This window comes from Lissotriton vulgaris, chromosome 6 (genome assembly GCF_964263255.1).
Source record: "Lissotriton vulgaris chromosome 6, aLisVul1.2, whole genome shotgun sequence".
NCBI lineage: Eukaryota > Metazoa > Chordata > Amphibia > Caudata > Salamandridae > Lissotriton > Lissotriton vulgaris.
Window position 1 is genome coordinate 1,000,681,138 of NC_141694.1, and position 144,179 is coordinate 1,000,825,316.

Here is a 144,179-nt window from a genome sequence, read left to right on the forward strand (position 1 = left end):
ACCTTCTTTTCCAAGACTACAATCTCTCGCTGATTTATAATTATCTATAATACAAAAACATCAAATAAATACTAAAATACATTTGAAATCTCCATATGAGATATGCATAATAAACAATCCATTATTATACCATTTTCCACTCACTGGTTCCAAATAAAAAAAAAATTTAGTTTCCATTACTACTTTTTTATAACCTGAACATTTTAAATTTCTTAATCTCAACAGTGCTCCTCTGTGTTCCTCACACTTTTTCCACTGAACATTCATCCACCTCTTCAGGAATTCATCACCACTCTCTACTCACTAAATATCACAGTCACTACAACATTCAGGGCTTACCTATACTATGTAGTTCTTTAAAATCCAAGAATCCTTTAGCCACTGTTATATAGGTCCAATATTCTATTTTGAAGGAGCCAAGTGCGGATTCAACCTGGTGTCAAACCCCTTCCAAAAACAAACAAAGATCTATTTTAGACAACAATCTTTTTGTCCGTCTATAACTCATACATCTAGATCTGTTTTTAGAGGGATCTCTCCATGTTAATATTCAAGTCAAGTCAAGTCAAGAGATTTATATAGCGCGCTACATACCCATAGGGTCTCAAGGCGCTATAGGGAGGGTGGGGAATTACTTGTCGAATATCCAAGTTTTAAGTTGCTTTCTGAATGCTAGGTGGTTCTGAGTAAGGCGAAGGTGAGTGGGAAGTGAGTTCCAGGATTTAGCTGCCAGGTAGGAGAAGGATCTACCTCCCATGGTTGTTTTGTTGATGCGAGGTACAGTGGCAAGGGCTTGGTTGGAGGATCGCAGCTGACGGGAGGGGGTGTAGAAGGACAATCGTGTGTTGAGGCATTCGGGCCCAAGTTCGTAAAGTGCTTTGTGTGCGTGGGTTAGGAGGCGGAAAGTAATCCTCTCATTTACGGGGAGCCAGTGGAGGTTTTTCAGGTGACCAGAGATGTGTTCTTTACGCGGGATGTCTAGTATGAGCCTGGCTGAAGCGTTCTGGATGCGTTGGAGTTTTTTCTGGAGTTTTGCGGTGGTACCGGCGTATAGTGTGTTTCCGTAGTCCAGGCGGCTCGTGACCAGTGCGTGGGTGACCGTTTTTCTAGTTTCGGTGGGGATCCAGCGAAATGTTTTTTTGAGCAAGCGAAGAATGTTGAAGCAAGATGATGAAACGGCGTTGACTTGTCTGGTCATCGAGAGTGAGGAGTCCAGGATGACGCCTAAGTTCCGTGCGTGGTCCGTCGGGATGGGGGCTTTTCCAAGGGCTTCTGGCCACCAAGAGTCATCCCAGGCTGAGGGGGAGGTGCCTAAGATGAGGACTTCTGTTTTGTCTGAGTTCAGTTTCAGACGGCTGTGCTTCATCCACTCGGCTACTTCTTTCATTCCTTCGTGTAAGTTGGTTTTGGCGGTGTTAGGGTCTTTGGTGAGTGATAGGATCAGTTGAGTGTCATCCGCGTAGGAGATGATGTTGAGATTGTGTTGGCGAGCGATGGCCGCAAGGGGGCTCATGTATACGTTGAAGAGGGTGGGGCTGAGTGACGATCCTTGTGGCACGCCGCAGATGACTTCAGAGGCCTCTGACTTGAATGGTGGGAGGCGGACTCTCTGTGTTCTTCCGGTGAGGAACGAGGTGATCCATTCCAGTGCTTTTCCTTGGATTCCTACGTCTCTGAGGCGCTGTAGAAGGGTGCTGTGACAGACTGTGTCGAAGGCAGCGGAGAGGTCGAGGAGGATGAGGGCGACTGTGTCTCCATTGTCCAGTAGAGTTCGAATGTCGTCTGTTGCTGCGATGAGGGCGGTTTCAGTGCTGTGTTTGGCTCGGAAGCCGGACTGTGAGGAGTCGAGGGATTTGTTGGTTTCGAGGAAGGCGGCGAGCTGGTTGTTGACCGCTTTCTCAATGACTTTGGCCGGGAATGGAAGAAGCGAGATGGGGCGGTAGTTTTTGAGTTCGGTGGGGTCAGCTGTGGGTTTTTTCAGAAGGGCGCTGAGTTCTGCGTGTTTCCAGCTTTCCGGGAAGGTGGCGGAGTTGAGGGAGCAGTTGATGACATCTCGGAGGTGTGGTGCTATGATGGAGTCTGCTTTGTTGAAGATGTGGTGAGGGCATGGGTCAGTTGGGGATCCTGAGTGGATGGAGTTCATCAGGCGGATGGTGTCCTCAGTGGAGATTGGGTTCCAGTCGTTAAGGATGTTCAGGGGGGGTGAAGGTCCTGCGGAAGATTGGGTGGGTTGGTCTTCGGGTCGGTTGTCGAAGCTGTTGTGGATGTCTGCGATTTTGTTGTGGAGAAGGAAGCTAGGGAGTCGCAGAGGGCTTGGGAGGGGGTGATGTCGTTGGAGTTGGCTGATGGGTTGGTAAATTCTTTGACGATGTTGAATAATTCCTTGCTGTTGTGGGCGTTGTTATCTAGACGGTCTTTGAATGCGGCTTTCTTGGCAGACCGGATTAGTTGGTGGTGTATGCGGGTGGCGTTTTTGGAGGCGTCCCTGGTGCTGGTTTTAGGATCTTTTTTCCAGGCCTTTTCGAGGGAGCGACAGTGTTTCTTCGATTTCTTAAGATCATCGTTGAACCAGGATGCGTTTTTGCTGCCTATCTTGATTTGGCGTTTTTTCAACGGTGCTAGGATGTCGGCGCTGTTGGATAGCCATTGGGTGAGGTTAATGGCTGCTTGGTCGGGGTTTGAGGAGTGGGAGGGGGGGGTTTAGTAGAAGCGATGAGGAGATCTGGTCGCTGGTGATTTTGTTCCAGTTTCTTCGCAGGGTGGGTTGAGGATGGTTGTGGATTGTGGTCTTATTGTAGGTAAAGTGAACGCAGCTGTGGTCCGTCCAGTGAAGGGCTGTGGTGTGACTGAATGAGATATGTTTGCTGGAGGTGAAGATAGGGTCGAGCGTGTGACCTGCGATGTGGGTGGACGTAGAGATAAGTTGTTTGAGTCCGAGGTCGGCGAGATTGTCCAGAAGGGTGGTGGCGCTGCTGTCGTTGCTCTTTTCCAGGTGAAAATTGAGGTCTCCCAATAGAATGTAGTCCTCGGAGGGGAGGGAGTGTGGGGTGATAAAGTCAGTGATGTCGTCACTGAATTGTGCACGGGGTCCTGGAGGCCGGTAGAGGAGGGTGCCTCTGAGTGTGGTCTTGGGGTCGGTGTGGATCTGGAAGTGAAGGTGTTCGGCGCTAGCGAGGTTGACGTCTGAGCTGGTTGAGATGCGGATGGAGTTCTTATGGACGATAGCGATGCCTCCTCCTGTATGCTTGATGCGGTCCTTTCGGATGATCTTGTATCCTTCCGGAATGGCAATGGTGATGTCTGGGGCTGAAGAGGCATTCATCCATGTTTCTGTTAGGAAGGCGACGTCTGGAGAGATGGTTTCTAGTAGATTCCAGAGGTCGATGGCGTGCCTGTGGACCGAGCGGGTGTTGAGCAGGATGCACTTAAGGTGGTTGGTGTCAGATATCTGGTTGGAGTTAGTGGATGAGGAGTTGTTCTTGGTGCAGTCGAACTTGCACGAGTTGCAAGAGAAGGGTCCATGGGTGTGTCCAGGGGCGGCTTGGACGCAGTTGGGGGAGCGGCCGGTGTTAAGGGCTAGGAGGGTGGTGGCATCGTAAGTGATGCGAGTGGGCTGGGCATTACGGGGACCAGGGGGTCTGGCGCTGGGCGCGGTCCAGGCGCGGACGGGCGTAGACGGGCTTACCTTTGGCGCACCTTCGGCGCGGCCGTAGCGCGTGGACGCTGCGCGTTGGGACATCTGACATAAATGGAGAGTGAAGGGGGGGCGGAGCGTGGGAGGGTCAGCCGGGAGGCGGGAGCGAGGTGGGGGAAGGGCCAGGGGCTGCTACACCAAATGGCAGAAAGTACAATAAGGTATGCAACAGAGTAAACGGAGGCGCTTTTAATATTTCAACTCTGTAGCAAGCACAACCAGGAAGTGCGCGCTAGCGATCTTATGGACTATGACTATGCAGGCAATATCAATTTATACACACAGAGCACAATGCAGGCAATATCAGTTTTTACACGCAGAGCACACAATCGCTACTAGCGGTAAGATAGTTTGCATACAAGCTCTACGATCCGAATTGCAGAGACAGGCGCTACAAAATCAGCGTGATGGTGAAAGGGCAGCAGAGTCAGGCGCTACAATACCACGTCTGCGCAGGAGGAGGCAAGGGGAGCGGCCGTTCGTGTCCAGGACAGGATGGTCACAGCTCCAAGGAGGGTGCGAGGCTGGCTTGTGGTTTCCGTGGGTGGGAGGGTCAGCCGGGAGGCGGGAGCGAGGTGGGGGAAGGGCCAGGGGCTGCTACACCAAATGGCAGAAAGCACAACAAGGTATGCAACAGAGTAAACGGAGGCGCTTTTAATATTTCAACTCTGTAGCAAGCACAACCAGGAAGTGCGCGCTAGCGATCTTATGGACTATGACTATGCAGGCAATATCAATTTATACACACAGAGCACAATGCAGGCAATATCAGTTTTTACACGCAGAGCACACAATCGCTACTAGCGGTAAGATAGTTTGCATACAAGCGCTACGATCCGAATTGCAGAGACAGGCGCTACAAAATCAGCGTGATGGTGAAAGGGCAGCAGAGTCAGGCGCTACAATACCACGTCTGCGCAGGAGGAGGCAAGGGGAATATAAAATAAGTTGCAGGTTACGCTGGACTGGTCGCTACCTAAGTAGATTAAAAACACTATTCCCAACCTTAGCCAATTGTGACTAATATTTCTGGTCTCTATTCTAAATTTGTATATATCCACCTTGGGCTAACTTATTAGATTCACCTGGTCAGGAATACATAAAAATACGTACATAAATAACACAGGCTAAAATACTCATCTGGTGAATCTAAAATACGCCTACCTCAATGTACCTAAACTAGGTTTAGTACCAGGGAAGAAGTAGGTGCTGTTTAGCTATAGGTTTAGTTCTGCCAAGAATTGTCAAAGGGTTTTCTAAGTTCTAATCAGCTCCATACCTGAGAATGAGAGAGTAAATAAAGTAAGTAAAAATTTTATTTGCACAATTAATTAAAATCATTGCAAAGTGCACTCACAGAAATGATCATTACATAGTAATAAAGGGAGGAGCTACACAGATCAATTACAAAAACAGAAGAATTATAAATTAAAATGGTGTATAATAATGTCACTAGGGGAGAAACAAACTCAAGCTGGGTCAGAGGACAAAATTAGGGGAATTAATTTCTGAGATAAACTTAACAAAACGCGCTGCCAACTGCGGGGAATCACCCCTCATGCAAGCGTCTAATGCTTCTTGGCAAGCCCTGATGTTAAGCAGCCAAATTGGACGCAGCCAGAAGTTTCTTTGAGCTCGGAGTTTTTGACATATGCACAGGATATGAATAAGGTTTTCGTCGTCCAGCTTACAGAAGCGACATTGCGATGAAACTTTTTTCTTGTATCCTTGGCCAAACTTATAGGCCATCAGCGGGATTAGACCAAAACGAAGTCGCATTAATTGGAGTTTTGTGTGGACTTTGGTAGAAGATGCGAGATAGGACGGAAGAGTTTTCGGGGCATATAATTTGGAGACCCAAGGACCATGAAAGAGCTGGGCGACACGTTGCTTGTCGAGTTCGCTTGATAGAGTTTTTGCTTGTTTGGTTAGGAGTTTTGATATCACGTCGATGGGCAGAGAGGATGACCATATGTCCTTTGCTTTGAGGGATTCAAGGCATGATGTCAGATATTTATTCCAGGAAGTTTTGTGGTTACTGAAGACTGACCATAAACAGCTCTTTAGGGTGTAAGGGCTAGCATGCTTAGTTTTTAAACAATAACTGATGTAGCGTGCGCTCATTATCCATCTCTGGGAAGACAATGAAAATTCTTTCCGGATTTGGGCATGGGTGGTTGAAGCTGGGAGTCGAAAAACCCTGCAGTAGCACGACGATTGAGCTCTGTCCAACCAATTGTTCATTTTGTCTTTAAATATTATTGCACCGAAGGAGATTGTGGGGAGAAGTTTTGCTGAGATCAGTTTTATTAATGGTACTAGATCCTGGGAGTGCAGAGCGCTTTTCGTTCTTATAAAGGCCCCTTCCAGGGAGCGAGCAACAACCTGCATTTCAGTTGTGTGCACAGAGGATCTCCCTTTGTGGTCGATCCACACCCCCAGATACTTATAAGCAGTAACGGTTTCCAATCTCTTCCCTCCGACGAGCCGCATGATTTTTTTACTTTTTCCAGAAGATATTGTCATTGCTTTGGTTTTCGACACATTTATCTTCAGCATGTTCGTGCTGCAGTACTGAGCAAGGGAATCGAACAGTCTTTGAAGACCCACCTGGGTTTGGTCTAGCAGAATGGTGTCATCAGCATATTGAAGAGTTTGGATCTTTCTTGGAGGGAAAGCACAAATGTGTGACAACCATTCAGGGAGATCCACGAGGTACAGGTTGAAGAGCATTGGTGCAAGCGTACACCCTTGTTTTAAACCTCTGGTGGTGTAGATTTTATTAGAGGTCGACCAGCTTGATGTAACTCGCACTTTTACCCATGTGTCAGTGTGTTAGGCGATTAATGCTTTCAATAGTGACTGTGGAATGCCCCATCTTGCAAGTTTTTCTCATAGTTTTGGCCGACTTACGCTGTCAAAAGCTTTACGAAAGTTGATGAACCCAAGGTATAGAGCTTTACCTTTTGTGTCTAGGGTGGATTCCATCAGATGGTCAATACATATCAGGTTGTCCTCAATGTGGCACCCTCTTTGGAAACCGGTTTGGGTGAAGGGGACCAAGTTGTTATTTTTCACCCATTCAGAGAGTGCAGTTAAAAGGACGCTAGCATATGCCTTCCCGTCCACGTCTAGGAGGGCTATCATCCGATAGTTGTCGGAGTTGGAACGCAAGCCTTTTTTGTGGAAGGGAACGAGAAGCGATCCTTTCCAAGACTCTGGGAAAGGGCCACCCAATATTGCGGCCTCGTAAAGGGGTGTCAAAATCTGGGCCCATTTTCCGGCGGAGGCTTTAAATACTTGGGTCAGGATTCCATTTGGGACCAGGGGCACCGCCCGAGCGCATTTTCTTTATTATTCCAGTTATATCGTCCGTTAGTGTATTGATGGAGCTGTGGTTCCGTCCTGATTAACTAGTTGATCAAAAATGGCCGGGCTATTAGTACTCTGGTCGTCTGGTGCAGAATAGAGTGCTTTAACATAGGACTCCCACTTCGCGGGGGAGATGTTAGTTGCGGTAGGAGCTTTAGTTGTTTGACTAGCCTTGTTAACCCAATTCCAGAATTTCCTTGGATCTTTAGATTTTATAATATCAAAGGGTGTTGCCCAATGCTGTTCTTCTTCCAATTTCTTTTGAGTAAAGCGATCCTTCCTGTAGGCTTTCCATGCAGCGATAATGTCCTCCTTCAGAAGTTTATGATTGCTTTCATTGTAAACAATTATTCGTTGTAGCTTATTTAGTTTACTCTTGGCAGTGATTGTGTGTTGTTGTTGCACTGACAGAGTTGTTGGGGTCGGAGTATCCTTTGAGCAGATCTTTGATGGTTTTGAGGTACAGTGGTCTCTAAAGTTGGTCAGTATAGTTTCCCAAGTGGGGGCTGTCACATGGCTAATACCAGCCAGGAGCCCTCTGGTCATAAGCTTGTCCACCTCCGCTTTGATTGCATACTGGTTACTTTCTGACCATCGGAGTTTCTTCACACTCTGTAGGCTAGAAGCCGCCCCTATCGGATTTGTGGTCGGGCGTTGAAGAGGGCCCAGGGCAATGCTGCATGTTAGAATGGCATGGTCACTATCTGGATAAGGTGTTACCAGGAATTGGCGTACCAGATGGAAGGCCGTTAGCAATATCCATATATAGTCTAGGGTGGCCATTCGAAAAGAGGATATATGTGAGTATGCCGCCGGTCGATCAGTAGCGATCCTTCCATTGAGAGTGCGCAGACCAAGATGGTTCAGTTTTGTTGCCAGTTGTATTCCATTCACATCCTTTCGATGATACTGGGATTTTGTCTCCGGAATTAACCACATTGCATTAAAAGATGTTATTTGGGAGGATCGGCTGGGTCGGTTTCCATTAGGTTTGCATTAAAGTCACCCGTTATCAGCCACAGGTCGGTAGGGTATAGAATTTGGAGGTTATACATTATTGGGAGTATGATACTCAGAGTGAGCTCTCGCCTTGCTTTTGTTGGGTGTAAATAGACACAGCCAAGTATCATTTTTTGCTTTGATTTCCCCTTTCCCTGACTCTTAATCTCAATACTAATGAAGACGTGGTCACCACCTTCTCCTGTGGAGGGTTTCTATATTCATAGTCAGTGAGTTCTTCACGACGATCAGCACTCCCCCAGACACGTGGCCGCCTACCTTGCATGGGGTGGCAATAGATTCTATTACCGTAAAGTCTTCCCAGATGGTATTTTCCAGGGCCCAGGTCTCTTGTAGGGCAAAGATTTCACAGGTTGTCAGCAGGCCTAAAGTTAATCGCTCCGATTTTTTCTTTGTTAGGCCCCGGATGTTCCAAGAGCAGATGTTTAAATGATGGGCCGTCTCGCAGGTTGGTTTGTGACTATGCGCAGGTACCGGCGCATTACCCTAACACCTGGGAGAGCCAGGACCAGTCTTCCGATTTATGATGTTTTTAGTATGCATTGCGTGGGTCGCCTGCGGTGGAGGCAAATACTTGCAGTGGGTGCTCAATCCATAAAGCTGTTCTTGGCTCCTGTTGGAATCCCCGAAGCATCGACGATGGCTTGGTTAAGTGTTTATCCTGTTTTAGGTCTGGTCTGGTAGTAGCAGTCGTTGCTACGACGGAGTAGTTTTTGAGGAAAGTCGGGTAATTGGTGGGAGTGTAAGGGGTAGCCTGGATGCCCCATTCAGACAGTTGTTTTTTGCTCTTCATCAGTGTTGCCCCCCTTTCTGGATTGGAAAAGGTTACTAATGTAGACTTGTTTCTTTGTCCAGACACAGGGTCTATGAAGGCCACCGTCTCAATGTCCGTTGAGTTCACACTTTCTAAGCCCGGCAAGTGCTGACATAGCCTTAAGAAGTTACCTCTATTTAAAATGTCCCATTGTCCCTGAGACTCGTACTCGGGATAGAGCAGTATTTTTCTATGCTGTTGTTGTCCAGGGCAGGGGTCTTGATCCAATAGAGCCGGGCTGTTGCTGGGTCCAACGGGGTCATTACCCAAGGACTTAGAGTTGGCGTGTGTACTTGGTTTAATCATTAGTGGGCAGACCATTTTTGAAGGATCGCCGCGCTTTGGAAATTTTTGGTGGGAGGACGCCTTACTGACAGTGCTATCTGCGTTTGTGTTTGCTTTGGACTGATTTTCTTCCTCTTCTGTTCGTGTCGATAGAATACCTCCCACCGCTGTTCTTGCATTTGGGCTCTGATCCTTGGTAATGAGTTTGTGTATTGTGACAGCTGGAAACAATGAGAGAGGTTGGTATCTCTTTCCCTAGACTCGATCTCGCAATACCCCGCAAGGGTAGTTCTCGGCAGGAGGATGAAAGCATCTAGTCAGTGCATCAGGTGGAGAGTTGGCTTCCTTCAGGACTTGCTGTAGCGCGCTGCGTCATGCAAGTAGGTAGTCGAACTGCACCGAACCACACCGTGCTTTGCTATAGCAAGTGAAGGTATATTTATACCTTGAAGGTGCTTAGGAATGCCAGTATTGACGTATGAGTTGGGCATATGAACGTCACAAATGAACCCCTAAGGAATAGATGTTTCTGCATGATAAATGAGTTCTTGGAGAAGTCAATATCCAAGCAAGGAAAAGTCCCTAACGGCTTAAGAGTCTGGTTTTCCAATAAATCATTGTGACATAGATGAATGGATGGAAGTAGACATGCCTGTATTTGGGTAGCATGGGCTAAGCCTAAATAAGGACTGGATTTCTATGCCTACGGCAATGTGAATTGTACCTATATAAGGGCATGAATCTGGAAATTAATTCAGAATCTAAATCGATACACAACATAAGCCTCATCTTCAAACAACCAACTTGGCAATTATACTCGAGATTTCATTCCTTTGGTCTACACATTAAAACGCCCTTGGATTCTTACCGGTTCCATATTCTGCTTGGACAGTAGTCCTCCCTTGCTTCATTGAATTTTCTTATTCTTTTCTTATCCTTGGTAAGTGCACTATCTCTTTCACACAATGTGACTTTTCTTTGACCAGGAACTCACCTAACTTCACCTGCTGTCAGGGCAGGGCTGGGAACCAAAATCAGTAAACTCTTTGGCCTGTCTCCTTGGAGGGGAGGGTGCTGCTGAGCTGTTTGCTAGGGCCGGTTTCAGCCGATTTTGTTACAGGGGCAGATATTGCCCCCCGGTAACAAAAATGGCCCCCAGGGGCCCATAACCTGCCCCTGCCATGGCAGCTCACTGGGGAAACGCCCGGTGCCTGCTACGGCCATTCCGGCCCTGCCTCCTGTACCTGCAGAAGAGAGAGAGGCATTGCATCCGAAGCAAGCATTCACGTTTACATTAAACATTGCAAAATCCAAAAACTGAAGGCCTTTGCTGAACTTTAGTACAGCAAGCATTTCAGTACATATTTAAATGCATAGTTACAGATACATATACAGTTACAATGTAGATGTAAAGCACTATTCAAATATATACACTTCAAGTTAAACAATCGATGAAGAATATGTTTAATTGAATACATAGATATATAAGAATTTACAATGTTATTCAAACCACAAAAATGTTAAACTATGTGAGAACTGCAATTTGTTGCAACTGTAAAGGAAAATGTTAATATGCTTTCATATAAATGTTGAGATTGCACAGTAGATGCACTTTCTGTAACTGTTTAAGTGCACTACGTTACATTATTCCATTTATATCACACAAGTACATAAGTCCATAGGTAAACATATATGTGGTCTAACTAAACACAAACGGGTGGAGACAAAATTCACACTGCTCCAGTCCCACCTCGGATAGTGATACTAGCCATCACAGATTACAATCTAATGTTATCAGACAGACCATGTCAACAATGGTCTTCAAACGTTGTAATGCAGAGTGGGCATGCCCTGTTCTCTAAAAAATATCACCAAGAGTAATAGCTCTCACTTTGTAGTGGGTTGCAAAGTAACCAACACTGCTCCAATAACCCCTAGGCTCAGAATGTCTCTCCTTACCCTGACAAACATAGATCATCGGGCCCCCCCTCAAGATTTTTTTACAATTATTCTATTAAATTGGCAATGTTGAAATAGGTCTAGATGTATTTAAACATTGCAGTTAAGTTATATTACCATTTTGAGAACTGAATTAAATGCATGATTGCCAAACATACTTTTTTGGTCAGGCAGACCTTACTATCATGTAAACGTATCCACAATATGATTATTAAAAATGGGAGTGGGGTATTTCGAGTCCCTTGCCTTTTGACACCTTCCCCCTACCCATGATTTAAAAAATGACAAAAGATGTTAGTGATGGCCATTTACAGAAAGGCTTACTGCCACTCATTTATTTCAGCTGAAAACAAAGCAGTTATCAGCATAATGCTTCTTCTGGCCAGAATCTCGCACCCCCATTTGGGATCCCTTGAGACCCCCCTGGGGGGACGCCCCCCAGTTTGAAGACCACTTATTGTTTCTTAGCATCTTACACCAAGAATCCTTTAAACGTTTCATGTCTTCATAGTATCTACCCTGACTCTCCTCCAACTGTACATCTGCTCTCCTCCTCTTCACTCCCCTTCTAACCTGCGCGTACTTGTATCCCATATCATAAATAAGAATATCATACAAAGAGCAATTATCAAAAGGGGTTTTCCTTATAGATCATAAATAGGAATATTACACAAAGAACAATTATCAAAAGGGGTTTCAAAATGGTGCCCAACATTCCACTTCTCACATTTCAAAACCATTTGGGTAAAGCACACAATCCATTCCCTACGCATTCCAAAGGTCCTCTCACTTCTAACTCTTTCAAATAATTTTTCAATCCAGATATATTCTGAATATATTTCTCCAGATCCTGACTTTCATCTGGGATATAAGTCCTGCATTGCTGAACTGTGAGCATCAGGCATACTCCCCTCCTTTTCGAGTAAAAGGTCCAACGCAAGTCGGTTATTTAAAACCATAGGCCTTGTCGCAACCATCTCAATATTTACAAGCAAAAAAGAAATTACAGTACTAGTTGACAGTTTACCCACTACTGTAGACAGCTTTCTAATTTTCAGATCATTCGAAATTACATATACAGACGGGATTATAGCGTCAAAAATATCTCCTACCGGGGGGCGTGGCTTGGCAGGCGAAGATGGCGGTCGCAGCCTTGTAGAGCTCCCGCCGGCCCGGACTTAATCCGTTCATTTATCCTGGCCCCCGAGCCCGCTGTTGATACCCAGTGGTTGGCGCTGATCTGGTGAAGTCTCCTGTCTGCTCCGGTGTATCGATTCTGCATTTTTCCCCCTCCTGTGATCAGAGAGAGGCGACGGCGACGTGCGGCCTGGTGACCGGCCGGAGACCGGGGTCCTCGAGTTTCGTGACGCCTGGTGGCAGTCGCGGACTGGCTGGTGGAGGTGGCATCCTCTGCGCCGCTCTTGGCTCAGCTCTACTGCTACGATCGCCTGTGGACCACAGCGGCGCCACTCGTTCCTGCGCCTTGGGCGGACAATTTTCCCCTTCGTGACCAGAAAGAGGCGACGGCACCGTGTGGCCTCGTGACCGGCTGGAGACCGGGGTCCTCGAGTTTCGGGACGCCCGGTGGCGGTGGTGGACTCGCGGGTGGTGGTGGCATCCGCTGCCCTTGGCTCGGCTCTACAGCTACGGCTGCCCACAGATCACAGCGACGCAACTCATTTCTGCGCCTTGGACAGACGCTCGTGGCGACGAGCGTGGAGGAGGCCTGTCCCGCCTGGGTGAAGCCGGGACCTCGATTTTCGCGACTTCGGGCCTGTGCCGGCCTGCCCACTTCCTCCTTGGGGACTCCGATACTGACGTCTCATCCAGCGCTTGTGGCGGTACCCGAGGGTTCCTGAGCCTGGTCGGGAGTGGTGCCCGCCCTGCCCAGTGTGCGCCATGACCAGGGATAGAGGAGGTGGCCCGCCTAAACATGGCCCTATCGATAAGTTCACAGGGCCTAGTGGTGGCTCTGGGGCGGCCGGTGGCAGCGGCGGCCCCGGGCCGGATAATGCAGCGATACTGGCAGCCATCACCCAATCCCGGGACATGCTTGATGCCAAAATTGGGGCTGTAGGAGCGGACGTTACGCTGCTGCGCCAAGACCTCCGCAACGCGGTGGAGCGGATCACCGGGGCTGAATCCCGCATCACAGTGACTGAAGCGGACATTGGCGCCCTGAAGAAGAGGTTGGCAGAGGTGGAGGGTGTGCAGAAGACACTGGCGGCCCGGGTGGAGGACGCCGAAGGGCGCGCGCGGAGGAACAACCTCCGCTTCATTGGCTTTCCGGAGCGGTGCGAGAAGGACGACATGGAGCGGTTTTTGACCCAGTGGCTGGAGAGCTGGCTCCCCGAAGGGACACTGTCCGCGTGCTTTGTTATTGAGAGAGCTCACAGGGCCCTGACCCAGCGGCCACCGGAGGGTGAGCGCCCTAGGCCAGTCATCGCCCGGCTGCTAAACTACCATGACCGCGATGTTATCCTGCGGGAGGCGAGAAACAAAGGCTCGCTCACCTTCGAGAATCATACCATCATGATCTTTCCTGACTACACGAAGATGGTGCAGCAGCAGAGACAATCCTTCGTGGCCGCTAAGGCCAAGCTGAGGGGCCTGAAGCTCCAATACTCTCTCCTGTATCCAGCCCGCCTGCGAGTGGTGTACCAGTCTCGGACGCATTTCTTCGATTCACCCGAGGAGGTTTTCCGCTGGACCGACGAAGCGGTGCGACTCAGGCCGCATGCCCAGCCGGGGCTGGACCCAGGCAGGTCCCAGGGATCGTCGCCGGAGCGGTCGGATCGCCCGAACAGGAAGGGCCGCCATCGGAGGTCTCGCTCTAAGAAGAGGTCGGCCTCCGCCAGCGCATCGCAGACGGGTGGTGCCAGGGACTCGGAGCACTCTGATGCCGGCAGCTGAACATTGCTGGGACTGGATTTTATTTGCTGAGTACTGATCTGCCCTGCATTGGCTGGTGAGACTGTTCTGTTATGACTTTCGTATGCCAGTCAGTTCTCATGTGAGGACTCCTGTTACTTTTCATGGGGACGCAGTAGGACTCGGGGGGCACCTTTTGTGGGCCTCAGACCCTCACGGTTGTGAGTGTTGTTGGGGGGGTGGTGAGTGTGTCTTGGTTGGGATGTTGGGATCCATTGGTATGGCGGGCCCTGGGTTCTCTGTTCTGGACCCGGGTCTCTCCATGCCGTGACAGATACTTCAATGTTCTCTGAGGTATTGGGGTGGGGGGTGCGGGGTGAGGGGGGAAGTTCTTTTGTTGCTGATGTTTGGGGGGGTTTGGATCTGGGGGGGGTTGCTGTGTGTTCGGGCTGGGAGGGTGGGACCGCACATGTATGTGGCCTTTGATTTTGTTGCTTTGTGGGGTGCGCCAGGGTGGGACGGAGGGCCGGATACTGGATCCTGTGTTGATAATGGCTGATACTGTGACTATGTCTCCTCAAAAGACCCTGCGTGTTGTGACGTGGAATGTGAGGGGTATCCTGGATAAAATCAAGCGTGGGGCTGTGCTGCGTTGGGGGAAGAGAGAGATGGTGGATGTGCTACTGCTTCAGGAGACCCACATGCTGGGCTCCAAGGCCCTTAGCCTCCAGAGGTTTGGATTTCAACAAGTGTACCATGCGGGCTTCACGAGGGGCTCGCGGGGGGTGGCTATCTTGGTACACCGCAGGGTGGCTTACGTACATGAGAAGCAATGGACTGATCCTCAGGGCCGGTATATTTTCATCAAGGGCCTGTTGGGTACCGAACAAGTGGTTTTTGGTAGCGTGTACGCCCCCCCCCCCCCCCCCCCCTGCAGTGGGCCTTGTCTGAGCGGCTGTTCGCGCTGTGGGATGAGATTCCGGAGGTATTGACCATGGTGGGGGGCGATTGGAACGAGGTTATGGATGTGGGCCTGGATCGCCAGAGGCGGGTGCCTGTTGCGTTGGATCCCCCCCCTGCTGCTGCTCCCACCAAACTGTGTGCGACTGTGAGTGGCCTAGGCTGGGTTGATGTGTGGCGACACTTTCATCCTGCTGTGCGTGAATTCACATATGTGTCGGCGGTGCATGGGTCCTTCTCGAGACTAGATTATTTGTTTGTGCCGGGTGCCTGCCTGAGTCGTGTCAGAGATGCTGTGATACTCCCCAGAGGCTTCTCTGATCATTCCCCTGTCCTAGCTACCATGACCCTCCCCTCCAAGCGACAGCCATTTCGTTGGCGGATGTCATCTTGGCAGCTGCAGCGGCCTGAGTACGTGCGTCACCTCCGCGAGGCGATTGATCATTTCTGGCGTGAGAACTTGGTGGGGGACGTGGACGCAGTGGTGGTGTGGGAGGCGCTGAAGCCCACGCTCCGGGGCATTGATATAGCTTGGTGTGTGGCAGCCCGGCGAAAGCATCGGGAGGCCATTGTGACCGCCGCGGCCCGCGTGGAGGAGCTGGAGCAGCGTGGTCGGCTCGGGGGCGACGAAGGTGTTGTGAGGCAGCTCCTGCAGGCCCAACAGACGTACGCCTCCGTCCTCTACGAGGAAGCCCGGCAGGCGTGGCTCGCCACGCGCAGCAGGGTGTATCAGTGGGGCGACAAGTCTTGTACTATGCTCCATAGGCTATGCCAGGCGACCTTCCAGCCCCTGGTGTTGCCGGGTCTTGCGGCGGACGACGGCTCGGTCATGACCGATCCGGATTTGCTGGCGGCTAGCTTTGCCCGTTACTACGAGGCGCAATACGCTCCTCGCGATCACTTGGAGACGGACGAGATATCTACATATCTTGATGACCTGCTACCGCAGGCCGTCCCTGATGAGACCAGAAACACCCTGGATGCCCCGCTTACGGCTGAGGAACTCGGGGAAGCCCTTGGTCAGTTAAACACTGGTAAGGCGCCCGGCCCGAGTGGCTACCCAAGCGAATTCTATAAAAAGTTTCACGTCCAGCTGGGACCCCACTATCGCCGCGCCCTGGAGGCGGCGCGGGCTCAGGGAGAGCTGCCACCAGACTGGCGTCATGCCGAAATCGTGGTCTTCTTGAAGCCGGGCAGGGCGCCGGACAGGCACGACTCTTACAGGCCGATCTCCCTTCTCAATATCGAGGCCAAGATTCTGGCTAAGGCCTTGGCGAACCGCCTCTTGCCTCACATTGCTGACCTGGTCCACCCCGACCAGGCCGGATTCATGCCTCACAGGGCCACCCGGCATAATATTCGACGGGCGCAGGCAGCGGTGGATGCCATGGGTGCTAGAGATGAGCAGGCGGCACTCCTCCTGGCGGACATGGACCGGGCCTTTGATTCGGTGAGTTGGGCATATCTGTTCGCCCTGTTAGCCCGCCTTAACCAAGGGCCGGTTTTCTTGTCGTACGTTCGTCTCCTCTACACTAACGTTACGGCCTCGGTCCGTGTGGCCGGTGCTACCTCTGGGCGCTTCCGCATAGGTCGCCGTACTCGGCAGGGTTGCCCGTTGTCCCCGTACCTGTTTGCCCTTGCCATGGAGCCCCTGGCGTCGCGGATACGAATAGATGCCCGGTTGCGTGGCTTCGCCTGGAATGAAGACCTGGTGGATAGGATTGCATTGTATGCGGATGACGTCCTCCTATTCCTCACTGATCTACGGCAATCGGGTCCCCGAGTTCTGGAGATCATGCGGGCGTTTGGCGAGGTCTCGGGTCTTCATCTCAACCTGAACAAATCGACCCTGTGGGTGCTGGGTGGTGGAGTGGTTGACGACCCCTGAGCCGCCGAGTTGCGAGTGGCGACGGATGGCCTAAAATATCTGGGCGTTTTCCTTTCGGAATCGCGGGCCGTGGCCTGGGCGCGTGGAGTCTTGCCGGTGTGGGAACGGGTCCAGGCTGATGTTAAGACTTGGTCCAGAATGCCACTCACTATTTTTGGGAGATCGGCCATCTTCAAAATGGTGGCGCTTCCGAGGCTCCTATACCAAATTCAGAATTTCCCGTACCCCATTGGCCTGGAGTGGTTCCGTCAGGTTAATTCTGTGCTGGGCCGCTTCTTGTGGGATGGCGGTGCGGCCAGGGTGGCCTTGAGGACGTGCTTTCTGTCCACGTACTGTGGTGGCCTGGCCACCTCGGACCTCCTCTCCTACTACCAGGCTTCCCAACTACTTGTCCTCAATGAATGGTGGTATGGTGACAGGGGTGATCCAGCTTATGCCCTAGAACGATTGCTCATGGGGGATCGCACGCTCCACACCATCCTTTATTCGGCCCGTCTGCGCCGTGGTTTGCCATCGGTCACCAGAGTGGTTTTTGCGGTGTGGCGGCAGTCCCTACGCCGCATGGGATGGTGGGGCAAATTGACGGCTGAGACCCCGCTCTGGCACAACGGTCTACTCCCGGAACTGGCGGCCCTGACCGGGTTTGAGGGCTGGGAGGCCATTGGGATTACACAACTGGGCCAGGTCATGTCCGGCACCACCCTCAAATCCTTCGAGGAGCTCCGCACAGAGTTCCAGATGCCTCAGTCCCAGTTCTTCCGCTACCTCCAGCTGCGGCATGCCCTTGCCCCGAGCATCGCCGGCCTCGACTCCCTGCCAGAGTTTAGCCCGGTTGAGGCCAAAGTGTTTATGGGGGACCTGGGGGACAGGAAGGTCTCTAGGATCTATCAGACACTTGTTATTCATTGCTCCTCCACCCTGCACTCCCTTCGGGAGGCGTGGGAGGTGGACGTGGGCCCCCTCGATGAGGACGATTGGAGGGAGGCGCTGGAATCCCCACGCGGAACCGCCATAGCAGTCCGGCTCCGGCTGATTCAATTTAAATACTTGCACCGCGCTTATTATACGCGTGAACGTTTGTGGAAGGCTGGTTTAATTGCATCCCCGGAGTGCCTGCGTTGTGGGGTGGTGCCTGGTTCCCTGCTGCACACGATGTGGTCGTGTGGCCGACTGACTTGGTTCTGGAGGGGTGTGTGGAGTTGCCTGGCTGAGGTCCTGGGCTGGGACCTTCCTCGTACCCACCGGCTGGGCCTACTGCATATCATGGAAGGGGTTGGGGGCAACATATATAAGCGTCACCTGTTGCTCTTGGGGCTGGTGGTGGCTAAGCGGGACCTGGCCCGGGCATGGGAGTCAGTGAGGGCCCCCCCCCCTGTCTGCATGGAAGGCTGGGCTGGATTATTTTATGGGTCTGGAGAGGCCGATATTTGAGGCGAGGGGCTGCCCGCGCAAACACTACAAGGTCTGGAAGCGTTGGGCCGACTACCGTGGCCTGTCCTTGGACCCCCCGGCGGAGCAGGAAGAGGACATTTGATCACAGTGACGATTTTGGCCTGAAGCGGCAAAGCCCTGGTGGCATTACACCTGCTTATTCTCTTTACATTTCCTTGTCTGTTGCTTTCTATACACGTGCGGTAGGGGAGGTTGGGGGGGTGTTTGGAGCGGGGGGGGCAGAGTTGTGGGTTAGGGTAGGTTGCTGGGGAGTTTTTATACTGAACCTATTTTGAGTCTACTCCATCCTTTGCTGCCTATGTAATTGCATGGAAACAACAGTGGTCCCATGCTTATGTGATGCAACAAACAAAATAAATATAGACGAAATCGCTTCTATATTTTCAGAAGGACATGTCCAGCCGGACAGAGGTCTTCCAGGTTTACTTAATAAACACAGTATTTCAACAAATAGGATGTCAGGAGTACCTTCCACACTGCCCCTGTGTGGTACACAGCCTGTGCCCGACACTAACGGGGTGAACACAAGTGGAGATAGTAGGAAAGGTTCAAGGCAAAACAAACGTTTTTTCTGTTTACATATAAATTTGTACAGAAAATATCACGCTGCACCATTACATAAAATCAAACAATCAGATTTGTATCGGGTGCATAAGCAAGTCGACGGCGTTTCGGTTTCATCAAAAAGTAATAGAAACCATCATCAGGACATTTAAATACTTTGCCTTTACATTAAACCTCAATTTTGCCTATGAAGAAGAAGATAAAGATATACTTTAGAAAACAGAATACATACAAGAATAAGTGAAGTGACTCTACGTGCGCTGTGCACATGCTGGATCGTCAGGGAGTGATGTTATACATAACCTTGCTATTAAGGTAGTGACACAATTACCAAGTGTATGGTCATGCGTCCAAAATTGCTATAATGTGCCTATAGGGCATTAGTGATTATAAGGGGATGTTGACCGCAGTGCTAGTGACCTAAATTCGTGGTGATATCGTGTATCAAGCACTTGCCGGAAAGTGGGGCTACTTCAGAGTGAAGGGCGCCTTGCAATGCTTACCGAGGTATAGCATGTTTGGGCATCGAAAGTCAGTACCGTCAAGATGCCCGTTTTTAAACTTGGCCAGTCACCCTATAAAACGAAGGAATTAAATTAGAGCAGGCCGATGGTTGGGGACAGCCCGGCGGGCGAAAAAGGAAATAGTCTTACCACAATGGAGCGTCAGGTAATGCCGGTTTACACAGTCGTAAACGGGCGACGCCAGGACAAGCCTAAGAAAGGATCAAAGTAGCGTCTATCAAACAAAGGTCTTTTAAAAATTAAAACGTGGCAACAGATTGAAGCCCGAGGACAGAGCAGGACGCGGAGTGAACACTTACCGATAGTTACGGTCATGGAGTGTGTCCCTGGCGTGCTCGTGTCTTGGAACCAGGAAGTAATGAAGGGAGTAGGGAGCGCTGTGATTGGAGCAATGCACCGGAGTGAGGGGCATAAGAATAAAGGAAGGACTTAGTTCCAGGGGCCATATTAAAGTGAACCTTAAGTGAATACCATGCAGAGTGACATTAAAATATAAAACCATTTCAGCAATTTTAAAATAATTCCAAGAAATAATTATAATTAAACATCAATTTCTGAATGGCATGAAAGAGGGGTTATTCCAAGACAAATAGTGTTTAAGGAAACAATAACAAGGGAGCACTTGTTTTTGAACAGCATGTAGAGGAGAAAAGGTCAATTCAGATTAATGATGTCCAGTCCTCTTGCAGATTAAGCCCGGAATTCAGGCTATCAGTCTTTAATATCCATTTTAGTTCCTCCTTGTTGAGCAACCGGCTCAGGTCACCACCTCGAGGTGGAACGATAACCTGTGTGATGACAGTCCAACGGATATCATTCTCAGTGTGTCCCTTGTCCAGAAAATGTTCGACCAAGGGAGCGTTTGGGGTTTTACATCGAATGCGGCTCCGGTGTTGGGAAATCCGTAATTTGATCTTTTGCTTTGTCTGACCAACATAAATGCAATTGCAAGGGCATAAAATAGCATATACAAGATTACAGCTGTTACAGTTAGTAAAAGTGCATAAAACATTTTTTACATCCCTGTAAACAAACTCTTTTCCTTCTATTGTATACTCACAGACTATGCATGAGCCACATTTAAAGTGACCCCTTACAGGTGGCAATGACCAGTGGTCATGTAGTGTTACATTCTTTCCAGGTGTGGCAGGTAGTGCCGCCCTCACTAACTGGTCCTTCAGGCTTTTATTCTTCTTGAAGGCAAAGAGAGGGATTTCCCAGTCAAGGGGACCTGAGTTCAAAATGTGCCAGTTTTTTCTGATGCACTGCGTTACCCGGTGAGAAATGGTAGAAAAAGTAGTTACACAAACTGTTTTCACATCAGTGGTTTTCTGTTTAGGTTCTAACAGGGTGTCACGGGGGCAATACCAGGCCCTCTTCATAGAGTTCTTAACCAGGCGCTTGGGGTACCCTCTGAACCTAAGTTTCTCTGATAAAGTATTTGCCTCTAGAAAATAGTCCTCTTTCTTGTAACAGTTTCTTCTAAGCCTCAGGAACTGTGAGTAGGGAAGGCTGTCCCTAAGAGCTCTCGGGTGACAGCTCCTGTAACGATTGATTGCAAGGGTTTTCTCCCTTCCTCCCACTTCTCCTAAGTGGTCATTGGCTTTCTTACCTGTACACAAACGGACTAAATTGTCTTTCACTTCTCTCCTCTAATTTTCCTTGTGATGTCTGACACAGCCCCTCTTTATTCATTGGAATATATTAAAAAAATCTGTGCAGGTCCTTCCTTGTTTTCCGATCAGGAAGAAAACTCCACCACAAATAGCACTAATGTCTCTGCTGAGCTAGAGAAACAAAGAAAGAAATATGTCAGATTGGAGTTGATGACTCTGATGTTAACTCAATATCTCAAATCTAATACTATACCACTCGGTCTACAAGTCAGAAATATTCCGGGAGTATTCACTGACAACCCCAAATATATAACAGGCTTTAGCAGTATAGGAACCACCTGCTCCAAACATTGGTTGGTCTTAGGTATAGAAACCGCAATAGAAGGAAAAGAGTTTGTTTACAGGGATGTAAAAAATGTTTTATGCACTTTTACTAACTGTAACAGCTGTAATCTTGTATATGCTATTTTATGCCCTTGCAATTGCATTTATGTTGGTCAGACAAAGCAAAAGATCAAATTACGGATTTCCCAACACCGGAGCCGCATTCGATGTAAAACCCCAAACGCTCCCTTGGTCGAACATTTTCTGGACAAGGGACACACTGAGAATGATATCCGTTGGACTGTCATCACACAGGTTATCGTTCCACCTCGAGGTGGTGACCTGAGCCGGTTGCTCAACAAGGAGGAACTAAAATGGATATTAAAGACTGATAGCCTGAATTCCGGGCTTAATCTGCAAGAGGACTGGACATCATTAATCTGAATTGACCTTTTCTCCTCTACATGCTGTTCAAAAACAAGTGCTCCCTTGTTATTGTTTCCTTAAACACTATTTGTCTTGGAATAACCCCTCTTTCATGCCATTCAGAAATTGATGTTTAATTATAATTATTTCTTGGAATTATTTTAAAATTGCTGAAATGGTTTTATATTTTAATGTCACTCTGCATGGTATTCACTTAAGGTTCACTTTAATATGGCCCCTGGAACTAAGTCCTTCCTTTATTCTTATGCCCCTCACTCCGGTGCATTGCTCCAATCACAGCGCTCCCTACTCCCTTCATTACTTCCTGGTTCCAAGACACGAGCACGCCAGGGACACACTCCATGACCGTAACTATCGGTAAGTGTTCACTCCGCGTCCTGCTCTGTCCTCGGGCTTCAATCTGTTGCCACGTTTTAATTTTTAAAAGACCTTTGTTTGATAGACGCTACTTTGATCCTTTCTTAGGCTTGTCCTGGCGTCGCCCGTTTACGACTGTGTAAACCGGCATTACCTGACGCTCCATTGTGGTAAGACTATTTCCTTTTTCGCCCGCCGGGCTGTCCCCAACCATCGGCCTGCTCTAATTTAATTCCTTCGTTTTATAGGGTGACTGGCCAAGTTTAAAAACGGGCATCTTGACGGTACTGACTTTCGATGCCCAAACATGCTATACCTCGGTAAGCATTGCAAGGCGCCCTTCACTCTGAAGTAGCCCCACTTTCCGGCAAGTGCTTGATACACGATATCACCACGAATTTAGGTCACTAGCACTGCGGTCAACATCCCCTTATAATCACTAATGCCCTATAGGCACATTATAGCAATTTTGGACGCATGACCATACACTTGGTAATTGTGTCACTACCTTAATAGCAAGGTTATGTATAACATCACTCCCTGACGATCCAGCATGTGCACAGCGCACGTAGAGTCACTTCACTTATTCTTGTATGTATTCTGTTTTCTAAAGTATATCTTTATCTTCTTCTTCATAGGCAAAATTGAGGTTTAATGTAAAGGCAAAGTATTTAAATGTCCTGATGATGGTTTCTATTACTTTTTGATGAAACCGAAACGCCGTCGACTTGCTTATGCACCCGATACAAATCTGATTGTTTGATTTTATGTAATGGTGCAGCGTGATATTTTCTGTACAAATTTATATGTAAACAGAAAAAACGTTTGTTTTGCCTTGAACCTTTCCTACTATCTCCACTTGTGTTCACCCCGTTAGTGTCGGGCACAGGCTGTGTACCACACAGGGGCAGTGTGGAAGGTACTCCTGACATCCTATTTGTTGAAATACTGTGTTTATTAAGTAAACCTGGAAGACCTCTGTCCGGCTGGACATGTCCTTCTGAAAATATAGAAGCGATTTCGTCTATATTTATTTTGTTTGTTGCATCACATAAGCATGGGACCACTGTTGTTTCCATAAAATTGTTCCCCGAGGTCCCTGTTTGACTTGATTGGGGTCCCTTGTTGTTTAAGAATTGCCTATGTAATTGCTGCATTGATATTGTTGTGGTGATCTTGGTGTGTGGAGATACCACATTCTTGATACTCATTTGCTCAATAAAAATTGGTTGTGAAAAAAAAAAATATCTCCTACCACCGCTGCACGAACACCTCATCTAGTTTTAGATTTAGTTTCCCATACAAGGTCATTAACATTTTCTACGTGGTAAATCTTTGGACAAACTATTCCAAGATAACACATGCCATGCCATCCATGGGGCTATTTGAAATATGCATTCTGTCCACAAATAAAATGCAGTCCAGGAATCGGAAGTAGTCATAATATAGAGTTGTAAATATCGTTGTGCAATAGTATTGAGTTTAAAATGTCGAAACTCAAAAATATCGTTGTATATAATATCGATGCCAAGAATATCGATTTGTTGTGTTGTATGAAATATCGTTGTTAAAAAAATCAATGTTAAGAATATCGTTATTAAAAAATATCAATTTTGTAAATGTTGTGAATTTGTTAATAAAGTATATAATTTTAAATGTATTAATAGTTTTTAATTAGTTGTGTATGGTATATGTAAAAAATGTTTTAGGAGTGGTATTTTGGGTTTATAGGGGATAAGGGTGGGTAGTGTTTTTAAAAAAAGTACTTTTTTTTGTTTAAAAATTCTTTATTGAACAAAATTCGAAAACAAAAGGCAATTACAATGGATAAAACTCAACATTGGAAGGTCAGTCCAAGCAACAAAGAAATATACAAAGTGTAATTAATAAAACATTTTAAAAGTAAAGAGAAGAACAAGATAATGGAAATATAGGATTTAATGAAAGGGAAAAATCTCCTATATTAATAGATTATAAATCTTATAAGATTGAACTGAAATACATAACTGTAATGCAGAAAACAAGTGCATTTTTTTTTATAAGAGTGCGAGAGACGAAAAAGTAAAGGAAAGTACGAAAGAAAGAAAAAAGCAAAAAATGAAGAAAGAGGGGGAAGGAGGACGAAAAGGGATGAAATTTTAATAATTTAGAATTAAACAAGCAATTAAATGACACTAATCTGGTTTATAAATAGATAGTAGAAAATGAATGAAAAATTCTAATCTTCAAGGCGGTTCATAGTAACGAACCACTGATACGACGGGTGAGCCATGTCTTTAGATCGAAATGTTGTGAGAGGTGACCATGAAAAATCTTTTTTAATCTTCAAATGAAAAGAAGTAGCATGAGAACGATCCAGACGGTGATGATAACACAACAGATTCCACCATGCCAGATGTTAAATTTTGGTTGTATCCTTTCAATTAGATGTAATTATTTGAAATGCTAGAACAAACATTAAGTGAACACATTTTCAAATCATACGCTGAGAAATCCAGGGAGGGGAAACACCCCCTAGAAAAATGTGTACAACATCAAAAGTCAAATCTGTGAACAAAATGTTGTTCAATTTATCCCACACATGTGTCCAGAACTTTCGGATTAGAGTATATTCGAAAAACATATTAAAATATCACTGTTATCATGAGCACAAGACCAAACATTTAGTGCTAGGAGAGAATTTAAACTTATATAAACTTGTGGCAGTGAACTATAATCTGTTGTAAAAATAGTATAGCGTTTGTGTTGTGTTTGATGAAACAGATGAGGTGTGAATTTTTGCCCATATTAATTTCCAAGTGTGAGATGAAAATTCTTGATTGAGATTTCATTCCCACAAAAACTCTATTTTGGAGTTGGTAGTTAATTTAGAGGTGCTAAGCAAAAATCTGTATATGCTAGGGGCACTTTCTTGTGAAGAAAAATCTACAGGAGAAAGAGGTTGTGTGCTTGAAAGTATATCAAGTCAAGGAAAGCTTTATTCAATTGCCATATCAAACAATCATAAAAGCACATGAGATAAAATAACAGTTATTTCATAGATTAAAATATTGAATAAATAAGAAATGTCATACATACATATATAATGGCACTTATTGAGCATTATAAATTAGTCATGTTTCAAATTACAAATAAAAAGAGATTAAATTATCATACATTTCCTTTGACTTAAGACTCCTTTAAAAGAAGTTACAATCCTAGAAACATTGTGCACAGTGTCCAAGAGTTGTAATACAAGTAAAGCTGGTCGGCATTACTGGAGCCCCAGTGATTTCAGAATCTGTACTAAATAAACTTTCCTCGCATCAAGATAACATTTACAAAAAAAGTACAACATGTATTGTGGACTGTGCTTAATGATTATCAGAAGTGCACATAACAAGATCTTATCCCCAGTCGTTCATTTTAGTAATGGTAACAAGTCTGTGAAAAACCCCCAGCCTGAATCTAGTCAATACAAATATATCAAAGACACATGGTACAAGGGTTAAATAGGGTTGAATATTAAAAGTAGTTAAAACCAACTGGTTATGCATAATGGTCGTATATCAGACTGGTGGGATATGTATGAGAGGAGAAGAGGTTTGAGGTGGTAAAAATGAGAAGCGTATTTATTAGATATAATATATTTATCCTGTTGCTCTGTAAAATCGAACAAAGAGCTTTTAGGAAATCACTGTCCGACAACGATAATACCCTTTATAATCCATTCTTTCCACACACAAATTCGATTATTTAATTTATTGTGTGAGTTATACCAAATTGGGGAGTGTAGAATATTTACAAAAGAGGAATTAGGGGAAAAATCTAAGGTTTGGCGATAGCTATAGAATGGGTGAGTATAGGGAAATAAACCCTTTTGGAGGTTGGGTGATACGAATGGCATCTTTGAAGGTAAAAGGTAAAAATTGTGAATGTTCAGGATGCCCCCAAACTGTTGATGAATTTGTGTGAGTATCAGAAAGGGAGACCCAAATATGTTTCAAAGTGTAGACCGAATGGTATGCTCTAAGGTTGGGGAAATTAACCCCATCTGAATCTTTGGGTTGTTGAAGGCGTGCCAAAGCAATCCTGGGTTTACGCCCATTCCATAAAAATTGAGTGAAAACACGATTAATGATTTAAAAAAAAGTTTGAGGAAGGGATATTGGAAGCATTGACATAATTTTAATTGTAGCCAGCCTGTCAAACCAGGACAAAAATGAAGGAGACCAACCAACTATTAGTGCATTAACTTTGATCATAATCTCTTTAAGATTCATTTTAATGATTTCTTTATTATTGTTGGAATGGAGGATTCCTAAACATTTAATACCCTTTGAGTTCCATTTGAAACCAGAATCTTTAAACAAATAGGAAGGCAATATTTATTCAATGGCAAAACATCTGATTTATCAATATTAAGTTTATAATATGAAGCAAACTAAAACGTATTTAATAAAGAGGAAAATTCTGGTAAAGATGTAGAGGGGTTAGATATATATAATAAAATCTCATCAGCATATGCTGTGTATTTAATATTTAGGCTTTTGAATTGAAAACCTGAAAATATAGGGGATCAGCTAATTGTTTCCAGAAAGGGTTCTAATGCTAAAATGAATAAAAGGGGATAAAGGGCAACCCCGCCTACTACCTCTATGTAGAGGGAAGTAGTGGGATTGTTTGCCATTAATCCAAATAGAGGTAGATGGTGCAGAGTACAAAAGTTTAATGCATTGAATAAAATGGGGACTAAAACCGTGCCACTTCAGTGCGCAGAACAAAAATTCCCAATTCACTCGATCAAAAGCCTTCTCGGCATTGAACGTTATTTCGGCTAGGGGAGAGTTATGTTTAGCAGCTAAATGAATGATGTTTATGAAATTTCTTGAGTTATCTGAAATAGATCTAAAATAGATCTCCCCCTCACAAACCAAATTAATACGTAGAGCAAGCAGTTTAGCACAAATCTTGCAGTCCGTATTAATTAAAGAAATAGGCCTATAGTTGCGACAATGGGTGGGGTCTTTATCGTTCTTAGGGAGTAAACAGAGCATGGCCTGAGAGAAAGACCCTTGAGACTGCCCTGTGTTAAGAAAATGATTGACAAGAAGCAATAAGTTAGGAATTAAAAGCTATCTAAAATATAAATAAAAGTGTATAGGAAAACCATCAGGTCCTGGGGTGTTATCCTTGGAGAGTTGATTAATGGCACTTAATAATTCTTGTTCCGAAATAGGACTATTTAGGGATGATAAATAGACAGCATCTTCGGGGTTTTTAGGAATTGATTGAAAAAAATTATCTAATCAATCTGTAGAGGGGGACGACTCAGCAGTATATAGAATTTGTATAATATTCCGAAAACACATTCTAAGATTTTTGAGTCACTTACAGGACGGGCCCCAGTTGAGTCAGTTATGGTGACAATTTTAGTTTTCTGTTTTTTGATTTTAAGGTAGTCTTTAAATTGCTGATCCAATAGAAGAGAAATATTAAATCTCCATCTACGAGAGGTAGAAATAGAGCTGGGATAATCGAGGTCTACGATAACAGGAACATGATCTGAAATAAGAATTGAACCTATTTCCGTATGTGTTAAATATTGAAGTATGTGTTGAGTAAAAAATACATAGTCTATTCTAGAGTAGGAACTATGAACAGGGGAAAAAAGGTAAATTCTAAAACATCAGGGTGCAATACTCTCCAAACATCAAATAACCCTCTGGCAGATATGGCTTTCTGAAAGGGTTTAACAAATCTGGTCTCGGATCTACTGTCTAAAAAGGGATCCATAAGTTGATTACAGTCTCCTCCAACTGTCAGGTTTTCAGAAGAATGTGAGGATAACATATTAGAGAAATTATTCCAGAATAACTATCTACTCCATATGGACCATATACATTACAGATCAAAAATTAGGTATTATTAATCTTAACTTATATTAAAAGCTATCACGCAGCATCATTCTTAAATTCATTTAACAATTGATCATTTAATGACGTATGCAACAATATAAGCACACCATTTTTGTTACTTACAGCCTGGGAACTAAAAACATTTCCAACCTATTGTTTCATAACAGAATTTATGTCTTGCTCTTTATGATGAGTTAAATGTCATAAAGCTATTTGACATTTCAGTTTAGTTAAATGAGATAAAACCCTTTGCTTTTAAACAGGATTACGAAGACCTTTAACGTTCCATGGCACAATACATAAATTACTCATGAGGAAAAGGATAAGGAGTGTATATATCAAATATCAAACTTAAATGAGATTTTAAATAAAGGAAGGATCTAAACACCTGAGACACCAATGAAAGAAAATAGTGCAAAGCAGCATATATATATATATATATATATATATATATATATATATATATATATATACATATAGCCGGAGCTCGCCCTGCAGGACCGGCGGCCTCCAGCAAAGCGGAGCTGTCTCTTACAATATATATATATATATATATTCACTGAAAAAAACATGGATTATAGACCATATATAGTTAGGAATTAGCATTTACAAAACCTTATTTTACTCACACAAAACCATTGAAATTCCATATATAGTTAGTTGCACTAACTATATATCGCGCACCCGCAATCCACTGCTGATGATGTCACATATTACATCATTCATGACATGGTCAGTGACATCACTGATGACATCACTGATGACATCATCCAGTGACTGTATGTTTCTGTAAAGTTAAAATATGTCTTACATATTGAAGAATGAGTGGATGTATAAATGTCTGGATGAAGGATTTAGTAGGTGCATGACTGACTGTATGAGTGAGTGATTAAATGTGTCTCACTGAGTGCATGGGTTAGTGACTAAACTGTCTTAATTTGTGCATCTTTATTTCTGTTGTTCTGTAAACTGCTGCATGTGTTAATCGGTAGCTATATGAGTAACTATATGGGTTATTGATTGGTTGCCCAAGTATTTGTATGGGAGACTGAGTATGTGTGTGAGTGGCTGGGAGGTGTATGACTCTGTGCATAGATGTGTGAGCAGTTGATTCACTAGATGTATGGGTTCAAAAGTGCATGTGGAAACAGCTGCATGGGCAGTTGACTGTGTGCATGAGTGTATTGGTGAGTAAATGGATATCTCAGTGCAACATGTCTAAGTAAGTACATATGTAAAACACAGTACATGTGAGAGTTGACATATATAACCGTGCATAAGAGCCAATGAATGTGTGAGTGGCTGTATGGATCATTGTGAACTTGTATCAGGGATCGTATAGGAGAGTAAATATGTGTTAGAATAGGTTTGAATTAGTAAGGTGTGTATAACTGTATAGTTGAGGAAAAGGAGGTGTGATTGATTCTTTGCATGACTGACTAGATGTATGAGTAACTCCATGGATGAGTGACAATCTGTGAGTGTCTGTTTACACTGATTGTATCTAAGGTTATATTAGAGTCTGAAGAGGTTCATCGTATTATCACATGAATGATAATATCAGTGATGTTGTCAATGATGTCATTTGAGTTGTCATCAGTGATGTCATCAGTGATGTCACTGACCATGTCATGAATGATGTAATATGTGACATCATCAGCAGTGGATTGCGGGTGCGCGATATATAGTTAGTGTAACTAACTATATATGGAATTTCAATGGTTTTGTGTGAGTAAAATAAGGTTTTGTAAATGCTAATTCCTAACTATATATGGTCTATAACCCATGGTTTTTTCAGTGAATTTTCAAGGTTTTCTAAATGCTAATTCCTAACTATATATGGTCTATAACCTATGGTTTTTTCAGTGAATTTCTATGTTTTTTTAATAGCAAATATCAAAAGTTTTAAAATGTCAAGTACGTGGTAGGTAAAAACATTTTCGTGTCTATGCACGCTGATGTGCTTTGAACGCTGCCCCCCCCTCTTTTCTTTTAGGACTATTCCCCCTTTGCAGATAGTGAAGGGTAGGTAACGCAGGCCTTTGCCCCCGTTGTAATCCGTCGTGCCTGCTTCCCTCTCCATTTGATTGATTGTTATCCAAGCAGTTACTGTTTTAGAATTGGTTCTCTTTGGTTCATTCTCTATTTACAAACAAGCACAGAGTCGCAATACTCTGTTTAGTCTTTGCAGATAGTGAAAAATCGTTAGAAACAACAAAAGGAATCAAGCAAAATCAGTAGGCCACTAATGGGATCTCTTTTTGACCTCGCTAAAATAGAAACATTAGGAACAACCCCTCATGAAAAATATGAAACTAGTGAGAGGAACTGAGCTCGACGCCATGATGGCTGCAAGACACCTCGGCTCCGCCGCCCACCCCGCCCAAAACAACGACAAATCCTATGCAAATATTATAAATATATACAACACACCAGCAAAGTAACAGGGTAAAACGTTTTATTAAATAACTATTTACATGGCAGCCTGCTGCAACATCGATCCAAATACATGCCGTCGTTCCCGGGATTTCTCCCCGACTACTCTGCGGCCTACGAGATGGAGAGGCCGGGGCGTTGACTAGGCGGGGCCTCCGGCCGCAACCACAGCGCCAACGATCGCTGCTGACAGCCACTGATCTGAAGAACCGCTGCCTGCGGTGCCTCCCTGAGCTGCTTGACGGAGGCCCCCGAGGGGCGGTGTGGTGGCGCGGACTGGGAGGGGGCGCTTGGCTCCTGCCCCCTCCCCAAATCTTGTTGCCCTGGTGTGGCCTAAGATCGCCCCCGACATAGGCGGCCGGCTCCCGGGGTCAGGCGGAACTTTTTGCCTTTTGGTGACTCTTCCATTCTGGACCTTGTCTCACAATCCGTTTGACCTGAAGACACGTCCTGCGGTGCCCTGGTCCAACCATCACATATACCTGCGCCAGGAGACGGCGTGGGGTGCACTGGAAGGGAGAGGGGCGCGAACGAGCCTCCCCCACCTCCCCAGGTGGAGGTTTCTCAGCTACACCCCAGCGCTTCACTCAGCCACCTGAGTTGCGCCCGCTCCTGCGGCACAGGGTCTCGCTCGGCCAGCTGAAATATGCCTGCTCTTGTTATTACAGCGTCTCACCCGCCATCCGGATGAATTGCACCCACTCTTGCAGTACAGCGACAGGCGGCTGCCACGAAGCTCAGGAAATGGCGGTCGGCTCCACAGACTTGGGCCTGGCCTGCAAGGATGGCTCTGGGCAACCGTGGAACTCGGACGCTTGACGGCGTGGGGTGCACTGGAAGGGAGAGGCGGCGCGAACGAGCCTCCCCCACCTCCCCAGGTGGAGGTTTCTCAGCTACACCCCAGCGCTTCACTCAGCCACCTGAGTTGCGCCCGCTCCTGCGGCACAGGGTTTCGCTCGGCCAGCTGAATTACGCCTGCTCTTGTTATTACAGCGTCTCACCCGCCATCCGGATGAATTGCACCCACTCTTGTAGTACAGCGAGAGGCGGCTGCCGCGGAGCTCAGGAAATGGCGGTCGGCTCCACAGACTTGGGCCTGGCCTGCAAGGATGGCTCTGGGCAACCCTGGAACTCGGACGCTTGACTGCTAGGGCATGGGCCCCATTCCCAAAAGCGTCCCCTCAGCCTTGAAGATTCTACAAGAGTCACCGGGGCCCCTGACTCCCGCAGACTTCCGGTGGAGAGCGACTGCCATGATTGCTCGCGGAATGGCCACGACGTAGCCACGGAATGCTCTCATGCTGACGCCAGCTTCAGTCTGAAACATCCAGAAACACTGTAGACTACCAATTCGATCAGTTCCGGTGGAGCCCCAACGTGACCCGGTAGAGAAGAACTTGCCCTCTCCTCTTTGACTGATGGTTCTTGTTGCCTGTCCCTTCTGTCATATGACGCGCCGCGTTAGCGCACCCGGAAGTGCTCCGGTGCGCGAGGCGCGAAAAGCAGCTACCTGGAAGCGATCCGGGGCGCGGCGCGGAGCGCGTAACGTAAGCATAACAGGTCATGTGACTTGTTAATAAAACTTTTCATTGGTTCATTTCACTTTTGGGCTCCTAATGGTGTAAGGCTAGGTCATGTGACCTAAAAATAACACTTTTCATTGGTTGAGAACTATTTTTTGTCCCAAATGATGAAAACCCCTCCTTGTTTCCTCACTCTGACTTTCATCTTTGTGAGAGGAAGACCTTTTTTCATCACTTAGCAATAGCAAGTGTTGTAGCTTCAGCTGGTGCATCCCCACCACCACCACCACCTCCTAGAAAGAGAGTACCACCTCCTCATGTGGTGGTTGAGCAAGAGGTGCCCCCCCCACACCTTCTTGTTGCCTGATTCGGCCAGCTCAATCGATCGAGCATGAGACTCTGTTGTGATCTGAAGAACCGCTGCCTGCGGTGCCTCACTGAGCCGCTTGACGGAGGCCCCCGAGGGGCGGTGTAGTGCCACGGACTGGGAGGGGGCGCTTGGCTCCTGCCCCCTCCCCAAGTCTCGCTCGGCCAGCTGAGTTGCGACCACTCTTGCAGCCTACGACATGGAGAGGCCGGGCGTTGACTAGGCGGGGCCTCCGGCCGCAACCACAGCGCCAACGATTGCTGCTGATGGAGGGGAGCCTTGCCGGTGAGAGCCACTCATCTGAAGAACGGCTGCCTGCGGTTCCTCCCTGAACCGCTTGATGGAGGCCCCCCAGGGGCGGTGTGGTGGCGCGGACTGGGAGGGGGCGCTTAGCTCCTACCCCCTCCCCAAGTCTCTCTCGGCCAGCTGAGTTGCGCCTGCTCTTGCTATTACAGCGTCTCACCCGCCATCCGTCTAAATTTCACCCACTCTCGCGATACAGCAACTCTTCCATTCTGGACCTTGTCCCACAATCTGTTTGACCTGAAGACACGTCCTGCAGTGCCCTCGCAATGCGGCCTGGTCCCTGAATGTGTGCAGGGGGACGGTATTTCTCGCTCGGCCAGCAGAGTTGCGCCCACTCTTGCGGCCTACGACATGGAGAGGCCGGGGCGTTGACTAGGCGGGGCCTCCGGCTGCAACCACAGCGCCAACGATCGCTGCTTAAGGAGGGGAGCCTTGCCGGTGAGAGCCACTGATCTGAAGAACAGCTGCCTGCGGTGCCTCCCTGAACCGCTTGACGGAGGCCCCCGAGGGGCGGTGTGGTGGCGCGGACTGGGAGGGGGCGCTTGGCTCCTGCCCCCTCCCCAAGTCTCTCTCGGCCAGCTGAGTTGCGCCTGCTCTTGCTATTACAGCGTCTCACCCGCCATCCGGCTAAATTTCACCCACTCTTGCGATACAGCGACTCTTCCATTCTGGACCTTGTCTCCCCAGAGGTACATCACCTTACACAGACATGAACTCTGATCTCCTTGGCCTCAGTCAAGCATCAATAGTAAGTGGGGGCTGTTTGAGGACCTGACTGCATTGGAAAGCAATGTGATGCGGTGCCTCCCTGAACCGCTTGACGGAGGCCCCCGAGAGGCGGTGTGGTGGCGCGGACTGGGAGGGGGCGCTTGGCTCCTGCCCCCTCCCCAAGTCTTGTTGCCCTGGTGTGGCCTAAGACCGCCCCCGACATAGGTGGCCGGCTCCCAGGGTCCGGCGGAACTTTTTGCCTTTTGGTGGCTCTTCCATTCTGGACCTTGTCCCAAAATCCGTTTGACCTGAAGACACGTCCTGCGGCCTGGTCCCTGAATGTGTGCAAGGGGACGGTATTGATTGGATCAAGATGGCGGCTTCACACAAAGCTGACTCAAGTGTTGCTGCTGATGCTATGCAAACAAAAACTGGTTTTCAGTTTGTACATTCTTCAGGATTTTTCCATTCAAGGCTGGTTGAGAGTTTGTAGAACGATGACTTCAGATTTTCAACATACTACTCTTCAACATTCTTCATAAATGTAACAATGTGAGACTCACTAGGAGAACGGCCGTTTATCTTTCCTTTCAAAAGGCTGCCAACGATATTTTCTTACTGGAAGACACCATCTTGTAGCATAAAGGGCTGCGTCAAGGGTGGTATTGCCCAGAATGTCTTGTTTTCTAGTGCTCGTAATGACGAAGCCAGAACTGCCGAAAGGGATTCTGGTCCTGCCGCTACTTATTGGAGACATTGAACTATACTCTGAACCTGCCTGTCCTCGACCAAAATGGCGCCAGTATGGGAGCAACTTGCAACTCCTTATGACGTTCTAGTTACTTAGCCTTGACGTTATGGGGGATGTATGCGGTCTTTGTGCACATGGCGGGCGGGGAAGGGTACTGACTGGGAATAGGGACAACCCTATTGATGTCGATTTTTCATTATTGATTATTGTATTAATAAAGCTTCGAAGTAATGTTACCCATGATACTTGCCCATGGTGTGCGTATGGACGATATTATTGTAACTGATCCTGTTATACTTTCAATTAAAAAATCAACCTTCACTGATCCTACAACCGTTTGTCACGTTTAGTTTTTTCAATTAAATGGCTCGCTTGTTACATACTCCTATACCCCAGGCTTTTGAAAGACACCATCTTGTACAATAAAGGGCTGCGTCAAGGGTGATACTGCCCAGAATGTCTTGTTTTCTAGTGCTCGTAATGACGAAGCCAGAACTGCCGAAAGGGATTCTGGTCCTGCCGCTACTTATTGGAGACATTGAACTATACTCTGAACCTGCCTGGCCTCGACCAAAATGGCGCCAGTATGGGAGCGACTTGCAACTCCTTATGACGTTCTAGTTACTTAGCCTTGACGTTATGGGGGATGTATGCGGCCTTTGTGCACATGGCGGGCGGGGAAGGGTACTGACTGGGAATACGGACAACCCTATTGATGTCGATTTTTCATTATTGATTATTGTATTAATAAAGCTTCGAAGTAATGTTACCCATGATACTTGCCCATGGTGTGCGTATGGACGATATTATTGTAACTGATCCTGTTATACTTTCAATTAAAAAATCAACCTTCACTGATCCTACAACCGTTTGTCACGTTTAGTTTTTTCAATTAAATGGCTCGCTTGTTACATACTCCTATACCCCTGGCTTTTGAAAGACACCATCTTGTACAATAAAGGGCTGCGTCAAGGGTGATACTGCCCAGAATGTCTTGTTTTCTAGTGCTCGTAATGACGAAGCCAGAACTGCCGAAAGGGATTCTGGTCCTGCCGCTACTTATTGGAGACATTGAACTATACTCTGAACCTGCCTGGCCTCGACCAAAATGGCGCCAGTATGGGAGCGACTTGCAACTCCTTATGACGTTCTAGTTACTTAGCCTTGACGTTATGGGGGATGTATGCGGCCTTTGTGCACATGGCGGGCGGGGAAGGGTACTGACTGGGAATACGGACAACCCTATTGATGTCGATTTTTCATTATTGATTATTGTATTAATAAAGCTTCGAAGTAATGTTACCCATGATACTCGCCCATGGTGTGCGTATGGACGATATTATTGTAACTGATCCTGTTATACTTTCAATTAACCCCTTGCGTGCGGCGGGAATTCCCCACCCATGCTGACTCCGCCTTGCGCGGTCGGAGTCATGACGGAACAGTTCCGTCATCAGCACAGCTCACCCGTAGCTGATGACGGAACCGCTCCGTCATCAGCATGCAAGGGGTTAAAAAATCAACCTTCACTGATCCTGCAACCGTTTGTCACGTTTAGATTTTTCAATTAAATGACTCGCTTGTTACATACTCCTATACCCCTGGCTTTTGACCCTTTCCTACGCGCGGTCTGTACTACCGCCTTCGAGCGATCTATGTAATGAACAGACTACCATTGCCGAAACACAAGGGAATGCATCTCAGGGAGATAATTATTATTTTTTGTTTTGCCCCGGGGGGCCCTTTTAAAGCCTCCACATCAAACCTAGGGGGTCAGGGAAGATCTACTATGCCCCCTTACGGTCATTTCCCCCTTCGTTTTGGCCTCCTCTTGTCTCTCAATCCTACCGAGAGACAAGATGGCGGCCGCTCCGGACTGTTTAGAATGTTGACAGACACCGGAGAGCCAATCAGCTTTGCTTCGCGAAGTTCCGTTTCGCGTCAAGTACGCGAATCGGAGCGCTACCCGGAGCGCTGTCACAGATATATATATTTTTTTGAACGTTAATTTGTCAAAATCCACTGGAGCACATATATTGAGACCTAGCAAAGGCACATCGGGCTAACAGTCCCTACAATTTTGCCAAGTTTCATGCAAATCCATTCAGCCGTTCGAGCTAAAAGTGAGGCCAACCGCCCTAAGGAAATTAACATGGGAAAAACGCGTTTTGGGACCCCCCTTTTTTCTCGGCCCCCCCTTGACAAACACCCCCCAAATTTTCAGGGGCTGCTCAGAAACAAAATGTGCCATTTTCCTGAAAATTTCAGCCAATCCCGTCCACAAACGCCAAAGTTATTAGACATAGAATTTTCAAAAATCCCATAGAGAAAAAATCCTAACTATATATACCCACTGGCGACCGCCAGTAGGTAATATATATATATATATATATATATATATATATATATATATATATATATATATATATATATATATATATATATATATATATATTACCTACTGGCTATCGCCAGTAGGTATATATAGTTAGGATTAATTCCCTATGGCATTTCTGAAAATTCTATGTCTAATAACTTTGGCGTTTGTGGACGGAATCGGCTGAAATTTTCAGGAAAATGGCACATTTTGTTTCCGAGCAGCCCCTGAAAATTTGGGGGGGTTTCGTCAAGGGGGGGCCGAGAAAAAAGGGGGGTCCCAAAACGCGTTTTTCCCATGTTAATTTCCATAGGGCGGTTGGACTCACTTTTAGCTCGAACGGCTGAATGGATTTGCACGAAACTTGGCAAAATTGTAGGGACTGTTAGCCCGATGTGCCTTTGCTAGGTCTCAATATATGTGCTTCAGTAGATTTTGAGAAATTAACGTTTAAATCAAGATATATATCTGTAACAGTGCTCTGGGCAGCGATCCGGTCCGCTTACTTTTCGCGTTTCGGAACTTTGCGCGCAGAAAGCTGATTGGCTCTCCGGTGTCTGTCAACATTCTAAACAGTCCGGAGCGGCCGCCATCTTGTCTCTCGGTAGGATCGAGAGAGAAGAAGAGGTGAAAAACGAAGGGGGAATTTAATGAAAGGGGGCAAGGTATACCCCTCTTGACCCCCTAGGAATGTTGTTGGGGTTATTAAAGGGTCCCGTGGGGAAAAGAAAAAAAAAATGATTTTTCACGGTAGAAGCGCTTCACGGGCCGCGAACTGGGCCGCAAACTGGTAGCGAAACGGGAATTCGCCATTTTGTGCTTCGTTAATTAAATTACTAGGTATAAGGGGGTGCGGGAGACGTATCCTAATCCCCTATGTTTCCTGAGGGTGGCTGAGGAGGCTGATATATGTTGATACATCTCTTCCAGCGGCTGCGCCATCTTGCCTTTTTTCCAATGCCACAATTTTGTCGTGCACGGCAGCCATTTTAGATGCCAGGCTGGTCCCAGGCTATCACCTACCCCTGCGGATGTAGTTTATGGCCCCAGCTGTAGAGAATTCAGACATGCCAACCCTCCCGATTCAGGCGTGTGACTACTGATTTCAGTGCTAGTTTCCCTCCTCCCGATTTCTGCAAGCAAAAACCCGGGGGCATATTACGAACAACTAGCGATAATTTTTGTCTCTAACTTGTTTAGAGACAAAAATTATCGCCGCACATCGGCGATTTGTATCGCAGATAAACCTTGCTATTATCGCAGAAAAGTCAGCGATATTCATGTATTATCGAGCAAATGCTCTTAGCCATGTTATCCACCTCCCATTGGATAACATGGCTAAGAACTGCTCAGGGCAGGTGTTAGATTTTGGAGATATTCGCGCTTAGCGCGAATATCTCCAAAAGTTGGTAATAGGAGATAGCGATGTTAGGGACTGTTTGCAGTCGCTAACATCTTGGCACGCCACTTTGCATGTCATTAGTGATAAGTATCACTGACATGCAAAGCGGGGCCCAAGATGGTCGCTATCTCCTTTTAGCTGTCACTAACTGGTGTTAGCGACAGCTTGGTAATAGGGAGATAATTTTATCTCCGCTTTCATGGCTTTTAAAGCCAAAAAAGCGGAGATAAACCCCCTTGATAATATGCCCCACGATTCCTTGGGGGTTTCAGCTGACAGGGCTTGGTATTGTGTTACATGGTAATTTTTCCAGGAAACGTCAGAGGGTCGATGCAGGGGTTCTAGAAGAGGTGATAAACCATTTAAGCCTCATGAACAAGCGCATGGTCTTTTAAAGATTTGTGAAGTACTCGGGGCGGCGGTGTGTGTGTATCCTCTTTCAGGAGCGGGCGGGGGGGGGGCACTGCCAGCAACTTGCCAGGCCAGGCAGTGTTCAACACTTGCATCACCCTTTCTCTGCCTGCTATTGCGCTCCATGCTTCGGAAAGGTAAGAAAAAGAACGTGCATTTGAGTTTGAAATGTCCGATCCTGCAGCAGCACACTTCCAAAGCCCACACATGACAATAACCCGATTCAAGGCCCTATTCACCCGTTTTTAAAAAAATAGATAACACAATAGATAAGACAAAGTAAGATTATAAAACTTTATTAACTTTTAACTATAATGAACGGAACAAAAACTAAAAACATTTAAACATTTTTCAACTCAAAAAGCAACAATGGTTAGAAGCTGTCTTTTGTGCGAATAGTCCCAAGGCAGCACAACGTGCAGAGTTCTGGACGGCACCCAGGTGATGTCGCCTGGGTGCCGCACTGGTTTTGGGATCCTACAATGCAGCACAGAAAAACAGCGTGGGGCGTCCCGGGTGGTGCGGGGGGAGGCCTCGTCAGTAGCGGTCTGTTGTGCGAATAGTCCCAAGGCAGCAGAACGCGTTGAGATGTTGATGGGACTGTGTCCAGTGTCCCATGGCTGACACAACATGTACGACAGGCACCCAGGTGATGTCCAGTAAACTGCCGCACTGGTTTTGGTATCCTACAATGCTGCTCCGAAAATTGGCGTGCGGCGCCCCGGGGGGGGGGGGCGTGGGGGAGGCGGCGTGAACGGGCCTCCCCAGGTGGCGGCCATCTAGCTGAGTTGCGCCCGCTCTTGCGGCTACAGCGTCTCGCTCACCATGTTGTTCAGTTGCTCCCACTCTTGCAGTGCAGCGATAGGCGGCTGCCACATGGCTCTTAAAATGGCGGACGGCTCCTCGGTTTTGGGCCTGGTCCACTGAAATGGCCCTGGGACACCTTGGAACTCGGACGCTTGCCTGCTAGGGCTTGGGCTCCATTCTCGAAAAGCGTCCCCTCAGCCGTGAAGATTCTACAAAAGTCTTGGGGGCCCCCGACTCCCGCAGGCTTCCGGTGGGGAGCGGCTGCCATGATTGCTCGCGGAATGACCACGACGGAGCCACGAGATGGTGGTGCTCTCATGCTGACGCCAGCTTCAGTCTGAATGATCCAGAAACAAGGTGGGGCTTTCATCGTTTGGGAAAAAAAAATGTTCTAAACCAATGAAAAGTGTTATTTTTAGGTCATATGACCAAGCCTTCCATCTTTAGGAAACCAAAAGTAAAATGAACCAATGAAAAGTTTTATAAACAAGTCACATGACCTGTTATGCGGCATAGGGCTACAAAAAGCGTAGAAAATCCGTTGGCACGTGAGGCGGCGTCAGTAGCGGACCGATGTGCGAATAGGCCGAAGGCAGCACAACGCGCCGAGATCCGGATGGCACCGAGGTGGTGTCCAGCAAGTTGCTGCACTGGTGTGGCTATCCTACAATGCTGCGCCGAAAGACGGCGTGTCCAGCTGAGTTTCTCCCGCTCTTGCGGTACAGTGACTCGAACGCGCCGAGATCCGGATGGCACCGAGGTGGTGTCCAGCAAATTGCCGCACTGGTGTGGCCATCCTACAATGCTGCGCCGAAAGACGGCGTGTCCAGCTGAGTTGCGGTCACTGTTGCGGTACAGTGACTCGAACGCGCCGAAATCCGGATGGCACCGAGGTGGTGTCCAGCAAATTGCCGCACTGGTGTGGCCATCCTACAATGCTGCGCCGAAAGATGGCGTGTCCAGCTGAGTTGCGGTCACTCTTGCGGTACAGTGAGTCGAACGCGCCGAGATCTGGATGGCCCCGATGTTGTGTCCAGCAAGTTGCCGCACTGGTGTGGCCATCCTACAATGCTGCGCCGAAAGTCGGCGTGGGGTGCCCCGTTGGCTTATGAGGTGATGTCAGTAGTGGACCGATGTGTGAATAGGTCGGAACCAGCACAAGGCGCCAAGATCCGAATGGCAAGTCCTGGATGTTGAGTGCCTCAGTTGAGAGTTCTGAGCAGTGCTTGTAAGACTGTCTGAAGCTTATTTGCACCTGCTGCAGCTTCACTATTGCCCTGGTGTGGCCAAAGGTGGCACATGACATAGGCGGCCGGCTCCTGAGGTCCGGCTGAACTTTTTTCCTTTTCCTTTCTGCTTCTTTTCCTACAATCCGTTTCATCTGAAGACACGACCAGGTCCCTGAATGTGTGCAGGGGGACGCTATTGATTGAATGAAAATGGCGGCTTGACACAAAGCTGACTCAAGCGTTACTGTTGATGCTATACAGACAAAAATTGGTTTTCAGTTTGTACATTCTTCAGGTTTTTTTTTCCATCCAAGTCTGATTGAGAGTTTGTAGAAAAATGGCTTCAGATTTTCCACATACTACTCTTCAACATTCTTCCTAAATGTAACAATGTGAAACTCACTAGGAGAACGGCTGTTTCTGTTTCCTTTCAAAATGCTGCCAACAATATTTTCTGAATGGAAGACACCATCTTGTAGCATAAAGGGCCGAAAGGGGTTCTGGTCTGGCCGATGTTTGGTGGAGACATTTTGACTATATCTTGGACCTGCCCGGCCTCGCCCAAAATGGCGCTGGTATAAATAAGACTCGTAACTCCTTGCCCGCAAATGTATATCTAGAAAATGTTATTGTAAGTGGCCCTGTCGTATTTTAATTACAAAATGTACGTCCACCGATTCCGCAACTGTTAGACACCTTTGTTCTTGCAACCTAATGGCCCGCTCGTTACGTTCTTCTACAGTGTAAATGTCTCCTCATCATATACGATTTCAGTTTGCTCCGTGGCCGGCCCACGTGGTTATAGGCCCGTATTTGTATACTGACATTTTCACAATAAAGGTTTTTAAAACAAAACACGGTAGTAGTATTTACATTGGTAAAGTTTTTACTTTTAGTCACTGTTTTCGAATCAGTAAAGGCAAGTGAAATAAAGCAGTCCAATTACATGACGGAGAAAAGGTATAATATGTAGGAACGCAGTAAAGATAAATGCTTAAGGGCAGTTGTGTTTTTCATGTCTGCAATATAAAGTGATCAATAAGAATCTGATCATCAGGCGTATTGGCGACTAAGACAGCAGGCCGAATCTCTTTTACTCAACGGCTCCGTCATGGAAGGAAGAAACGCCCTTTTTCTCGAAAAAGGAATATATTTTACTTACAAGACAGTTGTAAATTTTCCGGGAAAGTACATTAGCCTGGAATATTATAACATATGTTTGAAAAAAAAATATTGTTCGAAAACAATAAAAAGCGTAATTTTTAGGTCATATGACCAAGCTTTTCATCATTAAATTAACAAAGGTAAAATGAACCAATGAAAAGTTTTATTAACAAGTCACATGACCTGTTATGCTTACGTTACGCGCTGCGCGCCGCGCCTCGGATCACTTCCGGGTGCGGTAACGCGGCGTGTCATATAACGCATTACGCGACAACGTAGGTCAAGAATATAGTCAAAATGTCTCCACCAACCAGCGTTCGGAAGACAACCCCTTTCAGCAGTCCAAAAAGTTCTGTTAAATGACAACAGAGGGGACAGGCAACAAGAACCATCAGTCAAAGAGGGGAGGGCAAGTTCTTCTCTTCCGGGTCATGTTGGGGCGCTACCGGAACTGATCGAATTGGTAGTCTACAGTGTTTCTGGATGTTTCAGACTAAAGCTGGCGTCAGCATGAGACCACTACCATCTCGTAGCGCCGTCATGGCCATTCCACGAGCAATCATGGCAGCCGCTCCCCACCAGAAGCCTGCGGGAGTCGGAGGCCCCCAAGACTTTTGTAGAATCTTCACGGCTGAGGGGACGCTTTTCGAGAATGGGACCCAAGCCCTATCAGGGAAGCGTCCGAGTTCAAAGGTGTCCCAGGGCCATTTTAGTAGACCAGGCCCAAAACCGAAGAGCCGGCCGCCATTTTGAGAGTCCTGTGGCAGCCGCCTATCGCTGCACCGCAAGAGTGGGCGCAATTCAGCTGGATGGTGGGCAAGACGCTGTAGCCGCAAGAGTGGGCGCAACTCAGCTGGATGGGACAAGGTTCAGAATTGAAGAGTCATCAAAAGGCAAAAAGTTCCGCCGGACCCCGGGAGCCGGCCGCCTATGTCGGGGGCGATCTCAGGCTACACCAGTGCTATAAGACTTGGGGAGGGTGTCGGAGCCAAGCGTCTTCTCCGAGTCCATGGCCATCACACCGCCCCTCAGGGGCCTCCGTCAAGCTGTTTAGGAAGGTAACTTATCACATTGTTTTCTAATGCAGTCAGGTCCACAAACGACACTCACTTACTTTGAGAATAGTGAAGCTGCAGTAGGTGGAAATAAGCTTCAGACAGTGTTACAAGCGCTGCTCAGAACTCTTAACTATGGCACCCAACATCCAGAACTTATGCCATTTGAGAATGGCAGTGACATCGAAGCAACTCAGGGACCAAAACCATTAACGTACTTTCACGTATGAAAATCTTACTTGGGGAGGGGGCAGGAGCGAAGCGCCCCCTCCCAGTCAGCGCCACCACACCGTATGTTGAAAATTTGAAGCCATCGTTCTACAAAGTCAACCAAACTTGGATTGAAAAATCTAGAAAAATGTACAAACTGAAAACCAGTTTTGGTCTGCATAGCATCAGTAGCAACGCTTGTGTCAGCTTTGTGTCAAGCCGCCATTTTGATTCAACAAAGCACAGGCATTGAAAAAGGCTCAAACTCAGAACTGTGAACTATGGCACCCAACATCCAGGAGCTTGCCATCCGGATCTTGGAGCCTTGTGCTGCTTTCGACCTATTCACACATCGGTCCACTACTGACATAATCTTATAAACCAACGTTATGTAAATAGTTTTTTAATAAAATGTTTTACCCTGTTTCTTTGCTGGTGTGTTGTCTATATTTTTAATATTTGCATAGGGTTTGTGGTTATTTTGTGCGGGATGGGTGATGGAGCCGAGCTGTCTTGCAGCCCTCATGGTGTGGAGCTCAGTTCATCTCACTATTTTCGTATTTCTCATGAAGGGTTGTTCCTAATATTTCTATTTTAGCGAGGTCAAAAAGAGATCCAATTAGTGGCCTACTGATTTTGCTCGATTACTTTTATTTTTTTACACGATTTTTCACTATCTGCAAAGACTAAACAGAGTATTGCGACTTTGTGCTTGTTTGTAAATAGAGAATGATCCAAAGAGAACCAATTCTAAAACAGTAAATGCTTGGACAACAATCAATCAAATGGAGAGACAAGCAGGCACAACGGATTACAACGGGGGTAAAGGCCTGCGTTAACTACCCTTCAGTATCTGCAAAGAGAGAGTACTACTAAGACAAAAGAGGGGAGGGGGGGGTGCAGCGTTCAAAGCACATCAGCGTGCATAAATACGAAAATGTTTTTATCTATCACGTACTTGACATTTTAAAGCTTTTCATATTTGCTATTAAAAAACCAATGAAATTCACAGAAAAAACCATAGGTTATAGTGGATATATAGTTAGGAATTTGCATTTACAAAACCTTGAAAATTCAATGAAAAAACCATTGGTTTTAGGCCATATATAGTTAGGGATTTGCATTTACAAAACCTTATTTTACTCGCATAAAACCATTGAAATTCCATATATAGTTATAAGCGCTAACTATATATCGCGCACCCGCAATCCACTGCTGATGATGTCACATATTACATCATTCATGACATGGTTAGTGACATCACTGATGACATCACTGATGACATCTCAAATGACATCACTGATGACATCACTGAAAACATCTCATTTGACATGACTGATAACATCACTGATGATATCATTCATGTGATAATACCATGAACCTCTTCAGACTCTAATATAACCTTAGATACAATCAGTGTAAACAGACAGTCACAGACTGTCACTCATCCATGGAGTTACTCACACACCTAGTCAGTTATGCCAAAAATCAATCACACCTCCATTTTCTCAACTATACAGTTATACACACCTTACTTATTCAAACATATACTAACACATATTTACTTTACTCTCTTATACAATCTCTGATACATGTTCACAATGATCCATACAGCCACTCACACATTCACTGGCTCTTATGCACAGTTATTTATAGATGTCAACTCTCACATGTACTGTGTTTTACATATGTACTTAATTTGACATGTAGCACTGAGATATCCATTCACTCACTAATACACTCATGCACAGTCAACCGCCCATACAGCTGTTTGCACATGCACTTTTGAATCTATACATATAGTGAATCAACTACTCACACATCTATGTACAGAGTCACACACCTCCCAGCCACCCATACACACACACTCAGTTTCCCATACAAATACTTGGACAACCAATCAATAACCCATACAGTTACTCATATAGCTACTGATCAACATATGCAGCAGTTTGTAGAACAACAGATATAATGATGCACAAATTAAAACAGTTTAGTCACTAACCCATGCACTCAGTGAGACACATTTAATCACTCACTCAATCAGTCAGTCAGTCATGCACCTAGTAAATCCTTCATCCAGACACTTATATATCCACTCATTCTTCAATATGTAAAACATATTTTAACTTTACAGAAACATACAGTCACTGGATGTTGTAATCAGTGATGTCATCAGTGATGTCATTTGAGATGTCATCAGTGATGTCATCAGTGATGTCACTAACCATGTCATGAATGATGTAATATGTGACATCATCAGCAGTGGATTGCGGGTGCGCGATATATAGTTAGCGCTTATAACTATATATGGAATTTCAATGGTTTTATGCGAGTAAAATAAGGTTTTGTAAATGCAAATCCCTAACTATATATGGCCTAAAACCAATGGTTTTTTCATTGAATATATATATATATATATATATATATATATATATATATATATATATATATATATATATATATATATATATATATATATATATTGGTAGGATCGAGAGACAAGAGGAGGAGAAAAACGAAGGGGGAATTTAATGAAAGGGGGCAAGGTAGACCCATCTTGACCCCCTAGGAATGATGTTGGGGTTATTAAAGGGTCCTGTGGGGCAAATAAAAAAAATTAGATTTTTTGCAGTAGAAGCGCTTTCCGGTTCGCGAACCGGGTAGCGAACCGGGACGCAAAACGGGAACTCGCCATTTTGTGTTTCGTTTTAATTAGATTACAAGATGTAGGAAAAACAATGTGAGAAATGGGTATAAGGGGGTACGGGAGACGTATCCTGACCCCCTATGTTTTCTGAGGGTGGCTGAGGATGCTCATATATGTTGATACATGTCTTCCAGCGGCTGCGCGTGAGCGTTTTTTTTTTGTTTTTGCTGCGTGACGTCTGTTAACGTTCGATTCGAAGGAAATCAGGAAGTGTTGACCGCCATTTTGACACTACGAGTAAATATATTGTTAAAAATAATTGTTATAAATTAATCCGTATTGATAAACATTGTCTGCGCCATCTTGCTTTTTTTCCAATGCCACACTTTTGTCGTGCACAGCAGCCATTTTAGATGCCTTGACCAGACCCACTCTCTGCACGCCGACGATCCTCAGCATGGCTCCCCACCCTCGCAAGCATCTCCCCCACGCACTGGTCACCCCCGCTCTCTCTCTCATGCATAGGCCATAAACCTCCCCCCATCTGCGCTGCTCTTCCCTGAGAATCACACCCTGTGCCCGCCCGACACCTCCCTTTCACCCTATTCACTACTGCACCCTCTGACACTCCTCTTCCTCTGTGTCTGATTGTCCAGGCCGGTCCCAGGCTATCACCTAGCCCTGCGGATGTAGTTTATGGCCCCAACTGTAAAGAATCACTCCTCTTCAAAGGAGTTACAGTAGATCAAGGCCCCCACCCCATGAGATCCGTCACACCACACGCGTTCCTACTATCTGATAACGATCCTGTATTGTGATTGGGGAGGGGATTCTCACTGTGAGGGTGTGTGGGACCGAGCCTGAAGCGGAAGATTCCAGGGATGCCTTTTTGTACATCAAAGTCTTCACAATTATGTGTCACATTAAAAATATATAGCACTCCAACAAAGTAGTAGGATTATAACATTTTAATAACTTATAAATATATACAATGCTCTAACAAAGTAAACACGTTAAAACATTTTTTTTAAAACAAAGCAACAATGGGCTGCTGTGAGGTGGCGTCAGTAGCGGTCTGTTGTGCAAATAGTCCGAAGGCAGCACAACGCGCTGAGATCTGGACGGCACCCAAGTAATGTCCTTTACTTGCCGCACTGGTCTTGGCATCCTACAATGCTGCGCTGAAAAACGGGCGTGGGGTGCCCCGGGGGGGGGGGAGGTGGCGTGAACGGGCCTCCCCAGGTGGAGGTTCGTCTGCTGTAGTGGGGCGCCCCTTTACCGTTTCAGTTTCCATTCAGCGGTTTTCCGCCCGCTTTTGCTGCACTGTGCCTCATCCGCCATTCAGCTGTTTACCGCCCGCTCTTGCGGCTACAGCGTCTCGTCCACCATCCAGTTGAGTTGCGCCCGCTCTTGCGGTGCAGCGATAGGCGGCTGCCACAGGACTCTTAAAATGGCGGCCGGCTCTTCGGATTTGGGCCTGATCCACTAAAATGGCCCTGGGACACATTTGAACTCGGACATTTGCCTGCTAGGGCTTGGGCCCCATTCTCGAAAGCGTCCCCTCAGCCTTGAAGATTCTGCAAAAGTCATCGGGGCCCCCGACTCCCGCAGGCTTCCGGTGGGTAGCGGCTGCCATGATTGCTTGCGGAAATGCCACGACGGAGCTACGAGATGGTGGTGCTCTCATGCTGACGCCAGCTTCAGTCTGAAACATCCAGAAACACTGTAGACTATCAATTCGATGACTTCCGGTGGAGCCCCAACGTGACCCGGTAGGGAAGAACTTGCCCTCCCCTCTTTTGACTGATGGTTCTTGTTGCCTGTCCCCTCTGTTGTCATCTAACGGAACCTTTTTGGATTGCCGAGTGAGAAAAAAAAAGGTGGGGCTTTCATCATTTGGGAAAAAAAAATGTTTCAATCCAATGAAAAGTGTTATTTTTAGGTCATATGATCAAGCATTTCATCATTAGGAAAGCAAAAGTAAAATGAACCAATGAAAAGTTTTATAAACAAGTCACATGACCTGTTATGCGGCTTTGGGCTATAAAAAGCCTACAAAATCCGTTGGCCTGTGAGGCCGCGTCAGTAGCGGATCGATGTGCGAATAGGCCGAAGGCAGCACAACGCGTCGAGATCCGGATGGCACCGAGGTGGTGTCCAGCAAGTTGCCGCACTGGTGTGGCTATCCTACAATGCTGCGCCGAAAGACGGCGTGGGGTGCCCGGGGGGGGGGAGGCGGCGCAAACGGCCCTCTCCCGCCTCCCCAGGTGGAGGCACCTCATCTGCAGTGGGGCGCCCCTTAACGTTTCACTCGCCGTTCAGCAGAGTTGCGCCCGCTCTTGCGGCACAGTGCCTCACCCTCCATCCAGCTGAGTTTCGCCCGCTCTTGCGGTACAGCGTCTCGCCCGCCATCCAGCTGAGTTGCGCCCGCTCTTGCGGCTACAGCGTCTCGCCCACCATCCAGCTGAATTGCGCTTACTCTTGCGGTGCAGCGAAAGGCGGCTGCAACAAGACTCTCAAAATGGCGGCCGGCTCTTTGGATTTGGGCCTGGTCCACTAAAATGGCCCTGGGACACCTTGGAACTTGGACCCTTGCCTGCTAGGGCATGGGCCCCATTCACGAAAGCGTCCCCTCTTTTGACTGATTGTTCTTGTTGCCTATCTCTTCTGTTGTCATTTAACGGAACCTTTTTGGACTGCCGAAAGGGGTTCTGGTCCGACTGCTGGTTGGTGGAGACATTTTGACTATATCCTGGACCTGCCCGGCCTTGCCCAAAATGGCGCCGGTATAAATGGGACTCGTAACTCCTTGTTGTGTACTGGTTGCCCAACCTTGATATCACGAGATACGTATGCAGTTTTGAAGCACATGGCGGGCGGGGACGAGTACTGATTGATATTAAGTTCTGATGTGTTATTGATTAGTGTACTATTGAAAGATCGAATTAACGTCACTCATGGTACTTGCCCGCAAATGTATATCTTGATAATTTTATTGTAACTGGCCCTGTCGTACTTTAATTATAAAATGTACGTCCACCGATTACGCAACTGTTAGACACCTTAGTTCTTGCAACCTAATGGCCCGCCCGTTACGTTCTTCTACAGTGTAAATGTCCCCTCATCATATACGATTCCAGTTTGCTCCGTGGCCGGCCCACGTGGTTATAGGCCCGTATTTGTATACTGACATTTTCACAATAAAGGTTTTTAAAACAAAACATGGTAGTAGTACCTTTTTTGGTAAAGTTTGAATAATAGCCACTGTTTTCGAATCAGTAAAAGGCAAGTGAAATAAAGCAGCCCGATTACATGACGGTTAAAAGGTATAATACGCAGGAACGCAGTAAAGATAAATGGTCAAGGGCTGTTGTGTTTTCCACTCCTGCAACATAAAGTGATCGATAAGAATCCGATATTCATGCCTATCAGCGACTAAGACAGCAGGCCGAGCCTCTTTTGCTCAACGGCTCCCTCATGGGACGAAGAAACGCCCTTTTTCTCGAAATAGGAATATTTTACTTGCAGGACAGTTGTAAATTTCCCAGGAAAATACATTAGCCTGGAACATTGTTAGTGATAAACTGTAAATGCATCTGGTTCTTTGCTTTACAAGTCAGAGTGAGAAAAAAAAAGGTGGGGCTTTCATCATTTGGGAAAAAAAAATGTTCGAAAGCAATGAAAAGTGTTATTTTTAGGTCATGTGAACAAGCCTTTCATCATTAGAATAACAAAAGTAAAATGAACCAATGAAAATTTTTATTAACAAGGCACATAACCTGTTATGCTTACGTTACGCGCTGCGCGCCGCGCTCTGGATCGTTTCCGGGAAGCTGCGCCTCGCGCACCGGAGCACTTCCGGGTGCGTTAACGCGGCGCGTCATATGACGCATTACGCGACAATGCAGGTCCAGAATATAGTGAAAATGTCTCCACCAACCAGCGGTCGGAACACAACCCCTTTCAGCAGTCCAAAAAGTTCTGTTAAATGACAAGAGAAGGGACAGGCAACAAGAACCATCAGTCAAAGAGGGGAGGGCAAGTTCTTCTCTACCGGGTCACGTTGGGGCTCCACCGGAACTGATCGAATTGGTAGTCTACAGTGTTTCTGGATGTTTCAGACTGAAGCTGGCGTCAGCATGAAAGCACCACTATCTCGTGGCTACGTCGTGGCCATTCCGCGAGCAATCATGGCAGTCGCTCCCCACCGGAAGTCTACGGGAGTCGGGGGTCTCGGTGACTGTTGTAGAATCTTCAAGGCTGAGGGGAATCTTTTGGGAATGGGGCCCATGCCCTAGCAGTCAAGCGTCCGAGTTCCACGGTTGCCCAGAGCCATCTTTGCAAGCCAGGCCCAAGTCTGTGGAGACGACCGCCATTTCGTGAGCTCCGTAGCAGCCGCCTGTCACTGTACCGCAAGATTGGGTGCAATTCCGTTGGATGGCGGGTGAGACGTTGTAATAGCAAGAGCAGGCACAATTCAGCTGGCCGAGCGAGGCACTGTGTCGAGTGAAGCGCTGGGGTGTAGCTGAGAAACCTCCACCTGGGGAGGTGGGGGAGGCTCAATCGCGCCGCCTCTCCCTTCTACTGCACCCCACGCCATCTCCTGGCGCAGGTATATGTGATGGTCGGACCAGGGCACCGCAGGACGTGTCTTCAGGTCAAACGGATTGTGGGACAAGGTGTGGAGCAGGCGCAATTATCTCGGGGGCCTCCGTCAAGTGGTTCAGGGAGGCACCGCATCACATTGTTTTCCAATGCAGTCAGGTCCACAAACAGCCCCCATTTACTTTGAGAATAGTGAAGCTGCAGCAGGTGCAAATAAGCTTCAGACACTGTTACAAGCGTTGCTCGGAACCCTTAACTATGGCACCCAACATCCAGGACTTATGCCATTTGTGCAAGGCAGTGACATCGAAGCATCTCAGGGACCAAGCAACATACCATATCCAGAGTCCTTCCCACAACCTCTGCCTTCCTTCTTACCTAGTTATTGTTCTTTCACTCCCACTCCAGGCTTTTAGTCTGTGGATGAAAAACCATGAACCTACACTCACCTATGAAAATCTTACTATTGATGGTTTATTTTGAGCCCAAAATACAAAGGCTTGTTTGGATCGATGTTGCAGCAGGCTGCCATGTAAATAGTTATTTAATAAAACGTTTTACCCTGTTACTTTGCTGGTGTGTTGTATATATTTATAATATTTGCATAGTGTTTGTCGTTATTTTGGGTGGGGTTGGCGGCGGAGCCGAGCTGTCTTGCAGCCATCATGGTGTCGAGCTCAGTTCCTCTCACTAGTTTTGTATTTGTCATGAGGGGTTGTTCATAATGGTTCTATTTTAGCGAGGTCAAAAAGAGATCCCATTAGTGGCCTACTGATTTTGCTTGATTCCTTTTGTTTTTTTAACGATTTTTCACTATCTGCAAAGACTAAACAGAGTATTGCGACTCTGTGCTTGTTTGTAAATAGAGAATGAACCAAAGAGAACCAATTCGAAAACAATAAATGCTAGGATAACAATCAATCAAATGGAGAGGGAAGCAGGCACGACGGATTACAACGGGGGCAAAGGCCTGTGTTACCTACCCTTGACTATCTGCAAAGAGAGAATACTCCTAAAAGAAAAGAGGAGGGGGGGCAGCGTTCAAAGCACATCAGCGTGCATAAATACGAAAATGTTTTTACCTACCACGTACTTGACATTTTACAGCTTTTGATATTTGCTATTAAAAAACCATTGAAATGCACTGAAAAAACCATAGGTTATAGACCATATATAGTTAGGAATTAGCATTTACAAAACCTTGAAAATTCACTGAAAAAACCATAGGTTATAGACCATATATAGTTAGGGATTAGCATTTACAAAACCTTAATTTACTCGCACAAAACCATTGAAATTTGCATATATAGTTAGTTGCACTAACTATATATCGCGCACCCGCAATCCACTGCTGATGATGTCACATATTACATCATTCATGACATGGTCAGTGACATCACTGATGACATCACTGATGACATCTCAAATGACATCACTGATGACATCACTGATGACAACACCCAGTGACTGTATGTTTCTGTAAAGTTAAAATATGTCTTACATATTGAAGAATGAGTGGATGTATAAGTGTCTGGATGAAGGATTTAGTAGGTGCATGACTGACTGTATGAGTGAGTGATTTAATGTGTCTCACTGAGTGCATGTGTTAGTGACTAAACTGTCTTAATTTGTGCATCATTATGTCTGTTCTGTAAACTGCTGCATGTGTTGATCAGTAGCTATATGAGTAACTATATGGGTTATTGATTGGTTGCCCAAGTATTTGTATGGGAGACTGAGTGTGTGTGGGGGTGGCTGGGAGGTGTGTGACTCTGTGCATAGATGTGTGAGTAGTTAATTCACTATATGTATGGGTTCAAAAGTGCATGTGGAAACAGCTGTATGGGCGGTTGACTGTCTGCATGAGTGTATTGGTGAGTGAATGAATTTCTCAGTGCTACATGTCAAAGTAAGTAGATACGTATGCAGTTTTGAAGCACATGGCGGGCGGGGACGAGTACTGATTGATATTAAGTTCTGATGTGTTATTGATTACTGTACTATTGAAAGATCGAATTAACGTCACTCATGGTACTTGCCCGCAAATGTATATCTTGATAATTTTATTGTAACTGGCCCTGTCGTACTTTAATTATAAAATGTACGTCCACCGATTACGCAACTGTTAGACACCTTAGTTCTTGCAACCTAATGGCCCGCCCGTTACGTTCTTCTACAGTGTAAATGTCCCCTCATCATATACGATTCCAGTTTGCTCCGTGGCCGGCCCACGTGGTTATAGGCCCGTATTTGTATACTGACATTTTCACAATAAAGGTTTTTAAAACAAAACATGGTAGTAGTACCTTTTTTGGTAAAGTTTGAATAATAGCCACTGTTTTCGAATCAGTAAAAGGCAAGTGAAATAAAGCAGCCCGATTACATGACGGTTAAAAGGTATAATACGCAGGAACGCAGTAAAGATAAATGGTCAAGGGCTGTTGTGTTTTCCACTCCTGCAACATAAAGTGATCGATAAGAATCCGATATTCATGCCTATCAGCGACTAAGACAGCAGGCCGAGCCTCTTTTGCTCAACGGCTCCCTCATGGGACGAAGAAACGCCCTTTTTCTCGAAATAGGAATATTTTACTTGCAGGACAGTTGTAAATTTCCCGGGAAAATACATTAGCCTGGAACATTGTTAGTGATAAACTGTAAACTGTAAATGCATCTGGGTCCTTTGCTTTACAAGTCAGAGTGAGAAAAAAAAAGGTGGGGCTTTCATCATTTGGGAAAAAAAAATGTTCGAAAGCAATGAAAAGTGTTATTTTTAGGTCATATGACCAAGCCTTTCATCTTTAGAATAACAAAAGTAAAATGAACCAATGAAAAGTTTTATTAACAAGGCACATGACCTGTTATGCTTACGTTACGCGCTGCGCGCCGCGCTCTGGATCGTTTCCGGGAAGCTGCGCCTCGCGCACCGGAGCACTTCTGGGTGCGCTAACGCGGCGCGTCATATGACGCATTACGCGACAACGCAGGTCCAGAATATAGTCAAAATGTCCCCACCAACCAGCGGTCGGAACACAACCCCTTTCAGCAGTCCAAAAAGTTCTGTTAAATGACAAGAGAAGGGACAGGCAACAAGAACCATCAGTCAAAGTGGGGAGGGCAAGTTCTTCTCTACCGGGTCACGTTGGGGCTCCACCGGAACTGATTGAATTGGTAGTCTACAGTGTTTCTGGATGTTTCAGACTGAAGCTGGCGTCAGCATGAGAGCACCACTATCTCGTGGCTACGTCGTGGCCATTCCGCGAGCAATCATGGCAGTCGCTCCCCACCGGAAGTCTACGGGAGTCGGGGGTCTCGGTGACTGTTGTAGAATCTTCAAGGCTGAGGGGACTCTTTTGGGAATGGGGCCCATGCCCTAGCAGTCAAGCGTCCGAGTTCCACGGTTGCCCAGAGCCATCTTTGCAAGCCAGGCCCAAGTCTGTGGAGCCGACCGCCATTTCGTGAGCTCCGTAGCAGCCGCCTGTCACTGTACCGCAAGATTGGGTGCAATTCCGTTGGATGGCGGGTGAGACGTTGTAATAGCAAGAGCAGGCGCAATTCAGCTGGCCGAGCGAGGCACTGTGTCGCAAGAGCGGGTGCAAGTCAGCTGATCGAGTGAAGCACTGGGGTGTAGCTGAGAAACCTCCACCTGGGGAGGTGGGGAAGGCTCAATCGCGCCGCCTCTCCCTTCTACTGCACCCCACGCCATCTCCTGGCGCAGGTATATGTGATGGTCGGACCAGGGCACCGCAGGACGTGTCTTCAGGTCAAACGGATTGTGGGACAAGGTGTGGAGCAGGCGCAATTATCTCGGGGGCCTCCGTCAAGTGGTTCAGGGAGGCACCGCATCACATTGTTTTCCAATGCAGTCAGGTCCACAAACAGCCCCCATTTACTTTGAGAATAGTGAAGCTGCAGCAGGTGCAAATAAGCTTCAGACAGTGTTACAAGCGTTGCTCGGAACCCTTAACTATGGCACCCAACATCCAGGACTTATGACATTTGTGCAAGGCAGTGACAGCGAAGCATCTCAGGGACCAAGCAACATACCATATCCAGAGTCCTTCCCACAACCTCTGCCTTCCTTCTTACCTAGTTATTGTTCTTTCACTCCCACTCCAGGCTTTTAGTCTGTGGATGAAAAACCATGAACCTACACTCACCTATGAAAATGTTACTATTGATGGTTTATTTTGAGCCCAAAATACAAAGGCTTGTTTGGATCGATGTTGCAGCAGGCTGCCATGTAAATAGTTATTTAATAAAACGTTTTACCCTGTTACTTTGCTGGTGTGTTGTATATATTTATAATATTTGCATAGTGTTTGTCGTTATTTTGGGTGGGGTTGGCGGCGGAGCCGAGCTGTCTTGCAGCCATCATGGTGTCGAGCTCAGTTCCTCTCACTAGTTTCGTATTTGTCATGAGGGGTTGTTCATAATGTTTCTATTTTAGCGAGGTCAAAAAGAGATCCCATTAGTGGCCTACTGATTTTGCTTGATTCCTTTTGTTTTTTTAACGATTTTTCACTATCTGCAAAGACTAAACAGAGTATTGCGACTCTGTGCTTGTTTGTAAATAGAGAATGAACCAAAGAGAACCAATTCCAAAACAATAAATGCTAGGATAACAATCAATCAAATGGAGAGGGAAGCAGGCACGACGGATTACATCGGGGGCAAAGGCCTGTGTTACCTACCCTTAACTATCTGCAAAGAGAGAATACTCCTAAAAGAAAAGAGGAGGGGGGGGGGCAGCGTTCAAAGCACATCAGCGTGCATAAATACGAAAATGTTTTTACCTACCACGTACTTGACATTTTACAGCTTTTGATATTTGCTATTAAAAAACCATTGAAATTCACTGAAAAAACCATAGGTTATAGACCATATATAGTTAGGAATTAGCATTTACAAAACCTTGAAAATTCACTGAAAAAACCATAGGTTATAGACCATATATAGTTAGGGATTAGCATTTACAAAACCTTAATTTACTCGCACAAAACCATTGAAATTCGCATATATAGTTAGTTGCACTAACTATATATCGCGCACCCGCAATCCACTGCTGATGATGTCACATATTACATCATTCATGACATGGTCAGTGACATCACTGATGACATCACTGATGACATCTCAAATGACATCACTGATGACATCACTGATGACAACACCCAGTGACTGTATGTTTCTGTAAAGTTAAAATATGTCTGACATATTGAAGAATGAGTGGATGTATAAGTGTCTGGATGAAGGATTTAGTAGGTGCATGACTGACTGTATGAGTGAGTGATTTAATGTGTCTCACTGAGTGCATGTGTTAGTGACTAAACTGTCTTAATTTGTGCATCATTATGTCTGTTGTTCTGTAAACTGCTGCATGTGTTGATCAGTAGCTATATGAGTAACTATATGGGTTATTGATTGGTTGCCCAAGTATTTGTATGGGAGACTGAGTGTGTGTGTGGGTGGCTGGGAGGTGTGTGACTCTGTGCATAGATGTGTGAGTAGTTAATTCACTATATGTATGGGTTCAAAAGTGCATGTGGAAACAGCTGTATGGGCGGTTGACTGTCTGCATGAGTGTATTGGTGAGTGAATGAATTTCTCAGTGCTACATGTCAAAGTAAGTACATATGTAAAACACAGTACATGTGAGAGTTGACATATATAAATAACTGTGCATAAGAGCCAGTGAATGTGTGAGTGGCTGTATGGATCATTGTGAACATGTATCAGGGATTGTATAAGAGAGTAAATATGTGTTAGTATATGTTTGAATAAGTAAGGTGTGCATAACTGTATAGTTGAGAAAATGGAGGTGTGATTGATTCTTTGCATGACTGACTAGGTGTGTGAGTAACTCCATGGATAAGTGACAGTCTGTGAGTGTCTGTTTATACTGATTGTATCTAAGGTTATATTAGAGTCTGAAGATGTTCATTGTATTATCACATAAATGATATCATCAGTGATGTGATCAGTAATGTCAAATGAGATGTCATCAGTGATGTCATCAGTGATATCATTTGAGATGTCATCAGTGATGTCATCAGTGATGTCACTGACCATGCCATGAATGATGTAATATGTGACATCATCAGCAGTGGATTGCGGGTGCGCGATATATAGTTAGTGGAACTAACTATATATGCGAATTTCAATGGTTTTGTGCGAGTAAATTAAGGTTTTGTAAATGCTAATCCCTAACTATATATGGTCTATAACCTATGGTTTTTTCAGTGAATTTTCAAGGTTTTGTAAATGCTAATTCCTAACTATATATGGTCTATAACCTATGGTTTTTTCAGTGAATATATATCTATATATATATCTCTATATATATATATATATATATATATATATATATATTACCTACTGGCAGTCGCCAGTAGGTATATATAGTTAGGATTTTTTCTCTATGGGATTTTTGAAAATTCTATGTCTAATAACTTTGGCGTTTGTGGACGGAATTGGCTGAAATTTTCAGGAAAATGGAACATTTTATTTCTGAGCAGCCCCTGACAATTTGGGGGGGTTTCATCAAGGGGGGGCCGAGAAAAAAGGGGGGTCCCAAAACGCATTTTTCCCATGTTAATTTCCATAGGGCGGTTGGCCTCACTTTTAGCTCGAACGGCTGAATGGATTTGCACGAAACTTGGCAAAATTGTAGGGACTGTTAGCCTGATGTGCCTTTGCTAGGTCTCAATATATGTGCTCCAGTGGATTTTGAGTAATTTAGGTTCAAAAAAATATATATATCTGGGCGGAGCCTAACCACACATCTGATCTGATTGGCTGTCAGCACTTCATCCAAGAAGTGTTGGCAGCCATCTTGGGACCAATATACATGATAGCACCTCATTAAAAAGCATTGTAGTTAATAGAGGGTTTTAGGACTTTAGTTACATTATAAATCATTTGTTGATGGTACCATACTCGTTTTAGGAATTGTGGTGGGTTCTAAGGTGATTTTACCATGTGAAAAAACCTTCTGCTGTGATATCATAAATATTGTTTGAAAGAAAACTAATATCTCATGATTTTCCCACAGTGGTTTGGAAGGGGATCTATAAGCTAAACTGAAAGCATATTTTCTGTAAATTCACATTATCTTTCTCAGTCATGTGAAAATGAAGTCTGACATTCTCAGTAAAACATGTACATCCAACAAGGACAGAGACTGTCAGTTGATTCCTTTGTGTTCTACTGCAGCCTCCTAGAGTGTTCTAAAGAACAACTAGAGCGCTAACAGTCCTACTTATTACAAAGGTATGGCACACCTGAAGCCATCTTGATTGGAATAAAGTGGTAACTCTTAAAACATTTAATTTAAAAAGAAACAACATGAAGGGGTATATTTTGCCATAGAAAGTATGATTAGTGCTGCAGAATGAAAAATTAGGGCACATTTTGAGTGACTTCTCAAATCCTTTTCTATTTCATTAAAACATTCTGACATGCAGTCTCCCAAAATGGCCACCAGAGACAAAAGAGCCCAAATGTAGCCCAAATATCACCCAGATGTAGCCCAAGTATAGCCCAATGACAGAATGTCCCAGAGTGTTCTAAAGAACAACTAGAGCGCTAACAGTCCTACTTATTACAAAGGTATGGCACACCTGAAGCCATCTTGATTGGAATAAAGTGGTAACTCTTAAAACATTTAATTTAAAAAGAAACAACATGAGGGGGTATATTTTGCCATAGAAAGTATGATTAGTGCTGCAGAATGAAAAATTAGGGCACATTTTGAGTGACTTCTCAAATCCTTTTCTATTTCATTAAAACATTCTGACATGCAGTCTCCCAAAATGGCCACCAGAGACAAAAGAGCCCAAATGTAGCCCAAATATCACCCAGATGTAGCCCAAGTATAGCCCAATGATAGAATGTCCCAGAGTGTTCTAAAGAACAACTAGAGCGCTAACAGTCCTACTTATTACAAAGGTATAGCACACCTGGAGCCATCGTGATGGGAATAAAGTGGTAACTCTTAAGACATTTAATTTAAAAAGGAACAAAATGAGGGGGTATATTATGCAATAGAAGGTATTATTAGTGCTGTAGAAAGAAAAATTAGGGCACATTTTGAGTGACTTTTCAAATCCTCTTCTATTTCATTAAAAAATTCTGACATGCAGTCTCCCAAAATGGCCACCAGAGACAAAAGAGCCCAAATGTAGCCCAAATATCACCCAGATGTAGCCCAAGTATAGCCCAATGACAGAATGTCCCAGAGTGTTCTAAAGAACAACTAGAGCGCTAACAGTCCTACTTATTACAAAGGTATGGCACACCTGAAGCCATCTTGATTGGAATAAAGTGGTAACTCTTAAAACATTTAATTTAAAAAGGAACAAAATGAGGGGGTATATTTTGCCATATGAATTATGATTAGTGCTGCAGAAAGAAAAATTAGGGCACATTTTGAGTGACTTCTCAAACCCTCTTCAATTTCATTAAAAAATTCTGACATAGTCTCGCAAGATGGCCACCAGAGACAAAAGAGCCTAAATGTAGCCCAAATATCACCCAGATGTACCCCAAGTATAGCCCAATGACAGAATGTCCCAGAGTGTTCTAAAGAACAACTAGAGCGCTAACAGTCTTACTTATGACAAAAGTATGGCACACCAGAAGCCATCTTGATTGGAATGAAGTGGTAAGTCTGAAAACACTCAATTTAAAAAGGAACAACATGAGGGGGTTAATTTTGCCATAGAAAGTATGATTAGTGCTTCAGAAAGAAAAATTAGGGATCATTTTGAGTGACTTCTCAAATCCTCTTCTATTTCATTAAAAAAATTCTGACATGCAGACTGAAACATGCACTTTGAATACCAGCAGCAGACGTCCCTGGTGAGCAGTAGCTTTACTACAGTTATCTAATGTGCAACTAGAGTGCTAACATTCAGAATTTATGGCAAATGTGTGACACATCTGAATGCCTTCTTGATGGAACCAAAGTAAACAAGCATTGAAAATGCAATAGATCTCGCCCTCATTTAAGTTAAAGCCATTCTGTTTGTAATGAGGTGGCTTTTTAGCTTTGCTTTTATTAGTGTTTTTTCAACTTTCATGTAAATAACGCACCGTTTTCACCAAATCGACTTTGCCCAAGCACACCCTTCCCTTCGGCCAACAAATCCCAAAAATTCGGCACACCTGCCGATCCACTCTCCCTACAGCTCACCCAAGCCCCGTCCCTCTAGCGCAACTGGAACACCCCAAATTCACCTTCTCCATGCGCACCAAAAACTCCCATTAAATAACATGACAATTCGCTACTCCGCACAAAAATTGCTCTTTAAAGCACTTCCACTGCTCCGATCCGCTTCAAACTTGGCTGGACACTAGTTCCAGCGATTCCCTAACATCTCACCAAAAATCAGCCCAATCCATCCACTGGAACGGGGACGAATTTCAACCCGAATACGCGCCCCCCGCAAACACAAAAAAAGCCATAAAACGGCCAAATCTCGACCAAAAACCGCCAAAATCCCTCAAAACCTTGCCAACACCAATATGCACGAAACTGAACCGGCCCCTCAGCCCTAGACTCCGGGAACCCTACTTAATTGACCCAAAAGCCCTAAAAAAGCAACATAATACACACGAAAACGCCCTAACAACCCTAAAATGCATATAAGTATATGTATGCATGCATTTATGTTTGTATTTATATGTAGATATACAGATGATATATGTTTATATGTGTATGTATATATATATATTCACTGAAAAAACCATAGGCTATAGACCATATATAGTTAGGAATTAGCATTTACAAAACCTTGAAAATTCACTGAAAAAACCGTAGGTTATAGACCATATATAGTTAGGAATTAGCATTTACAAAACCTTGAAAATTCACTGAAAAAACCATAGGTTATAGACCATATATAGTTAGGAATTCGCATTTACAAAACCTTATTTTACTCACACAAAACCATTGAAATTCCATATATAGTTAGTTGCACTAACTATATATCGCGCACCCGCAATCCACTGCTGATGATGTCACATATTACATCATTCATGACATGGTCAGTGACATCACTGATGACATCACTGATGACATCTCAAATGACATCACTGATGACATCACTGATGACAACATCCAGTGACTGTATGTTTCTGTAAAGTTAAAATATGTCTTACATATTGAAGAATGAGTGGATGTATAAGTGTCTGGATGAAGGATTTAGTAGGTGCATGACTGACTGTATGAGTGAGTGATTAAATGTGTCTCACTGAGTGCATGGGTTAGTGACTAAACTGTCTTAATTTGTGCATCATTATGTCTGTTGTTCTGTAAACTGTTGCATGTGTTGATAAGTAGCTATATGAGTAACTATATGGGTTATTGATTGGTTGCCCAAGTATTTGTATGGGATACTGAGTGTGTGTGTGGGTGGCTGGGAGGAGTATGACTCTGTGCATAGATGTGTGAGCAGTTGATTCACTAGATGTATGGTTTCAAAAGTGCATGTGGAAACAGCTGTATGGGCGGTTGACTGTGTGCATGAGTGTATTGGTGAGTGAATGGATATCTCAGTGCTACATGTCAAAGTAAGTACATATGTAAAACACAGTACATGTGAGAGTTGACATATATAAATAACTGTGCATAAGAGCCAGTGAATGTGTGAGTGGCTGTATGGATCATTGTGAACTTGTATCAGGGATTGTATAAGAGAGTTAATATGTGTTAGTATATGTTTGAATAAGTAAAGTTTGTATAACTGTATAGTTGAGGAAATGGAGGTGTGATTGATTCTTTGATTGACTGACTAGGTGTGTGAGTAACTCCATGGATGAGTGACAGTCTGTGAGTGTCTGTTTACACTGATTGTATCTAAGGTTATATTAGAGTCTGAAGAGGTTCATCGTATTATCACATGAATGATATCATCAGTGATGTGATCAGTAATGTCAAATGAGATGTCATCAGTGATGTCATCAGTGATGTCATTTGAGATGTCATCAGTGATGTCATTTGAGATGTCATCAGTGATGTCATCAGTGATGTCACTGACCATGTCATGAATGATGTAATATGTGACATCATCAGCAGTGGATTGCGGGTGCGCGATATATAGTTAGTGCAACTAACTATATATGGAATTTCAATGGTTTTGTGTGAGTAAAATAAGGTTTTGTAAATGCGAATTCCTAACTATATATGGTCTATAACCTATGGTTTTTTCAGTGAATATATATATATATATATATATATATATATATATATATATATATATATCTATATATATCTATATATATATTCAATGAAAAAACCATAGGTTATAGGCCATATATAGTTAGGAATTAGCATTTACAAAACCTTATTTTACTCGCATAAAACCATTGAAATTCCATATATAGTTAGCTAACTATAAGCGCTAACTATATATCGCGCACCCGCAATCCACTGCTGATGATGTCACATATTACATCATTCATGACATGGTCAGTGACATCACTGATGACATCACTGATGACATCTCAAATGACATCACTGATGACATCTCAAATGACATCACTGATGACATCACTGATGACATCTCATTTGACATTACTGATCACATCACTGATGATATCATTCATGTGATAATACGATGAACCTCTTCAGACTCTAATATAACCTTAGATACAATCAGTGTAAACAGACACTCACAGACTGTCACTCATCCATGGAGTTACTCACACACCTAGTCAGTCATGCAAAGAATCAATCACACCTCCATTTCCTCAACTATACAGTTATACAAACTTTACTTATTCAAACATATACTAACACATATTTACTCTCTTATACAATCCCTGATACAAGTTCACAATGATCCATACAGCCACTCACACATTCACTGGCTCTTATGCACAGTTATTTATATATGTCAACTCTCACATGTACTGTGTTTTACATATGTACTTACTTTGACATGTAGCACTGAGATATCCATTCACTCACCAATACACTCATGCACACAGTCAACCGCCCATACAGCTGTTTCCACATGCACTTTTGAAACCATACATCTAGTGAATCAACTGCTCACACATCTATGCACAGAGTCACACACCTCCCAGCCACCCACACACACACTGAGTCTCCATACAAATACTTGGGCAACCAATCAATAACCCATATAGTTACTCATATAGCTACTGATCAACACATGCAGCAGTTTACAGAACAACAGACATAATGATGCACAAATTAAGACAGTTTAGTCACTAACCCATGCACTCAGTGAGACACATTAAAACACTCACTCATACACACAGTCATGCACCTACTAAATCCTTCATCCAGACACTTATACATCCACTCATTCTTCAATATGTGAGACATATTTTAACTTTACAGAAACATACAATCACTGGTTGTTTTGATCAGTGATGTCATCAGTGATGTCATTTGAGATGTCATCAGTGATGTCATCAGTGATGTCACTGACCATGTCATGAATGATGTAATATGTGACATCATCAGCAGTGGATTGCGGGTGCGCGATATATAGTTAGCGCTTATAGTTAGCTAACTATATATGGAATTTCAATGGTTTTATGCGAGTAAAATAAGGTTTTGTAAATGCTAATTCCTAACTATATATGGCCTATAACCTATGGTTTTTTCATTGAATTTTCAAGGTTTTGTAAATGCAAATTCCTAACTATATATCCACTATAACCTATGGTTTTTTCTGTGAATTTCATTGGTTTTTTAATAGCAAATATGAAAAGCTTTAAAATGTCAAGTACGTGATAGATAAAAACATTTTCGTATTTATGCACGCTGATGTGCTTTGAACGCTGCCCCCCCCCCCCTCCCCTCTTTTGCCTTAGTAGTACTCTCTCTTTGCAGATACAGAAGGGTAGTTAACGCAGGCCTTTACCCCCGTTGTAATCCGTCGTACCTCCTTGTCTCTCCATTTGATTGATTGTTGTCCAAGCATTTACTGTTTTAGAATTGGTTCTCTTTGGATCATTCTCTATTTACAAACAAGCACAAAGTCGCAATACTCTGTTTAGTCTTTGCAGATAGTGAAAAATCGTGTAAAAAAATAAAAGTAATCGAGCAAAATCAGTAGGCCACTAATTGGATCTCTTTTTGACCTCGCTAAAATAGAAATATTAGGAACAACCCTTCCTGAGAAATACGAAAATAGTGAGATGAACTGAGCTCCACACCATGAGGGCTGCAAGACAGCTCGGCTCCATCACCCATCCCGCACAAAATAATGACAAACCCTATGCAAATATTAAAAATATAGACAACACACCAGCAAAGAAACAGGGTAAAACATTTTATTAAAAAACTATTTACATAACGTTGGTTTATAAGATGATGTCAGTAGTGGACCGATGTGTGAATAGATCGAAAACAGCACAAGGCTCCAAGATCCGGATAGCAAGCTCCTGGATGTTGGGTGCCATAGTTTAGAGTTCTGAATTTCAGCCTTTTTCAATGCCTGTGCTTTGTTGAATCAAAATGGCGGCTTGACACAAAGCTGACTCAAGCGTTGTTACTGATGCTATGCAGACCAAAACTGGTTTTCAGTTTGTACATTTTTCTAGATTTTTCAATCCAAGTTTGGTTGACTTTGTAGAACGATGGCTTCAGATTTTCAACATACGGTGTGGTGGCGCTGACTGGGAGGGGGCGCTTCGCTCCTGCCCCCTCCCCAAGTAAGATTTTCATACGTGAAAGTACGTTAATGGTTTTGGTCCCTGAGATGCTTCGATGTCACTACCATTCTCAAATAGCATAAGTTCTGGATGTTGGGTGCCATAGTTAAGAGTTCTGAGCAGCGCTTGTAACACTGTCTGAAGCTTATTTCCACCTACTGCAGCTTCACTATTCTCAAAGTAAGTGAGTGTCGTTTGTGGACCTGACTGCATTAGAAAACAATGTGATATGTTACCTTCCTAAACAGCTTGACGGAGGCCCCTGAGGGGCGCTGTGATGGCCATGGACTCGGAGAAGACGCTTGGCTCCGACACCCTCCCCAAGTCTTATAGCACTGGTGTAGCCTGAGATCGCCCCCGACATAGGCGGCCGGCTCCCGGGGTCCGGCGGTACTTTTTGCCTTTTGATGACTCTTCAATTCTGGACCTTGTCCCACAATCCGTTTGACCTGAAGACAAGCTGTAGTGAGGCGCCCCTTTATCGTTTTAGTTGCCATTCCGCCCGCTTTTGCTACACTGTGCCTCTTCCGCCATTCAGCTGTTTTCCGCCCGCTCTTGCGACTACAGCGTCTCGCTCACCATGTAGTTGAGATGCGCCCGCTCTTGCGGTGCAGCGATAGGCGGCTGCCACAGGACTCTCAAAATGGCGGCCGGCTCTTCGGTTTTGGGCCTGGTCCACTAAAATGGCCCTGGGACACCTTGGAACTCGGACGCTTGTCTGCTAGGGCTTGGGTCCCATTCTCGAAAAGCGTCCCCTCAGCCGTGAAGATTCTACAAAAGTCTTGGGGGCCTCCGACTCCCGCAGGCTTCTGGTGGGGAGCGGCTGCCATGATTGCTCGTGGAATGGCCACGACGGAGCTACGAGATGGTAGTGGTCTCATGCTGACGCCAGCTTTAGTCTGAAACATCCAGAAACACTGTAGACTACCAATTCGATCAGTTCCGGTAGCGCCCCAACATGACCCGGAAGAGAAGAACTTGCCCTCCCCTCTTTGACTGATGGTTCTTGTTGCCTGTCCCCTCTGTTGTCATTTAACAGAACTTTTTGGACTGCTGAAAGGGGTTGTGTTCTGAACGCTGGTTGGTGGAGACATTTAGACTATATTCTTGACCTACGTTGTCGCGTAATGCGTTTTATGACACGCCGCGTTAGCGCACCCGGAAGTGATCCGAGGCGCGGCGCGCAGCGCGTAACGTAAGCATAACAGGTCATGTGACTTGTTAATAAAACTTTTCATTGGTTCATTTTACTTTTGTTAATTTAATGATGAAAAGCTTGGTCATATGACCTAAAAATTACGCTTTTTATTATTTTCGAACAATATTTTTTTTTCAAACATATGTTATAATATTCCAGGCTAATGTACTTTCCCGGAAAATTTACAACTGTCTTGCAAGTAAAATATATTCCTTTTTCGAGAAAAAGGGCGTTTCTTCCTTCCATGACGGAGCCGTTGAGTAAAAGAGATTCGGCCTGCTGTCTTAGTCGCCGATACGCCTGATTATCAGATTCTTATCGATCACTTTATGTTGCAGACATGAAAAACACAACTGCCCTTGACCATTTATCTTTACTGCGTTCCTACATATTATACCTTTTATCCGTCATGTAATTGGACTGCTTTATTTCACTTGCCTTTTACTGATTCGAAAACAGTCACTAAAAGTAAAAACTTTACAAATGAAAATACTACTACCGTGTTTTGTTTTAAAAACCTTTATTGTGAAAATGTCAGTATACAAATACGGGCCTATAACCACGTGGGCCGGCCACGGAGCAAACTCAAATCGTATATGATGAGGAGACATTTACACTGTAGAAGAACGTAACGAGCGGGCCATTAGGTGACAAGAACAAAGGTGTCTAACAGTTGCGGAATCGGTGGACGTACATTTTGTAATTAAAATACGACAGAGCCACTTACAATAACATTTTCTAGATATACATTTGCGGGCAAAGAGTTACGAGTCCCATTTATACCGGCGCCATTTTGGGCGAGGCCGGGCAGGTCCAAGATATAGTCAAAATGTCTCCACCAACCATCGGCCAGACCAGAACCCCTTTCGGCCCTTTATGTTACAAGATGGTGTCTTCCATTCAGAAAATATTGGTGGCAGCATTTTGAAAGGAAACAGAAACAGCCGTTCTCCTAGTGAGTTTCACATTGTTACATTTAGGAAGAATGTTGAAGAGTAGTATGTGGAAAATCTGAAGCCATTTTTCTACAAACTCTCAATCAGACTTGGATGGAAAAAAAAACCTGAAGAATGTACAAACTGAAAACCAATTTTTGTCTGTATAGCACCAACAGTAACGCTTGAGTCAGCTTTGTGTCAAGCCGCCATTTTCATTCAATCAATAGCGTCCCCCTGCACACATTCAGGGACCTGGTCGTGTCTTCAAATGAAACGCATTGTAGGAAAAGAAGCAGAAAGGAAAAGGAAAAAAGTTCCGCCGGACCTAGTGAAGCTGCAGCAGGTGCAAATAAGCTTCAGACAGTCTTACAAGCACTGCTCAGAACTCTCAACTGAGGCACTCAACATCCAGGACTTGCCATTCGGATCTTGGCGCCTTGTATTTTTGTTTTGTTTTTGATGGAGGGGAAAGAACAAAAAACAGACATTGAAAAAGGCTCAACAGTGCAGGGCGCCTTGTGCTGGTTCCGACCTATTCACACATCGGTCCGCTACTGACATCACCTCATAAACCAACGGGGCACCCCACGCCGACTTTCGGCGCAGCATTGTAGGATGGCCACACCAGTGCGGCAATTTGCTGGACACCACCTCGGTGCCATCCAGATCTCGGCGCGTTCATTCATTCAATAGCGTCCCCCTGCACACATTCAGGGACCTGGTCGTGTCTTCAGAAGAAACGCATTGTAGGAAAAGAAGCAGAAAGGAAAAGGCAACAAGTTCCGCCGGACCTAGTGAAGCTGCAGCAGGTGCAAATAAGCTTCAGACAGTTCTACAAGCACTGCTCAGAAATCTCAACTGAGGCACTCAACATCCAGGACTTGCCATTCGGATCTTGGCGCCTTGTGCTGGTTCCGACCTATTCACACATCAGTCCACTACTGACATCACCTCATAAGCCAACGGGGCACCCCACGCCGACTTCCGGTGCAGCATTGTAGGATGGCCACACCAGTGCAGCCACTTGCTGGACACCACCTCGGTGCCATCCGGATCTCAGCGCGTTCGAGTCACTGTGCCGGAAGAGTGACCGGAACTCAGCTGAACACGCCGTCTTTCGGCGCAGCATTGTAGGATGGCCACACCAGTACGGCAATTTGCTGGACACCACCTCGGCGCCATCCGGATCTCGGCGCGTTCGAGTCACTGTACCGCAACAGTGACCGCAATTCAGCTGGACACGCCGTCTTTCGGCGCAGCATTGTAGGATGGCCACACCAGTGCGGCAATTTGCTGGACACCACCTCGGTGCCATCCGGATCTCGGCGCGTTGTGCTGCCTTCGGCCTATTCGCACATCGGTCCGCTACTGACGCCGCCTCACGTGCCAACGGATTTTCTACGCTTTTTGTAGCCCTATGTCGCATAACAGGTCATGTGACTTGTTTATAAAACTTTTCATTGGTTCATTTTACTTTTGGTTTCCTAAAGATGGAAGGCTTGGTCATATGACCTAAAAATAACACTTTTCATTGGTTTAGAACATTTTTTTTTCCCAAACGATGAAAGCCCCACCTTGTTTCTGGATCATTCAGACTGAAGCTGGCGTCAGCATGAGAGCACCACCATCTCGTGGCTCCGTCGTGGTCATTCCGCGAGCAATCATGGCAGCCGCTCCCCACCGGAAGCCTGCGGGAGTCGGGGGCCCCCAAGACTTTTATACAATCTTCACGGCTGAGGGGACGCTTTTCGAGAATGGAGCCCAAGCCCTAGCAGGCAAGCGTCCGACTTCCAAGGTGTCCCAGGGCCATTTCAGTGGACCAGGCCCAAAACCGAAGAGCCGTCCGCCATTTTGACAGCCATGTGGCAGCCGCCTATCGCTGCACTGCAAGAGTGGGAGCAACTCCACAACATGGTGAGCGAGACGCTGTGGCCGCAAGAGCGAGCGCAACTCAGCTAGATGGCCGCCACCTGGGGAGGCCCGTTCACGCCGCCTCCCCCCCCCCCCCCCCCCCGGGCCGCCGCACGCCAATTTTCGGAGCAGCATTGTAGGATACCAAAACCAGTGCGGCAGTTTACTGGACATCACCTGGGTGCCTGTCGTACATGTTGTGTCAGCCATGTGACACTGGACACAGACCGCTACTGACGAGGCCTCCCCCCGCACCACCCGGGACGCCCCACGCTGTTTTTCTGTGCTGCATTGTAGGATCCCTAAACCAGTGCGGCACCCAGGCGACATCACCTGGGTGCCGTCCAGAACTCTGCACGTTGTGCTGCCTTGGGACTATTCGCACAACAGACCGCTACTGACGAGGCCTCCCCCCGCCCCACCCGGGACGCCCCACGCCAATTTTCGGAGCAGCATTGTAGGATCCCTAAACCAGTGCGGCACCCAGGCGACATCACCTGGGTGCCGTCCAGAACTCTGCACGTTGTGCTGCCTTGGGACTATTCGCACAAAAGACAGCTTCTAACCATTGTTGCTTTTTGTGTTAATAAATGTTTAAATGTTTTTAGTTTTTGTTCTGTTCATTATCGTTAAAAGTTAATAAAGTTTTATAACCTTAATTTGTTGGAGTGTTATCTATTTTTTGAAAAACGGGTGAATGGGGCCTTGAATCGGGTTATTGTCATGTGTGGGCTTTGGAAGTGTGCTGCTGCAGGATCGGACATTTCAAACTCAAATGCACGTTCTTTTTCTTACCTTTCCGAAGCATGGAGCGCAATAGCAGGCAGAGAAAGGGTGATGCACGTGTTGAACACTACCTGACCTGGCAAGTTGCTGGCAGTGCCCCCCCGCCCGCTCCTGAAAGAGGGCACACACACACCGCCGCCCCGAGTACTTCACAAATCTTTAAAAGACCATGCGCTTGTTCATGAGGCTTAAATGGTTTATCACCTCTTCTAGAACCCCTACATCGACCCTCTGACGTTTCATGGAAAAATTACCATGTAACACAATACCAAGCCATGTCAGCTGAAACCCCCAAGGAATCGTGGGGCATATTATCAAGGGGGTTTATCTCCGCTTTTTTGGCTTTAAAAACCATGAAAGCGGAGATAAAATTATTTCCCTATTATCAAGCTGTCGCTAACACCAGTTAGTGACACCTAAAAGGAGATAGCGACCATCTTGGGCCCGGCTTTGCATGTCAGTGATACTTATCACTAATGACATGCAAAGTGGCGTGCCAAGATGTTAGCGACTGGAAACAGTCCCTAACATCGCTATCTCCTATTACCAACTTTTGGAGATATTCGCGCTAAGCGCGAATATCTCCAAAATCTAACACCTGCCCTGAGCAGTTCTTAGCCATGTTATCCAATGGGAGGTGGATAACATGGCTAAGAGCATTAGGTCGATAATACATGAATATCGCTGACTTTTCTGCGATAATAGCAAGGTTTATCTGCGATAAAAATCGCCGATGTGCGGCGATAATTTTTGTCTCTAAACAAGTTATAGACAAAAATTATCGCTAGTTGTTCGTAATATGCCCCCGGGTTTTTGCTTGCAGAAATCGGGAGGCGGGAGACTAGCACTGAAATCAGTACTCACACGCCTGAATCAGGAGGATTGGCATGTCTGAATTCTCTACAGCTGGGGCCATAAACTACATCCGCAGGGGTAGGTGATAGCCTGGGACCAGCCTGGCATCTAAAATGGCTGCCGTGCACGACAAAATTGTGGCATTCGAAAAAAGGCAAGATGGCGCAGCCGCTGGAAGAGATATATCAACATATATCAGCCTCCTCAGCCACCCTCAGGAAACATAGGGGATTAGGATATGTCTCCCGCACCCCCTTATACCTAGTACTTTAATTAACGAAGCACAAAATGGCGAATTCCCGTTTCGCTACCAGTTTGCGGCCCAGTTCGCGGCCCGTGAAGCGCTTCTACCGTGAAAAATCATTTTTTTTTTATTTTCCCCACGGGACCCTTTAATAACCCCAACAACATTCCTAGGGGGTCAAGAGGGGGATACCTTGCCCCCTTTCATTAAATTCCCCCTTAGTTTTTCACCTTTTCTTCTCTCTCGATCCTACCGAGAGACAAGATGGCGGCCGCTCCGGACTGTCACGCAGCAAAAAAAAAAAAAAAGCTCACGCACAGCCGCTGGAAGAGATGTATCAACATATATCAGCCTCCTCACCCACCCTCAGGAAACATAGGGGATTAGGATACGTCTCCCGCACCCACTTATAACTAGTAATTTAATTTACGAAGCACAAAATGGCGAATTCCCGTTTCGCTACCAGTTCGCGGCCGCGCTTCTACCGTGAAAAATCATTTTTTTTTTATTTTCCCCACGGGACCCTTTAATAACCCCAACAACATTCCTAGGGGGTCAAGAGGGGGATACCTTGCCCCCTTTCATTAAATTCCCCCTTCGTTTTCCACCTCTTCTTCTCTCTCGATCCTACCGAGAGACAAGATGGCGTCCGCTCCGGACTGTTTAGAATGTTGACAGACACCGGAGAGCCAATCAGCTTTCTGCGCGCAAAGTTCCGATAAGCGAAAAGTAAGCGGACCGGATCGCTGCCCAGAGCGCTGTTACAGATATATATCTTGGTTTGAACGTTAATTTCTCAAAAACTACTGGAGCACATATATTGAGACCTAGCAAAGGCACATCGGGCTAACAGTCCCTACAATTTTGCCAAGTTTCGTGCAAATCCATTCAGCCGTTCGAGCTAAAAGTGAGTCCAACCGCCCTATGGAAAACTCAATGCAAAAAACGCGTTTTGGGACCCCCCTTTTTTCTCAGCCCCCCCTTGACGAAACCCCACCAAATTTTCAGGGGCTGCTCAGAAACAAAATGTGCCATTTTCCTGAAAATTTCAGCCGATTCCGTCCACAAACGCCAAAGTTATTAGACATAGAATTTTCAAAAGTCCCATAGGGAAAAAATCCTAACTATATATACCTACTGGCGACCGCCAGTAGGTAATATATATATATATATATATATATATATATATATATATACATATAAGGAAAGGGAGGAAGCTGCATTAGATATTTTTGCAGACGCTGATACAGGCAAGTCAGCTACCAATAAACAGACTAATTAAACAACAGGGGGTGGTGATGGACAGAGTTTCTGAATTAAGCAGAATACTCTCACTCAGTCAAAAGATCAGGGCTTAATCCAACACCGTTTTTTAGCTCACTGCACCATCCCAGCTACAGAACCTGGCTATATGCAAATTAGTCTGTCCCTGGCCCAGTGCATCATGGGAACAGGGCAAACCAAACTACCAAGCCAATTCTTTCACTGGGAAGGAAACAAGCTACCGGGGACCGGTTTCTGGCATTTCAGCCGTCTTCGGCCCGGCTTGCTTGAATCCTGATGGTGCAATGAGCAAGGGACTCACGTCTGAGTATACCCTTCCACGCTTATGGTGGACAAAATAATTAAACAACAGGGGGTGGTGATGGACAGAGTTTCTGAATTAAGCAGAATACTCTCACTCAGTCAAAAGATCAGGGCTTAATCCAACACCGTTTTTTAGCTCACTGCACCATCCCAGCTACAGAACCTGGCTATATGCAAATTAGTCTGTCCCTGGCCCAGTGCATCATGGGAACAGGGCAAACCAAACTACCAAGCCAATTCTTTCACTGGGAAGGAAACAAGCTACCGGGGACCGGTTTCTGGCATTTCAGCCGTCTTCGGCCCGGCTTGCTTGAAACCTGATGGTGCAATGAGCAAGGGACTCACGTCTGAGTATACCCTTCCACGCTTATGGTGGACAAAATAATTAAACAACAGGGGGTGGTGATGGACAGAGTTTCTGAATTAAGCAGAATACTCTCACTCAGTCAAAAGATCAGGGCTTAATCCAACACCGTTTTTTAGCTCACTGCACCATCCCAGCTACAGAACCTGGCTATATGCAAATTAGTCTGTCCCTGGCCCAGTGCATCATGGGAACAGGGCAAACCAAACTACCAAGCCAATTCTTTCACTGGGAAGGAAACAAGCTACCGGGGACCGGTTTCTGGCATTTCAGCCGTCTTCGGCCCGGCTTGCTTGAATTCTGATGGTGCAATGAGCAAGGGACTCACGTCTGAGTATACCCTTCCACGCTTATGGTGGACAAAATATTTAAACAACAGGGGGTGGTGATGGACAGAGTTTCTGAATTAAGCAGAATACTCTCACTCAGTCAAAAGATCAGGGCTTAATCCAACACGTTTTTTAGCTCACTGCACCATACCAGCTACAGAACCTGGCTATATGCAAATTAGTCTGTCCCTGGCCCAGTGCATCATGGGAACAGGGCAAACCAAACTACCAAGCCAATTCTTTCACTGGGAAGGAAACAAGCTACCGGGCCGGGCCGAAGACGGCTGAAATGCCAGAAACCGGTCCCCGGTAGCTTGTCTCCTTTCTGGTGAAGAATTGGCTTGGTAGTTTAGTCTGCCCTGTTCCCATGATGCACTGGGCCAGGGACAGACTGATTTGCATATAGCCAGGTTCTGAGCTGGGATGGGGCAGTGAGATAAATAATGGTGATGGATCAAGCCCTGATCTTTGGACTGGGTAAGAGTGGTCTGCTTAATTCAGACACTCTGTTCATCACCACCCCCTTTTCTGAATCGTTTTTGGCCACTATAGGTGTGGCAGGGTATACTCAGACATGAGTCCCTTTCTCACTGCTCCATCAGGATTCAAGCAAGCCGGGCCGAAGACGGCTGAAATGCCAGAAACCGGTCCCCGGTAGCTTGTCTCCTTTCTGGTGAAGAATTGGCTTGGTAGTTTAGTCTGCCCTGTTCCCATGATGCACTGGGCCAGGGACAGACTGATTTGCATATAGCCAGGTTCTGAGCTGGGATGGGGCAGTGAGATAAATAATGGTGATGGATCAAGCCCTGATCTTTGGACTGGGTAAGAGTGGTCTGCTTAATTCAGACACTCTGTTCATCACCACCCCCTTTTCTGAATCGTTTTTGGCCACTATAGGTGTGGCAGGGTATACTCAGACATGAGTCCCTTTCTCACTGCTCCATCAGGATTCAAGCAAGCCGGGCCGAAGACGGCTGAAATGCCAGAAACCGGTCCCCGGTAGCTTGTCTCCTTTCTGGTGAAGAATTGGCTTGGTAGTTTAGTCTGCCCTGTTCCCATGATGCACTGGGCCAGGAACAGACTGATTTGCATATAGCCAGGTTCTGAGCTGGGATGGGGCAGTGAGATAAATAATGGTGATGGATCAAGCCCTGATCTTTGGACTGGGTAAGAGTGGTCTGCTTAATTCAGACACTCTGTTCATCACCACCCCCTTTTCTGAATCGTTTTTGGCCACTATAGGTGTGGCAGGGTATACTCAGACATGAGTCCCTTTCTCACTGCTCCATCAGGATTCAAGCAAGCCGGGCCGAAGACGGCTGAAATGTCAGAAACCGGTCCCCGGTAGCTTGTCTCCTTTCTGGTGAAGAATTGGCTTGGTAGTTTAGTGTGCCCTGTTCCCATGATGCACTGGGCCAGGGACAGACTGATTTGCATATAGCCAGGTTCTGAGCTGGGATGGGGCAGTGAGATAAATAATGGTGATGGATCAAGCCCTGATCTTTGGACTGGGTAAGAGTGGTCTGCTTAATTCAGACACTCTGTTCATCACCACCCCCTTTTCTGAATCGTTTTTGGCCACTATAGGTGTGGCAGGGTATACTCAGACATGAGTCCCTTTCTCACTGCTCCATCAGGATTCAAGCAAGCCGGGCCGAAGACGGCTGAAATGCCAGAAACCGGTCCCCGGTAGCTTGTCTCCTTTCTGGTGAAGAATTGGCTTGGTAGTTTAGTCTGCCCTGTTCCCATGATGCACTGGGCCAGGGACAGACTGATTTGCATATAGCCAGGTTCTGAGCTGGGATGGGGCAGTGAGATAAATAATGGTGATGGATCAAGCCCTGATCTTTGGACTGGGTAAGAGTGGTCTGCTTAATTCAGACACTCTGTTCATCACCACCCCCTTTTCTGAATCGTTTTTGGCCACTATAGGTGTGGCAGGGTATACTCAGACATGAGTCCCTTTCTCACTGCTCCATCAGGATTCAAGCAAGCCGGGCCGAAGACGGCTGAAATGCCAGAAACCGGTCCCCGGTAGCTTGTCTCCTTTCTGGTGAAGAATTGGCTTGGTAGTTTAGTCTGCCCTGTTCCCATGATGCACTGGGCCAGGGACAGACTGATTTGCATATAGCCAGGTTCTGAGCTGGGATGGGGCAGTGAGATAAATAATGGTGATGGATCAAGCCCTGATCTTTGGACTGGGTAAGAGTGGTCTGCTTAATTCAGACACTCTGTTCATCACCACCCCCTTTTCTGAATCGTTTTTGGCCACTATAGGTGTGGCAGGGTATACTCAGACATGAGTCCCTTTCTCACTGCTCCATCAGGATTCAAGCAAGCCGGGCCGAAGACGGCTGAAATGCCAGAAACCGGTCCCCGGTAGCTTGTCTCCTTTCTGGTGAAGAATTGGCTTGGTAGTTTAGTCTGCCCTGTTCCCATGATGCACTGGGCCAGGGACAGACTGATTTGCATATAGCCAGGTTCTGAGCTGGGATGGGGCAGTGAGATAAATAATGGTGATGGATCAAGCCCTGATCTTTGGACTGGGTAAGAGTGGTCTGCTTAATTCAGACACTCTGTTCATCACCACCCCCTTTTCTGAATCGTTTTTGGCCACTATAGGTGTGGCAGGGTATACTCAGACATGAGTCCCTTTCTCACTGCTCCATCAGGATTCAAGCAAGCCGGGCCGAAGACGGCTGAAATGCCAGAAACCGGTCCCCGGTAGCTTGTCTCCTTTCTGGTGAAGAATTGGCTTGGTAGTTTAGTCTGCCCTGTTCCCATGATGCACTGGGCCAGGGACAGACTGATTTGCATATAGCCAGGTTCTGAGCTGGGATGGGGCAGTGAGATAAATAATGGTGATGGATCAAGCCCTGATCTTTGGACTGGGTAAGAGTGGTCTGCTTAATTCAGACACTCTGTTCATCACCACCCCCTTTTCTGAATCGTTTTTGGCCACTATAGGTGTGGCAGGGTATACTCAGACATGAGTCCCTTTCTCACTGCTCCATCAGGATTCAAGCAAGCCGGGCCGAAGACGGCTGAAATGCCAGAAACCGGTCCCCGGTAGCTTGTCTCCTTTCTGGTGAAGAATTGGCTTGGTAGTTTAGTCTGCCCTGTTCCCATGATGCACTGGGCCAGGGACAGACTGATTTGCATATAGCCAGGTTCTGAGCTGGGATGGGGCAGTGAGATAAATAATGGTGATGGATCAAGCCCTGATCTTTGGACTGGGTAAGAGTGGTCTGCTTAATTCAGACACTCTGTTCATCACCACCCCCTTTTCTGAATCGTTTTTGGCCACTATAGGTGTGGCAGGGTATACTCAGACATGAGTCCCTTTCTCACTGCTCCATCAGGATTCAAGCAAGCCGGGCCGAAGACGGCTGAAATGCCAGAAACCGGTCCCCGGTAGCTTGTCTCCTTTCTGGTGAAGAATTGGCTTGGTAGTTTAGTCTGCCCTGTTCCCATGATGCACTGGGCCAGGGACAGACTGATTTGCATATAGCCAGGTTCTGAGCTGGGATGGGGCAGTGAGATAAATAATGGTGATGGATCAAGCCCTGATCTTTGGACTGGGTAAGAGTGGTCTGCTTAATTCAGACACTCTGTTCATCACCACCCCCTTTTCTGAATCGTTTTTGGCCACTATAGGTGTGGCAGGGTATACTCAGACATGAGTCCCTTTCTCACTGCTCCATCAGGATTCAAGCAAGCCGGGCCGAAGACGGCTGAAATGCCAGAAACCGGTCCACGGTAGCTTGTCTCCTTTCTGGTGAAGAATTGGCTTGGTAGTTTAGTCTGCCCTGTTCCCATGATGCACTGGGCCAGGGACAGACTGATTTGCATATAGCCAGGTTCTGAGCTGGGATGGGGCAGTGAGATAAATAATGGTGATGGATCAAGCCCTGATCTTTGGACTGGGTAAGAGTGGTCTGCTTAATTCAGACACTCTGTTCATCACCACCCCCTTTTCTGAATCGTTTTTGGCCACTATAGGTGTGGCAGGGTATACTCAGACATGAGTCCCTTTCTCACTGCTCCATCAGGATTCAAGCAAGCCGGGCCGAAGACGGCTGAAATGCCAGAAACCGGTCCCCGGTAGCTTGTCTCCTTTCTGGTGAAGAATTGGCTTGGTAGTTTAGTCTGCCCTGTTCCCATGATGCACTGGGCCAGGGACAGACTGATTTGCATATAGCCAGGTTCTGAGCTGGGATGGGGCAGTGAGATAAATAATGGTGATGGATCAAGCCCTGATCTTTGGACTGGGTAAGAGTGGTCTGCTTAATTCAGACACTCTGTTCATCACCACCCCCTTTTCTGAATCGTTTTTGGCCACTATAGGTGTGGCAGGGTATACTCAGACATGAGTCCCTTTCTCACTGCTCCATCAGGATTCAAGCAAGCCGGGCCGAAGACGGCTGAAATGCCAGAAACCGGTCCCCGGTAGCTTGTCTCCTTTCTGGTGAAGAATTGGCTTGGTAGTTTAGTCTGCCCTGTTCCCATGATGCACTGGGCCAGGGACAGACTGATTTGCATATAGCCAGGTTCTGAGCTGGGATGGGGCAGTGAGATAAATAATGGTGATGGATCAAGCCCTGATCTTTGGACTGGGTAAGAGTGGTCTGCTTAATTCAGACACTCTGTTCATCACCACCCCCTTTTCTGAATCGTTTTTGGCCACTATAGGTGTGGCAGGGTATACTCAGACATGAGTCCCTTTCTCACTGCTCCATCAGGATTCAAGCAAGCCGGGCCGAAGACGGCTGAAATGCCAGAAACCGGTCCCCGGTAGCTTGTCTCCTTTCTGGTGAAGAATTGGCTTGGTAGTTTAGTCTGCCCTGTTCCCATGATGCACTGGGCCAGGGACAGACTGATTTGCATATAGCCAGGTTCTGAGCTGGGATGGGGCAGTGAGATAAATAATGGTGATGGATCAAGCCCTGATCTTTGGACTGGGTAAGAGTGGTCTGCTTAATTCAGACACTCTGTTCATCACCACCCCCTTTTCTGAATCGTTTTTGGCCACTATAGGTGTGGCAGGGTATACTCAGACATGAGTCCCTTTCTCACTGCTCCATCAGGATTCAAGCAAGCCGGGCCGAAGACGGCTGAAATGCCAGAAACCGGTCCCCGGTAGCTTGTCTCCTTTCTGGTGAAGAATTGGCTTGGTAGTTTAGTCTGCCCTGTTCCCATGATGCACTGGGCCAGGGACAGACTGATTTGCATATAGCCAGGTTCTGAGCTGGGATGGGGCAGTGAGATAAATAATGGTGATGGATCAAGCCCTGATCTTTGGACTGGGTAAGAGTGGTCTGCTTAATTCAGACACTCTGTTCATCACCACCCCCTTTTCTGAATCGTTTTTGGCCACTATAGGTGTGGCAGGGTATACTCAGACATGAGTCCCTTTCTCACTGCTCCATCAGGATTCAAGCAAGCCGGGCCGAAGACGGCTGAAATGCCAGAAACCGGTCCCCGGTAGCTTGTCTCCTTTCTGGTGAAGAATTGGCTTGGTAGTTTAGTCTGCCCTGTTCCCATGATGCACTGGGCCAGGGACAGACTTATTTGCATATAGCCAGGTTCTGAGCTGGGATGGGGCAGTGAGATAAATAATGGTGATGGATCAAGCCCTGATCTTTGGACTGGGTAAGAGTGGTCTGCTTAATTCAGACACTCTGTTCATCACCACCCCCTTTTCTGAATCGTTTTTGGCCACTATAGGTGTGGCAGGGTATACTCAGACATGAGTCCCTTTCTCACTGCTCCATCAGGATTCAAGCAAGCCGGGCCGAAGACGGCTGAAATGCCAGAAACCGGTCCCCGGTAGCTTGTCTCCTTTCTGGTGAAGAATTGGCTTGGTAGTTTAGTCTGCCCTGTTCCCATGATGCACTGGGCCAGGGACAGACTGATTTGCATATAGCCAGGTTCTGAGCTGGGATGGGGCAGTGAGATAAATAATGGTGATGGATCAAGCCCTGATCTTTGGACTGGGTAAGAGTGGTCTGCTTAATTCAGACACTCTGTTCATTACCACCCCCTTTTCTGAATCGTTTTTGGCCACTATAGGTGTGGCAGGGTATACTCAGACATGAGTCCCTTTCTCACTGCTCCATCAGGATTCAAGCAAGCCGGGCCGAAGACGGCTGAAATGCCAGAAACCGGTTCCCGGTAGCTTGTCTCCTTTCTGGTGAAGAATTGGCTTGGTAGTTTAGTCTGCCCTGTTCCCATGATGCACTGGGCCAGGGACAGACTGATTTGCATATAGCCAGGTTCTGAGCTGGGATGGGGCAGTGAGATAAATAATGGTGATGGATCAAGCCCTGACCTTTGGACTGGGTAAGAGTGGTCTGCTTAATTCAGACACTCTGTTCATCACCACCCCCTTTTCTGAATCGTTTTTGGCCACTATAGGTGTGGCAGGGTATACTCAGACATGAGTCCCTTTCTCACTGCTCCATCAGGATTCAAGCAAGCCGGGCCGAAGACGGCTGAAATGCCAGAAACCGGTCCCCGGTAGCTTGTCTCCTTTCTGGTGAAGAATTGGCTTGGTAGTTTAGTGTGCCCTGTTCCCATGATGCACTGGGCCAGGGACAGACTGATTTGCATATAGCCAGGTTCTGAGCTGGGATAGGGCAGTGAGATAAATAATGGTGATGGATCAAGCCCTGATCTTTGGACTGGGTAAGAGTGGTCTGCTTAATTCAGACACTCTGTTCATCACCACCCCCTTTTCTGAATCGTTTTTGGCCACTATAGGTGTGGCAGGGTATACTCAGACATGAGTCCCTTTCTCACTGCTCCATCAGGGTTCAAGCAAGCCGGGCCGAAGACGGCTGAAATGCCAGAAACCGGTCCCCGGTAGCTTGTCTCCTTTCTGGTGAAGAATTGGCTTGGTAGTTTAGTCTGCCCTGTTCCCATGATGCACTGGGCCAGGGACAGACTGATTTGCATATAGCCAGGTTCTGAGCTGGGATGGGGCAGTGAGATAAATAATGGTGATGGATCAAGCCCTGATCTTTGGACTGGGTAAGAGTGGTCTGCTTAATTCAGACACTCTGTTCATCACCACCCCCTTTTCTGAATCGTTTTTGGCCACTATAGGTGTGGCAGGGTATACTCAGACATGAGTCCCTTTCTCACTGCTCCATCAGGATTCAAGCAAGCCGGGCCGAAGACGGCTGAAATGCCAGAAACCGGTCCCCGGTAGCTTGTCTCCTTTCTGGTGAAGAATTGGCTTGGTAGTTTAGTCTGCCCTGTTCCCATGATGCACTGGGCCAGGGACAGACTTATTTGCATATAGCCAGGTTCTGAGCTGGGATGGGGCAGTGAGATAAATAATGGTGATGGATCAAGCCCTGATCTTTGGACTGGGTAAGAGTGGTCTGCTTAATTCAGACACTCTGTTCATCACCACCCCCTTTTCTGAATCGTTTTTGGCCACTATAGGTGTGGCAGGGTATACTCAGACATGAGTCCCTTTCTCACTGCTCCATCAGGATTCAAGCAAGCCGGGCCGAAGACGGCTGAAATGCCAGAAACCGGTCCCCGGTAGCTTGTCTCCTTTCTGGTGAAGAATTGGCTTGGTAGTTTAGTCTGCCCTGTTCCCATGATGCACTGGGCCAGGGACAGACTGATTTGCATATAGCCAGGTTCTGAGCTGGGATGGGGCAGTGAGATAAATAATGGTGATGGATCAAGCCCTGATCTTTGGACTGGGTAAGAGTGGTCTGCTTAATTCAGACACTCTGTTCATCACCACCCCCTTTTCTGAATCGTTTTTGGCCACTATAGGTGTGGCAGGGTATACTCAGACATGAGTCCCTTTCTCACTGCTCCATCAGGATTCAAGCAAGCCGGGCCGAAGACGGCTGAAATGCCAGAAACCGGTTCCCGGTAGCTTGTCTCCTTTCTGGTGAAGAATTGGCTTGGTAGTTTAGTCTGCCCTGTTCCCATGATGCACTGGGCCAGGGACAGACTGATTTGCATATAGCCAGGTTCTGAGCTGGGATGGGGCAGTGAGATAAATAATGGTGATGGATCAAGCCCTGATCTTTGGACTGGGTAAGAGTGGTCTGCTTAATTCAGACACTCTGTTCATCACCACCCCCTTTTCTGAATCGTTTTTGGCCACTATAGGTGTGGCAGGGTATACTCAGACATGAGTCCCTTTCTCACTGCTCCATCAGGATTCAAGCAAGCCGGGCCGAAGACGGCTGAAATGCCAGAAACCGGTCCCCGGTAGCTTGTCTCCTTTCTGGTGAAGAATTGGCTTGGTAGTTTAGTGTGCCCTGTTCCCATGATGCACTGGGCCAGGGACAGACTGATTTGCATATAGCCAGGTTCTGAGCTGGGATAGGGCAGTGAGATAAATAATGGTGATGGATCAAGCCCTGATCTTTGGACTGGGTAAGAGTGGTCTGCTTAATTCAGACACTCTGTTCATCACCACCCCCTTTTCTGAATCGTTTTTGGCCACTATAGGTGTGGCAGGGTATACTCAGACATGAGTCCCTTTCTCACTGCTCCATCAGGGTTCAAGCAAGCCGGGCCGAAGACGGCTGAAATGCCAGAAACCGGTCCCCGGTAGCTTGTCTCCTTTCTGGTGAAGAATTGGCTTGGTAGTTTAGTCTGCCCTGTTCCCATGATGCACTGGGCCAGGGACAGACTGATTTGCATATAGCCAGGTTCTGAGCTGGGATGGGGCAGTGAGATAAATAATGGTGATGGATCAAGCCCTGATCTTTGGACTGGGTAAGAGTGGTCTGCTTAATTCAGACACTCTGTTCATCACCACCCCCTTTTCTGAATCGTTTTTGGCCACTATAGGTGTGGCAGGGTATACTCAGACATGAGTCCCTTTCTCACTACTCCATCAGGATTCAAGCAAGCCGGGCCGAAGACGGCTGAAATGCCAGAAACCGGTCCCCGGTAGCTTGTCTCCTTTCTGGTGAAGAATTGGCTTGGTAGTTTAGTCTGGCCTGTTCCCATGATGCACTGGGCCAGGGACAGACTGATTTGCATATAGCCAGGTTCTGAGCTGGGATGGGGCAGTGAGATAAATAATGGTGATGGATCAAGCCCTGATCTTTGGACTGGGTAAGAGTGGTCTGCTTAATTCAGATACTCTGTTCATCACCACCCCCTTTTCTGAATCGTTTTTGGCCACTATAGGTGTGGCAGGGTATACTCAGACATGAGTCCCTTTCTCACTGCTCCATCAGGATTCAAGCAAGCCGGGCCGAAGACGGCTGAAATGCCAGAAACCGGTCCCCGGTAGCTTGTCTCCTTTCTGGTGAAGAATTGGCTTGGTAGTTTAGTCTGCCCTGTTCCCATGATGCACTGGGCCAGGGACAGACTGATTTGCATATAGCCAGGTTCTGAGCTGGGATGGGGCAGTGAGATAAATAATGGTGATGGATCAAGCCCTGATCTTTGGACTGGGTAAGAGTGGTCTGCTTAATTCAGACACTCTGTTCATCACCACCCCCTTTTCTGAATCGTTTTTGGCCACTATAGGTGTGGCAGGGTATACTCAGACATGAGTCCCTTTCTCACTGCTCCATCAGGATTCAAGCAAGCCGGGCCGAAGACGGCTGAAATGCCAGAAACCGGTCCCCGGTAGCTTGTCTCCTTTCTGGTGAAGAATTGGCTTGGTAGTTTAGTCTGCCCTGTTCCCATGATGCACTGGGCCAGGGACAGACTGATTTGCATATAGCCAGGTTCTGAGCTGGGATGGGGCAGTGAGATAAATAATGGTGATGGATCAAGCCCTGATCTTTGGACTGGGTAAGAGTGGTCTGCTTAATTCAGACACTCTGTTCATCACCACCCCCTTTTCTGAATCGTTTTTGGCCACTATAGGTGTGGCAGGGTATACTCAGACATGAGTCCCTTTCTCACTGCTCCATCAGGATTCAAGCAAGCCGGGCCGAAGACGGCTGAAATGCCAGAAACCGGTCCCCGGTAGCTTGTCTCCTTTCTGGTGAAGAATTGGCTTGGTAGTTTAGTCTGCCCTGTTCCCATGATGCACTGGGCCAGGGACAGACTGATTTGCATATAGCCAGGTTCTGAGCTGGGATGGGGCAGTGAGATAAATAATGGTGATGGATCAAGCCCTGATCTTTGGACTGGGTAAGAGTGGTCTGCTTAATTCAGACACTCTGTTCATCACCACCCCCTTTTCTGAATCGTTTTTGGCCACTATAGGTGTGGCAGGGTATACTCAGACATGAGTCCCTTTCTCACTGCTCCATCAGGATTCAAGCAAGCCGGGCCGAAGACGGCTGAAATGCCAGAAACCGGTCCCCGGTAGCTTGTCTCCTTTCTGGTGAAGAATTGGCTTGGTAGTTTAGTCTGCCCTGTTCCCATGATGCACTGGGCCAGGGGCAGACTGATTTGCATATAGCCAGGTTCTGAGCTGGGATGGGGCAGTGAGATAAATAATGGTGATGTATCAAGCCCTGATCTTTGGACTGGGTAAGAGTGGTCTGCTTAATTCAGACACTCTGTTCATCACCACCCCCTTTTCTGAATCGTTTTTGGCCACTATAGGTGTGGCAGGGTATACTCAGACATGAGTCCCTTTCTCACTGCTCCATCAGGATTCAAGCAAGCCGGGCCGAAGACGGCTGAAATGCCAGAAACCGGTCCCCGGTAGCTTGTCTCCTTTCTGGTGAAGAATTGGCTTGGTAGTTTAGTCTGCCCTGTTCCCATGATGCACTGGGCCAGGGACAGACTGATTTGCATATAGCCAGGTTCTGAGCTGGGATGGGGCAGTGAGATAAATAATGGTGATGGATCAAGCCCTGATCTTTGGACTGGGTAAGAGTGGTCTGCTTAATTCAGACACTCTGTTCATCACCACCCCCTTTTCTGAACCAATAAACAGACGACATTGAATAATGAATCTGAACCGGACAACAGCACCAAAAAACTATGTGGAGAATTGGAAAAGCTCCGCAAAAAAGAAATTGCTAAATGGTGGGAGATTAAATCTCTACAAAGATATTTGGATGTGGGAAGAATACCCAGAGGGCTGAGAATCCTTGTAGCCCCCACATATGAAAATCCAGACCCTGCCATGCTGCAAGATTGGGCTGACAACTCTGCCCTAGCATCACAGAATATGGTCAAAATACTAATTAAATATGCTGCTAGTGACCGTGACAAACTAATTGTCAGAATTGAGGAAATTTTGAAAGAACTTGATTCAAGAGAAGAACAAGACGAAATCACGAAATTACTCAATGAAATAAAGACTAAATTGATAAACATGAGGAGGAAATCAAAGAGCGCATAGCAATAAAGTTTCAGAGAGACCGAAATGATTACATCAATGGGCGTGTGTACACGTTTGCCAGAAAATTTGACAACATCAAGAGACAGCAATTATCAGCATCGGCGGTTGGTGGTGATACTGCAACACCCGCAGGTGGCACAGACCTGAGCTCCTCTCTAGGCTCAGACACAGACAGTAATAGTTCACGTGGGGCAGGAGGTACAATCCCAAACCAGCACAAGAGCTGACTTATTTTCGGTTACAACGCCTCGCAACCCTTCGACCACAAACTCAGCGGCAGGCATGGTACAGGGGCAAAACGAAACAAGACAAAAAACAAAAAGCCGACGGAGAAAAGACAGACGCTGGGGGAAACGCGGTGGGAAAACAAACAAAGCCAACCTACAGAAAAAACAGGAAACAATAATGGCAGATACAAATCTTGAAAATATGGACAACACCGTTGTTAACCTTACTGATTTAACATTAACTGTGGAAGAGACTAGGATTTTATCTTTAGGATTGACATATTGCACCGTTACTAATTTTGACTATGCCCAAACACGGATAGATCTATTTCATTTTTTGCGGAAACTTAAACTACAAAAACATTTCTGGAATAGTGCAAGAAAAGATGTTGACAAAGAACTAGGCACTGAAACAGAACAAAGGCTAGCTATTACAGATATGGCGGTTCTAAGTGACATGATTGTTTGGAATATGATGAATCACTTTCACAACTATCAGCAGGCGATCTAGCAGCTCAATCCAATCTAGCTACCAACGTGGCTGCTAAAACAAACTTTAAACCCAAGTCTGTTTTCATGCCTATGCTATTGAAAGACGGTTTAGATTTATTTTCGGAATATGTCATTAAAGAACTAAAGGAACTTTCACTTTTGAGTACCAAGAACTTTTACCAAACTGACATGAAACAGAGGTTCAAATACAATAATCTCATGACAAAAATCAAAAGCAGACCGGATATAGTTGTAATATGGTCTGACAAGGGCGGTAACATTGTTTTGTGGCCACTCAAAATGTATAATGAAGAAGCGATGGCACAACTACAAGATCATGAATGCTACTGCAGAATTAGCCCTACTGCAACTGTAGGTATTCAAGAACGGTTCCATGCGGAATTGTACAAATGGAAAAGTGCCAATCTGATAAATAAATCAGAGTTTGAATTCCTCAAAAATGACTATCCGACTATGCCTCAACTGTATCTAATACCTAAGATACATAAGAATGCGGTGAAACCCCCAGGAAGACCTATAATCTCTGCTATAGGCAGTTTATTTGAAAAAACTAGTGTGTATGTGGACAGTTTTTTGCAAGTGTTTGTCAAAAATCTTCCTGCTTATGTACAAGACAGTGGTGATTTTCTTCGAAAAATTTATGATCTTGAATGGAATGAAGATTATGTTTTCATGACCCTAGATGTACAGTCGCTGTATACCAGCATTAGACATACAGACGGGCTTAATGCACTCCAACACTATCTCAATCAAAGACCCATTGCACTACATGACCACACGATCATGCTCCTACAGATGGTAGAATGGTGTTTAACGAACAACAACACCTTCATTTTTGATCGCCTACACTACAAACAGCTACAAGGTTCGGCCATGGGTACTTGCTTCTCCCCCAGCTATGCTAATTTGCATATGGGCTGGTGGGAGGAGCAAGTATTAGCCATCACCCATTCATCCAGCATGGAGGAAAATGTTATAATCTATAGGAGATATATAGATGACATTTTCATCTTATGGAAATGGTCAAAAGAGAGTGCAGAGAAATTTGCATTGGCAATCAATGAAAACAACCTTAATCTCAAATTCACCTGCTCCACCAGCAAAGAAAGAATTCAATTTCTAGATTTAGAGTTGTTCGTAGACAAAAATAAAATTCAAACCAAAACATACCGCAAGCCTACTGCAGGAGTTTTCACCCGGTTAAACTCAAAGAGTCCATTCCATACGCTGAGTGTCTACGTATGACTAGAAATTGCAGTACACAGGCAGGAGTGAGTGAAGCCAAGGCAAATTTATTTGACAGACTAAGCAAGAGAGGATATAGTGCTAAAACTTTATCACGAGCAGAAAACAAATGCCGTAATGTGAATAGAAGGGATCTTCTATTTTCAGAAAAGAAAAAGAGCACTCAAGAGAACAAATCTGTCCCCAACATGCCAAGATTGATCACAGGATATAATGCCTATCATAATCACGTTAGAAAGATCTTGCAGAGACACTGGCCTCTGATACAAAATGACCCAGTAATAGGGCAATGGTGTGACAGAAGTCCTTCAATCACCTTCAGGAGGGCCAAATCGATGCGCAACCAGCTTGTAGTCAGTGCACCGACTATCACCAAGCCACCCATTTGGTTAAACAACCAAAGAGGTTTCATCAAATGCACAAAATGCAAAGCATGTAAACAAGGCATCAACACCAAAGAGGTTCCTGTTCCCTTTAGAAACAAACCATATACCATCAGAGGCTGCTACTCATGTAAAACAGAGTACGCAGTTTATGTCCTTGTTTGTAAATGCGGTAAACGGTATGTTGGTAGTACCATCCATCCAGCACATGTCCGTATATTGCAGCACTTGCGAGCAATAATGAACAATGATGAAACCTACCCTGTGGCCAGGCATATACACAAAACACATGCTGGTAACAATTCTGACATTAAATACTTTGTCATCGATAACGTTGCAAAAAGTATCAGAGGGGGAATCGCAGACTTGCCCTAAGACGTCTGGAATCAAGATACATCATCTTGTTGGATTCTAAGATTCCGAATGGGCTTAATGCCGATGAAGCATTAACAGTACATTTATAAACTATTGCAGCATACTCCCGTTGTTCTCCTTTTCCCGCTTGTGATACACCTACACCATCACTTGTGTAAATACTTTGTTTCCTCTGCAACTTTTGTTTAATTATTTTAATTAATTCGGCAACTATCTAGTTTGGCAACGTTAAGGTTCAAAACAATACGGGTGAAACTGTGGGGTTCTTGAGGTGTACGCATCTAGGCATGGTAAGATGCTAATTCTAAATAAGCTTATGATCATGGTTCATACTTCATGTAAGACACACATATAATACTCCACTTGGAGACGAGGTTCGTGTAGCAACCTTTGTGTTTACCTTAAAACATGGTTAATGAAACTTATGATCTTGAAAGAGAGTATTTTTGTCATTTATGTATTGACCCATTGTCATTTGCATGAGAATATCATTGTTGTATTGAGGGAAGTACCCACATGCTCTAGATGCCGTTTTACCAGGACTATGTTTGATTATAACCCTACAGGGTAAAATATAGAGTGCCGTGAAATTCTGTCGGTTATTGTATTAATTGCGATATGACTCCATGCCGGTTTCCACCCTGGTTTTTGTTTACAGATAATGCCATGCATCTGCAAAGCTTACACTCCAATTATCTTATATACATACATGTCATTAATTTGTTTATTTGAGCTTAGAAATGTTATGCTCTATACTTGGTATGGCAGATGGTATTTCCTTATCTAAAGATGTAAATTTGCACGAACCTTTGGGAAGTTGTAATAGGAACTTTTCTATGTCTGTTGCCTTATCACATGACTATACTTTGTGTCACCATGGTAACTAGATACCAATCACAGTGAAGCAACTGTGTTTGTTCAGAGGTATATATGTTTTGTTATCACATTTGGGTAGGTGAAGTGAGCAAGGCGGAGGCTTCCGCCGAAACGCGTCTTTCCAGCAGCTTTGCAAAATAAACTTTCAACCTTGAGCAAACTCACGGAGTCGGTGCCGTCCTTCATCGTGAGGAAGTGTGCTTGGTAATAAATATATATTCCCAGCTCCTCTGCCTGACATTGTCAAACAAACCAGCACTCGCAGTAAGTTAAACCAGTAGGTTTATTGCACAAAAGAAAAACGCGTTTCGGCACTTGCCTTCGTCAGTTTCAACTGGCGGCGGCAAGGCGAGTGTAAATAATGGCAAAATAAGAAACATAAACAAAGGCCCAAGGTCCTAAATCATAGGCGCCATCTTTGAATGGTCAAATAAACCAAATAATAATAATAAGTGCAAATTAAACATTCAAAATAGAATAATTTGAGTGCATTGTACTGCCTGGTACGTCAATTAAATATTGGTAACAAATGATTAAGCCCTGGATGGGCAGTTATAAGGTTCCAATTCATTCATTAGCAATTAAGGAAGGAAAATTCATACAGGAAGATATTTTCAGTTGTAGCCGCAAATCGTCAAGCAGTAGTGGAAGACAGATGTCTAAGTATGCAGATTTCATAAGGCCCTGGATGGGCATATTAATAGAATAGTTCCAATCACTAAAACCATTTTCCTAATCATCACATGATCGCTCATACTTCCTAATGTTAGTTCACTGTAAGTGTTCATTCATAAAGTCTTCCAACATACTGCTTATAGTGAAGTGTTTAGGACATTTTTCAAAACAGTCTCAGGTTTCTTGGCAGCTAAACTTCTCCATCATTATTAGGTATTTACAGGTGTGATAATAGTTCTTCTCCAGAATTCATGCCTCCTGGTGATTTTGTTTGGAGTTCGATAATGTATCTCGACTCCAAATGTCTCAATCTACGCTTGTAGTCACCCCCTCTCAAATCTTGTGGAATGCAGCCTAAATTGAAGAAACTAAGGAGAGTTCTGTCGCTATTATGATGCGTTGCGAAGTGACGGGCCATCGGATAGTTGTCATCTTTGTTTGCGATAGCCCGTTTATGTTCCAATATCCTTAATTTGACTGCTTTCGTAGTGCTCCCTACATAACGGTGTCCGCAAGGACATTTCAAACAGTAGACAACAAATGGTGTTGAGCAGGTTATGAATTTTGGGATTCTGATCTTCATTTCTTTGTGGGGCACTTGGTAGGATAGTACTCTTTGACTTGTACTACAGGCCTTACATTTCCCACATGGGAACGATCCATGCATGGCCTGTAGTTCTCCTTTTGGTCTTACTCTCGACAGATGACTTTGTACTAACTTGTCTTTTAATGACTTCGTTTTCCTAAAGGTTATCATAGGGTGGTCTGATAAATCTCTCCCTATGACTGCATCTGATTTGAGAATACCCCAATTCCTGAGTATAATGGCCCTAACTCTATTCGCTGCCACTGAATAGTTAGTAATTAGTCTTATTACGCCATTTCCGCCTTTCTTTTCCCTGCTCTGTTTCTCATTCAAGAGTGTCTTCCTGTCAGTATTTGTAACTTTTCCCTTAGCATTTTTGAGTATCTTTTGAGAGTAACCGCGTGATTTGAAGCGTTTAATGCTGCCTTCGGCTGCCATCTCAAAGTCTCTGTCAAGGGAGCTGTTGCGTTTTATCCTCAGCAGCTCTCCATAAGGGATGCTTCTTATGAGGGTTCCAGGGTGGCTGCTACTTCCATGAAGGACAAAATTCCCCGCTGTCTCTTTCCTATAGAGGGCGGTCTGAATCATACCTGACTCTACGAAGACCCTCAGGTCAAGGAAGTTGACCTCTTCTTTACTCATATTGTAGGTGAATTTTAAATTCAAGTCATTGATGTTAAGTGCTGCTATAAATTCCTCAGACGAGAATTCAGATCCCTTCCAAATAAGGAAGAGATTGTCTATATATCTCTCCCAGCAGATCACTTTATCCACCCATTCTGCCTTATCGTCAGCGCAGGCCACCTGCTTCTCCCACCAGCCCACTAATAAATTTGCGTAGCTGGGGGCGAAGCAGGTGCCCATCGCCGTCTGTCTTGTCTGTCTATACCTTTGATCCTGGAAAATAAAAATGTTGTTGTTAAGACAAAATGATATGAATTCTATAATCATCTTGCTATGTTCCAAATATTTCGCAGGACGTAAGTCTAGGAATGTTTTTACTGCTTTTATCCCATCGTTGTGCCTGATACTTGTGTATAGGCTGGAGATGTCCATTGTTATCATAATCAGGTCATTTTCCCACTCCACATCTTGTATCTGTCGCAAGAAGTCTTTGGTGTCCTTAGTATAGGAGCATAATTGCATTACCCATGGAGCCAGGAATGAGTCAATGAACTTAGACATCTTTTCAGTAAGTCCCCCTATAGAGGATACAATGGGTCTCCCAGGTGGTCTAATAGGGTCCTTATGTATCTTTGGCAGATGGTAGAAGCTTGTTAGTCTTGGCTGTTTATTTTGTAAATATAGGTATTCTTCCCTGGCCAGGATCCCCTTTCCATACCATTGATCAATCAGGGTATGATATTCGCGAATACTGGCTTGATATTCTTGGTCTGTGGTAGGTGAATAGTTAGTCCGGTCTTGTAGCTGGTGTAGGGCCTCTTTACAGTAATTCTGTCTGCTTTGAATTACAATATTCCCGCCTTTGTCTGAAGACTTGATCCCGATTGAGTCATCTTTCTCAAGAGTTAGGATTGCATCCCTTTGGTCTGGTGTTATATTCCATTTCATGGTGTGCTTATTCTTTTCTTCGTCTTTGGACAGTTTTTGCAGTTCTTGATTTACAGTTTCAGAAAAGATGTCTATAGCATCTACGGGTGTCTGAGGTAGGAAGCGTGAGGAAGGTTTGAATTTGCTTTTCTCTCCGATCTGAATAATGCCAATGGCCATACCCCTGTCAGCTGTATTCATTGGGGGTAACAGCTGGGGATTGCTTTCTTCTAGTAATTCTTCGAAGACTGCCATGTTCTCTAGGTCCCTGATATTGATATCAAAGGGATCTCGTGAATCAGTTTGTCCATCTGATGGTGGTCTTTGTGCATCTTCTTTGAGAGCTTTTTGTTTAAAAAACTTCCAAAACTTTAGTTTACGGATAAATAGAAATAAATCTATACGTGTCTGCGTATACTCGTAGCAGTTAGTAGGGCAAAATGTCATACCTAATTTAGGCACATTTTCCTCACTTTTGGTTAGTAGTCTTGGGGAGAGGTTGATTATGTTCAGATCCTCTGTCAATTCCTCTTGTTCCTGGCTTGTCGATTCCTCAGCTGTCTGGTTCCTCTTGCAGTGTTTCCTCCCTCCTCTTCTCGTGATGCGCCTCCGCTTTTGTTTTGTGACTGTTCTGGTGGGCATTTCTTCCCATCCCTCAGCCAGTCTTGGTGTATAAGGTCGAACTCCTCGTGAAAAGAAGGCTGGCATCTGTTTTTTTCCTTTGGTCGTGTGTCCACTGCGTTTTCTTCTTCTGAGTGCTCAGCGCTTGTTACTTCCGATTCAGAAGTCTCTACTGTTGCTGGCTGTCTTTCTTGCTGTTTTTGATTCTTTGCCCTCAGGTCACGACGTGGTGCGTCGTATTTACGCGCAAAAGTCAGTATCCTCCCTTGCTCATAATCACGAGCGCCACGTTCGAATTTTTGTTGTTTTCTTTGATGTATTTTCTTTTCATACACCGTAAGTCTTTTTTTCATGGATTCTTTCTCCTTATCGAGTTGCCCTTGATCCACCTGTTCGAGAATTGCTAGCTCCAAGGTTTCAATATCCTTCAATGCCTTGTCATGATCTTTCCAAGCAAACTTGATTAGCAATCTCAGCATTTCTTCGGACGAATGTGCTGTGTACTCTGCCCATTCAGTGAGTAAATCCGGGTCCGGATTTTTGTATGCTGGGACCGTGTATTTGCGGAGACCGCGAGGAACACGATTCACCTCCACATAATGCTGTAAGGAAGTGGCCTCCCACCACTTCCTTGTTTCGCATTCGTAGAGTCTTTCAAGTTGTTGATATTTATTCTTTAGATCGGTCTGCGCTGCGTCCGGTGCTAAACATTTGTTAATGTCAAAGTTCTTAATGGAATCAAAGTGCTTATTACTTCACTCGTGCCTGTTCATATATTAGAGATGTTGGATATTTCCTACCTTCATCCGCCCTTCACCGTGTTCTGAGCTCCTCATTCGAGTGCGTACTCCTCGGGACAGAGATGGTTTCGCCGACCCTCCGTGGCGGTGCGGTTTCTATTTTCTTTGTTCCTCGCTCCAGCTTCGCCAACAAAAATCCGCACTCAGTCCGAGTGGGTGCCGGTACAAGCGGCGGCGTACCACTTTCCGTATTCCCAGCTCCTCTGCCTGACAATGTCAAACAAACCAGCACTCGCAGTAAGTTAAACCAGTAGGTTTATTGCACAAAAGAAAAACGCGTTTCGGCACTTGCCTTCGTCAGTTTCAACTGGCGGCGGCGAGGCGAGTGTATATAATGGCAAAATAAGAAACATAAACAAAGGACCAAGGTCCTAAATTATAGGCGCCATCTTTGAATGGTCAAATAAACCAAATAATAATAATAAGTGCACATTAAACATTCAAAATAGAATAATTTGAGTGCATTGTACTGCCTGGTACGTCAATTAAATATTGGTAACAAATGATTAAGCCCTGGATGGGCAGTTATAAGGTGCCAATTCATTCATTAGCAATTAAGGAAGGAAAATTCATAGAGGCAGATATTTTCAGTTGTACCCAAAAATCGTCAAGCAGTAGTGGAAGACAGATGTCTAAGTATGCAGATTTCATATATATAGTTTGAATTCCTTAAGAATGACTATCCGACAATGCCTCAATTGTATCTTATACCTAAGATACATAAGAATGCTTTGAAACCCCCAGGAAGACCTATAATCTCTACTATAGGCAGTTTATTTGAAAATACCAGTGTATATGTGGACAGTTTCTTGCAAATGTATGTTAAAAATCTTCCTGCTTTTGTTCAAGATAGTGGTGATTTTCTCCGCAAAATTTATGATTGTGAATGGAATGATGAATATGTTTTCATGACCCTAGATGTACAGTCGCTGTACACCAGCATTAGACACACAGATGGGCTCAAAGCACTCCAATACTATCTTAACTAAAGACCCATTGCACTACATGACCACACGATCATGCTCCTACAGATGGTAGAATGGTGTTTAACCAATAACACCTTTATTTTTGATCGCCTGCATTATAAACAGCTGCAAGGTTCGGCCATGGGTACTTGCTTCTCCCCCAGCTATGCTAATTTGCATATAGGCTGGTGGGAGGAGCAAGTATTGGCAGTCACCCATGCATCTAGCATGGAGGAAAAGGTGATAATCTATAGGAGATATATAGATGACATTTTCATTTTATGGAAAGGGTCAGAAGAGAGCGCCGAGAGATTTGCATCAGCAATTAATGAAAACAACCTTAATCTTAAATTCACATGCTCCACTAGCAAAGAGAAAATACAATTTCTAGATTTAGAGTTGTTCGTAGACAAAAATATAATTCAAACCAAAACATACCGCAAGCCTACGGCAGGAAATGTGGTATTACATGCGCAGAGTTTCCACCCAGTTAAACTCAAAGAATCCATCCCTTACGCAGAATGTCTACGCATGACAAGAAATTGCAGCACACAGGCAGGGGCGAGCGAAGCCAAATCAAATTTATTTGACAAGCTTAGCAAGAGAGGATATAGTGCTCAAACTCTATCTCGAGCAGAAAACAAATGCAGTAATGTAAATAGAAGGGATCTTCTATTTTCAGAAAACAAGAAGAGCAAACAAGAGAATAAATCTGTCCCAAACATGCCAAGATTGATCACGGGATACAATGCCTATCACAATCACGTGAGAAAGATCTTGCAGAGACACTGACCTTTGATACAAAATGACCCAGTAATAGGGCAGTGGTGTGATAGAAGTCCTTCAATTACTTTTAGGAGGGCCAAGTCGATGCGCAACCAGCTTGTAGTCAGTGCACAGACTATCACTAAGCCACCCATTTGGTTAAACAATCAAAGAGGTTTCATAAAGTGCACAAAATGCAAAGCGTGCAAACAAGGCGTGAACACTAAAGAGGTTTCTGTTCCCTTTAGAAACAAACCGTTTTCCAACAGAGGCTGCTACTCGTGTAAAACAGAGTATGCAGTTTACGTCCTTGTTTGCAAATGCGGCAAACGGTATGTTGGAAGCACTATCCATCCGGCACATGTCCGTATTCTGCAGCACTTGTGAGCTATAAACAATAATGATGAAACCTACCCTGTGGCTAGGCACATACACAAAGCACATGCTGGTAACAGTTCTGACATCAAATACTTTGTCATCGACAGCATTGCAAAAAGTATCAGAGGAGGGAATCGCAGACTTGCTCTGAGGCGTCTGGAATCAAGATATATTATCTTGCTTGATTCCAAGATCCCGAATGGGCTCAATGCCGATGAAGCATTAACTGTACATTTATAAATTAACGCAGCATACTCCCTCTACCCCCCTTTTCCCACTCGTGATACATCTACACCATCACTTATGTAAATACTTTGTTTCCTCTGTAACATTAGATTTAATTATTTAACATTGAGTGAATCTAGCATGGCCAACTTTGAGGTTTACATAAATATGGATGATGTTTTGGGGGCCTTTATTTGCACGCATCTAGGGGCGTTTGGATTTTATCACACCGTGGCTTATGACTATGTTTCATACTTCATGTATTGGTACACACATAACTTTGCTCCACTTGGAGACGAGTCTCGCTTGAGCAACCTTTGTGTATACTATGTATCATGGTAAATGTAACTTGCTATTTTTAATGGGTTTTATTTATTTTTCAGCTCTGTGACTATCATTGACTTTTATGAGGGAATTTACCTACAAAGCTCTAGATGTCGAGTTACCCAATATACGTTGATTATCATTATGAGTGTTCAGTATATTCCCCCGAGTATGTGCCAGAGACTGTGGAAATCTTTCTGGACTCCATGTATATCCTCACCCGTTTTTTGCCTACCAATAATGCTATACATCTTGGTGCCATCTTATACAAGCATGTAACAAACATGTACACTAAATCAACCTGTTATTTGATTCTGTATTGTACGTAAATTATGCTTTAATACTAGCAATTTTATCAGATGGTTTTTCCTTGTAAAATGATTATGCACATTACGAGTCTGAGGAATGATGTATAGTGACTCTTCTATGTCTGTTGCCATACCACATGACCAAACTAAGTATCACCGTGGTAACTAGATACCAATCACAGTGAAGTAACTGTGTTTGTACAGAGGTATATATGTTTTGTAACATCATTTGGGTAGATGAAGTGAGCAAGGCGGAGGCTTCCGCCGAAACGCGTCTTCATGCAGCTTTGAAAATAAAACTTCAAGCTTGAGTTAACTCACGGAGTCGGTGCCATCCTTTCGATATATATATATATATATATTCAATGAAAAAACCATAGGTTATAGACCATATATAGTTAGGAATTCGCATTTACAAAACCTTATTTTACTCGCACAAAACCATTGAAATTCCATATATAGTTAGTTGCACTAACTATATATCGCGCACCCGCAATCCACTGCTGATGATGTCACATATTACATCATTCATGACATGGTCAGTGACATCACTGATGACATCACTGATGACATCTCAAATGACATCACTGATGACATCACTGAAAACATCTCATTTGACATGACTGATAACATCACTGATGATATCATTCATGTGATAATACCATGAACCTCTTCAGACTCTAATATAACCTTAGATACAATCAGTGTAAACAGACAGTCACAGACTGTCACTCATCCATGGAGTTACTCACACACCTAGTCAGTTATGCCAAAAATCAATCACACCTCCATTTTCTCAACTATACAGTTATACACACCTTACTTATTCAAACATATACTAACACATATTTACTTTACTCTCTTATACAATCTCTGATACATGTTCACAATGATCCATACAGCCACTCACACATTCACTGGCTCTTATGCACAGTTATTTATAGATGTCAACTCTCACATGTACTGTGTTTTACATATGTACTTAATTTGACATGTAGCACTGAGATATCCATTCACTCACTAATACACTCATGCACAGTCAACCGCCCATACAGCTGTTTGCACATGCACTTTTGAATCTATACATATAGTGAATCAACTACTCACACATCTATGTACAGAGTCACACACCTTCCAGCCACCCATACACACACACTCAGTTTCCCATACAAATACTTGGACAACCAATCAACCCATACAGTTACTCATATAGCTACTGATCAACATATGCAGCAGTTTGTAGAACAACAGATATAATGATGCACAAATTAAAACAGTTTAGTCACTAACCCATGCACTCAGTGAGACACATTTAATCACTCACTCAATCAGTCAGTCATGCACCTACTAAATCCTTCATCCAGACACTTATACATCCACTCATTCTTCAAAATATAAGACATATTTTAACTTTACAGAAACATACAGTCACTGGATGTTGTCATCAGTGATGTCATCAGTGATGTCATTTGAGATGTCATCAGTGATGTCATCAGTGATGTCACTGACCATGTCATGAATGATGTAATATGTGACATCATCAGCAGTGGATTGCGGGTGCGCGATATATAGTTAGTGCAACTAACTATATATGGAATTTCAATGGTTTTGTGCGAGTAAAATAAGGTTTTGTAAATGCGAATTCCTAACTATATATGGTCTATAACCTATGGTTTTTTCATTGAATTTCAATGGTTTTTTAAATGCAAATTTCTAACTATATATGGTCTATAACCTATGGTTTTTTCAGTGAATTTCATTGGTTTTTTAAAAGCTAACATCTGTAGCTGTAAAATGTATTATTCTTTAAATCCCAAAATATATTTAGATATTTATTGATAATTTTTTTTAAATATTTTTTTCTTCGCTTCTAGTTCGCGAACCGGGAAGCTTTCCGTTAGCTCATCTTGATGCCGCGATCTAGTCCGCGAACCGGTCAACGTTACGTTAGTGGAACAGTGACGCGTCGCGGAAGCGCGACGTATCACGTTATCGCGTAATGCGTCTAATGACGCGTCGCGTTAGCGCTCCCGGAAGTGCTCCGGACCGCGAACCGGAAGCGATCTGGGACGCGGCGCGCGCCGCGTAACGTAAGCGGAACAGGTCATGTGACTTGTTTATCAAACTTCTCATTGGTTCATTTCACTTTTGGTTTCCAAATGATGTATGACTAGGTCATGTGACCTAAAAATAACACTTTTCATTGGCTCAGAACTTTTGTTTTCCCCAAATCATGTAAACCCCTCCTTATTTCCTCACTCTGACTTTCATCTTGGTGAGAGAAAGACCATTTATCTGAAGTTCCACAATGGCTTCCATTCTTGCTGCAGCTGGTGCACCCCCACCACCACCTCCACCTCCTCATAAGAAGAGAGGACCACCTAGTCAAATTATGACTAACAGAGAGGAGGAAGAGGAGGAAGAAGAAGAAGAGGACAGAGAGGAACAACAATTTGTCGATGAGTTGCCCCGGGTTTCTAAACGAAAAACCAGTTTCATCTGGCAGTTTTTCACCATCCCTCCTGGATCAAAGAAAGTGAATGCAAAATATGCCACCTGCCTCATCTGTGATTACAGATTGTCGAGAGGCACAGAAAAGAAGTACAGTATGGGGAACTATACAATGCATCGTCACATGAGCAGGTGGCATCCCTTGAACTACAGCCGGGCTGAGTTAAGGGATCTTGAAGACAATCCGACGGCAACTCCTGTGGCAAGATCTACATCCACATTGTCTTTGACGGGAAGAGAGGCACAAGAGACTGTGCCAAACATCCAACCTAACTTCCAGCATATGAAGTTATCTTGTATTTACTGTGGTGCTATGCTGTCATATGGCAACATGAGTGTCAACCTCATGAACATTGCATATGAAAATCATAAATGCCCTAATGCACCCAAAAAGTAATTTTTTTTTTTTGCTCCAGTTGAGCCGTTTTGAAAGCCTGTTTTTTGTTGTCTCCCCTCCATAAAAAACTCAAAAAAAACATAAAACAGTTCTAAAAATACAAAAAAATCAAAAAATGTTCAAAAAATAAAAAAAAAATATAAAACAACAAAAACAAAAAAAAACAGTTCTTTTCAGAACTACCTCCCCTTTCAAACAAAATTGCTAGAATGTTTATCACTCTGGCAAGCTCTATTTCTTTTGGTTCGCTTCAAGTTCGCTGACCGGTTCGCGAACTTTAAGCGAACTAAAAAAATATTTTTTTAAAAAAAAGAAGAGTTAGTATAAGGGAAGTAAACAGAGAATAATGTAAAAAGAAAGACAGCTAGAGAGAGTAAATGAGAGATAGTGTCAATGACATCATCAGCAGTGCATTGCGGGTAAAAAGAGTGGAAAACATTTACCTTATAATTCTTGTTACCTTTTTTAAATATTTTTTCATACTTTCAATCTGTAAAACAAAGAACAAACATTTCAAAAAATATTAAAACATGTATTTAAAAATTAGAAAAGACAAGGGAAAAGGTTCAAAAACAAACAGTTTTTCAACAACTTTGACATTTACAGAAGTCTCTGCTTCTCTACGTCCCCTACACAATCCTAAAGATATATATTCGAAAGAAACTGTATCTTGATATTGCTGAACTGAGGCCTATTTTGGAACATGATGTTTTTCTTGCACTGCTAATGTCTCACAATAGTGATGCAATAGCAGCGCAAAAAAGATGTAAAGCCATAATAAAATTGTGTCTAACATTGTAAATGATTGTTTTAGGATGCAAATAAGATGTGTGCTTTCAAGAGCTTTCTTTGAGGTGAGGCCTCTTTTTTTTTAAAAAAAAAAACACTACCCAGAAGTACAGCACTCTAAGCATTAAAATTGATATTTACAGAACTCAGCTTACCCATATGTACCACACATTTCTAAATGTATATCATAAGGACAAAAAGCATAACATTAATTATACATGTTAAATGGTTTATTTTTGCTGTTCTCAGAATGTATCAAATTTCACTTAAATCAGTGACTTGAAGGTATTCATCATGTAACAGCGGGGAAAAAAAAACACAATCAAAATGACTGTGTTTAAAAAACCCATACAACCTAAGAAATCTGATTTCAAAACTTCTTAAAATTAACTTACTTTCAATGACGTCAAACGATCTCCTATAAACAGCATCCACTCTGTTGTGCTTTAAATATTTTCAGCCCGCCACTTTCTGAAAGAAAACCTCCATCGATACGTGAAATATGTTACATAGAAAAAAAACTTCTCTCATTATATCACATGTTTCCACTAGGCCAAATCATGTTGCCGCGATTCGCAAGTCTTGTAATTCTTCCAATCAAATCCCGACATTTTCTATTTTCGCAACTTTCAAAAATAAAATATTTGAGATTATTTTCACAATCCTGGACTACTAATATCTTACTCTTCTTTGTCACTCATGTTCTCCTTTTCCTATGACACTGATACTGCTTACTATGAAGCAGACTTACTTGCATCAGGTTTATATAGTTGGATTTTTAATCGAGACAGCATTGCAGACTTACATTCCCTCTACTTAAAATTTTGGTTTTAAAAACACCAGGTAAGAATTTTTAAGGTCAAACGGCAATTTTTTTTTGAAAGTTACAACAGAATCATTACAGAATGACCAGCCGTTTCCAGACTTTAAGTAAGCTGTATAATGTCCTGATGTTGTTGATGGACCATCGTGATAGATAATTGCTACAGTAACAAAAGTCCTCCCTGATATTGACAGCTGAGAAGCCACAAAATTTTTTATTAAAGTTGACAATTTTGATCCATCAGGCCTACATCGTTGCATCATTAAAATGACATACTGGCCATATCTACGTATAAATAATGTTGACATCATATCACATTTACATTGACAACACTCCATGTTGTGATCCGCTGCATTTACTAGCTTATTAAAGGACACTGATTTACTGTCTGGCAAAGTTAAATATATAAATCTTTCTGAGTCTACACTAGTAGTACTTGATACCATACAGTTCTCGCAGTCATGCTGCCATTGATAAGAAAGCCCAAACAGGTGATCTACATCTACACCCTCATCTTGCAATATATCAAGCATATACATTAAAAACTCCTGACAATCTTGCTGATTATTTTCAGAGAAGTCTGTTTGACCTGAACATTCATCTAACAGATAACGAACTTCAGACACACTTTCTACTTTTGTTCGATCAGTGCTACATTTCTCTAACACAGAATTCAACAAGCAGCATAAACTTTGTTCTGAATTGAACACAATCTGTTGTTTTAAACTCTCTAGTGAAAAGAGAACATTAACAACGACATTTGCATAGCAGTTGACACCAGAACTGTTTTCAAATTGAAAACCAACAATCTCTTCAACAGTATCCACTTTCTTTCTGCTAACAACTTTCGGTTCATTGACTTTTAGTCTTTTTGCAACAACCTCCCTACTATTACTGCTATTTCTACGTTTCCGGCCTACCACACGTTTCTCAAACAAAGGATATTGAGGCAAATGTGGTGCATACTCTCTTCTTAACCTATTGTATTCCTTAACACAATCTAGATCTGCACAAATGTTTGTGACATCACAGTCAATCAAGTACAATCCCGATAAAGTTCTAACTCGTGACAATGCCACATATGCCATACCCTCCTTGAACACAGAACTGCCAATATTCACCAATGCACAGTCTACACTTAAACCTTGCGATTTATGGATTGTCACCGCATATGCCAAGCAAACAGGAAACTGTTTACGGCGAACATATAAATCTTTAACAAGCAAAAACCTAGCAGAACAACGACCAATTTGCTGTACTTCCTCAATGCCATCAAATTTAATTCTTAAAAATTCTATTCCATCTCTATTTCTGTATTTCTCAAAATCAACAACATTACCCATTGATCCATTTACCAGACCTCTTTCTACATGTAAATTCCGTCTCAAAATGATTCGGCAATTTAAACACACATTCAGAGTCTTTTCAAAACCCGCTGTCTTAGATATAGTCTTCTCTAATGAATCCAATTTTGATTTCAAATTTTCTGACAAAATAATTGTTGATCCCATATGCTCTAATTTGTCGATAGCTTCCAGTTTCACAATGTCTTGCTTTTCTAAATTCAACATTTTGTTGTTGAAGATGGCACATTCTGCAAGAGTTGGCATGAGACATATCCCGGATTTCTTCTCAGTAATTTTCTGAAAAATATTCTCAGGCACAATCTCTTGTTTGGGATACAAATATGACAGTAACCGTGAATTTAAAGCTTCTTTCCCATGCTCGGTCACTTTTCCAATTCTAATATCTTGTAGAATATTCTTGTAATCTTCATCTTTTGCCTGACGCATATTTTGATGCAGTTCTGCATAATTGAAGTTTAACCATATATTGACGTTGCCAATGCTCCCTAGGCACTTCCTGGTATCTTCATGCGTGAGTATTTTGAACACAGGTTGACCTTTTACTGGTGTCAGCTGTAGAAGATCTCCGAAAACAATAATGTGTTTCCCACCAAATAAGACATCATATTCAGTTTTAAGTACTTCTTGCATTCTCAAATGCACAAAGGCAAGCATGACATTGGAAACCATGCTTACTTCGTCAATGATAAGTAGTTTCATTTTCCTCAAAACTCTTGAAACTTCACAGCAAGCATCTCCAGATAACTTGTTGTATTGTAATTTGTTGTCATGCTCCACCGGCAGCATCAGTAGACGATGCAAAGTAATACCTTTAATATTATGTGCTGCCAGTCCAGTAGGAGCGGTGACAACACAAGACAGCGATGACTCAGTCCTTTCCTGCAAATAACAAGAGATTGCTTTAATGAGGAAACTTTTTCCAGTTCCCGCTTCTCCACTCACGTACAGTCGGACAGGCTTCAACGACGTACACGAGCACTCTTTCTTCTCATGACTTAATCCGTGCTCAATTTCCTTGGTAACTTCATCATATATTTTCCTCTGCTCAACGTTGAGTTGTTTTTCCAAGTCTTGTAAGTTAACTGAATCCTCCTGAGCATGTGCCATGGCTCTTTCTACTTCATTCATAGCAGTGGCAGCTTCATTTTCGATAATAGGTCCTCCAAGTGGATCTTGACTCAATGAAACAGAACTCTGACTGTCCTGAGAACTGTCTCTGGCAATCTCGGCTGCAATCGTGGCTTCCTGCTCAATTTCCAAAGTTAGCATTTCTTGATATTTAGAAAAAGCAGGACATTCTATGGACTCCTTGGCTGCATTGAAAGAGTCTTCGTAACAGAGGAAATCTCCAAGCAGTTCCTCTTCTGCACGCCAAGGCTTGAAAAGTTGCAAAAGTGCTAAATAGAAAAACTCCTTTTTTTCTGGAGATTCGCCACTTAATTTTCGATGGTTTACTAATTGGCATTTTCTTTGCTTGACCAGGCATCCCTCACTTCCAATTACAGCATACACTCCTTTCTCAATATCTTCTTTGATGTTCCTCTTGAATATATAATTTTGGAGAACCTCATATAGACAAACATTCTCAAGGTGACTGCTTCGATTTGGATAATATGTATCCAACATGTTGGTCTTCAAAATGTCGGTACTGTTTGGTTCCTTTTCTGCCAAATACTCAATTTCCCGAACAGGTTTTAGAACTCGATTTCGCGTTGCAGCAAGACCAAGACTCGCCCAAACGAGACTCCTGGATTTGGCATAGAGACTTGCTGAAGACAATCGATCAGAACATTCGTAAGCTCCGATTTCTCGATGCGACAACATCTTCAGACTGAAACTGTACAACTTCTTGCTGAGGCTCTTTTCATGGGAAATGTCCTCCCACATATCCTTCAGTTCGGTCTTTTCTTTTTTGGTGATGTAAGATGTCACATACCGAGCCACAGCCATACAGTTGTCAGCCACAAACTGTATATCCATGTTGGCATTCCACATGGACAAAATCACTGGGTTGTAGTCATTGATGTACTTGGACTCTTCGTTCCTTTTCAAATTGTATGTATTCTTGGGTGATTTCCTCGTCACATTATGTCGCAGCGAAGACATCAAACTGTTCACTCTTCCTTTAGAAATCACCGGTCGTGGAAAGTTGAAACGACATTTGGTGTAGAACTTGTCCTTGTTTCTGAATTTACGACGACAGTACTTTCCACAACGATGGCTTTGGAAACGTAGAACTTGTTCTCTTAGACTTTTCTTCTCCGTTGCGTTTGGAACAGCACACGTAGAATACTGTTCGATGAAATTCATCACTAAGTCATCCGGATCTGTTCCAAATTTAGGTGCATCCTTGATCCACAGCAACATATGTATATGAGGGGCACCTCTTGCTTGATACTCCTTTCTCCAGAAGAAATCCAACACCTCTCCAAGAGGTGGATTCTTTTTATTTGTGATGAAAGACATCATAGCTTCAAATCTATGATTGAAGTACCTGCATACATTCACAGGATCCAAAGAACACAGTTCTCCAGGTGTCTTGAATTCAATGTTTTCAATATTTCCATTTGCCTCTCGTAGAAATTCAAGTAAGTCATCCCAGCCATACTCGGCACAGCTCAGAGTGAGGAACCATGTCGGAGTTCCTAAGTTCCTCAGCATACATTTTAAATCACCATGACGACGGTACCAGTACTCATTAGTACCACGCTGACACGCCATGAGATTAATTAAGTGAGAATCCAAAATACTGTCTTGGACATTGACTTTATGCATAAAGTCACTTGCCGAGATGTTTCGCATCTGTATACCACTTTTTAAGATGTGGTTCACTGCATATGACAGTCCAGACAGATCGCTTTCAAACAGGAGATGAAACAAATAGGGAATGCATTGCCGAAACCTAGGATCTTCTGCATACAATCGTAAAGTCCGGTATTCAGACGCAGGAATTTCACGAGGTCGCTCATCATATCTTCCTCCTTGACCTGTGGGAAATAGCTGTGGGAAACACCGAGCTTCCAAACTTTCCTCCCAAACACTAATGGGACTCCCTTTGGCTTGTTTCATTTGAAACAACTCAATAGCATTCCCCATGACTTCCTTGGAATGCAAAGGATGAACACTATAATGTTCATATATTTCTTCACTTTTAGAGGCCTCTACTTTCTCAATTTGGCCAGCACACAAATCGCTATCCTCTTCATCACTTACTTCCTCTTCTGCAACGTATACATTCTTATAGTACTTATTATTTTTCTTCAAATACACTGTTGCCTTTTTGACTTTCCTAACATCCACTAAATCTTGCCATATTTTCTTATTCTTTGTCGGAACCCCATTAACCAAGATAACCAGAGGTTCCTCTTCCACTTTTTCTATTCCAATTGTGTTAATGTTTTTGTTCAAATCTAGAGGCAAATAAACAACTCTTCCCTTTAATCCTCTCTGTAAATCTACTGGAGGCAACTTCCCTGTCTTTGGCTCCATTCTTACAATAGCCTGAAAGGGATGGATACTTTGAATCAAAATAGATTCATAAGTATTTAAATCCTTCAATTCAGAAGGAATCTCAACCAATTCCAGATTATTATGAACTGCCCTAGCAGGCATCTGGTTTTGGTTTAATTTATTACAACAATAAGTACACACACGTTGATCCGATCCCAAATCAAAATAATTTTCTACCATCAAGTATGTGGCTAAATCCTTCCATTCACTATTATTTTCCCTTTCACTTTTTGCATATAAATCCACTACCTTAGTCTGATTCTTATAATAAGTGCGTCGACAACATACACAAGTGAAATTAGGCCTCTCACTTGATTTCATCTGAAACGTGGCAATTTCCTTCTGAAAATTATCTGTACTGGAAACCTGTACATTATCTTCCACATTACCCTCTACTTCAGGGTCAATTTGAACATTCTCATCTTTACTACCAAAGTAACAAAACTCAATTTCTTCACAAAGATTCTTCACATCTATTTCAGAACCATGCAAAAGAGCAGCACATAACTGTTTAAGCATAATTGCTGGACTCTTAGCATAATACAACATTCTCACTAATTTTCTCACTTTATTATGATGCACTGCTAGCATCCTGAAATGATGAAAAACACTCTGGCATACTCTCCTGGAAAGACAAGCCAGTGAATGACCACGCAAACCTGTCATTTGTCTCACTCTGCAAGGATCTAAATCTTGCAACAACTTCATTTTCTGCTTCAAACTTTTCTTATTAAATGTCCGTATAAAATCACAAAGCAAATTGATGGAAACCTGTCGCACACTGCAAATAGAACTACACTTCCAAATGTACACAGGACCCTTAGGACGTCTTCCTAAAACCTCATCACTTAGCGCCTCTTCTGTCTCTGTTGTCACAAGTTGTTCTTTTTCAACTGGACAACCATCCTTCACTTCATAAGCTCGACCACTGATGTCAACTGCATGCACCAAATCATTATCCTGAAAATAAGTCTCCTCATTAAAAAATGCCTCAGAACTTGAACTATGCATCCATTCTCCAGAAAAAACTTCACAAAAGTTAGTACGATTTACTACTCTCTTCCATCTACTTTTTGTTTTGAAATCAGAAATTACCTTGCTTAGTTTCCTAATTCTATTGATTACCAAAATAAACAACTTTCGCTTGATTTCAAAAGCATGATCAATAATTTTCTCTACATTTTTCTTCTTCCTATAAAATGCCGCTTTCTGTTGGCCTTTCTTTTTAATATTTTTCAATAAATTAACTAATATCCTATTACGGAACATTCGTTGTCGAATGTCCCTAAACTGTTGTTTCCTTCTACTATCATGCACAGAGTTATCTCTTCCTCTACCAGTAACATTTGTGATGGGTCTCTCCTTTCCATTTAAATTACTTTTCTTTTTGTGAACAGACACATTTTTTTGAGCAAAATTTTTTTTACTACAAATATTTCTTAAGAATGATTTCGTGCTCTTACCCGGACCTTTCTTGGTGTTTTGACAAGTATTTGGGGAAGAGGACTGCTGCAATAAAACATCATCCTGCTGTCTTTGACGTTTTCTAGCCTTTCGTATTCGACTTCTGGAAGGCATTTTCCAAACTATGAAAGAATCTGCAGTTGAATCTGTGAAAAAATATAATATAAAATGTTATTAACCACTATTACCAAACAGTAAATAAATAACAGTCATCTAAAACTTAATGCCGTACTAATTATTTAACATAGCAAATATTTTCCACCAGCACTGCATCACAAAAATGACACTCAATGGTACAAAACAGGCATACAACACTCATAAATCACTCCCTAATATTTTAAATCATTAATTCAGGATGACGATAAGATGTAGCCTATCTAAAGGTTTGTTTAGGCCCAGATCTTTGGACTGGGGTGAATGTGTGTCATTGATCCACATTCAGTCCATCAACTGTTTTGTTTATTTGAGGTGAGGCCAACACATGGTTGCAGATAAGATTTTCACTGAAAAAAACCAAGGTAAAAAAACATGTGAACGCCTACCAATGAAATAAATCAATAAAAGAAAACCAATACATTTCTGGAAATATGCACTACTAGTGCTTCATAAGATGTTTTGGGTCATATTTATAAGTTATTTGAGTATCTAGTATGCTATTTTACATTCTTCATGGTGCAAATTTATTGTAAATACGCTCCCACCTGCGGTTGGCAAATTTAGATTTTGATTATGGGAGTTAGATAGGCATGTTAATAATTTCCCAAAAATGGTATATAACCCCAAACAACCTTTGAAGCAAATGCTCTTAGCCATGTTATCCACCTCCCATTGGATAACATGGCTAAGAAGTGCTTGCAAATGTGATAAAAAAAGGCCTGCAATGCATGAATATCGCAGAAAAATCAGCGATATTCATGCATTTTCCAACAAATGCTCTTAGCCATGTTATCCACTTCCTATTAAATAACATGGCTAAGAACTGCTCAGGGCACCATGAGGAACGCTTTCCATTTAAAAAGGGAAAAATAACATCAAAGACACTAAAATGCCTTCTAAATATGAACCCAAACAACCTATGAAGCAATGTGGAAAAAACTGCCGCAATGCATGAATATAGCAGAAAAATCAGCGATATTCATGCATTTTCCAGCAAATGCTCTTAGCCATGTTATCCACTTCCAATTAAATAACATGGCTAAGAACTGCTCAGGGCCCCATGAGGAACGCTTTCCATTTAAAAAGGGAAAAATAACATCAAAGACACTAAAATGCCTTCTAAATATGAACCCAAACAACCTATGAAGCAATGTGAAAAAAAACGGCCACAATGCATGAATATAGCAGAAAAATCAGCGATATTCATGCATTTTCCAGCAAATGCTCTTAGCCATGTTATCCACTTCCTATTAAATAACATGGCTAAGAACTGCTCAGGGCCCCATGAGGAACGCTTTCCATTTAAAAAGGGAAAAATAACATCAAAGACACTAAAATGCCTTCTAAATATGAACCCAAACAACCTATGAAGCAATGTGAAAAAAAACGGCCACAATGCATGAATATAGCAAAAAAATCAGCGATATTCATGCATTTTCCAGCAAATGCTCTTAGCCATGTTATCCACTTCCTATTAAATAACATGGCTAAGAACTGCTCAGGGCCCCATGAGGAACGCTTTCCATTTAAAAAGGGAAAAATAACATCAAAGACACTAAAATGCCTTCTAAATATGAACCCAAACAACCTATAAAGCAATGTGAAAAAAAACGGCCACAATGCATGAATATAGCAGAAAAATCAGCGATATTCATGCATTTTCCAGCAAATGCTCTTAGCCATGTTATCCACTTCCCATTAAATAACATGGCTAAGAACTGCTCAGGGCCCCATGAGGAACGCTTTCCATTTAAAAAGGAAAAAATAACATCATAGAAAAGAATCGTTTTTAAACACAGCATATAAATCAATTGTATACCTGCATTCAAGAGGAAATGACTGAAAATGTCCTTGAGACACATGAAAGCGTTTTCTGGAATGCCCTAGCACCATTTTTTCGACATTATTAACATGGCTATGTAACTCCCATAATCAAAATCTAAATTTGCCAAGCGCAGGTGGGAGCGTATTTACAAGACACTTGCCCCATGAGGAATGCTTTCCATTTAAAAAGGAAAAAATAACATCAAAGACACTCAAATGCCTTATAAATATGACCCAAAACAACCTATGAAGCTCTAGCAGTACATATCCTGAAATTTAATTCATTTCAAAATTCGTTTTTAAACACAGCATATAAATCAATTGTATACCTGCATTCATGAAGAAATGACTAAAAATGTCCTTGAGACACATGAAAGTGTTTTCTGGAATGCCCTAGCACCATTTTTGGGACACTATTAACATGGCTAGGTAACTCCCATAATGAAAATCTAAATTTGCCAAGCACAAGTGGGAGCGTATTTACAAGACACTTGCCCCATGAGGAACACTTTACATTTTAAAAGGCGAACATAACATCTTAGACACTCAAATACCTTATAAATATGGCCCAAAACAACCTATGAAGCTCTAGCAGTACATATCCAGAAATGTAATTGATTTCTTAAATCGTTTTTAAAAGCAACATATCTGTTTCAGCTTACATAACAGACCATGAAATGGGCTCCATGTATCACAATATCTTGTGTTACTGCATGCCAGAATGTTACACCAAATATGCAATTATAATTTCTCTATGAAACTAATTCTATTAGTATATCACTAGAGACAAAACCACATTTTAAAAACACAGCTTTCTTCATCATTTTCTCCTTAAATCATACTATTCTCTATCTAAATTAAATAAATCTTTTCTCACCTTAGCAAATATTTTTTGAGTTTTGAAAACAGTCTCAGAAATACACCAAATTGTCTTCAGCAGAAGAAAAAGGATGCACTCCAAAGGCTGCAGCTATTGAAAGCACAGAAATACAGATATTCTTTTCACATATCTCTCATATTAGCCAATCATACCTCTTCCCTCACTTTTTTCAAATCAAAACCCTTCCCCCCTCTGCCCTGTCTGCCTTGTTTCCATAGCAACCACCTCCTGGAAGACCTCTCATGTTTGCAAATTCACACAACAATGTTTCAATTGAACTCTGAACTCTCAGTGCACCTGCGTATCCAGTGCAATCTTTCATTAAATGTTTCTTCCTTGACCATTCAAATTACATCTTTCAAAGAACACATCCATGCACCCTAACTTTCTGTTTTCAGAAATGGAAATGCACCAATCACTGCTAATGAATCATTAGCATTGTAAATCCACAGTTTTTTTTCTTTAGAAACTCCTACTGTTTCAACTGCCCTTTCATTACCACACTTCATCTGACTGCAGAACAACCTTCTTCCACCATGTTTAACGTCTGGATTGTTGGACATAGTTACATCCACTGGGCTCAAAGGTATGCTGAGAGCAGAAATTTACACAACCTCAATTTACAAGATGTGGAAATTAAGTGGTTGGGCCAAAGAGGATTAAAATGTCACCAATTGATACCATTGCTGAAAACCTTTATGCATTTGCCAAAACCTGACCTGTTAATAGTGCACTGTGGAGGTAATGATTTGGGCACTTTGACAGGGGAAGGTCTGGAAATGCTTTTAAAGGACACCTTGGAGCAATTAATGGCACTTTTTCCTCAAACTGCCTTGGTATATTCCAATATATGCCAAAGACAGAAATGGAGGTGGTCCAACCAATTTTGTCCACAAATTGAGAAAGCGAGGAAGCATGTAAACAAATCTGTTTCAGCTTACATGAGAGACCATGGAATGGGCTCTCTTTACAACAATAACTTGCGTTACTACATGCAAGATATCTACAGAGGAGATGGAGTTCACTTCTCAGATGAGGGCAACAGAATTTTCATTCTGAATTTAAGACTGTGCATTGGTACCTACTTATAAGTACCTAAATGTACCATAAACCCAAAAGCTCTTCTCAGAGCTACCCTACATCTGATCACTCACAATTATTATTTTTCTCTAACTTTTTTCACTAATTTTCCACAAAATTCGCTCCCCGGAGCGCTACCCGGTTCGCTAACCGAAAGCTAACCTCGCGGAATTTTTTTAAAAAAAGTTTTTTTTTCGCACATATAAGCCTCCTCAGCCACGCTCAGAAAACCTAGGGGGTCAAGATAAGTCTACCATGACCCCTTCTACCCATTCTAAACATTATTTGCCCTCCATCTTGTATCTTAATGCGACCGATACACAAAATGGTGGACTCCCGTGACGCTTAAGGTTCGCTAACCGGGCCGCTTCCCGGAAAGCGGTCCAAAAAAAAGGTGGGAAAGTAATTTACAGAAAAACGACTAGAGACACTCTCACCAAATATACATTAGCTCATACTACATAACAATCCCTTCCATTCTCACAAATTTCATTGAAATTTCATTTAGCCATTTAGCCTGTAGACCTCTCCAAGTACCGTGAGGTAAATTACTTCACAAAACACATCTGAAGTGTTGGAATTGACAACCAATGAAAATGTTACTTTCATTTTCTACTTTTATTACCTGACATTTGATTGGTTATATACCTGTATATATATAAAGGGAGAGAAGGAAACACAGCCATTTTGACTACTACTTGTTGTTGTATATATCATTTAGAATATCAATAATAACATCAACTTGTTTCTAAAGGTAAGTTGTTATTTTTAAAACTGAAGTATATTGTGCACTATAAGTAAATATGGTAAACTTTTTCAGATAGTTATATACTATCCCTCTGTAAGAGTTAGACATTGAGAAAAGCTTCTTTATTATAATTATGGACTGATTTAGGTTTCTGTGGTATAATTATAAATTTACTTAGGCTTCTTCACAGGCACTTTTTAATAGTACTAATTCACGCCTGAAACCATACAGTGCCCATAGATTACTTCTCTGGTATAAACTCACAAGTGCCTGTCTGAACTTAAACCCAACAGTGCCCTATCTCTACTTATATATTTATTTTCTATGCAAATTACAGCAAAAAAATGGAAGGTGAGCAGAATGTTTCTTTCGAAATTGTTCTGGAGACCAACACACAAAAAGAAATTGAGGACAATGAAGACTCTGATTTCATGGATCAATCACGGGACCATGAATTAGTTCAATGTGTGGAATCAGTGGATCATTTACTTCATTATGATGACGGTCAAATGTTTGAACTTATGTTCACTGAACAAGAACACATATCAGACAGTGAAATGCTAGACGTTCTATTAAATTTCGAAAAACAATCCGAAAAATAAAATTATATGTAATATTAAAAAATTGTTTGAGTCTTTAATCATTTTTATATGTAATTCATAAAGTAGTTAAATGTAAGAAATGTTATTAAATTTTGAAACACAATCACAACAATAAAAAATTGCTGAAAAAATAATAATATTAAAAAAAAATCAACAAAACCAACAAATAATTAACATACAGTATTAGAAAAGTCTTTCATTCTTTTATCCATAAAGTTCGCTGCCCAGAACGCTTTCCGGTTCGCGAACTTGGCGCTTACCACGCAAAAAAAAATTTTTAAATTTATTTTTTTTTGGACCCTCCTAGGCCCTTTTAAAACCTCCACATAAAACCTAGGGGGTCAACGAGGATCTACTATGCCCCCTTATGGTAATTTCCCCCTTTGTTTTGGCCTCCTCTTGTCTCTCGATCCTACCGAGAGACAAGATGGCGGCCGCTCCGGACTGTTTAGAATGTTGACAGACACCGGAGGGCCAATCAGCTTCGCATCACAAAGTTCCGATACGCGAAAGGTTCGCTAACCGGATCGCTGCCCGGAGCGCTGTTACAGATATATATCTTGATTTAAACGTTAATTTCTCAAAATCCACTGAAGCACATATATTGAGACCTAGCAAAGGCACATCGGGCTAACAGTCCCTACAATTTTGCCAAGTTTCGTGAAAATCCATTCAGCCGTTCGGGCTAAAAGTGAGTCCAACCGCCCTATGGAAATTAACATGGGAAAAAGGCGTTTTGGGACCCCCCTTTTTTCTCGCCCCCCCCTCCACAAACCCCCCCCCAAATTTTCAAGGGCTGCTCAGAAACAAAATGTGCCATTTTCCTGAAAATTTCAGCCAATTCCGTCCACAAACGCAAACGTTATTAGGCATAGAATGTTCAGAAATCCCATAGGGAAAAAATCCTAACTATATATAACTACTGGCGACCGCCAGTAGGTAATATATATATATATATATATATATATATATATATATATATATATATATATTCACTGAAAAAACCATAGGTTATAGACCATATATAGTTAGGAATTCGCATTTACAAAACCATATTTTACTCACACAAAACCATTGAAATTCCATATATAGTTAGTTGCACTAACTATATATCGCGCACCCGCAATCCACTGCTGATGATGTCACATATTACATCATTCATGACATGGTCAGTGACATCACTGATGACATCACTGATGACATCTCAAATGACATCACTGATGACATCTCAAATGACATCACTGATGACATCACTGATGACATCTCATTTGACATTACTGATCACATCACTGATGATATCATTCATGTGATAATACGATGAACCTCTTCAGACTCTAATATAACCTTAGATACAATCAGTGTAAACAGACACTTACAGACTGTCACTCATCCATGGAGTTACTCCCACACCTAGTCAGTCATGCAAAGAATCAATCACACCTCCATTTCCTCAACTATACAGTTATACAAACTTTACTTATTCAAACATATACTAACACATATTTACTCTCTTATACAATCCCTGATACAAGTTCACAATGATCCATACAGCCACTCACACATTCACTGGCTCTTATGCACAGTTATTTATATATGTCAACTCTCACATGTACTGTGTTTTACATATGTACTTACTTTGACATGTAGCACTGAGATATCCATTCACTCACCAATACACTCATGCACACAGTCAACCGCCCATACAGCTGTTTCCACATGCACTTTTGAAACCATACATCTACTGAATCAACTGCTTACACATCTATGCACAGAGTCAAACACCTCCCAGCCACTCACACACACACTCAGTCTCCCATACAAATACTTAGGCAACCAATCAATAACCCATATAGTTACTCATATAGCTACTTATCAACACATGCAACAGTTTACAGAACAACAGACATAATGATGCACAAATTAAGACAGTTTAGTCACTAACCCATGCACTCAGTGAGACACATTTAATCACTCACTCATACAGTCAGTCATGCACCTACTAAATCCTTCATCCAGACACTTATACATCCACTCATTCTTCAATATGTAAGACATATTTTAACTTTACAGAAACATACAGTCACTGGATGTTGTCATCAGTGATGTCATCAGTGATGTCATTTGAGATGTCATCAGTGATGTCATCAGTGATGTCACTGACCATGTCATGAATGATGTAATATGTGACATCATCAGCAGTGGATTGCGGGTGCGCGATATATAGTTAGTGCAACTAACTATATATGGAATTTCAATGGTTTTGTGTGAGTAAAATAAGGTTTTGTAAATGCGAATTCCTAACTATATATGGTCTATAACCTATGGTTTTTTCAGTGAATTTTCAAGGTTTTGTAAATGCTAATTCCTAACTATATATGGTCTATAACCTATGGTTTTTTCAGTGAATTTTCAAGGTTTTGTAAATGGTAATTCCTAACTATATATGGTCTATAGCCTATGGTTTTTTCAGTGAATATATATATATATATATATATATATATATATATATACATACATATATAAACATATATCATCTGTATATCTATATAAATACAAACATAAATGCATGCATACATATACTTATATGCATACAGATGCATGTTATTTACATGAAAGTTGAAAAAACACTAATAAAAGCAAAGCTAAAAAGCCACCCCATTACAAACAGAATGGCTTTAACTTAAACGAGGGCGAGATCTATTGCATTTTCAATGCTTGTTTACTTTGGTTCCATCAAGAAGGCATTCAGATGTGTCACACATTTGCCATAAATTCTGAATGTTAGCACTCTAGTTGCACATTAGATCACTGTAGTAAAGCTACTGCTCATAAGGGACGTCTGCTGCTGGTATTCAAAGTGCATGTTTCAGTCTGCATGTCACAATTTTTTTAATGAAATAGAAGAGGATTTGAGAAGTCACTCAAAATGATCCCTAATTTTTCTTTCTGAAGCACTAATCATACTTTCTATGGCAAAATTAACCCCCTCATGTTGTTCCTTTTTAAATTGAGTGTTTTCAGACTTACCACTTCATTCCAATCAAGATGGCTTCTGGTGTGCCATACTTTTGTCATAAGTAAGACTGTTAGCGCTCTAGTTGTTCTTTAGAACACTCTGGGACATTCTGTCATTGGGCTATACTTGGGGTACATCTGGGTGATATTTGGGCTACATTTAGGCTCTTTTGTCTCTGGTGGCCATCTTGGGAGACTGTATGTCAGAATTTTTTAATGAAATTGAAGAGGGTTTGAGAAGTCACTCAAAATGTGCCCTAATTTTTCTTTCTGCAGCACTAATCATAATTCATATGGCAAAATATACCCCCTCATTTTGTTCCTTTTTAAATTAAATGTTTTAAGAGTTACCACTTTATTCCAATCAAGATGGCTTCAGGTGTGCCATACCTTTGTAATAAGTAGGACTGTTAGCGCTCTAGTTGTTCTTTAGAACACTCTGGGACATTCTGTCATTGGGCTATACTTGGGCTACATCTGGGTGATATTTGGGCTACATTTGGGCTCTTTTGTCTCTGGTGGCCATTTTGGGAGACTGCATGTCAGAATTTTTTTATGAAATAGAAGAGGATTTGAAAAGTCACTCAAAATGTGCCCTAATTTTTCTTTCTGCAGCACTAATAATACCTTCTATTGCATAATATACCCCCTCATTTTGTTCCTTTTTAAATTAAATGTTTTAAGAGTTACCACTTTATTCCCATCACGATGGCTCCAGGTGTGCTATACCTTTGTAATAAGTAGGACTGTTAGCGCTCTAGTTGTTCTTTAGAACACTCTGGGACATTCTGTCATTGGGCTATACTTGGGCTACATCTGGGTGATATTTGGGCTACATTTGGGCTCTTTTGTCTCTGGTGGCCATTTTGGGAGACTGCATGTCAGAATGTTTTAATGAAATAGAAAAGGATTTGAGAAGTCACTCAAAATGTGCCCTAATTTTTCATTCTGCAGCACTAATCATACTTTCTATGGCAAAATATACCCCCTCATGTTGTTTCTTTTTAAATTAAATGTTTTAAGAGTTACCACTTTATTCCAATCAAGATGGCTTCAGGTGTGCCATACCTTTGTAATAAGTAGGACTGTTAGCGCTCTAGTTGTTTTTTAGAACACTCTGGGATATTCTGTCATTGGGCTATACTTGGGCTACATCTGGGTGATATTTGGGCTACATTTGGGCTCTTTTGTCTCTGGTGGCCATTTTGGGAGACTGCATGTCAGAATGTTTTAATGAAATAGAAAAGGATTTGAGAAGTCACTCAAAATGTGCCCTAATTTTTCATTCTGCAGCACTAATCATACTTTCTATGGCAAAATATACCCCCTCATGTTGTTTCTTTTTAAATTAAATGTTTTAAGAGTTACCACTTTATTCCAATCAAGATGGCTTCAGGTGTGCCATACCTTTGTAATAAGTAGGACTGTTAGCACTCTAGTTGTTCTTTAGAACACTCTAGGAGGCTGCAGTAGAACACAAAGGAATCAACTGACAGTCTCTGTCCTTGTTGGATGTACATGTTTTACTGAGAATGTCAGACTTCATTTTCACATGACTGAGAAAGATAATGTGAATTTACAGAAAATATGCTTTCAGTTTAGCTTATAGATCCCCTTCCAAACCACTGTGGGAAAATCATGAGATATTAGTTTTCTTTCAAACAATATTCATGATATCACAGCAGAAGGTTTTTTCACATGGTAAAATCACCTTAGAACCCACCGCAATTCCTAAAACGAGTATGGTACCATCAACAAATGATTTATAATGTAACTAAAGTCCTAAAACCCTCTATTAACTACAATGCTTTTTAATGAGGTGCTATCATGTATATTGGTCCCAAGATGGCTGCCAACACTTCTTGGATGAAGTGCTGACAGCCAATCAGATCAGATGTGTGGTTAGGCTCCGCCCAGATATATATCTTTTTTTGAACCTAAATTACTCAAAATCCACTGGAGCACATATATTGAGACCTAGCAAAGGCACATTGGGCTAACAGTCCCTACAATTTTGCCAAGTTTCGTGCAAATCCATTCAGCCGTTCGAGCTAAAAGTGAGGCCAACCGCCCTATGGAAATTAACATGGGAAAAACGCGTTTTGGAACCCCCCTTTTTTCTCGGCCCCCCCTTGATGAAACCCCCCCAAATTGTCAGGGGCTGCTCAGGAACAAAATGTTCCATTTTCCTGAAAATTTCAGCCAATTCCGTCCACAAACGCCAAAGTTATTAGACATAGAATTTTCAAAAATCCCATAGAGAAAAAATCCTAACTATATATACCTACTGGCGACCGCCAGTAGGTAATATATATATATATATATATATATATATATAACATAAACAAAGAAGTAATGTTCAGGCATAAGAGTTGAGAGAAAAAATATTAGGTAGAAAAAATAGAGAACCGCTAAAACAATTTTGTGTAAAAGAAAAGTCACTATACTGTATAATGGAAATGAAGGAAAAGAAGATCAGGCAATAAAAAAGAAGAGTATCCATCCATAAGGAATCCAATGGAAAATAGTGGAAAACCACAGAACGAAGTTAAATAAGGAAAGCTCATTACAAGTCTTAGAAAAGGGAAAGAAGAAAGAGAAAAAAGAAAAGACAAGACATGCATATGAAGAAACAAGAGGATATAGGGAAGATCAATGTCTATCCCAAGGTCAATTAACAGAAAAGATTACAGAAAGCCAAGAGACTATAGTCATTAGAACCAGGATCAAAAGGGGCATTAGTACAGAGGGGGGGATAAAGAGAAGAAGAATACAGCTCGAAGAGATCAAAACATCAGAATAAGTATACACCATATCACAACATTGAGGAGGGGAAGGGTATCAAAGCATTGTCCCAGGATTGCTTGTTATATTGCAACTTGGCCTTAATAAGCTTAGTTAATGTTTCATTACCAATGGAAGAAAAGTATTCATGTTCCAAAGTCTTAATCTGATCTAAAAGTAGTGAGAAATCTTTAAGAACCTTTTTCGTTTTCCTGGCTACAAAGTCAATTATAATTCCTCTTGCTTAAAAGCATCCCAAATACTATTCTTTTGTGTATCACAGGGAAGGCTAAATGTAAAAAACGCTTGTAAAAAAACTGAAAATTGTCTGTGAATTGTTGATCCAATAGAAGGGAACTAATAAATCTCCATCTAGGAGAGGGAGAAATAGACCTGGGATAATCGAGGTCTTCAATAAGGGAAGCGTGATCTGAAATAAGAACTGAACCTATTTCCCTATGTGTTAAATATTGAAGTGTGTGTTGAGTAAAAGATACATAGTCTATTCTAGAGTGGGAGCTATGAACAGGGGAAAAAAGATCAATTCTAAAACATCAGGGTGCGATACTCTAGAAACATCAACTAACCCTCTGGCAGATATGGCTTTCTGAAAGGGTTTATTCATTTTGGTGGGAACAAATCTGGTCTGGGATCTACTGTCTAAAAAGGGATCCATAAGTTGATTACAGTCTCCTCCAACTGTCAGTTTTCAGAAGAATGTGAGGATAACCTATTAGAGAAATTATTCCAGAATAACTATTTACTCCAAGGGAACCATATACGGTACAGATCGAAAATTGTTTTTTAGTATTCTTAACTTTTATTAAAAGCCATCTCCCAGCATCATCCTTAAATTAATTTAACATTTAATCGTTTAATGACTTATGCAACAATATAAGCACAGCATTTTTGTTATTTACATCCCGGGAACCAAAAACATTTCCAACCTATTGTTTTTTAACAGAATTTAGGTCTTGCTCTTTCTGATGAGTTCATTGTAATAAAGCTATTTGACATTTCGGTTTAGATAAATAAGTTAAAACCCTTTGCTTTTTAGTAGGATTATGAAGACCTTTAATGTTCCATGGCACAATACGTAAATTACTCATGGGCAAAAGGATAAGAAGTATATATATAAAATATCAAACTTAAATGATATTTAAAATAAAAGAATGTTCTAAACAACTGAAAGAAAATAGTACAAAGCAACATATATATATATATATATATTCACTGAAAAAACCATAGGTTTCACACCAGTTATAGTTAGGAATTAGCATTTAAAAAACCTATGAAATTCACTGAAAAAACCATAGGTTTCACACCAGTTATAGTTAGCTGGAAATTTTACTGATATAAAACCATTGAAATTCCCACGTTATAGTTAGTCGGACTCACTATAACTTGCGCGTACAATGCACTGCTGATGACATCACTCATGACATCACTGATGAGACCATCCAGTGAATGTGTGTCTTTCTGAAAAATAAATTTGTTTTATATATGTATTTGTAAAGGTCAATGGAAGAATAAATGTTTAAATAAGTGTGTAAATGGATGTTTTTTTAAAAAAAATTGGTTGGGTAACTGGCATATTATGTGTATCTTAGTGAATACATATATTAGCGAGTATTGTTTAAATATTTAAATGTTTGTATCAGTGTTTCTCTTTGTGTATAAGTGGCTGCATGGGGTTGGTGACTGACTCACTGTTTGTATGTGTTTTGAAGACAGCATATGTGCAGGACTGTATGGGTGGATGAGTGTATATATGTGTGTGTTAGTGAGTGAATGACTGTCTCACTAGTGTCTTCATTAGTAACGACATATGTTTTAATCTAGTATATGTGAGTATTGATGTATATAAGTGAGTATAGTATATATAGTGAGAGATTGTAGGAGTTCCTGTGTAAATAAGTATGTGTTTCTATAAGTGATTGTTTAAGAGAGTAAGTATGGGTAAGTTTCCTTAGAAGTAAGGTGGCAGTGTGTGTATAAATGTATATGCAAAGAAATGGATGTTTAATAGTTTATTTGCATGTGTGAGTATGTGTGTGAGTAACTTTTGGATGATTGCTGATGTGTAACAGGATGTGTAGGTGTATCACTACATATGATGAGTGAGTATATGTATGAGTGACTATATAGAACTGTTGGTGAATGAGTGGATGTGTATATAGATGGTGGAATTACTGAATTGGTTGTTGTTACTGGTTTGGGTATCTCCATTTTTTAGAAAATGTTTGTTTCTATTTTTGAATATGTGTTTCAAGCGTTACATTACACTGAAATTAGGTCTGTCACTCTGTCACAAGGATGGTGTCATCAGTGATGTCATGAGTGATGTCATCAGCAGTGCATTGTACGCGCAAGTTATAGTGAGTCCGACTAACTATAACGTGGGAATTTCAATGGTTTTATATCAGTAAAATTTCCAGCTAACTATAACTGGTGTGAAACCTATGGTTTTTTCAGTGAATTTCATAGGTTTTTTAAATGCTAATTCCTAACTATAACTGGTGTGAAACCTATGGTTTTTTCAGTGAATTTCATAGGTTTTTTTAATGCTAATTCCTTTGTATATCGAGTTTCTAACCTTTTTTTTTTTACAATTTGCTGTTTTTTTTAAGTATTCATTTTTTTTATAATTTTTTTCTTTTGCGCTCTGGGTGCGCGCTCCTGGAAGCTTTCAGCTAAGCTCTCCTGTAAGCTTCTCCGAGAGCTCATCTGAAAGCGCACCCAGAGCGCAACTGTCGTTCGTGAAAAAAAAATATGAATGAAAAGTTAATAATAATGCAAAACATTTCGTACCATACAAATAAAATTTGTTTTTTTTAATATTGAAAATGATTATGCATTTCTATTAAAGATTGATGACGTCACTTCAGCGCACAACGTACGTGCCCTCGGAAGCGCCTACGTGCGCGGCTCCTAAACGCACGCAAAAGCGCCTACGATCGCGCCACGTGTGCGCCCCGGAAGCGCCTACGATCGCGCCACGTGTGCGCCCCGGAAGCGCCTACGATCGCGCAGCGTAAACGCACCCGGAAGTGCACCCGAGCGCGCAGCGTAAGCGCGTCGGGTCATGTGACCCTAAAATAACACTTTTCATTGGTTGCTAACAGTTTTTTTTTACAATGAATGAAATCCCCACCCATTTCCTTCACTTCTTCTTTCACTTTTGTGACTGAAAGACCTGCTTTTTTGCTGCTCCTTTTTTCTTGGTTCATCATGGCTGCCAGATCATCCAGCAGTGAAGATGACTTCATTGATGAAGAGCCACCTACCCCAAAGGTGAAGGGACATTTCATTTGGAAATTTTTTAAGTTTCCAGAAGGCCAGAAGAAGGTGAATGCACCAAAAGTAGAGTGCAGGATCTGCAAAAAGGTCCTGTCACGGGGTAACCCCCTAAAAAAATACTCTTTTGGCAACTTCACGATGATTCGCCATGTGGAGACCAGGCACCCCCAGAATTTTGCCCGAGAAAGTGTCAGGGCTCTGGCACAGGAGGTTCCCTCTACATCAACAGGAGGAGCAACTTCTTCTGGAAGAGACCAATCTCAGGGGCAGGTAGCAAACATCCAACCTGCATTCAACCATGGGGTCGTCAGATGCAGATACTGCAATCAACTCCTCACCTATGGGGAGCAAAGTGTCCTGCTCATGGTTCGGGCATTAGAGAACCATCACTGCCCTTCCCACCCCTAATTTTTTTCTTTTCTTTTTGCTCCTGTTGAGCAGTTTCTATTCCCTGTTTTTGTTCCTCTTCAGTTAAAAGAAGAAAACCAAAAGTTCTTTTCAGAACTACCTCCAATTCTCATCAAAGAGCTATAATCTTAAAAAATGAAGAGTAAGTGAAATATAGTGCATTGATAATTGAAAGGAGAATGAGTAAGAAAGAACAGAAAGGTATGAGAGGTGAAAGGAAGTGAAGTAGGAGGACTGAAAGAAGGTGAGTGTTAGAAAAGAAATTTATGACACAGTGAATAAACTGGAGGCCTCATTTCTGAAAAGTGACGCATCGCTACGTGAAAATAGCGATGCGTCACTTATCTGGACGCACTCCTTATGACATTCCACATATGTCATATTTAATATATGACTAATCAATTCGCAAGGAGTTACAGATATGTCAGTATTTCTGACATATCTCTAAACACAAAAGTAACGCATTGCAGGAGTGCGTCACAAAAGTGACGCAACTCCAGTAATGTGTCCTTTCACATGGAAAAAGCACCATGTGAAAGGTTTGCTGAGAAGCAGGCGCAAGATTTTGGCGCAACTGCATCCTAAAAGTGACGCACTGCGTCATTATTACCAAGCTTTTTGCAAGGAACACCCCCTCTGCATGCATTATACCTGACACTATTTTTTAAAAAGTGACGCATCTAGGTACATGGGTCACTTTTTAAAACTCTGCGCCATATTGTATCTGCATCAGGTATAATGTATGCAGAGGGGGCAATCCCTCGCAAAAAGCTTGGTAATAACAACGTACTGAAATCTATGAGATTTCCCTGCGTCATTTTTTGGATGCTATTGCGTCAAAATTTTGCGCCGGCCTCGCATCACTTTTATGTTTACACATATGTCAGAAATACTGACGTATCTGTAACTCCTTGCAACATGATTCGTCATACATTAAATATGACACATCTGGAATGTCATAAGGACTGTGTACAGAAAAGTGACGCATCACACCAACAGTGTAATAAAATGTGCCTCGTTGCACTATATTTAAAGGATGCAACAGCATCCTAAAAGTGACGCAGTGAAATCTCAAACATTTCACTGCGTCGCTATTACAAAGCTTTTTGTGGGGGAACACCCCCTCTGCATACATTATACCTGACGCTATTTTTAAAAAGTGACGCATCTAGGTACATGGGTCACTTTTTAAAACTCTGCGCCATATTGTATCTGCAACATGATTCGTCATACATTAAATATGACACATCTGGAACGTCATAAGGAGTGCGCACAGAAAAGTGACGCATAACACCAGCAGTGTAATAAAATGTACCTCGTTGCACTATATTTAAAAAGTGACGCATCTAGATAGATGCGTCACTTTTTGAATATTGCATAACAATGCGCATTTTTTTACACCGCTGGTGCGTCACAAAAATTGACGCACAGGAAGCGCAAAACTAACAGCGCAAGGCCTTCATAAATATAGTCCTGGATTTAGGGGGTCAGAGGGGGTCTACTCTTCCCCCTTATGATCCAATCAGCTTCCTGCGCGCAAGTCGCTCGTCGCGCCTGGAGCGCTCTCCCGTGCGCGCACGGGAGAGCGCATATTCCCGCGCAAAACGAAAAAAAAATTTTAATGCCCTGCAGGACCCTATTTTAGTCCCTACATCAAACCTAGGGGGTCAGAGGGGGTCTACTCTTCCCCCTTATGGTCATTTGCCCCTTTTTTTTTCAAACCCCTTCTGTCTCGATTTTACCGAGACACAAGATGGCGGCCGCTCCGCACTGTTTAGAATGTTTACAGACAACTGAGATCCAATCAGCTTCCTGCGCGCAAGTCGCGTGTCGCGCCTGGAGCGCACTCCCGTGCGCGCACGGGAGCGCGGCTATAGATATATATATTTTTTTGAACCTTAATTACTTAAAATCCACTGGAGCACATATCTTGAGACATAGCAAAGGCACATCGGGCTACCAGTCCCTACAATTTTGCCAAGTTTGGTGGAAATCCATTCAGCCGTTCGGGCTAAAAGTGAAATCGACCGCCCTATGGAAATTAACATGGGGAAAACGCGTTTTGGGACCCCCCTTTTATCTCGGCCCCCGCTTGACGAATCCCCCCCAAACTTTCAGGGAAGGACCGGACCGCCATGAGACCATTTTCCTGAAAATTTCAGGCAGATTCGTCAACCGGCGCCAAAGTTATTCAAAATAGAATGTTGAGATTTAACATTGAAAATTATCCTAACTATAACTACCTACTGGCGACCGCCAGTAGGTAATATATATATATATATATATATATATATATATATATATATATATATATATATATATATATATATATATATGTATATATATATATATATATATATATATAAATAACATAACCAAAGAAGTAATGTTCAGGCATAAGAGTTGAGAGAAAACGTTTAGGTAGAAAAAAATAGAGAACCACTAAAACTATTTTGTGTAAAGCAAAAGTCACTATACTGTATAAAGGAATTGATGGAAAGGAAGATAAGGCAATAAAAAAGAAGAGTATCCATCAATACGGAATCCGATGGAAAATAGTAGAAAACCACAGAACGAAGTTAAATAAGGAAAGCTTATTACATGACAAAGAAAAGGGAAAGAAGAAAGAGAAATGCAGATAAAGAAACAAGAGGATATATGGGAGAACAAGGTCTATCCGAATGTAAATTAAAAGAAAAGATGACAGAAAGCCAAGAGACTTTAGTCATTAGAAACAGGATCAAAAGGGGCTTTAATAAAGAGGGGGGGGGACAAAGAGAAGAACAATACCGCTTGAAGAGATCAAAACAGCAGAATAAGTACACACAATATCACAACATTGAGGAGGGAAAGATAAAAGACAAAAAGACAGAACAATAACAGTGCCTTTGTGACCTACTGAACAGTAGGGCAACAGCATGACTAGATGAGAAGCAAACAGTAGACTAAAAAACAATACTGAACATGGACACTGACATCAAACAAGAGGGATCCAGGGACCTGCAAAAGAGAAAGAAAGTTAGAATGACAACACTTTAGGAATTACTATGTTCCATGACTTCTCCCTTGTGCATATGTAAGAAGTTCTTGAGTTATACGGGTTCTGCAAAAGTGTCAGTCCTGTCTCTATAGGTGACCTTGAAAAAAGCAAGGATGAATTAGACCAAAACATGCATTCATGGATCTCAAAATGGGTCTAATATCTAAGAACTCCTTTCGGCATTGTGCCGTTGCTCAGGAGACAGCTTGACTGGAGAAAATCTTATGGCCAGACCATAGCATTTGTTTGAGTTGTTTAGCTGCGGAGAGAATCAACGTTAAATCTGTATATTGAAGAAGATAGGCAATGATCCCTCGTAGTCTTTGTGAGGTTGAAGCACCTGTTAGACCAATCCTGTGAGCCCTTTGGATGTTGAGGTCAACGGAAGTCAATATACAGACTATTTTTGGTATTTGAATCTTCAAAAAATTGATCCTGTGTGGACCTTCAGAACCTTCCTGATTGCCATAGATACGTAGATTATTGTACCTGTTTCGGTTCTCGAGATCCTCAGTGATTTTCTTTAATTGAGTCACTTCTTTTGATAGAGTATCGACCTTTGTAGCCACATCTTGGGCCTCACTAACCCTTTGTTCAAACTCTGTGAACCGAGAGTTCAAATGAGACCATTTATCTTCAATTATCTGAAGTGCCGCATGACTGTCTGCCAGGAAAGGTTTTATGTTTTTCAACTCGTCCATAATGTCTTCCAGAGTCAATGGTAAAGGTGATTTTTTGGGAGAAATGGGATCCTTTTTCGCCCTTTTTGTAGCGTTGCCTGCAGATTCTTTGCGGGTATTAGTATTTGAATTGCCATTAGAAGCAGATTTAGGTGACTGCTCCATTTCCATATTGTATGAGCAGTAGGACGACAAAGGCAGGGATTTAATAACTTCAGTTGAAGGAACAACAAGGCAGACCAATAAAATAGTCCCCAAAAAAGTTATAGGAGTCCAACACTAATGTGGTATTTTTTCAAGAATATGTGCCTGTCAAGACCACAAAGTGCATCTATAACATTTAATATAGCTATTCTACCCATATAAAATGACCACGAGTGCTAAGATCACTTAGAAAGAGAAAACTCCTCAAATTAGGAAAATTCGCATTAGTTGTCAGCCTCCATTGATGGTTAAATGAGGAGAAGCACCTAAGGAGCTTCGGAGTGAGACCTCACAAAATGGTGGCTGTGATTCAGGGCGAAACGGGGGACGGCAAGGGAAAATATTTAATTAAGGCAAACAGACCATTGCAAGGTCTATAAACCTACCCTTCCGCTCCTGAGTGCTTCTGCCCTCTCCACAGTCTCAGCATGCCCGCATACTGAGGAAAATGCTTCCCTCCCAACAAATGAAATCTCCGTTGCGTCAGGGAGACTCTAGCGAGCGGTCATCTTCCTTCACTACCACCACACGCTCTACAAAATTAAAGATTAATGTAAATGAAATTCTTAAATTGTTTTTAGGAGTGGGATGTTGGCTTTATAGTGGATAAGGGTGGGAAGTGTTTGAATTTTTTTTATTTTTATTTACAAAAAATATATATTAATTATTTTTAAAATTGTGTTTTAGGAGGGTGATGTTGGGGTTATTGGGGTAAGGGCAGGGAGTGTTTTAATATAAAACAAATAAAAAAATTTAAACATAAATGTTTTTGAATATAATATATAAAGTAAGCATGAGCGAATTTTGCGATTCGCTCTTCGCGAATTTCCGTATTCACGAATTCGCAATCCGCAAAATCCGTGAACTTTCGCGAATTTGCAGATTTTTTCTTTTTTTTGTGTTCGCAAGATTTTCTGCCAGTTCGCGAGATTTTTGTACCAGTTCGCAAACGCGAACTTACTTGTCGGGTCGCAACGGTCTTGACTATGTTGTTTCTACGTCTGGTTCATCACAGCACCCTCTGTTTCACCACTGCCACCCTCTGTCTCACCCATGCCACCCTCTGGTTCATCACTGTAGATTATGGGGGGAAAAGCACACCTGCCCTGCCTCAACTGACATGAATTAATTTGGGGCTGATTAATGTGTCACTGAATTTGAGCTGGCACCTGCTTCCTTAGCTGTAAGTACTTTCTGATTAATGATGAGCTTGAACTTTTACACCTGCTAAGTGCTTTCAGTTTTGCAAAATTTGTTAGCACACCTGCCATGCCTCAACTGACATGAATGAATTAGGGGTTGATTAATGTGTCACTGAATTTGAACTTCCAGTCTGTCACCTGCTTCCTTATCTGTAATTGCTTTCTGTTGCAGTGTAATTTTTTTTAACAGGACCTTTGTGGCATACTTGGAGCTATTCTCTGAGCCTGCTGTGAGGGTCAGAGCAGGGTCATAGAATAGTTGCAAGTAGGCAACTGAACTCTGGAGGGGGCCCTCAGGAAGCACTACAGGGAATGGTTACTAATGATGAGCTTGAACATTTGCACCTGCTGAGTGCTTTCAGTTTTGCAAAAATTGTTTTTCTGCAATTTCACAGGATTCGCGAGGCGCGAATTTGCACGGGCTCGAATTTGGAAGCCGCATATTCGTGCGAATATGCGATTTGTTTTTTTGCGGCGTGTTAGTTCGCGTGGTTTTTTGCGTTTTCGCAAGCCGCTGGTAGTGCAACGAGGGAAGTTACCCTAGCGGTCATACATGGGTGCGGCCATCTTGTTTGCGTGACGTATTTCCGTTTCCGGGCGCTATGTGTAATCTCGCAAAGTGTGCGGCTCGCTAGTTCAAGTTCGCGTGTGATCGCGGGGGAAATCTCGTGCGAAATTACCCACACGGTCGTGAACGGGCGCGACCATCTTGTTTTTCATTCATTGATATGGTTCTGGGCATGCTTTCTGTATCCTCTCTGAATCTCTGCCATCCTTTGCTTGTTTGAAGTTTTTTTGGGATCTATTTTACTTATAATCTATCCCTCTATTATTCTAGCTCTATATTTTTGTGTTTTCTGCTACTTTTGGTTAATTTCAAATTACTTTTTTAAACTCTTTTCTTTTCTTCTTCCCTATTCTATTTCTTATTTATTATTTACCTTCCTTTCTGCCCAGACCATGGTAAAGGGAGCCAGGAAGCAGCCCGAGAAGGGGAAGGGTCCCGTACCCCGTGCCCGGCTTCCGTGCGGGCGTTTGAGGGGGGAGCTAGTGATGCCACGGGAGATCTTTAGCGCAGAGGAGGTGACCGCACTAGTTTTCTATGTGCAGCACCGCCTCCCCAGGACCATCATGGCAGGCGGCAGGATCGCAAGCGGGTACGGGCTCCGGGAGCGCCGTAAGCGGTGGGAGAAGGTGTGCCAGGCCATGTATGAACACTCTCGGGTCCGGTGCACCGACAACCAGGCCACCCACCGTTGGACAGATCTCCTGGACCGGGAACACGGCTTGCTCGACCTGCTCGGCATCAAGATCCCCGGGCTTGGTGAGTAGTAGTAGCTATTTCATCACTACTCTGTTTTCTCCTGCTCTGTGTGTTATTATTATATTGCAAATTTTTGTTTTTTACCAAGAGCAATAATGCTGCTGATTACATTGTAGGTAGATTATATTTCAAAATCTTCTGTGCATTTCAGGTGCACTGTTCTCCTTCTCAGTAGCGTTGCGAGTGTAGTTTACAGAATTGCGTAATGCTAGACACTAAGGGGCAGATTTGCAATTACCGGCGCATCCCTGCAAAGTAGCAGAGATGCGCCAGTAATTGTGCGCCACGCCACCACCACCCATGGTGCGCCGTATTTACAATGCGGCGCACCATGGGCCCAAAATGTCACCGAAGCGTTACGCATCTGTGCCGTAAAGGCTGCACATTGCTGGAGTTGCGTCGCAACGATGGCGCAGCTCCAGCAATGCTCTGGGGTGCCCTATCTCCCCAATGCTGCATCAAGCCGTACGTCTGCTTCAAGCAGGCACAGGGTTTGAGTGACGCATTATTGTCCTAAAAGTGACTGATTGAAATCTTGTAGATTTCCCCCAGCCACTTTTAGGATGCGTTCCTGCGCAGGAACGCCCTCCCTTGCGCCGGAACACCCCCTGATGGCCCAGGGCTTTACAACGTGATGCATCTCCCATGTGCGTCACATTGTTAATATACGCCGCACCATGGAGCCTCTTTTGTTCTGCCGCTGCATCACAAACGTCACGCAACAACGGAGCAAAAGAGCCACAAGGGGCTTGTAAATCTGCCCCTACAGACTCTAGTCCAGTCCTTCCTTTGTACACCAGGCAAGAAGAAGAAATAGTGGTGGTGGATTGATAGTTTGAGTATTTTAATGACTGGTTAATGTAGTAGGAAACGTTTTAGTGTTGTCACTGATCTGCAATCACGATGGACTTTGTCTGTCACTTCGCGTGCTGCGGACTTCTGCCTACCAGTCCTAGGCGAACCTTTTTAGTAGTTTGTTTAGTGAGTTACATAACTTTCCAAGTCGACGGTCCGCAAATCAAGCAATACTAATATCGTAGTAGACCACATGAGATAGGTCAATATATCCTGTGGAATAGTTGTCTATTTGCTATTTCACCAAAATATTTTGTTATTGTTCTTTTGAAATGTTTCATTTGGCTGACAACAATCATCCATGTTTTTGGGTCTTTCTTTCTTTCATGTTGTACATCAGCTTCCCCCAGGGGCAAGAGGACAGAGGAGGAGGCTGCTGCTGCTGTACAAGGCCAGGATCGGTTAGGCGAGGGCTCCTTTGCTGGCCCTGGTAAGTTTTAATTTTACTATAGAGTACCTATTTTTTCCTAGCGTTCCTCATTCGATTTTTTCTAAATCGTCTTTGATCTTCTTGTAGACTGTATCTAAATTCTTATCCTGCCTCTACTATGACTCCCTGTGGTATTACTAGATTATTCTTATTAGTCTGTCTGTGTAGCTAACTAAGATTGCAAATTTGGCAAAAGGCTTTAAACAAAACTCCCATTCTAGTCAGCAATAGCTCTATGCACTGAGTGCAGTCCTCTGGGATTGTCCATAATGTCTTTTCAAGTATTCTAAATGTTTATGCTTTGACAATTCCCAAAAATAAAATGTGATTGACCACCAAGAAAGAATAAGATACTACTTTACGTTTTGTTTGGATAGGAGGACAATCCATACTACTACTGTTGCAGGGACAAATCTGCACAAACAGAACTATGGACACTAAATAGTGCATTGTTTATTAATTATAATAGGCGCAGGTAGACTTTCCACATACCTCAGTGATATCAGACTTTGAAGAACCCCCAATCTCCTTACTGACTAGATAGTGTGGCAGAGTCATTTAGCTCCCAAATTCATCGAGATTGATCCCCAATGATGATTATCCAACGCAGGACAAGAGTACGGAGTCAGAGTCCAGAAGTGTCAGAGGCACAGACTCATGGTTGCAAATTGCAAAACCTTTTGCTCAGTCACTCTTGACCAAAAGCCACTGAGTCTATTTCAGTTTTAAAGCTTTATTAAAAGTAAAAACATTTATTAAAATCAAGCTTGTCATAAAACATAAACGGTTGATTAAAAATGAAAAAGTGCTTAGTGATTTATTTCACACATTTATTGTGGGCGAGCCGAGCCCTCACCTGGTTTTAACATTTCTTTTTCTTTTTGGTGCTGAATCGTTGGTCACTCCGTCCTAGTGATGATGATCTGATCTTCCTCTTGTTCTTAGAAGTGAAGCTTCTGTCTGTTATGAGAAAAATGGTGCGTGTTAAAAAGCAAGCATTCATCAGTTGTGCCAAAAAGTGCAGCAAGACAACACCCTTCCCTTGAAAAATGGACATTTTTACTTTAGAGTAGACAGTCACAAATTATTAGATTGGTTTCTGTATTCGCATTTCTTCATTCCTAGACAAAATACAAGTGAGTTGTTTATGTCTATGACATGTAACATTCTTAAATGTACTTTGTAGGTGGAACATCTGGTGCCGAGCCCAGCGCGGAGGTGAAGGAGGACACTTCTGGGGAGGAGGCGGTGCAAGTGCCGGAGGAAACTGCTGTGCGGGTTGCCACGGTAGTGGCGGGTAGTGGTAAGCTCTTATATTCCTTACTTTTTGAGATTGCAGACTGCAGAGTGTGCTCCCTGCACGGGTGTAGTATATATGTCTAACAGTTAAGTTACTATACTGTTAAGCAGACTTTCAAATTTAGAACAAAGTAGCCTCCTCTAAATTTACTTCAACTCAGCGGTGAATTTTTTTTCGAGAATCCAAATCAGATCTGAGATGAACTTGATGGATGGGATGAACGAAAAGCGAAAGAAGGGTGTAAGTAAGTGTGGAAGGACGAGCAAGTTAAAAGTAATGATGACTGACAAAGAAGAATGATACGTGTTTGATTGGTGCCCGAGGTGGCTGGGAAGGAATATGATGCATGGCTGGGTGAAGGATGAAGCACGGATGGGTGGAAGGAGAGCAGCCTGGGTGGGTGAACCAGAAACTGTATGTGTGCGCAATATATCCTTTGGTTGAAATTCAAATGCAAGTCAAGCACGGATGTATGGCTTGCGGTTTCCCAAATAAAATGAAAAGGTTGCTTTCCTGTGAGAAAACGTAAGGTTTGTCCAGATGAGAGACATAAAGAAGAATGATTGACACATAGTTTTAATGGATGGATGCCTGGATCATCATACTATCTGACTCTTAGATAGCATATGTCCGTGGTTCCCAAACTGTGCGCCGCGGCGCCCCGGTGCGCCGTAACGAGGAACCAGGGGCGCCGCGACCACAATGGGGAAAAGTGAAGCAGCCTCCGCCAGAACACATTCCACCTGCAAAATCCGGGGACATGGTTTGTCCCAAGGACGCACTGCTGCCATTTCTGCAATACGTGCGTACGTATATGCGTACGTGCTCTTTACAGGCGTCGGAGGTAGTCTCCATTACTGGTATACGATTGCCATACGCAGCTCTGGCCATTGCAGGGGTAGTTACTTGTGCCGTCTTCTGTGCCCGCCGTTCTCTGCAGCTTGCAGTCTTCCCACTTAAGGTAAGTTAAAAGGGCAGTTGGTGTTCATTTATAACATGCTCCGTTTTGACAAAAAACATCCATACTTTTTGCTTGTGCGGCCCCAAGTATGTAATTTAGAGATGAAGGGCATCTTGCACACTGCCCTGGGGTTAGCATTTGTGTGTGTTTTACACAGGGGTGTTTTCTTCGTTCAGTGTTGTCATTTGTCTGTGCGTCTTTACTGCGGTGAATGTGATGAGGTCACTTGATTCATTTGACCTGTTTTATCATGCTTCATGGTATTTTGCCTAGAATAATAAAACGCATGTGCTGATTTGTAAAGCGTCCCTTCACACAATCACTGGCACAAAGCCTTTCTAAATTCGTGTCTCAGTGTCTTAGAATTTCAAATGAGCAAATTTGTAATCTTTTCTTCAATCCTGAACCTTGTGCCTCTTGATACCAGCTGTGCTCCCTCACGTCCTGTGCAGTATGAGGATGCTGTCTGTTTAATTACATTCCTTGAAATTCAGTCCATAACAACCTGATAAATGCCCTCAGCAGAGGCTGTATCCTTACAGAAAGTGTAAGGGACAATGTCTAGAAGTCTACCCAGGTGCTTCTGTGTGCCAATATAACAACTGACAATAGGTATGGCTAATAACTCTATTGACAAGTAAACGTCTTTTACCGTTTTCATGTACCCATGCCTGGCGCTCAGGCCGCAAGTCAGATAAGGGCCAATAACCTGCCCACCGATAAAAAATCGGTGGGGAGCCACGGCCATCTGCCAATTAGGTCAAGGGAGCCACGGGTCCAAAAAGTTTGGGAACCACTGGCATATGTGTATCTAGAGAGAGTAGACGGTCACTGGATGAACTAAGTGTTACTTTGAAGAGCATGTAACACCGCACCCGCACGTCCATCCCAGTGTAGGAAAGGCAAGGAAAAGAAGTTTTAAATTAATTTTGTCCGAATACTACCATGAATAGTAGCAGTAGTTTGTATTGCAAGCACAGCATATATCCGGCTATTACGATGGCCACTCACTACCTCTGTTAATAAGTTTAGTAGAACTCGGTCATTCATGTGTGGATGTATCACTGTTCACTCAATAAAAAGCAAAGCACCTAAAGTCATCCCATATGTAAGCAAATGCATACCATGTGCTGTGATAGATAGTCAGATTATTTATCTTCTTCATTTTCCTTCTCTAGTATTCATTGGCACTGTAGGGTGAAAGTTAAATTAATTAAGCAGGAGCCCTTGTTTCAGAGTATTCTCAGTGCCACCCGTAATAGAAAAGTAAGAGCATCACCACCTGCATGTACTGGACTGGTACAGTAACGCAAGTCTGTCTCACTCATCATGGCGGGCGTATGTTTTTCTCGGGTGCAAGTTGACTGTGCTGGCATTATGCCGGCTTGCAGAAGTTAATGTACCAATTTTGCTAAACAAGAGAGAAGAAGAAGAATAAGACTGGTGTACTGTCATAGTCGACTCTAATGGAGTGAGTCCATAGTGCTCGTAGAATTGATTCCTTAAACTCCCACTAATGTTATAGCAAGGATGAAGAAGTGGGAGGTTAGATAGATACTGTCCACAATAGTTATGTACTGCGCTTGCAAGTTGCTAGTTCTACTGTGACACAACTTTCTGCTGAATCATTTTGTGTTAATCTTAAAGAGCATTGGTTACAGACTATGTCTTTCTTTCTTCATATAGATGCTCCTTCCAAACCAACATGGAAGGAGCTGGCTAAAAGGGCCCGGCAACGGAGGCTGGAGGCGACTATTGCCGAATATCGGCGGCTGGTGGCCAAGAAGGAGGAGGACATGCAGAGTACGTCGGCAACATCCACGGCAACACCTGCATCCTCCTCCACGCTCCCTGGGTCAGCCAGTCAGTGCAGCATGTCTCCAGCGGTACGGAGCCGGGGTACCGCAGCCACCCGCCACCACCGAGCAGCAAAAAAATCAGCTGCCCCCCACAGCAGTACCAAAAAAAGGTTGCACCTCCTTTCACTCAGGGTGTCCTACCTCGAGCAGGAGCTGCTCAACACCAAAACCCTGCTTGAGACCCTCCGCAAGGAGCATGCCGACCTGGCCCAAAAAGTCAACAGCAGCCAGCAGTAGGAGGAGACTGTCCCTTGCCCCTTTTGTAAAGACTTAGGGTGGGTGGGAATAGGGAGTTGGGTTTTTTGGACTTTTCACGGACATTCGTTGGGGTTAGGGAGAGGGGGTGGGTTGGGTCTTGCGGGAGAATATTTATGTTAGGGATATAAATATACTTTAAACATTATCTTTGCATACGTGTTTTTTTTACTGATTTTGAGGCTGGTGGGTGGGGGTTTAACAGTAAGTTTGTTTTCCTGAAACTTAAGTGGCATCTTGATTCAAGTTGTGTAAGTAAATGCCCAAATGTTTTCAAAACTAAGTGCCTATCACAGAGTAAGTGAATTCAATAGTACTATGACTTTACTGGTACTAATATCAGCCTCTCGTTTCTCCTAATACTCCATTATATTACCTCCCCCCAAACGCTTATCTTACCTGTAATTTGTGTTTGGAAATAGGGCTGGGCACAGGGCTGGCTGCACGGGAAATGGTGATTCAGGTTGGCAATCCTGGGCGGATGAAATGTCATCATTGCGGTGGTACTAGTGGTGTTACACAGTGGCAGTCGCAGCATCTGAAAAAAAAAAAGAAAATGAAACCTTGTTTGTCCTTACCGTAGCATTAGAATGGTACGATAGAGAATATAGCAGGTGACAGTACACTAGAACAGTGCCACAATGTAGCCTAACAAATGGTAACGTATTGAAAGTATAACTAGTACTTGCGTTGAATTTCTTTGACATTGGCTACTACTACAAGAAATAGTACTGAATGTGAAGTACACAGCAGTGTAATAATTTGCCACGTCTAGGAGGAGGATGTTCTTGATGACCAATCAAGTTGATGGAGCACATGAAAATCTGCTTTCATTTGCCAATAGTGACTCTGTGTCAAGCTGAGTAAGAATATATCCTCGGATTCCTTCACCTGCCTGTTGCTATGACCTTATCCTCCCCAGTAAGTGTGTGGAATTATTGCTGTCATTTAGTCACAAATCAATCAAAACCACACAGCCCGGGGGAAGAGGGTTAGGGTTTGGAAAATGGATGGGAATGGGGTTTTTTGGGAAAGTTTTGTTGAGAGGAGAAAAAAAAGCAGAGCATGGACAAACAATAATTGAAGATAAACAAATCTTTGGGTACAAAGCTATCCATAAATCTTTTTAGTGACATAAAGGAAGTGCATGCACTACTGCATGCATGGTTACTGAAAAGAAAATAGTACTTTCGACAACCGTGAATGAAAGAATGCGACAGTACAGGGCTGCAGTATTAATCATGCGCTTTCACTTGCCTATCTCTGCACTTAGAGAAACACGTCTTACATTAAATTAGGTTTAAAAAATAGCAGAAGTAAAATCTATACAATGGCTGTAGGGATGAATTTAGAAGCAGAGATCAAAGAAATGCAGAGTCACACTCCTAGAAGTTCACAGCAATAACATTACTTAAAAGATAATTAGAAAAGAATGGATACTGTATCTGTATGTTGTTGTAGTTGTCCTGTTGAATTTGGTAAGTTGCATGCATACAAACATTCCTCTTATTAGCAGGACTCCTCCATTCCATCTGACACTCCGTCCATCAATGTTGGTGACCAGAAGACACCCTGTCCACTGCCTGCCTGGCGGATGCTGAATTGCGGCTCGCTAATGTGAAGCCTGACTTCATCCTTTTTTTCCCATTGCACAGGCTGAAACCGGGCCTGTAATTATTGATGGAAAAACAGGAAGTGATATTAGAACACAACTGACAAATAAATATAAAGTATGTACGCTGTGTAGTGCAAAAAGTCACACTTTGAGTTTCCTAATAGACAGTGCAATATTTTTGAAAGTGCGTACTCTGTCTGATTCTCCTTTTGAAGGATAAAGAAGTATGGGCGAATTAATTTAGCGGATCTTTCCCCTCAAGCTAGGAGTACTGTAAACTGTGTTTTAGAGCAAAATTAGACCTTCCCAGCAGTGCTCCCAGACCCTTACTAAACCCAGTCGCAAAAAGTAGAAGACCCCCAATCAGATCTCTAAAAACGAGGCCTAGTAGAAAATAGTGACAAAACGTACTTTGACAGTAAAGTAGGCCCAAATCCCCCCTTACCCACCATGGATTGTATTCAAACCACTTGCAAGCAAGCAAAAGTATCCATACCCAGCATTGCTCCAAGACTCGCAAACCCCCCCACAAACACCAGTAACCCCCACAAACAGCCCCCCGAAAACAGTAGTGTGAGCGAAATCTCAGAAAATGCAAAAACCTTTTCTCCAGGGATTGTCTACAAAACACTTTCTTTCTGGTATTAGACCTTCCCAGCAATGGCCCCAGAACTATCAACCCGGGCGAAAACAAGTTTAACCCCCCCCAACAAGCCAAAAGGCAAGACCCAGGAAAAGCCACACTTAGAAAACTTTGGGCCTACCTGTAATTCAGTCCAAATGTGCTCTGCAGCTAGGCCCCAAATCCCATTTTCCACCATGGATTTCCTGAAAAACAAATGCAATCAACATTAGACTGTGCCAGCAGTGCTCCCAGACCCCAAAACCCACCCAAAAAAACCTGGAACCCCCCCAAACAGCGCCTCAAAGACAAGCAAGTCAGCAAAAACGCTAAAAAAAATGTCACCTCCGATTTTGTCCAAACCACTTTTATCCGGTATTAGACATTCCCAGCAATGGCCCCAGACCCGTCAACCCAGGCGAAAAAAAGTAGAAGACCCCCAAACAGCCAAAAACCAAAACTACAAAAATGGGGACTTGGACATTTTCAGGCAAATGTCCAAAATCACTCCACGCGCGCTCTGCAGCTAGGCCCTAACTCCCCTTTGCCACCATAGATTTGCTTCAAACCTCTTGCAATCAAAAGTATCCATGCCCAGCAGTGCTCCCAGACCCCAAAACCCACCCACAAACACCCAGAACCCCCCAAACAGCACCTCAAAGACAAGCAAGTCAGCAAAAATGCAAACAAATTTTCACCTCCGATTTTGTCCAAACCACTTTTATCCGGTATTAGACATTCCCAGCAATGGCCCCAGACCCCTGCAGCCACCCGCAAAAAAGCAGAACACCCCCAAACAGGCAAAAAGCGAAAATGGGCCTACTACCTTCAATTCAGTCCAAATACGCTGTGCAGCTAGGCCCTAACTCCCCTTTTCCACCATGGATTTCCTGAAAAACAAATGCAATCAACATTAGACTGTGCCAGCAGTGCTCCCAGACCCCAAAACCCACCCACAAACATCCGGAACCCCCCAAAAAGCAACTCAAAGACAAGCAAGTCAGCAAAAACGCAAACAAAATTTCCCCTCTGATTTTGTCCAAACCACTTTTATCCGGTATTAGACATTCCCAGCAATGGTCCCAGACCCGTCAACCCAGGCGGAAAGAAGTAGAAGACCCCCAAACAGCCAAAAAGCAAAACTACAAATATGGGGACTTAGAAATTTTCAGGCTGCCAAGGACAGGTAAGGGTCAATTTTCTTTAAGATTCTGATGGTGCCACAGCAAGTAAACACTGTCCTATTTACCTGGGGGTCGAAGGAAAGGGCGGGATCAATTTGTACTCCAAGGTTCTTAGCAATAGGAGTGGGAGTAGGGCAATCTCCCAGGGATGAAGGCCCCCAGTCCTTTGACCAGAGATCTTGGCTCCCTCCGAAGACCATAACTTCGTTTTTTTCACCGTTCAATTCTAAGAAATTACATGTCATCCAATTGGAGACTGGCTCCATACAAGCTCTAAACTTGGAGGCGATCTCACAGACTGGCTGGGTGATGGATACCAAGATCTGTGTGTCATCAGCATATGACAGCACGTCCAGGCCAAAGGATCTTACCACCTGTGCAAGTGGGGTAACATAGATGTTAAACAGTAAAGGGCTCAATGAAGAGCCCTGGGGAACCCCACATTGCACCTTTTGGGGATCGGAGAGGAAGTTGCCCATTTTTACTCTCTGCTCCCTGTGATGGAGAAAGGAGGAGAGCAAACTGAGGGCAGAGCCTCCTAATCCGATATCCTTGAGCCTGGAGATCAGTATTGACGGGGACAAGGTGTCAAAAGCTGCTGTGAGATCTAACAACACAAGCAGCGAAGGATGTCCCTTGTCAACCTCAGATCGAATTTTGTTTGTCACAACAGTGAGGGCAGACTCAGTGCTGTGAGCTGATTGAAAGCCATGCTGGGAGCTATCAAGCATGTTGGAATTTTCAATATAAGTGGATAGATGTTGATTTATGTGAGATTCCAGAATCTTGGCTGGGGCCGGGAGTAAGGAAATGGGACGGTAATTCTTCAAGATCCCTGGGTCTAAGGAGGGTTTTTTAAGCAGAGGCCTAACAATAGCGGTTTTCCAGGAAGAGGGAAAGATACCCTGTTATATCCTGCTCTTCCTCTCTCTTTGTCCCTCCTTAGTGTTAGTGTCTGCTTGTCTATGTCATGTCTCTGTGATGTCATCCAGGATTCTACCTGTTGCTGTTCAAGGGATTTATCAGTTACCTGGAGGCTGAGCAGGAAGTTATCTGCTCCCGGTGGTGTTTCTTACCATATTACATTCCTACCTGAATGCTGTACCTTCTATCTAATCTCAAGAATAAATATACTACATGAACATTACAACAAGGACCCTTCATCTTCATTTTACTGAATTTAACATACCCTCTTGGATCACCAAGTTCATAACTTCCAGTAGCGGGGGAAGCACCGACCCTCTGCAAGTTTTTAAGATTTTTAGTGGGCAGGGGTCAAGAGGCGAGCAGGACTTTGTGGCATCAAGTAAAAGATTGAGATCTTCTATAGATAAAGAGGGAAAACATGTAAGTGAAGGTTTCAGCAAAACATCAGTCTTTCCATTTCTATCAGGGATGGAGAGGGAGGATTCTGGTGCCTTAGCGTTAAGCTCTTGGTTTCTAATTTCGAGCACACTATAGATATCTGCAATCTTATCATGGAAAAAACTCACTAAGCTGTTACAGAGTTCCTGAGTTTCGATGGTAGGGTCAGCCTGTCTGGGTCCCGAGAGAGTGTTGATAATGTTTAAAAGGTCTCTAGGGGATTTTAGGGATGTAGTCAGGTTAGTGAAATAGTGCCTTTTTTCTTCCATTATCGCTTTCTATTAATCTCTAAGAAGGGATTTATGCAGGGCTTTCCCCCGTGGATCAGGATGAGCAATCCAGGAACTTTCTTGTTGCCGGCATTTCTGACGCATGGTTTTTAGGCGGTCAGAAAACCAAGGTTGAGAGGGGCTCTTTCGGGCTGAGTAATGTCGTTTGGCCGTGGCAAGAGAGTCCATAGCAATAGTTAGGGCATTAAAAAGATCAGAGGCAGCCCTATTTGGATCCTCCAGAGAAGGACACCTAAGATTGTTCATAAAAGGTGAAAGAGTATTATCATTTATAGTTTTATAGTTCCTTCTAGTGGACCAAACATCAGTCTTTGGTTTGTTGCCTGGGTTGGAGTTTACTTTAAGAAAAAAGGGAACTGCCAGATGGTCGGACCAAGAGAGCGGAATAGGGGTGTCAGTCCTAAGTCTGGCATCATTAGAAAAAATGCTGTCAAGCGGATGAGAGGCCAGATGTGTGGGGCCATTGACCAATTGGTGCAGTTCACATGCAGCTAGACCATCTATAAGTCCTAGCGTGTCCTTCGCATCTGTGGCCTCTAGATAGAAGTTAAAATCACCCAGAATGGTAAAATGGGGCCTGTCAACATAGGGCTTAATGAATTTAGGAATTTCGTAGGGAAAAGTCGTTTTAGGGCCTGGGGGTCTATAACAGAGAATTCCAGAGAAAGACTCAGAAGGGAGAAAGGTAATGGAGAAATACATTGCCTCAAAGGTGTCTGATGGTAAAGAGAGAGGCTTGGTACAACAAGTAAAGATGTCTCTAAACAAGATTCCCACCCCACCACCCCTACACCTTGTCCTATCAAGTCTGGACAGGGAATAGCCCTCAGGAACTGCGTCCAGGAGATCTGGGCCAGCGGTTTCAGAGCCCCAGGTTTCGGTGATAAAAACCCAGGGTGGTTTGTTTTGGGAAACAAAATCGTTAAAGGCAACATTATTTCGCACCAGAGATCTGGCATTTAACAGCAGGCCTGCCTCATTTAGAGAGGAAAGAGCGGACGGCTGATTTTCGATTGTGGCAGGATTTTTATGACGAGGATAGCGAGGGCGCCTAGAACGTAAAGTCCTCTTACAACAGTGAATAGTAGTCAAGTCATCTGGAGAAGAGTAGAATAAGAGTACAACTCACAATTACCATGGAGAAGCGAGGTCCAGCCCGTCTGGCCCCTGGCGCGCCCTCAGCGCGGACGGGCGCAGACAGGCTCAACTTAGGCGCAACTTCAGCGCACATTCGCTGGGCGCGTTCGCTAGGCGCGAAAAGAATTGCCCCTCTTAAATATGGCCGCTTCAGGAGCCTGGCGTCCCACCTGACCAGGATTCAACCAATCGTCTCAGGGAGCAGCTGTTCGCCTTCCCGCCCTCCACACAATCGGGACACACCCGTGGTGGACCAGGGCACACGGCGATTAAATTGTGCTAGGCGAGGTAAGAAGCCAAATGTGCTTTAGGAAGTGAAATTCGATCTAATTAAAAGCGGCGAAAATTTGTTTTAAGTGACAGTTTTAAAAACAATACAATCAGGGATTAATCATTAAGCACAAAACACATTCATGCAAGCAATCCCAAGCGCATATTAGTCATGCACTGGGAGTAAGGACCCCCCCAAACAGCACCTCAAAGACAAGCAAGTCAGCAAAACGTAAACAAATTTTCCCCTCCGATTTAGTCCAAACCACTTTTATCCAGTATGAGACATTCCCAGCAATGGCCCCAGACCCCTGCAGCCACCCGCAAAAAAGCAGAACACCCCCAAACAGGCAAAAAGCGAAAATGGGCCTACTACCTTCAATTCAGTCCAAATATGCTGTGCAGCTAGGCCCTAACTCCCTTTTCCACCGTGGATTTCCTGAAAAACAAATGCAATCAACATTAGACTGTGCCAGCAGTACTCCCAGACCATAAAACCCACCCACAAACACCCGGAACCCCCCCAAAAAGCACCTCAAAGACAAGCAAGTCAGCAAAAACGCAAAAAAAAGTCACCTCTGATTTTGTCCAAACCACTTTTATCCGGTATTAGACATTCCCAGCAAAGGCCCCAGACCCGTCAACCCAGGCGGAAAGAAGTAGAAGACCCCCAAACAGCCACAAAGCAAAACTACAAAAATGGGGACAGAAATTTTCAGGAAAATTTCCAAAATCACTCCATGCGCGCTCTGCAGCTAGGCCCTAACTCCCCTTTGCCACCATGGATTTGCTTCAAACCTCTTGCAATCAAAAGTATCCATACCCAGCAGTGCTCCCAGACCCCAAAACCCACCCACAAACACCCGGAACCCCCCCAAACAGCACCTCAAAGACAAGCAAGTCAGCAAAAACGCAATACAAAATTCACCTCTGATTTTGTCCAAACCACTTTTATCCGGTATTAGACATTCTCAACAATGGCCCCAGACCCCTGCAGCCACCAGCAAAAAAGCAGGACACCCCCAAACAGGCAAAAAGCGAAAATGGGCATACTACCTTCAATTCAGTCCAAATACGCTGTGCAGCTAGGCCCTAACACCCCTTTTCCACCATGGATTTCCTGAAAAACAAATGCAATCAACATTAGACTGTGCCAGCAGTGCTCCCAGACCCCAAAACCCACCCACAACAACCTAAAAGCCCGCCAAAGAGCACTCCAAAGACAGGCAAGTGATCAAAAGCGCAAAATCTTTTTCTGCTCCGATTTTCTGCAAAATACTTTTATCCGGTATTAGACCTTCACAGCAATGCCCCAGACCCGTCAACTCACCCGCAACGAAGTAGAACACCCCCACAAGTGCAGAGTCTTTCTTCATTGGGCGTAATCCAGCCATCTTCTTTGAGGGAAATAGGAGTCTGGAGGAGGAGGATAAAGAAGCATGTTCTTGTGAACTTGTGAACCTGAGGAATGCAGACTGCAGCACCTTCAAATCAATAAGCAAATAAGTGAAGACAGTTCTGCTGATGGGCTTGTTTTTGTGATTAGGTGATTAAAGTTTTTTTTATATAGATTTTGCAAAACAAAGAAAGACAGACACACAGGAATAAAAGCGAATAAGGACGAAAAAGAAAGTTAGTGATTCATTGACTCATTTTCAGGGCTCGGTGTCAGGGAAGAAGAGCTCGTCCTCAAACTCTGCTAATTCAGACGGGAGTAGGTCACCTAACAGAGAAGAACTTCCCTAATCTAAGTTGGTGTCCTCCTCGTCTTCTTCCTGCGTGCATTCTCGTATTTTGTAATCTGGTGGTATGAGGTGCAGATTTATCTTGATCATTGTTAACCTCTCCACATTTTTGGGCGAGAGGCGGGTCCTTTTGCAAGTTACAATGCCACCAGCAGCACTGAAAACACATTCAGAAGACACGCTTGCTTGTGGGCAAGACAAGTAATTTATAGCCAGGTTGGTGATCTCTGGCCACAATTTTCTTTTCCCATGCCAATACGCCAATGGGTCATAATGAACATAGACCTCTGTTGAGTCATTCAGATAGTCCTGCACCATCGACTCAAGGTTCTCCAGGGTTCCTCCACTTTGCTTACTTTTTGCTGGGACCTTTTGAGAAGCAAACCCAAGCTGAGTTAGCCAATCCTCTTCTTCACACAATGTTACTGTTGTGTCTGGTGCAGATGATACGGTTGCTGGTGTCTTTAACGGCTGAGAGGGAAAATCACTCACTTCTGCAACAGATAAAGAAGTGGATTTTTTTGACTCCGGATGGCCTGCTGATGCTGATGTACTGCCTTTTCCTTCAATTTCCTGCTGTTCTCTTTCAAACCGAGTGGCTGATCCAGCTAGCCAATGTTTGTACTTTGTAACATCTGCGTCATCAAAAGGAAAGAATACTCTGCCTGCCACTGCCTTTTTGTACCGTGGATCCAGAATAGTAGCACAAATGTAATGCTTTTCTGTGTGGAACTTTTGAAGACGTTCATCCCAAAGTAGGCGCTGTAATACCTTCTCCGTCAACTCAAATGCTTGTTCCTTTCCCTCTTTTTGAAACGTAGAAGACACTGCCTTCAGTTGGTGCTCAACAACGGGATAGCTTTTCCCAAATTACAGTCCTCCCTGCTGACTGCACGCGTGAAGACCTCAAAAGGACGAAGCATGTCTGTCAGGCTTTTAACTAGCTTGCATTGCTCCACCTGTATCCTCAGGTCCATCATAGGTGTACCCTGTGTAAAGAAATACTGATCGACTACCGCATACTGCTCATACAGATGCTCAAGCATGTAGAAGGTTGAGTTCCAACGTGTTAGCACCTCCTGGATGAGTACTTTCACTGGCAGTTTACGTTCATGTTGCAGGCACCTCAGCTGCTTCCGGGCCTTAAAAGAATGGTTGAAATGTGTGCACATTCTTCGGCAGGTGGTCAGTAACTCGCACACTGGACTTTCTTCATTTAAGAATTTTTTAACAACCAGGTTTATACAGTGCGCCAAACACGGCACTCTGAAATAGTTACCCTTATCCATGGCCTAAACAACATTGGCGCCATTATCCGTGGAAACATAACCAATCATGCGTTTTCTTGGGGACAGCCATTGAAAGCCCTTTGTGTTAAACTCATGAAAAATGTTTTCTCCTGTATGATTTTTCTCCATGGCAAACATGGCTAGTGTTGCATGTTTCCGAGCAGCTTTATAAACTTTGTCCGGGTCAACACCTGCGGTTACCTTTGCTTTAACCCCTGAAAAAGAGACCCAGTGTGCAGTGATGCACATGTAATCAACGGCTTGGCAACTGGTCCTCATGTCTGTTGTCAGATGTATAGTGTGAACAGCACTCTTCTGCAAAGCTGCCCCAATCACCTCCAGCACATCTTCATGTAGTGCTGGAACCGCAACTCTGGCAAAATAGAACCTGCTAGGAACCTTCCATTTAGGGCAGAGCGTTGCCACCATTTTAAGAAAACCCACCCCTTCCACAAAAGAAAAAGGGAGAAGGTCCAGCACTAGCATTTTAGCCAGCTTAGTGTTATACAGACGCGCCATTGGGTGGTTGCATTCAAATGGCGCATCTGAAAACAACATGCTTCTAATGGTGGGCTGGACCATTTTACGGGATGATGATGACTTCTTCGACTCAGTTACGCTCGGTGATGATTAACTTTTTCGCATTGGTGTCTCACTCTCTCCCACACTCTTAGTGTGGCTCATATATCTTGCAGGGGGTGTGCTGCTGACAGGGGTACTGGGTGTAAGTGAAGAAATGTTTGACGCTACTTCATCCTCGTCATCATCAGATGAAACATCAACGGATACAGTTTGTTGACTTACAATTCGGGCTGCCTTGATCTCCTTTAGGTGCGCATGCCATTTGACAGTGTGCTGTCTCTCAAGTTGACCTCTCTGGCCTCCGGTACCATAGTTGGTACCAAGCTTACCACGACTAACTCGAAGCTTACAAATGGTACAAATGGCTATGTTTTCCCTTGTTGGGCTAACACTAAAGAAGTCCCAAACTGTGCACCTCAATTGTCTGTGGGGGGCGGAGGAGGCGATACTGGGAATGCTAATGCCAGATGAAGTGGAGGATGTGTGTTGCCGAAATTTACTACGTTGTGCACTTACAGCACCACTAATTGAGGAAATGGAGGTCGAGGTGGATGGAGGTCCCTTCTGGCGAGAAAATATGGAAGCGGTAGGTGGTGGTGTACTAGTTAACTGCATTGGTGGTGGTCCCATTCCCACCTTGCCAACATCACGCTCAGCAGCATTTCGGTCTAGGGTGAAAATGTCTGTTTGCTGCATGCCCACTGGGGCTGCAGTGACGTCTATGATGACTGCGTCGTCGTCGTGAGAGTCTTCATCAGCAGGAGTATACACCACTTCTTGCTCAGCGTCATCATCACACTCCATAACTATGAGACTTTCGTGGACCTTCCTTTTATGCTTAGCTACCTTTGTCAGATCATGGTGTGCCTCACTCTCAGACGGCTGTGGTGGTTCCCAATTTTCATCCATATCTTCAGAAGGAAGGGTGTTTGAAGAAGATGTAGACACCATCCTTGATCTTTTCCTTGCTAGGGATCTGGAATCAATGAATGAGCAGGAGGAGTGGCTTCCTCAAATGATACCTCGGCTTGAATGTCGATTTCCTGATGTGCCCCTACTTCGGAAGGAACAACTATTGTGGGCAGTTGTGCCGCTCCATGCACCTCTGCTTGCGCATCTCCTTGCGCCGCCTCTCCTTCCACATGTACTTGGGCTTGTACTTGCACATGTGGTTGTTGTTGCCGCTGTGGTTGTTGAACACTCATCAGATGAGTTACAACAACCTGTGTTGATTGAGGGATGCTGGTACTTTCTTGCGATGAGCCAACATTACTGGTCGATGGTGATTGAACAACTATACTGGCTGCCTCTGCAGCTCTCTAGGGCTTGGACTTAAGTTGGCGTGGTGGTGATGGCACTGAGCCCAATGGAGCGGGGGTGCTGCTCACAGCTTGGTCCCCAGCAGACCCCGCTGCTGCTGCAGGCGTACTTTTTTTTTCCCAAAAAATGCGGCGGTCGGCACACCAGTGTCCTTGGTAAGTGGCGCCACATGCTTCTTCTGCTCCTTTCTGGCAACTTTCTTGCTAGAGGAGCTACGGGCAACTTTTTTTGGGGCCATCTTCTTCAGATGTCAGAAAAGCAGGCCGCAGTTGCACAAGTTACAGAGTTGTCTTTAGCCACACGTGACGTTGTGCTGCACACACCGCAGCAGGACTTGTTCCTGGCACTGATGAGGAACGATGAGGCTGATGATTCGTCTTTCTGCACCTAAAAGCAAACGAAGCCAGAGGAACATCAGTTAAATAAATGTTGCATATGTAGCGCTTCAATTAATAGTTTGCAAGTAAGCATTTTTATTATACCCACCCCCCAAAATGGAAAGACCAATAAAATGCACCACTGACAGAGTACCCCTGGGCATAATGGATGAAAGCATGGCAGACTGGGTGCAGGCCTGTGGCACAACAAAGCACATTGCCAGGCTTCAAAATGGCCCCTAGACCCCCACCACATGGCCAGGCCCTGCCTGTTCCAGTCCTCAAAATGGCCCCCACCCACATGGACAGGCCTCATCAACAACCCAAATAATCGAAAAACACACAAAAATCACCACAATCCAATGCCATCCATGCCCTCAATCATGTTCAAATTCAAGACACCCCACAGAAAGACTAGGCCCATGCACCACTGAGTACCCCTGGGCATAATGGATAAAAGCATGGCAGACTGGGTGCAGGCCTATGGCACAACAAAGCACACTGCCTGGCTTCAAAATGGCTCCTAGACCCCCACCACATG